This window comes from Neovison vison, chromosome 13 (assembly GCF_020171115.1).
Source record: "Neovison vison isolate M4711 chromosome 13, ASM_NN_V1, whole genome shotgun sequence".
In the NCBI taxonomy this organism is placed as follows: domain Eukaryota; kingdom Metazoa; phylum Chordata; class Mammalia; order Carnivora; family Mustelidae; genus Neogale; species Neogale vison.
Window position 1 is genome coordinate 20,430 of NC_058103.1, and position 144,179 is coordinate 164,608.

General features: G+C 48.2%; 3 protein-coding genes and 1 pseudogene across 3 annotated transcripts; 2 read left to right on the forward strand and 2 right to left on the reverse strand.

The window, feature by feature from the left end:
- Positions 1-44,741: 44,741 nt before the first annotated feature.
- LOC122894032 lies at positions 44,742-54,419 on the reverse strand (annotated as a pseudogene).
- Positions 46,287-53,353, forward strand: LOC122893208. The gene is given in 1 exon segment (XM_044230076.1): positions 46,287-53,353. A coding segment is annotated over 1 exon segment (5,301 nt). The 5' UTR covers positions 46,287-46,481; the 3' UTR covers positions 51,783-53,353.
- A 6,435-nt stretch (positions 54,420-60,854) lies between the features above and the next one.
- LOC122894033 (uncharacterized protein KIAA1755-like) lies at positions 60,855-87,705 on the forward strand. Its single transcript, XM_044231379.1, has 9 exons — positions 60,855-61,159; positions 62,529-62,751; positions 75,799-76,972; positions 81,013-81,207; positions 81,748-81,871; positions 85,635-85,728; positions 86,434-86,643; positions 86,871-86,928; positions 87,572-87,705. Exons 1-9 carry the CDS (start codon positions 60,855-60,857, stop codon positions 87,703-87,705), a joined length of 2,517 nt encoding a protein of 838 aa, XP_044087314.1.
- A 15,298-nt stretch (positions 87,706-103,003) lies between these two features.
- On the reverse strand, positions 103,004-105,181 carry LOC122894122 (disintegrin and metalloproteinase domain-containing protein 29-like). Its single transcript, XM_044231530.1, has one exon. It carries the CDS (start codon positions 105,179-105,181, stop codon positions 103,004-103,006), a length of 2,178 nt encoding a protein of 725 aa, XP_044087465.1.
- Positions 105,182-144,179: the final 38,998 nt, after the last annotated feature.

Here is a 144,179-nt window from a genome sequence, read left to right on the forward strand (position 1 = left end):
GCAGATTGGGCCTGCCATGCCCCTAGGCCTTAACCTTAACCCTAGTTTGAGTTTTCAGGCTTCCATCCCAAGAGGCCTGGTCCCAAGGCCCCCGGATGAAGGACACTTGAGTGACAACCCATGATTCCATCAATCACAATGGAGAAAACCTTGTGGTTTGGAGCTGTGCCTAACCCTCAGAGGGGGAGAAACCTGCATGCCCCCTGAAAGCCACCCCCACCATCTTCAGCAGCTGGCCATAAGGCCAGATTGCCACGCCACTGGATGCATATCCTCAACTCATCCCCGAGGGTAGCCTGCCTCAGTGGAAGCAGATCAGTTGGGCCATGTTCCTATACCCTAACCCTCACTCTAGTTTAGGTTTTCAAGCTTGCATGCCAATGGGACGTGCCACCAAATCCTGAGGATTAAGGACCGCTGAGCTATACTCAGGACTCACCACGTGGTAGGAACCTGTGCCGTTTGGAACTGCCCCGAACCCTTATCAGGGAAGAAACCTGCATGGCCCCCTAAAGACACTCCTACCAGGGGTGTCCCTCCTGGCTTGAACCCGGATTCTGCCAAGCCACCGGATGCGTGCTGTCAACTCAGCCCTGAGGTGAGCCCGCCTCAGCACCATCAGATCAGACCGGCCATACCCCTAGGCCCTAAACCTAACCAAAGTTTGGGTTTACAGGCTTCCATCCCAAAAGGCCTTGCCCCCAAGCCGCCCAGATTAAGGACCCCTGAGAAACAACCCATGACTCTGCCTGCTACACGAGAGGACACCTTGCAGTTTGGAGCTGCCCTGAGCCCTCAGAGGGAGAGAAATCTGCATACCCCCCGAAAGACACCCCCGCCATTGCTGGCACACCTGGCCAAATCCCGGATCCTGCCGTGCGGATGGACGCATATCCTCAACACAGCCTTGAGGGAGCCCGCCTCCGCGCCGGCAGATCAGTCGTGCAAGTCCCCTAGGCCCTAACCCTCACCCTAGTATGGGTTTTCGGGCTTCCATTCTGAGGGGCCTGACTCCAAAGCTCCCCAGATAAAGGACCCCTGAGCAACATTTTAAGACTCCACTGGTAATGCAGGATGAAACAGTGTGTTTGGAGCTACACCAAACCCTCAGAGGGTGAGAAGACTCCATGCCCCCATAAAGCCACCCCAAACTTCAGGGGCCCCCAGACGATAAAGTCAGATTCTGCCATGCCGCTGGACAAATGCCCTCAAATCGGGCTTGAGGGGAGCCCACCTCAGCTCCGGTAGATTGAGCCTGTAACTCGCCTAGACCCTAACCCTACCCCTAGTTTGGATTTTCAGGCTTCCATTCCGAGGGCCCTGGCTCCCAAGGGTCCCAGATCAAGGACCCCTGAGAAACACTCCAAGACTAGCCACACACTAGGAACCCATGGTGTTTGGAGCTGCCCCAAATCCTTAGCCGAGGAGAAACCTGCCTTCCCCCCTAAAGCCACTCCGCCATCAGAGTCCCTGCTGGCCATAGAGCCGGATTCTGCCCTGCCGCTGGACGCATGCCCTCTACTCAGCCCCGAGGGGAACCTGCCTCAGTGCCTGCAGATCGGGCCTGCCATACCCCCAGGCCCTAACCCTAATTTGGGTTTTCAAGCTTCCATTCTGAGAGGTCAGGCTCCCAAGCCCCCCAGATGAAGGACCCCTGAGTAAAATTCCAGGACTCCACCAGCCACGTGGTAGGAAACCATGCTGTTGGGAGCTGCGTCAAACCCTCAGAAGGGGAGAAACTGGCTTCCACCCTAAAGCCACCCCAACCAACAACAACCCTCTAGCCATAAAGCTGGATTCTGCGGCGGTGCTGGACAAATGCCCTCAACTCAGCCCTGAGGGGAGCTCGTCTCAGCACTGGCAGATGAGACCTGCCATGGCCCTACACCCTGACCCTAACCCTAGGTAGGGTGTTCAGGCTTCTGTACCGAGGGCTGGCTCCCAAGCATGCCAGACTGGGGATGCCTGAGACTCCCACCAGCACCCCGCCGGCCTCCTAGGGTGAAATGGTTCCATTTGGAGCTGCCCAAAAACCTCAGAGTGGGAAAAACGGGCATATCCCCCAAGGCCACCCCCAGGATCTGCACGCGCCCTGGAACCAAAGCCAAACCCTTCCACCTGACACCCGCCCTCAATTGGGGATGAATTAGGATGAATCCTAATCCTAACCCTAGTTTGGATTTTCAGGCTTCCATCTCAAGAGGCCAACATGGTGAGAAAGCCCTCTATGAATCAGGCGCACGCGTGGTCCATGTCTCCTGCTACTCAGCCCCCTGGGATGCCCGCACCCGCACTGGTGGATCTATCCTGACATGTTCCTAGGCCCTGACCCTAACCCTTGGTGGGGTTTCATGCTTCTGTCCCCAGAGGCATGTCCCTCGAGTCCTCCAGATTGGGGACCTCTGAACCATACTGCATGACTCTGCCTGCCATGCCGTGCCCTGCTGAGCTGCAGAAAACCCTCAGACCTGGAGAAAGCTGCATGCCCACCCTGAGATCATCCCCCACATTTGGCACCACGTTGTGCTTCAGACTTGGAAGCTGACGCCCGACAAGAATCCCTCCTTCGATTCTGTCCCTGGAAAGCTACATTGTGCGTGGGTCCTCGGTGGAATGGCTTGCCGCCGGCCCACTTTCCTGGATGACCACGACACACACCTAGCGAGAAAGTGCTCTACGCCGCGGGCGCCAGCAAGGCCCGAATCGTCACCCAACGCTGGGCGATTCTCACAAGCTTTCTACTTTCTGCCAACATTGATAAAGATTTAGACAGAAAGCCATGAGCATTGGCCAGAAAACACACTGAACTCGCTTCCTGTGGCACGGATCCACGGGGCCGCTAACTGGGCCTAGCCCCGGGAACAGAGTGGTCAAGGATGGAATCCGGTGAGAAATCCCTCTAAGAACCATGCGCGGGCGAAGCCAAGGACACCTACTACTCAGCCGCCTGGGATGCCCACCCTGGCGATGGAATTTCTGGCCTGCCATGCCCCTAGGCCCTGGCCCAAACCCTCAGTTGGGTTTTCAGGCTTCGGTCCCTAGGGGTCTGGCCTCGAGACCTACAGATTGGAAACCTCTGAGCCACACTGCATGATTCCACTTGCCACCAAGGAGAAAATGGTGCTGCTCGAAGCTACGCAAAACCCTCAAAGCAGGAGAAACCTGCATAATACCACTGCGGCCATCCCACACATTCTGCTCCCACCGGGAGACAAACGTGAAGGCTGACGCCCACCCATACCCCCTCCCTTAACTCGGCCCCCTGGAAAGCTTCCCTGCATGGGGCACGTGGGGAAGCCCTGTGGGTCCGGCCCATGTTCCCGGATGGCCACAACACACACCGAGTGAGAAAACGCTCTAGACCGCAGGCGACAGCGCAGTCCGAGTCACAGCCTATCACCGGCCAATTCTCATGAGCTTTCTGCCCATATCGATTTGGGCAGAAAGCCTGAGAGAATTGGCCGGAGAACCCACGGCAAACTCACTTCCTGCGGGTCATGTCTAAAGGGCTGCTGCCTGGGCCTGGCCCACGGTCCCAAGTGTTCATGACCCGAACCCTGTGAGAAAGCCTTCTATGAGTGAGATGCATGTAAGGTCAATGGCACCTGCTCCTCAGCCCCCAGCAGTGCCCACCGTGGCACTGGCAGATCGGGCCTGCCATGCCCATAGACCCTGTCCCTAACCCTCGGTTGGGTGTTCAGGCTTCTGATCCCAGGAGCCTGACCCTCGAGTCCACACGTGAACCAAAGCACATGACCCCGCCTGCCACCCAGGAGGAAACGGTGCTACTGGAGCTGCACAAAACCCTCAGAGCGGGATGAACCTGCACGACCCCCTGAGACCAACCCCCTCCTTGGATGCCCCACCATGCCTCAAACACATAGACGGACACCCATCCAGAACCCCTCCCTCAACTCTGCCCCTGGAAAGTTCCCCTGCGTGGGAGACCCAGGGGGAGCCATGAGGGACCGCCCTGTGTTCCAGATGGCCGTGACACGCACCAAGCAAGAAACTGCTCTAGACCACGGGCGCCGGTTCGACCGGAATCGCCACCCAACGCCAGCCAATTTTCACAAACTTTCTTCCCAAACGGATATCAATTTGGGCAGAAAGCTCCTGAGATTTGGCCGGAAAACCCCCGCTTCCTGGGGCACATGTCCACAGGGCCTTCACCTGGGCCTGGCCCGGGATCCTGAGAGGTAGCAGCCTGAACCCTATAAGAAAGCATCCTACAAATCAGGCACACACGAGGCCATCACCTCCTGGGACTCATCCCCCTGGGTTGCCCGCCCCAGCGCAGGTGGATTCGGCCTGCCATGACCCTAGGCCATGGCCCCAACACTTGGTTACATTTTCAGTCTTCCTTCTCCATGACCTGTCCCTCGAGCCCTCAAACTGGGGAACCCTGAAGCATACCCAGTGAGTCCGACTGCTACCCAGGAGGAATCCATGCCCTTTAGAACTGCAGAAACCCTCAGGTTGGGAGAAACCTGTATGCCCCCCACCCGAGGCCATCGGCTACCTTCTGCACCACACTAGGCCAAAAACTCCCAGGCTGGCACCCAACTAGAACCCCTTCCTCAGCTCTGCCCCTGGAAAGCTCCCCTACCCTGGGGCCCTCGGGGGACCTGCGTGGGACAGGCCCGTGTTCCCAGATGCCCATGACACGCACCGAGCAAGGAAGTGCTCTAGACCACGAGCGACAGTGCGGCCCGAATCGCTGCCCGATGCCGGACAATTTTCATGAGCGTTCTTCCCAGATTGATATGGATTTGGGAAGAAGGCACATGAAAATTTGCTAGAAAACCCCTGGCAACCTCGTTTCTGGCAGCGCGTGTCTGGAGGCCTCCACCTGGGCCTAGCTTGGGGTTCTGAGTGGTCACATCCCAAACCCTGGGAGAAAGCTCTCTATAAATTAGGCACACATGAGGCCGAACACTCCTGCTACACAGCCCCCCAGAGTGCCCACACTGGCAACGAGTACTCAGACCCAGGGATGTCTGTCCCTGCACTCATGGGTCAGGCCCACCATGACCCTAGGCCATGGCCCTAACCCTTAGTTGGGATTTCAGTCTTCCTTCTCCAGGGGTATGTCCCTCGACCGCCCAAACTGGGGAAACCTGAAACACACCCCAAGACTCTACCTGCCACCCAGGAGGAAAGCATCCCATTGGGAGCTGCGGAAAACCCTCCAAGTGGGAGAAACCTGTATACCCCCGAGGCTCTCGCCCACCTTCGGCACCACACCAGGACAAAATTGGAGGCGGATGCCCAGCCAGAACCCCTAGGCCGTGGCCGTAACCCTCGGTGGGGCTTTCAGTCTTCCTTCTCCAGGCCTGTCCCTCAAGGCCTAAAATTGGGGAACCCTGAAACACACCCCATGAGTCTGCCTGCCGCCCAGGAGGAAACCATACCCTTCGGAGCTGCAGAAAACCCTCACAGCAGGAGAAACCCGCAAGTCCCACCTGAGGCCATACCCCACATTTGGCGCAAACCCGGGCTGAAAACCCCCAGGCTGAAGCCCAGCCGGAACCCCTCCCTCAACATTGCCCCCAGAAAGTTCCCCAAAGTGGGGGCCCTCGGGGGAGCCATGTCGGCCCAGCCTGTGTTCCTGGATGGCCGCGATATGCACGGAGCGAGAAAGCACTCTTGATCACAAGCACCGGCGCGGACGAATTTGCCGCCCAACCAAGCTATTTCTCGTGAGCTTTCTGCCCAAATCGATATCAATTTGGGCAGAAAGCTTGTGAGAATTGGATGGTAAAGCCCTGGTGAACCCCTCCCTTGACTCTGAACTCAGGGAGCTCCCCAGCGTGGGGGCCTGACCCGTGTTGCTGGACGGCCGCAACACGCACCTAGTGAGAAGCGCTCTAGATTGCAGGCGCCAGCGTGGCCCCAATCACCGCCCAACGCTGGCCAATACTCATTAATTTTCTGCCAGAAATCTCATGAGAACTAGCCAGAAGACCCACGGCCAACTCGCTCCCAAAGCCTCAGGCATGCGGGGCTGCTGCCTGGGCCTGGCCCAGGGTGCCAAGTGGTCTCAGCCTGAACCCTGCGAGAAGCCGCCTATGAGTCGGGCATACTCAAGACCACGCATCCTGCTCCTCACCCCCTGCAGTGCCCACCCCAGAGCTGACCAATCAGGACGGCCATGTCCCTAGGCCTGAATCCAAACACTTGGTTCGGTTTTCAGTCTTCCATCCCCAGGGGCCTTTCCCTTGAGCCCTCAGATTGGGGATCCCTGATCCACACCCCATGACTCTGCCTGCTACCCAGAAGGAAACTGTGCTGTTCGGAGCTGCACAAAATCCTCAGAGTGGGAGAAACCTGCATGCCATCCCTGAGGCAACCCCGACTTTGGCTCCCCACCAGACCACAGGCATGGAGGCTGACGCCCAGCCGGAACCCCTCCCTCAACTCTGCCCCCAGGAAGCTTCCCTGCACAGGATCCCTCGTGGGAGCCTGGCCCATGTTCCAGATGGCCAGGACAGGCAGCTGGCAAGAACGCATTGGAGACCGCGGGTGCCAGCGCGGCCTAAATTGCCACCCAACACCAGACAATTCTCACGAGCTTTCTGCCCAAATCGATATCTATGTGGGCAAAACACTCGTGAGAATTGGCTGAAAAACCTCCGGTGAACTCGCTGCCAGCTGCGTGGGTCTACAAGGCCACCACATGGCCGTGGCCCAGGATCCCGAGTGGTTGTGACCAGAACCCTGCGAGAAAGCCCTCGAGGACCCCGGGCACACGTGAGGTCAATGCCTCCGACTACTCAGACCCCTGGGGTGTCCGAACCGGCACTAGGGGATCAAACCTGCCATGCCCCTAGGCCCTCACCCTAACATGCATTTGGGTTTTCAGTCTTCTGTTCCCAAGGGCCTGTCCCTCGAGTCCTCCAGATAGGAGACCCCTGACGCACACCCCATGACTCTGCCTGCCACCCAGACAGAAAACATGCAATTTGGAGCTGCGAACAACCCTCAGAGCAAGAGAAAAGGACATGTCCCCCGTGAGTCCATCCACATTCAACTCAACACTGGGCCAGAAACACAGAGATTGACGCCCAGTCGTACCCCCTGCTTAACTCTGCTCCTGGAAAGCTCCCGGCGCCGGGACCCTCGGGGGAGCCACGTGGGCCCGGCTCATGTTCCCAGATGGCGACGTCACACACCTAGCGAGAAAGCGCTCTAGACTGCGGGGACCAGTGCGGCCCGAAAGGCCACCCAACGCCAGCAAATTCTCATGAGCTTTCTGCACAAATCAATATCGATTTAGGCAGAAGGCTCTTGAGAACTGTCCGGGAAAACCCCAGCGAACTTGCTTCCTGCAACGCATGTCTACAGGACCTCTGCCTGGGCCTATCCTGTGGTCCCGAGTGGTCGAGTCCCCAGCCCTGCAAGAAAGCCCTCTATGATCTAGGCGCACGGGGGGCCAAGGCCTCCCGCTACTCAGCCCTATGGGATGCACAACCAAGCACTGGAAGATCTGGCCTGCTGTGCCCCTAGGCCCTAGCCCTAACCCTCTATTGGGTTTTTGGGCTTCTGTCCCCTGGGGTCTGTCCCTCGAGTCCTCCAGATTGGGGACCCCTGATCTAAAACCCATGACTCCACCTGCAATCCAGGTAGAAACTGTGCCATTCGGACCTGCGCAAAACCCTCAGAGTGGGATTAACTTGCACGGCCCCATGAGGCCACCCCCCACCTTCAGTCCACTACCAGGCCCCAAACATGAAGGTTGATGCCCAGCTACACCCCCTCCTCCTTAACTCGGACCCTGGGAAAGCTCCCCCGTGTGGGGGCCAAGGGGGACCCATTAAGCCCTGCCCTTGTTCCCAGATGGCTACAATACGCACCTACTGAGAAAACAATGTAGACCAAGGGCACCAGCGCTGCCTGAATCGCCACCCAACACCAGCCAATTATCATAAACTTTCTGCCCAAAAAGATATTGATTTGGGCAGGAAGCTCCTGAGTCTTGGCTGGGAAACCCCGGGCGAACTCGCTTCCTGTGCTGCATGTCTGCGGGGCCTCCGCCTGTGCCTAGCCTGGGGTCCTGAGTGGTCCCAGACCTAACCCTGTGAGAAAGCCCTCTATGAGCCAGACCCGCGGGATATCGATGCCTTCCACTACTCAAGCCCCTCGGATGCCCGCCCTGGCGCTGGCAGATCAGGCCTGACATGACCCTAGGCCTTGAGCCTAACCCTCTGTTGGGTTTTCAGACTTCTGTCCCCAGGGCCAGGTACCTCGAGTCCTCCAGATAGGGGAACCCTGAGCCACACCCCATGACTCCGCCTCACACCGAGGAGGAAACCATGCCTTCATAGCTGCGCAAAACCCTCAGAGCTGTAGAAACCTGCATACCCTCGCTGAGGCCAACGGCACCTTGGGCGCCCCACCAGGCCGCAAACTCGGAGGCTGAGGCTCAGCAGGAACCCGCCCCTCAATTCTAACCCTGCAAACCTCCACTGTGCAGGGTCCCTTGAGGGAGCTGCCTGGGCCCGACCCATGTTCTCTGATGGCTGTGACATGCACTTAGCGAAAAAGCGCTCTAGATCCCAGGCGCCTGTGCAGCCTGAGTTGCTGCCCAATGCCACCAATTCTCATGAGCTTTCTGTCCAAACTGATATTGATTTGGGCAGATAGCTCATGAGAATCGGCCGGAAAACCCCCAGCGAACTCGCTTCCTGGGGTGCACGGCTGCAGGGCCTCCACCTGGGCCCATCCTGCTCTACAAGGCAGGTGCACATGAAGCCGATGCCTCCTGCTACTCAGCCCTCTGGGGTGCCTGCACCGAAACTGGCAAATTGGACCCGCCGTGCCCATAGTCCCTGGCTATAACTTTTAGTTGCGTTTTCAGGCTTCCAGTCTCAGGGGCCTGTCCCCCAAGCCCTCCAGATTGTTGACCCCGGAGCCGCACCCCGGGAGTCCACCTGCCGCCAAGGAGGAAACAGTGCCATCCACATCTTCCCAGAATCCTCAGAACGGAACAAATCTGCATGCTGCCCTGAAGCCACCCCTACCTCCGGCACCCCCCAGCCTGACCAAAAAAACCAGAGCCTGATGTGCCAATGGACCCCCATCCTCAACTCAGCCACCCAGGGATCCTGCCACGGCACCAGCAGATCGGTCCTGCCATGACCCTAAACCCTAACCCTAACCCCAGGTTGGCTTTTCAAGCTTCTGTCCCCAGATACCTGGTTCGCAAGCCCTCCAGATTGGGGACCCCTGAGCCACACCCCAGGACTCTGCCTGCCACCCAGGAGGAAACCGTACCATTCGGAGCTATGCAAAACCTTCCGAGTGGAAGTAACCTTCATGTCCCCCAGAGGCTAACCCCACCTTCGGTGCCCACTGGGCCACAAACATGGAGGCTGACACTCAGCCGGACACCCTCCGTCGACTCTGCTCCCAGAAAGCTCCCCTGCACGGTGGCCCTGGGGGGAGCCACTTGGGCCCAGCCCATGTTCCCTGATGGCCGTGACACACACCTACTGAGAAAGCGCTCTAGACCGTGGGCTCCAGTGTGACCCTAATCACTACCCAACACCGGCCCATTCTCATGAGCTTTCTTCCCAGATGGCTATCAGTTTGAATCCAGAGCTCCTAAGAGTTGACAAGGAAACCCCGTTGAACTCACTTCCTGCGGCGCATGTCTGCAGGACTTCCGCCTGGGCCTAGCCTCGGGTCCTGAGGGGCCGCGGCCCAAACCCTGCAAGAAAGCCCTCTACAAGGCAGGTACATGCAAGATAAATGCCTCCCATTACTCAGGCCCCTGGGGTGCCTGCCCAATGGCTGGCGAATCAGGTCTGCCGTGCCCCTAGGCCCTAGCCCTGATCCTCAGTTGGGTTTTCAGGCTTCCACCCCCAGGACCTGTCCCCTGAGCCCTCCAGATGGAGGATCCTGGAGCCACAGCCCAGAACTCTGTCTGCCACCCAGAAGGAAACCATGCCCTTCGGGGCTGCGAAAAACCCTCCGAGAGGGAACAACCTGAATGCCCCCACGGAAGCCTCCCCCACCTTCAGCACTCCACCAAGCCGCAAAAACGGAGGGTGACGTTCAGACGGCCCCCTCCATCCAATCTGACTCCAGAAAGCTCCCCTGCACCGGAGCCCTCGGGGGATCCATGTCGGCCCAGCCCAAGTTCCCTGATGGCCGCCACATGCTCCTAATGGGAAAGCGATCTAGACCGCAGGAACCAGTGCGGCCCGAATTGCCACCCAGCAACGGCCAGTTCTCACAAGCTTTCTGCCCAAATTGATGTCGATTTGGGCAGAAAGCTCCTGAGAATTAGCCGGACAACACTCTGTGAACTTGCTCCTAGGGGTGCAGCCCCGCAGGACCACTGCCTGGCCTGGCCCCCAGTCCCAATTGCTCACGGCCCTAAGGCTGGAAGAAAGTGCTCTATGAAGCAGGCACATGCAAGGCCAATACCTCCTGCTACTAAGCCCCTTGGGGTACCCACCCCGGCACTGGCAGATCAAGCATGCCATGACCCTAGCCCTGGCCCTAACCCTAGGTTGGATTTTCAGGCTTCCATCCCCAAGGGCCTATCCCCCAAACCCTCTAGATTGGGGACCCCAGAGCCACACCCCAGCAGTACACCTGCCTCTTGGGAGGAGACCGCACCCACGCAGAACCCTGAGAAAAGAACAAACCCTACCATGCTTCCCTGAGACCACCCCCACCTCAGGCAGCCCACCCGGCCACAAAACCAAGAGCCTGATGCACTGCTGGACCCCTGTCCTCGACTCAGGTACCTGGGGATCCTGCTTCAGTGTGGGCATATTAGGCCTGTCATACCCCTAGGCCCTAACAGTAACCCTAGGGTGGGTTCTCAGGCTTCTGTCCCCATAGAACTAGCCACCGATCCCTCCAGACTGTGGACCTCTGAGCCACAGCCCAGGACTCCACCTGCCACCCAGGAAGGAACCATGCTGCTTGGAGCTGTGCAAAACCCTCAGAGTGGGAGAAACCTGCATACCCCTCCTGAGGCCACCCCCACATATGGCTCCCCACCAGACCACAAACATGCAGGCTGGTGCTCAGCTGGACCCCGTCCCTCAACTCTGCCTGTGGAGCAGGGGAGCTGCATGGGCCCAACCCATGATCCTGGATGGCCACAACACACACCGAGAAAGAAAGAGCTCTAGACTGAATGCGCCAGCATGGCCTGAATCACCACCCAATGCTGACCAATTCTCACAGCTTTCTGCCCAAATCGATATCAATTTGGGCAGAAAAAAATGTCAGATTTAGCCAGAAAAACCCAGCGAACTTGCATTTGGCGGCACAGGCTGGCAGGGCCACTGCCTGAGCCTGGCACAGGGTCCCAAGTAGTTGTGGTCCAAACCCTGCTAGAAAGCCCTCTGTGAGGCAGGTGCATGTGATGCCAACCACTCCTGCTACTCAACCCCTGAGGTGTGCGCCCTGGCACTGGCATATCAGGTCTGCGATGCCTCTAGGCCCTTGCCCTAAGCCTCGGTTGGGGTTTCAGGCTTCCATCCCCAGGGGTCTGTCCCCAGAGCCCTCCATATTGGGGACCCCAGAGCCACACCCCAGGAGTCCACCTGCCACCCAAGAGCAAACCGTGCTATTTGGACCTGTGCCGTACCCTCAGACCGTGAGAAATCCCCATGCCTCCCTAAAGCTAACCCCACCTCTGGCGGCCACCCCTGGCCACAGAAACCAGAGTCTGACACACTGCCTGACCCCCGTCCTCTACTCAGCACCCCTGGGATCCCACCTAAGAGCCATCAGATTGGGTCTACCATACCCCTAGGACCAAACCCTACTTTGGTTTTCAGAATTGTGTCCCCAGAGACCTGGCCCCCAATCCCTCCAGGTTAGGGAACCCTGAGCCACACCCCAGGATTCCGCCTGCCACCCAGGTGGAAACCATGGCGTTTAGAGCAGCGTAGAACCCTCAGAGTATGAGAAACCTGCATACACCCCGGAGACTGCCAGCATATTCGGCAGCTCCCCTGGCCACAAACCCGGGGCCTGAGGTGCGGCCTGACCCCCATCCTCAACTCAGTCCCCCGGAAATCTCACTTCAGCATGGGCAGATCAGCCCTACCATGCCCCTAGGCCCTCACCATAACCCTAGGTTGGGTTTTCATGCTCCTGCCCCAGAGGCCTGGCCCCCAAGCCCTCCACATTGGGTACCCCTGAGCACACCCTAGGACTCCACCTTCCCTACAGGCAGAAACCATGCTGCTCAGAACTGCACAGAGATCTCAGAGCGGGAGAAAACTGCATGACCCCTGAGACCACCCACTTTGTGCCCCCCACAGACCACAAAGCCAAAGCCTGATGCCCAGCCTGACCCCTTCCCTAAACTCTGCCCCTGGGGAGCAAGTCTCAGCAAGGACCCTCAGGCAAGTCCTGTGGGTCTAGCCCTTGGTTCGGGATGGTCGCAACATGCCCTTGGCAAGAAAGTGCTCCAAACACCACACACGCACACCCTGAATCACTACACAATGTCAGCCAATTCTCTTAATCTTTCTGCACAAATTGATATGGACTTGGACAGAAACCTCGTGAGAATTGGCAAGAAACCCCCCGGCAAACTCGCTTCTGGCACTAGGAGCCCTCAGGGGAGCCGACTGGGTCTAGACGGTGGTCCCAGGGGTCACAGCCTGAACCTTCTGAAAAAGTACTCTCAACAACAGGCACTTGCTGGCCTGAATCACCCCAGAACACTGGCGACCCCTGCCCTCTACTCAGCCCCCTGAAAAGGTCATCTCAGCGCTGGCAGATCAGGCCTTCCAGGCCCTTAGGCCCTAACCCTAACCCTAGGTTGTGTTTTTAGGTTCCGTCACCAGAGGTGTGGCCCCCAAGCCCTCCAGACTGGGGAACACTGAGCCAAACCACAGAACTCCGCCCATTCCCCAGGAGGAAACGGTTCTATTTGGAACTGTGCAAATCCCTCCAAGTAGGAGACTCGTACATGCCCCCCTGAGATCACCCCCACATCCAGCGCCCCCCCGGAAGAAAAGCCTCATCCTGACACTCTGCTTGACCCCTGACCTCAACTTGGCCCCCCAGGGAGCTTGCCTCAGTGATGACAGATCAGGCCTGCCGGGGCCCTAGGCCCTAACCCTGACCCTATGTTAAGTTTTAATTCTTCCATCCCCACAGGCCTGCCCCCAATCCCTGCAAACCATACCAGAGGATTCTGCTTGCCGCCCAGAAAGAACTGTGTCATTTGCAACTCCATAAAGGCTTCAGAGCAGAAGAAATCCACATACCCACATGAGACCACCATCCACCTTCAGCCGCCTCATGGACACAGTCCTGGAGTCTGACCCTCAGCCTGACTCACGCCCTCAACTCAGCCCCCCAGGGCCCTTGCCTCAGCGCAGGAAGATCTGACCTTTGTGCCCCTACACCCTAACCCTTTCTCTAGCTTGGGTTTTCAGGCTTCTGTCCACAGAGTCCTGGCCCTCAAGCCCTCCAGACTGGGGACACTTGTGTCATTGCCGTGGCATCCGCCCGCCACCCAGCAGCTAACCGTGCCATTTGGAACGCTGGCAAAAACTTCATAGCAGGAGAAGTCAACATGCCCACCAGAGGCCACCCCCACCTTCACTGGAACCTGAGTACGAACCTGGAGACTGACATTCAGCCTGATCCACGCCCTCAACTCAAGCCCCTAGGGTGCTCGCCTCAGTGCCAGCAGACCCTAACAGTCTATGGTGTTCTTCGGGGTCTGTCCCCAGAGACCTGACTGCCAATACCCAGAGACTGCATATGCGTGAGCGATACCAGTGGCCTCCTCCTGCCACCCAGAAGGCGTCCATGCCATTTGTTGTTCGAGAAAAGATTCAGAGAGGGGAAATATGTATGCCCACTTAACCCGCACCACCTTCAGCGTCCTCCTCTGGACACGTGGAGACTGATACTCAGCCTAACCCTTGCCTTCAACTCAAGCCCTCGGGAGTGTCACCTCAGCACTGGCAAATCAGGCCTGCCATGCCCCTAGGCCCTAACCCTAACTCTAGGTTGGATTCTAAGGCTTCCCTCCCCCAGAGTCCTGGCTCCAAATCCCCAAAGCCTGGAACATCTGAGCCGTGCCAGAGGACTCAGCATGCCGCCCAGAAGGAGACCGTGCCGCTTCGAACTCAGCAATGGATTCAGAGTAGGAGTTATCTGCATGACCCCTTGAATCCACCACCCTATTGAGCGGCCCTCTGGACACAAACCCTAAGCCTGACACTCCCCCTGACCCACGCCCTCAATTCAGCCCCCTGGGAAGTTCACCATACTGATAGAAGATGGGCCATACCATGCCACTAGACCCTAACCTTAACCTTGGGTTGGCTTTTTAAAGAACCACTCCCACTGGTCTGGCTCTAAATCCCAGGGAATAGGCCACCTGCGGAAAGCAGAGGACTCACCCCACAGCAAGGTCAAAATCATGCCTTTTCAGAGAAAGGATTTAGAGCAGGAGAAATCTGAATGAAATCTTAAACTAATCCCTACTTATTTATACTTTAATACCATACTGACCATAATATGGAGACTCATACCCTCCTTATCTCTACACCTCAACTCAGAGCTTGTGAAGGTCTCCGTACCTAAGCAGATCACACCTTCCATGCTACTGGGTTTACCGCCATCCTAGCTTAAGACATGGGTATATACATAACACACCTTTCCACAAAAAGGACATTCGAGTGACCGACAGACACACGGAAAAGTACTCCACATCAGTGACCATGAGGAAATCGCAAATCAAAACCACAATTAGATACCACCTTACAACTTTCGGCATGGTTAAATATATCAAGACAGGGAGCAACAAATGTTGGCAAGGATGCAGTGAAAGAGTAACCCTCTTACACTTTGGTGGGAATGCAAGCTCATACAGCCACTCTGTAAAATGGTATTGAGTTTCCTGAAGAAGTTAAAAATAGAGCTACTCTATGATCTAGCGATTGCACTACTAGGTATTTACCCTGAAGATACAGATTTAGTGAAAAGTGGCTACACCTTCTCACCAAGGTTTCTAGCAGAAATATCCACTATAGCCAAACTACAGAAAGAGCCCAGATGTTCACGGGCAGATGAAAGCATAAAGAAGATGTGGTTCATATCTACAATAGAATAGTATTCAGCCATCAGAGAGGATGAATACTTACCATCACATCGACCTGGATGGAACTAGACGGAATTATGCTGAGGGGAATAAGTCTATCAGAGAAAGACGATTATCATATGGTTTCACTCTTATATGAACTATAAGAAACAGCACAGAGGATCATAGGGGAAGGGAGGAAAAACTGAATGGGAAGTTATCGGAGAGGGAGGAAAACCATGAGAGACTCTTAACTACAGAGACAAGCTGAGGGTTGCTGGAGGAGATCACTGGGTGATGGGCATGAAGGAGAGCTTAGGACGCAATGTGCACCGGGTGTTATACACAACTGATGTATTATTGACCACTACATCGGAAACGAATGATGTACTGTAAGTTGGCTAATTGAATTTAAATTAAACAGACAGAGCTCAAATAAAAATTTGTATGGAACCACAAATGATACTGAATAGCTAACACAATGTTGAGAATAAGAAGAAAGCTGGAAGAGTCACGATTCCAGATTTCAATTTATACTACAAAGCTATAGTCATCCTAACAGTGTGGTACTGGCAGAAAAATACAATAACCAAGGGAATGGGATAGAAGCTCAGACATAAACCCACAATTATGAGGCCAATTAATCTTCCACAAAGCAGGTAAGAATATCAAAAGGGAAAAGGACAGTCTCTGTAACAAATAGTGTTGGCGAAACTGGACATCTATGAGCAAGAGAATGAAATCAGACCACTTTCTGACACCATACAGACAAATAAACTCAAAACAGTTTCATGACCTCAGTGGGAGACCTGAAACCATAGAAATCCTACAAGACAGCACAGACAGTAACTTCTTGACATGGACCATAGCAATATTTTTATAAACTGTCTCCTGAAGCAAAGGAAACAAAAGAAAGAATAAACCATTGGGACTATATTAAAATAAAAATTTTCCACATGGTGGTAAAACAATGAAAAAGTAATAATAAGATGACCTATGGAAAAGGAGAAGATATCTTATGCAATAAAGAGATACTGTCTAAAATATATAAAACTGATACTGTTCAACACCCAAAAAACCAAATTGTCCAGTTGAAAAGTGGGCAGAAGATACAAACAGACATGTCTCCAAGGAATACAGATGGCCGACAGAAAAGATGTTCACCACCACCCATCATCAAGAAGATGCAAACCAAAAGTACAGGAAGATATTACCTCCTACTGTCAGAATGGCTCACATACAGCACAAGAAACAGCAGATGTTGGGAGGATGTGAAGAAAGGGGAACTCTCATGCTCTGTTGGTGGGGATGAACCTAGCGCAGCCACTCTGGAAAACAGTATGGAGGTTCCACAAGATGTTAAAAATAGAGCTACCCTAGCATCCAGCAACCACACTACTACGAATATGCAAACAGTAACTCAAAAGGATGCATGCACCCCTATGTTTCTTGCAACATTATTTACAAGATCACAATATGAAAGCAACCCAAGTGTCTGTTGATAAAGCGATAAATGAGATGATAGATGCTTACACACATACACACACAGACAGTAGAATATTATTCAGCCATAAAAAGAATAAAATCTTGCCATTTGCAGCCACATGGGTGGAGCTAGAAAGTATTATCCTAAGTGAAATCAGTCAGTCAGAGAAAGACAATACCATAGGATGTCCCTCTTGTCTAGAATTTAGGAAATAAACATACATAAACAAAGGAGAAAGAAGAGAAAAAACCAAAAACAGATTCTTAACAATAGAGTAAAAACTGATGGTTACCAGATGGGAGATTACTGGAGGGATGAGTGAAACAGAGGAAGGGGACAGAGAGTACACTTCTCCTGATGAGCACTGAGTCATATATGGAATTGCTGAATCACACGACTGTACAACTGAAACTAATACAACACTGGGTTAACTCAACTGGAATTAAAATAAATAATTTTTTAAAAAAGATTTTTCTTCCAATAACCTATTTGAAAGAGCTGTTGCTACATAAAGTTCATAAGCCCTACTTGGGAGTATTTACTCTACGATAATTATTTGCGCTATGCCTGGAATTCAAATTTCACTGAATTCTTATACGATTTTTTATTTTATTTTTTCAGTATTCCAAGATTCGTTGTTTATGCACCACACCCAGTGTTCCATGCAATACGTGCCCTCCTTAATACCCATCACCAGGCTCACCTAACCCCCCACCACTTCCCTTCCAAAACCCTCAGTTTGTTTCTCAGAGTCCACAGTCTCGCATGGTTCATCTCCCCCTCCGATTTCCCCCAACTCACTTTTCCTTTCCTTCTCCTAGAGGCCTCCATATTATTCCCTATCCTCCACAAGTAAGTGAAACCACATAATCGACTCTCTCTTCTTGGCTTATTTCACTCAGCTTAATGTCCTCCAGTCCCATCCACGTTAATACAAAAGTTGAGTATTTGTCTTTTCTGGTGGAGGCATAACATTCTGTTGTATGTATGGACCATATCTTCTGTATCCATCAAGCTGTTGAAGGGCATCTTGGCTTTTTCCACAGATTGGCGACTGTGGCCGTTGTTGCTATGAACATTGGGGTACAGATGGCCCTTCTGTTTACTACATCTGTATCTTTGAGGTAAATACACACTAGTACAATTGCAAGGTCACGGGGTAGCTCTATTTTTAATTTCTTAACGAATCTGAACACTTATTTCCAAAGTGACTGCACAGACTTGCATTCCCACCAACAGTGTAAGAGGGTTCACCTTTCTCCGCATCGTCTCCAACACTTGTTGTTTACTGTCTTGTTAATTTTGGCCATTCTAATTGGTATAAAGTGGTATCTCAAAGTGGTTTTGATTTGAATCTCCCTGATGGCTAATGTGTCTGTTAGCCATTTGTATATCTTCTTTAGAGAAGTGTCTGTTCATGTCTTCTGCCCATTTTTTGACTTGATTGTCTGTTGAATTCTTCTACTTTGCCTGTTAACCCTAGTCCATGGGAGCCATAGTCCCTTTCTGTCCAGTCTCAGCACCTATGCATTCAAGAGTATAAGTAGAGACAGATGCCACTTCATAATCCAAAAGGCTAATACTATTACTGGTTTAGGATGAGATAGTCACAGAGTGGGGGACAGGTTTCAGAGAAGGTCTGTTATACATCCTGGATATCTAATTCAGTGATCTTCACCTGGATCCATTTGGCTAATAGTTTCCCCGTGGATGGGTTTGCTTCCAAGCACATACATGGAAGATACAAATGTGGATGGGCTCGGTGCAGGACAGGAAGAAGACCAAGTACAGACCAGGGTACAATCCCTCCCCTGATTGAGTAAATGCCATGGGTGCGGGTATAGGAGGCAGAAGCAATGTGAAAACACCAAGGTCACCAACTGAAGGCAGGAGTACAGATCAAGGGATCTTGAGATACGGGGCTTGGAGGCTGCTCTGAGCTAACTCTGGGAGGAAGAGGGGGTAAAGAGTGATAAAGAGAGTATCTGCCCCTGTCCTGGCCCATGCCAGCTGCCCACCCTCCCGGCCACATCAGTCTACACAGAGGGCACATCCTGGTCTCAGGACGGGCTGGCTCAAGTCCTGCAACCATCAGGGGGACAGCTGGCTCCAGGGCTCAGGGATATGCTGAGGGAATTGAGAAGGAAGGCTTACCCTCTGAGGTCATCCCCTCCTTGAACAGACAGCCCTACAGGACTGCTGAAAACCCACTAACAGGTTCGAAAGACATGGCATGGACAAACCAGGGTCATGAGAAATTGAAAACAATATTCATTTTTTAAGTTTAGAGCTGTAAGCTCAGGAAGTGGGGAGAGAGTCCCTGAGGAGGCCTGAGGGGAGGGCAGGCCAGGCTGAAAAGGGAGATAGATCTCTTGATTGGGGACCTGCAGCCCCCTTCTAGGGCAAGGTATTGTCCTCACCTCACAGGGGATCCACAGAAGTTTTCCATCAGGGTACTGACAGGGCTACCTCTTTAGAAGGCTACCCTGGCATCGGGTTTCACAGAGCAGAAGAGGAGGACCAGATGGAGGGAAAGCAACACCCCAGAGGTCATGGACAAGAGAGCAAGAATAGAGGCTCATGACCATGAAGATGATGAAGAGTAGGAAGCGACAGCATGGGAGCCCACTGGCACAAAAGTACCATGGGCACAGTGTCCACAGCTTCAGTGACTGGGTGTCTCTGGCCAGGCATGACTGACCTCGTGACCTCCAGATTAGTCCTGACCACCACCCCGGGAAGTAGGCACCACCACATCCCTCCTCTCCCCATGTTCCTCATAGGAATCACAGTCGCCAGATCCCGATCAGCTTTCATTGAAGTCAAATAGTGGCTCTCCCCACACACTGCCCTTCTAGTGGCACTCTAGTGTGACCCTGTGCCTGGCCAGGGACTGCTGTCTACCTGACTACACACAACTCAATAGACAGGAGGGTGTCCCTGATTTCCACAGGACATGATGAGACAGATCCACAGGCCCTGCTACCCCACCCACCACCAACACCAAGTGGGTCACTCAGGACCTCAGCTATTGTCATGAAGCGCACCATGCCCTGTTTCAGTCACTTTCAACAGAAAGCCTAGTTCGAATCCCCCACAATACCATACATCCTGGTCGCTGACCTGGGGCCATGCCACGAACTCACATGGTACCTTTCTGTTAGAGAAAGGCACCCCTGCACCTCATATAAAATGCTTCTAATGAAGTACACGTCCATCAGGACTAAAGTGTGAACAGTGGTACACAGCCTGCATGGTAGTCAGTACTTCTGAGGAGGGTTAACCCCCACCCCCCGACTCCAGTCTCACAAAACCTCCCTCTGTCCCCACAGAACTCATGCTCTTCCCTCAGCCAAAAAAAAAAAAAAAAAAAACAGGAAACAAACATTTAATATGAATGGTCCCCCTTCACCTTCTAATTCAGATCTTGTCCAATCACAATGATATAAAACTGGCCACCATTCACAAAAAGAAAATGGGACTGTCAAGAATATGGGGAGATTTAACAACATGCTACTAAACAACCAACTGTCAAAGAAGAAATCAAGAAATTTTAGAGGTACCCTGAGACAAAAAGGAGAACCTACAAAAACTTATGAGATGCAATAAAAGTAGTTCTAAGGGGGAAATTCATAGAAATTCAGATCCCTGTCAATCCAGAAAAAGGCTCTCCAATACACTTCCATGGGAAAAAAGGAGGAGGGAGAAAAGCAAATCCCCAAATCAGTAGGAATAAGAAAATAACAAAAAGGAATGTGGAAATAATTCAATGGAGACTAAAAAGACAAAAGATCAATGAAAATAAGAGCTGGGAGCCTGGGTGACTCAATGGGTTAAGCCTCTGCCTTCGGCTCAGGTCATGATCTCAGGTTCCTGGGATCGAGCCCTGCATAGGGCTCTCTGCTCAGTGGGGAGCCTGCTTCCCCCTCCCTCCCTGCCTGCTCTCTGCCTACTTGTGATCTCTCTCTCTCTCTCTCTCTCTCTCTGTCAAATAAATAAATAAAATCCTTTTTAAAATAAAAAAAAAAGGAGATGTGGTTCATATATACAATGGAATATTACTCCACCTTCAGAAACGATGAATACTTACCATTTGCATGGACATGGATGGAACTGGAGGGGATTATGCTAAGTGAAATAAGTCAAGCAGAGAAAGACAGTTATCATACGGTTTCACTCATATGTGGAATATAAGGAATAACACATAGGATCATAGGGACAGGGTGGGAAACGTGAATGGGAAGATGTCTGAGAAGGAGGAAAACCATATGAGACTCTGGACTCTGGGAAACAAATTGAGGGGTGCAGAAAGGGAAGTGAGTGGGGGGATGGGATAACTGGGTGATGGGCATGAAAGAGGGCATGTGTGGTGATAAGCACTGGCTGTTGTACATGGAAGTAATTGAATCATGAATAATGAATCATCGAACACTACATCAAAAACTAACAATGTGGGGCACCTGGGTGGATCAGTGGTTTAAAGCCTCTGCCTTCGGCTCAGGTCATGGTCTCAGGGTCCTGTGATTGAGCCCCGCATAGGGCTTTCTTTAGCCTGCTTCCCTTCCTCTCTCTCTGCCTGCCTCTCTGCCTACTTGTGATCTCTGTCTGTCAAATAAATAAATAAATAAAATCTTTAAAATATATATATCAATTTATTATACCTTGCCTAATTGAATTTAAATTTTTAAAAATGAGGAACTTTTAAAAAAGGAATGAAAGATGATCCATGATGATGAATACCACAAAAATACAAAAGATCATCCGAGTACTATGAGCAAGTAGAGGCCAACACACTGGACAACCTAGAAGAAATGGGTAAGTCCCTACCAACAACCTAGAAAGACAGAACCATGAAAGGGAAAAAATCTGAACAGACTGATCACTAGTAAAAAAGATTGATTTAGGGGCACCTGGGTGGCTCAGTGGGTTAAAGCCTCTGCCTTTGGCCCAGGTCATGATCCCAGGATCCTGGGATCGAGCCCCGCATCGGGCTCTGCTCAGCAAGGAGCCTGCTTCCCTTTCTCTCTCTGCCTGCCTCTCTGCCTACTTGTGATCTCTGGCTGTCTAATAAATAAATTTTTAAAAAAAAGATTGATTTGATAATCAAAAACCTCCCAAGAAACAGAGGTCCAAGACCGAAAAGTTTCACTGAGGAGTTCAGCCAGACAGTAGAAGAATTAATACAAATCCTTCACAAACTCTTTAAAAAATAGAAGAGGAGGGCATCCATTCAAACTCGTTTTAGGAACTAAGCACTATCCTGCTACCGAAACAATTCAAGAAAAGGATTCCAGAAACATACAAGAAAAGGAAATGCCAATATCCCTCATGAACATAGATGTCAAAATCCTCAAGAAATTAATCAGCAAATTGAATTCAACAATACATCAGGAGAATCCCACAACATGATCCACTGGGATTTTTCACAGTGAGGCAAGGACGATTCCACATCTGCACATCTACCAATGGGTACACCACCTCAACAAAATAAAAAATAAAATCATATGATTGTTACAATAGATGCAGAAAGAAGTTCTCACAAATCTGGGTATTGGGGGAACATTCCTCAACACAATAAAGGCTCTATATGTTGCATGGAGCACTGGGTGTGGTACATAAACAATGAATTCTGGAACACTGAAAAGACATTTTTAAAATAAATACATAAGTAATTTTTTAAAGGCCCTATATGAAAGGCCCATAGCTGACACCATACTCAAGAGTGAAAAGCTGAAAACTTTTCCACTAAGACCAAGAACAAGACAACGATCGCCACTTTCATTCAACACAGTACTGAAATTCCTAGACAAAACATTTAGACCAAAAAAATTTATGAAATCCAAATAGGAAAAGAAAACAGTCACTATTTGCAGATGACAGGATACTACAAATAGAAATCCCTAATGATTCCACCAAAAAAACTGTTAGAGAAAACAAATTCAGTAAAGCTGCAGGATACAAAGTTGACATACAGAGACCTATTGCATTTCTTCTTTTAAAAGATTTTATTTATTTCTTTGACAGAGGAAGCATGAGCACAGTCAGGGGGAGCAACAGAGGGAGAGAGAAAAGCAGGCTCCCCACTGAGCAGGGAGCCTGATAAGGAGCTCCATCCCAGGACCCCAGAATCATGACCTGACCTGAAGGCAGATGCTTCACCAACAGAACCACCCAGGTGCCCCAACTTGTTGTGTTTCTATATACTACAGACAAACTTTCACAAAAAGAAACTAAGAAAGCAATGCCATTTACAATTGCATGGAGAAAAAATACCTAGGAATAAGAGTAACCAAGAATAAGAAAGACCTGGTACACTGAACACATGGTGGAAAATAAAGGAAGTGCATGTGTGCATTGGGGTGGGGAGAAATGCGTGGGTCAAAGAAATGGAAGATGACACAAATAAACAGAAGCGTATGCCATGCTCATTAACTGGACATTAACATGTTCCTCATAGCCAAAGCAATCTAGAGATGTGATAAAATCCCTATCCGAATCCCAATGACATTATTCAAAGAAATAGAAGACAATTCTAAAATTCATATGGATTCACAAAATCCATATACCCAAATACCCAAAGCAATCTGGGGAAAGAAAGCTGCAGTCGCCACACTCCCAGATTTCAAACTAGAATACAATGTTATAATCATCAAAACCGAATGGTACTGGCATAAACACACACACACAGAATAGAATCAAACAAAATAGAAAGCTCAGAAACTGACCCACATGTATATAGTCTTAACTTACAACACAGGAGCAGAAAATGTACAATGCGGAGGGGACTTTCTCTTCAGTGAATGAAACTGAAAAAACTGGACACTAAATGCAGAAGAATGTAACTAGATCACAACACCGCACACAGAAATTTTAAACGGATGAATGACTTGAACATAAGACCTGAATCCATAAGCCTCCAAGAAGAAAACACACGTAGTAAGTTTCTTCACATTGGTTTTGGCAAAGTCTTCAGATCAGACATCAAAAGCAAAGGCAACAAAGGCAAAAATAAGCAAGTGGAACAACATCAAACTGAAATCTTCACGGCAAAAGAAACCAACAAAAACTTAAAAGGCAACCCACCCAGTGACAAAATCATCTGTAAATCATACATGTGAGAAGAGGCTAATATCCAAAATACACAAAACACACATACAAATCTAAACAAAAACTAAATAAAAAACGGGAAGAATAAGTGAATAGATACTTTCCAATGATAACATACATGTGGGAAACAGACACAGAAAAAGTTGTTCAGCATCACTAATCGTCATCAGGGAACTGTAAGTCAAAACAGGAGTTAGCTGTCACAACTTTTGGAACGGCATTTGTCCCAGAGACAGATACCAGGTGTGGTCAAGCATGTGTAGATGAGGGACCCAATGGGCTGTTGGTGGGAATGTACATTGGTGCAGCCACAGTGGCAAACAGTAGGGAGGTTCCTGAAAATAATAAACACAACTACCGTGAGACCCAGTAATTGCTCTATCGAATATTTTTTTGAAAACACAAAAACACTCCCTCAAAAAGAGAGATGCACTCCCAAGTTCACTGGAGCATCGTTCACAATAACCAGTCACGGAAACAAACCTTGAGAACATTATGCTAAGGAACGTAGACACAGAACGACAAACCAGATGCTCTCATGTCCAGTCCACATGGAAACAAAAACATAATGAACACATACATACTGAAAACAAATTGGTGGTTGCCAGATTCAGGGAAGTTGGGGGCGGGAAACAGATGAAGGTAGTCAAAGGCGCAATGTTTGAGTGATAAAATCTGCAAGTCATGAAATGTTCTGTGTCACAGAGAGACTAAAGCTAACCCTGCGGGAGGGGTCCAGGTTCCCCTGTTCTTTGAAAGTACATTTTTCCTAGGAAACCTTTCGAAGCAGAAATTGTGTAAAGAAGTAATTACCATTAAATTGTACAGAAAAATTAGTGAGTATGATCGGACTCTAAAAATTTCTTCTCCTTGGCCTTTCTTCAGCCTCAGGACACAACTTCCTAATGGATACCCAAGATAAATGGAGACAAAGCACAACGGATGCTCACAGACACGATTCAAAGCACTGGTGGCTGGATATGGAGAGCACTGCCCAGGAAGGAGCTGGTTGGGGTGCACGCTGCCTCTGTAGGGGTTCCCCACAAAACAGGTGCTGAACGCAATGTCCACTCTTTGACTTTTTTCATAAGAGGGAAATCCTCTTCAGGTTTCTTCCTGCTACTGAAGCTGGGTGACAACGTAGATCTTTCAAAAGAGCCAAGTGTCTTACCATGAACTTTGAAAGTGGGGGAGACTTGTACTTGAAAGTTGTTGAGGGGGCAGAAGCTCAGAGTTCTCCCAGACACGAACATCGGCAGGTCCACTGTGAAAGGTACTTTCCTCAGCATGTGGAACACAGACTCCCTCCTACTCCCAGAAACCTCCTCCTTCCCCTCACTTGGGGCAACCAACAAGAGCTGGGAGTTCTCTCAATTCCTCCTTTCTCCCATTCCCAATATCCAGGCCATCAGCAAATCCTGTGAACTCCGTCTTCAAAATGTACCCAGAATAGGATTAACCACTCCTTCCAAGGCCACCCATCTGGTCCACACTAGAAACTATCTCTTGCCTGAGTTCCTAGAAAAGCTTCATTATTGACCTCCCTTGTCTATCCTCAACACTGTGTCATCTGTTCTCAACACTGTAGCCAGGATGGCCCAGTGAAACAAGGTCCCATGGGGTCACAGCCCTGTAATGGCTTCCTGTCACCCTACTGTCACCTCCTGGAGGTCACGTCCTAAGCTGCCTCCTGTGGCCACAGGGCCTTCTTGCTGCTCCTGGACATACCTGGTATGCTCCGTTCCAGGGCTTTTGCACATGCTTTTCCTTCCATTTAGAATGCTCTTGATGTGATATCAGTCACCTTCTTTAGATCTTGATTCAAGTATCACCTTCCTAGTGAAATACCACCTTCCCCCATGTGAACATCGACCACCACCCCACCTCCCTTTCATCACCCCGGCCCTGCCTCCTGCTTTATATTTCCAGAGCAGTTATCACAACCACCAGTCCATCTTGGAAAGGGAGAAACAGAGGCCTACACGGATGGTTTCACTTCTGACTCACTCCACTTTCCTACTCCAGAGCCCTGGGGGAAAAGGTGACCAAAGCTCTTGCACAGTCAGGATGCCTGGGCCAAGGAGTCCACCTAATGCACCCTCCACACCATCAGGGAGATGAGCCATAAGGGGAATCCACTTGCACATGAAACCTGAAACCAGACACCTTCCTCGATTACAGGTGAGCACACACACTTCCTCCCCTTGCCTGATGAGCTCACCTGAGAAAGCTGAGCAGAAAAGCATCCCAGGGCCTCAATCTCCCTCTGGTCCACGTCCTGGGAAACAGACATCTCTCCTCCCTACACCAGCTACCTGTGACCGACATCCAGCATCCTCCTGTGGTCAGGCAGAGTGCTGCACCTATCCCTCTTTCCTGGGATGTCATGACAAACCAGACTTTGGTGCACAGTTTTCCGGAAGGAACCTGCAGCAGCAGCAGCAGCAGCAGGCTTCCCAGGTTTGGCCTCAGTCGTGCACATCAGGCCCCAAGCGGAACTAGAGCTTCCTGGAGGCTGGTGTGCTGTGTGCCCTTGGAACCGAATAGCAGGAGCTGAGATTTCAGTTCCAAATGAAAACTGGCCTCTTCCGCATAGCACAGGAAAGTGGAGGATCTCTCAGGTGTGTGTCTTTGGAAGAAGTTCTTCTGCTGGTTGAATTCATAGACACCAGGCAGAGGACACCTGCTGCACCTCATCTGAGAAAGCAAGGGGCACCGGGGCAGGATCAATCAAGTTGCCTGTGGACTGCTTCCCACCAACCACCCTGCTGAGCCGAGGGCATGAGAACCAAAGAGAAAGTAACGATAGTGGTACATCTGCAGCAGTAGGGCTGGCCAGGGGGCAGAGCCCTGTCCCTGGAGCAGGATGGCCTGCCCTCAAGAGTGGTGGTCCACCACCATGGCCTCACAATCTCCCAGATATCTGATCTGACAATGCTACCAGGCTCAGACCTGCTCACATGATGAGTCATAAGATCCAGAGAGTGCTTTCCACCCCGGCTCAATGCTACTCACAGAGAAGCAAACTCCAGCCTCAGAAATGTATTCATCATTAGCCCTGGAATTCCCTGAGTTTGTCTACACTGGCCCACCCAGGTGTCCCATCCGATCATTCCTCAAGTGCCCTAGGGTTCCAAGCCACTTTCAAGCTGCCTGTAGTGAGTGTGAACCTTTAATTAATGAATGCAATAAATAAATAAATTAAAATGGAGTAGGCCTCCCCTACTCCAACTAAAAGTAAACAGGTAAAAACATTCATAGCAAGCATGGCAGGTACGCCTAGACCAATGTGTGTGTAGTGATAAGACTAATGTGTGTGCAGATTAACGTAGAGCAATAAGTTGTAAATATTTTGATCAGTGAAATGATGTTGCAAAAATGTTGCAAAAACACGTTTACGTGTGTGTGTATATTTGTGGAGTGTAAGCATATGAAAAACAAGTGATGTAATACGTTCATGAAGGAGACTTAGCACAGCATATAAGAGAGGCATCGGGTTGGACTGAGGCGAAGCGAGTTCCCTGTCGGGAGAACATCGTCGCCGGTGCTGCCGACGCCCCGACAGTCTCGTTGCCGACCACTCGCTGGTTCTTAGTCGCACCTTCTGCGGTGACCTCTCTGTCTAGATTGTGAGGCGACGTCTCCTTCATCGTGACAACTTGACGAGCTGCCAAACCGCGATGATTGCGGTGCGGACCTCGTCCCAATAAATATCAAGTGAGTGACATCTTCCAAATCTCTCTTCATTCTTATAAGCCGCGACCTCCCGGCGGGACGCAGGGGCTTGCTCGCGACACTGCCCTCATCAAGGCAGGAACTGGTCCGAGCAGAAAGACCAGCCAAGTGACTCTGTGTGCTGGAAACTTGGACAACATCCTCCCTGTACACCAACACTTCCAAGTCCAAGCTTCAAACCTTCGCTCACTGTGCACTGAGGACCGTGTCAGCATGAACACTGCTCTTCCAAATCTCTTATCTCCCATTTCTTCAAATCAGAAACCAGGCTCCAGTCACCACTTCCTTTTCCCTCCAGAGAAGTAAGAAAAAGGACCGAATAAAACACTACCTGTGTGGGGCACCTGGGTGTCCCAGTGGGTTAAGCCTCTGCCTAAGCTGAAGCTTGGGTCCTCTCTCAGCATCCTGGGATCGAGCCCCGCACCGGGCTCTCTGCTCAGCAGGGAACCTGCTTCCCCCTCTCTCTGCCTCCTGCTCGGCCTACTTGTGACATCTCTCCCTCTGTGTCAAATAAGATCTTGTAAAAAACACACACGCACGCAAGATGGTGGAGAAGGAACAGGCTGAGACAACATCAGTAGCAGGAGACCAGCTAGACCGCTTGCCCAACCATTGCGAACACCTAGAAACCCAACAGAGATCGGAGAGAAGAAGAGCAACAATTCTAGAAACAGAACATCGACCGCTTTCGACAGGTAGGACCGGCGGACACGTGACTCCAAAGCACAGGACCTAGACCGCGGGGGAGGGGCGGCTCCCGGCGAGCGGCGGCGCCGGAGCACAAAACGGGACTTTTAAAAGTCGGTGCCGCGGGGGGACGTCGCTCCAGAGGCTGAACCGGGGCGAGCCCACGCGGGGTCGGCGTGGCCCCCGGTCCCGCGGGGTCGCAGAAGGATGGGGTGTCTGAGTGCCGCAGCTCACGGGTACTGGAGCGGGAAGCCGGCTGCGGAGACGGAGCCGACCGTGAGCTCGCCGCTCGGGCTCACCTTGACCGGCCGCAGGCTCGGAGGGCTCGGAGCGCGGCGGAGCCCAGGCGGACGGGAGGGCTTGAGCGCTTTTCTCCGAGGGCGCACTGGGGAGCGGGCCGGGCTCTCGCTGCTCCGCCGGAGCCCGGGGCCGCCAGCTTCATGCCCGCCCTCCGGAACTCCACCGACTCCGGGAACAAAAGCTCCTGAAAGCAAAGCCGAGCGGTCCCTCAGCCCGGCCCCGGGTAAGGGCGGTGCGATTCCGCCCCGGGCAAAGGCACTTGGGAATCACTGCAACAGGCCCCTCCCCAGAAGATCAACAAGAAATCCAGCCAAGACCGAGCTCACTTACCAAGGAGAACAGCGGAATTCCAGAGAGGAAAAAGCAAAGCACGGAATTCACGGCTTTCTCCCCATGATTTAGTCTTGCAGTTAATTAATTTTTCTAAATTTTCTTTTTTTTTCTTCTGCTATTTTTTTAACTTTTAACCTTTCCTCTTTTAACGTTTTTTAACTAGTTTATCTTAACAATACTTTCATTTAAAAAGATAATCATAATCTTTTTTTTTAAGATTTTATTTATTTGACAGATAGAAATCACAAGTAGGCAGAGAGAAAGAGGAGGAAGCAGGCTCCCTGCCAAGCAGAGAGCCCGATGTAGGGCTCGATCCCAGAACCCTGGGATCATGACCTGAGCCAAAGGCAAAGGCTTTAACCCAATGAGCCACCCAAAATTAAATGGGTGACCCTGTTCTAGTCACCAGTCTAATACATATATATTTTTAATCCAGCTTCCAGGCCCCCAACTGGGGAAGCTCCTGCAGGATCCTGACAGGCTATGACCACCAACCCCAGGGCATGAGGCACGGTGCTGAAGTTGAAGGACTACTCTGAAGTTTGTTGCCACCACACCTGTGCCTGGGGGAACAGGGACCTGGAGGCCCCTCCTGCACAATACTGACAGCAGGGAACAATGCTAAAATTAGGAAATGCCTCTGGGGCTGTTTCCACTACACCTGTGCCTGGGGCGGGAGACAGGAACCTGGAGGACCCACCTGCATGATCCTTACAGGCCATTACCACCATCTCCAAGGGACACAGGGCACAATGCTGAAGTTGGGGGATGGCTCTGAGGCTTGGTGCTGCCACACTTGTGCCTGAACAGGGGGACCCTGCTGATCTGGAGGTGCTGCTCAAGGTCCATTACCTGCACTGTGTCAGGGACCGGGGTGCCGCCCACTGACGTGGGGACTGTGTGCCATCCTTACATGCAGTCTTCCAGGGGAACACTGGGAAACCTGAAATGTCCACAACTCATCCCACAAAACCAGGGGTGAGTGGGCGTCCTAGAGTTCAAGGATCTGGGGGGTATGGCCAATTAACGGATATAGGGCAGAAGGGACTTTCAAGGGAAAAAGGAGAACTCACCTGAGTTCCCAGGATTAGCTCATTCCATGCCCCCTTCCAGTACCCCCACTTCCCACGTGGAGCTCAACCTACCACCCGGGTCCCCACCCCAGCCCCCAGCGTGTACTCACCCACCAGGGAGCCCCCACAGGTCAATCTCGCCTTCTCCTGCCTCACTGCTGTATCCAGGGGCAGCTGGGGGCCCACCCACAGAGAGGTAGCTCCACCCCCACACGGTGACTGGTCAGGGAGGGTGGTGCCCCAAGCCCATTGGTTGCTACACCTGCCTGCATCCCAGCACCAGAACTTACACCGGTGCCTCCCTGTAACTGCAGGTGGTCCTGGAGGCCCTTCCCACCTGTACAGCTGGCTGCAGCTGGCTGGGCCGCACAGGCATTGGCGGAGTTTGGGGCGGGTCCCCCACAAGCAGGGCCCCTTCCCCGGATTCCTCTAGCTGCAGACCACCCTCAGAGCCTTGCCCCTTCCCTTCCTGCACCAACACTTCCTGAGGAGTTGTGCCTGGCTCCTGACAAGGTCAGCTGTTCTCAGACCTTCTGAGGCTTAGACTTCAGGAAATGCAAGGTTTCCCACATTTCCAAGACAATTTTAAGACCCAAATAGTAATGCTCCAAGTGGGAAGAACTTCATTTTCTGGTCTCACCCATGGAGTGGATAGTGCTTCTTAGACCTTCAAAGCACCCTTCTAGGATGAGCCCATTTGTGATGGAATATATATTCCCAATTAAAACTCTTCAGAGTGTAGGGATAGAGGAACATTCCTCAATTTCATAAAAAACACCTATGAAAAGTCCATGGCACATGTCATTCTCAATGAGGAAAAGCGGAGAGCTTTTCCCTTAAGCTCAGGAACACAACAAAGATGCCCCATTCTTGCCACTATTTTTCAACATAGTACTAGAAGTCCTAGCATCAGCAATCAGAAAACAACAAGAAATAGAAAGCATTCAAACTGACAAAAGAAGTCAAACTCTCTCTCTTCACAGATGACATGACACTATATGTAGAAAACCCAAAAGACTCCACCCCCATATTACTAGAACTCATACAGCATTCAGTCATGTGGCAGAATACAAAATCAATGCACAGAAATCAGTTGCTTTTCTATACACTAACAATGTAACTGTAGAAAGAGAAATTAGGGAATCAATTCCATTTACAACAGCACCAAAAACCACAAGATACCTAGGAATAAACCTAACCAAAGAGGTAAAGGCTATATACTCTAGAAACTACAGAACACTTATGAAAGTAAGTGTTGAGGAAGACACAAAGAGATGGAAAAAATATTGCATGTTCATGGGTTGGAAGAATAAACATTGTCAAAATATCTATGCTGCCCAGGACAATCTACACGTTCAATGTCATCCCTAGAAAAAAACCATTGGCATTTTTCAAAGAGTTGGAACAAACAGGAACCAGAGAAGACTCCACATAACAAGGGAAAGGTTGAAAAAGAAAACCAACTCTGGGATCATCACATCACGATGCCTGACTTCAAGCTGTATTACAAAGCTGTGAGCATCGAGACAGCATGATATTGGCACAAAAATAGAACATAAATCAATGGGACAGAGTAGAGAACCCAAAAATGGATCCTCAACTCTATGGTAAACCCATCTTTGGCAAATCAGGAATGAATATCCAGTGGGAAAAGAACAGTCTCTTAAATAAACGGTGCTGGGAAAATTGGACATCCACATGCAGAAGAATGAAACTGGACCATTCTGTTACACCATACACAAAGATAAACTCAAAATGGATGAAAGACCACAATGTGAGACAGGAATCCATCAAATTCCTAGAGGAGAACATAGGCAGTAACCTCTTTGACCTCAGCCACAGCAACTTCTTTCAAGACACGTCTCTAGGGGCACCTGGGTGGCTCGGTCATTAAACGTCTGCCTTCAGCTCAGGTCATGATCCCAGATTCCTGGGATCAAGCCCCACATAAGATTCCCTGTTCAGCAGGAGGCCTGCTTCTCCCTTTCCCACTCCCCTTGCTTGTGTTCCCTCTCTCCCTGTGTCTTTCTCTGTCTAATAAATAAATTAAAAATCTTAAGAAGAAAAAGACATGTCAAAGGAAACAAAAAAAAGAAATAAATTTTGGGGACATCATCAATATGAAAAGCTTCTGCACAACAAAGGAAACAGTCAACAAAACTAAGAGACAACCCATGGAATGAGAGAAGATATTTGCAAATGGCATTACAGATAAAGGGCTCGTATCCAAGATCTATAAAGAATTTATCAAACTCAACACCCAAAAAAACAAATAATGAAGTCAAGAAATGGACAGAAGACATGAACAGACACTTCTCCAAAGAAGACATACAAATGGCCAAAAGACAGATGAAAAAGTGCTCCACATCACTAGCCATCAGGGAAATTCAAGTCAAAACCACAATGAGGTGCCACCACATTCTAACACCAGTTAGAATGGCAAAAATTAACAAGACAGGAAACGACAAATGTTGGCAAGAATGTGGAGAAAGGGGAACCCTCTTACACTCCTGGTGGGAGTGTAAGCTGATACAGCCACCTTAGAAAACAGTATGGAGGTACCTCAGACATTAAAAATAGAGCTACCCTACAACCGACCAATTGCACTACTGGCTATTTACCTAAACATATAGATGGAATGAAAAGAAGGGACATGTGCACCCCAATGTTCATAGCAGCGATGTCCACAATAGCCAAACTGTGGAAGGAGTCAAAATGCCCTTCAACAGATGAACGGATAAAGAATATATGGTCCATGTATACGATGGAATATCACCCAGCCATCAGAAAGGATGAATACCCGCCATTTGCATCAACATGGGTAGAACTGGAGGGGGTTATGCTGAGTGAAGTAAGTCAACCAGAGAAAGACAATTATCATACAGTTTTACTCATATGAGGAACGTAAGGAATAACATGGAGGACCATAGGGCAAGGGAGGGAAAACTGAGTGGGAAGAAATCAGAGAGGGAGACAAACCATGAGAGACCCTGGATTCTGGAAACCAAACTGAGGCTTACAGAAGGGAGGGGAATGGGATACCACAGTGATGGGTATTTAGAAGGGCACGTGTTGTGATGACCCTGGGTTTTATACACAACTAATGAATCATTGAACACTACATTGAAATCTAATGTACTATATGTGGCTAACTGAGCATAATAAATAAATAAATGTGCTTTCTACATGAAAAACAAATAACAATGGGAACAGAAGTTCAGATTTGTAAGATATAATGTTCAGATTGTACGATGAAATGCTCTCAAGATCTCTTTCACAGCAGTGTAAACACACTTACCACTGCCAACTTTATACTGAAAATGCTTAAAATGGCAAAATCAATGTTCAATTCTTTATAATTTTTTAAAGTACATTCTGTATGATGCCATTTTTATATTTTACTCATTTATTTCAGAGAGAGAGTGTGTGGCATGAGAGTGGTGGGAGAGGCAGGAGGGGGAAGGGAGAATCATGAGCCCAAACTGCACTGAACACAGACCCTACACTGGGCTCGATCCCACATCCTGAGCCAAAATCAAGACTCCGTGGCTTAATTGAGACACCATCCACCCCCACAAGCACTGGCGTTGTTTACTCCGCTATCTCCACCACCGCTGTGTTGAACTCTGTTGGAAATACATCTATGAGGGGCACCTGGGTGGTTCAGTGGGTTAAAGCCTCTGCCTTCAGCTCAGGTCATGGTCCCAGGGTCCTGGGATCAAGCCCCCTATCGGGCTCTCTGCTCAGCAGGAAACCTACTTCTCCCCACCCCCCCACCTGCCCCTCTACCTACTAGTGATCTGTCTGTCAAATAAATAAATCAATCTTTTAAAAAAATACATCTATGAAAAACTGTGCCAGAGCTTCCAGGGGTGAGTCGGAGTATAAGCACTGCCAGGTGACGGGTGCCCCTGTGGCCTAGGCAGGATGCTGCTCACCATTCTCCCAGACAGGGGTGTCCATCACTCTTCTCTCCGGGGGAACTGCAGGAGACCCTCTGTCCTCAGGCACCTGAGCTCCACCTGACCCAGGAATTCACCTTCTCTAGCAGAGGACAGATGGGACTTCCTTCTGTGGTGTGTGCAAAAAGAGGGAGGCAGGGGTGGAGGCTTCTAAGCCACACCAGTCTCTCCCTTGGTCCTGAAACCAGCAGGAAAAGAGCGCTGAAGACAAAGACTCCAGGGGGATTCCCATCCAGGGAAAGGGGGTCCACTGGAGGGCACTGAAGCTGCCAGGCCCGCCGACCACAGGCCATTTGCACAGGATCACCTCTGGCACTTCCTTAGCATACTGTCCGTGTTCATGTGTGGCTAGTGATTGACCCACTGGTGCACTTCCAGAGTCAGACTGGAAAACTTCCAGTGCCTGCTCATGGGTCAGAGGACCCCACACCCAGAGAAGCAGAGGATGTCCCTCTTTCTCCAGACCTGGAGAAGGCAGCCACCACCCTGGGGCAGGACCTGGTCCAGGCATATGTTCTTCCTGAAACCCCCACTTTCAGTGGGCATTGCTGCACCTGAGAAAGGCCCCCTCAGCCCCAGAGTCAGGAGCCGTAAGGGGCTGTCTCCCATTCTGGCCCAGGACCATGACGAGAAACAATCCTGTCTTTGAGACGACGGGTCTCCTTCAGGAGCCAGAGAGAGGACTGGCCCCTCCCCCTTCCCAAGTCCAGGACGCCCAGGACCCTGCGAGAGCTCTTCATTCAAGGAGGAGGCATGGAGAGCGTGTGTGTCTTGTCAGCCCAGCAAGTGAAAGAACCAAACCCCAGTTCTCAGGCTCTAACAGAAGCAGATTTTCAATGTCCTGCTTGGGGGCAGCCACCTCCCCTCTTACATGGCCTTGGGGGACCCCAGGGGAAGTCTTCCTTGCTCTCCTGCCCCAAGAGTGAGGAGATGACCCCGTGTTCCACGGTCCCACCCTGTCCCACTGCTGAAGAAGAGCCACGCATAGGGACCTGGTGTCAGGAGTGTGGCCTCCCAGGGGCCTGACAGCTGCGTGGAAGGGCTGAATGGCTTGGGGAGGAGGGGTGCTCACTGGCAACACTGAGCACCATCCCCCGCAGCACTCTGCAATCCAGACTCTGTGCCCACAATAGGTCAATCACCAGCATCCCATATGTTCCTGCCACAGGAGTGATCGATCACTCAGGATCACTGCATTGCACAGAGGCAGAGAGTGAGGCCCAGAGAGGGGAGGCAAATGACTCCAGTCACAGGGCTGCTCAGCAGAGGGGCTGGAAGGCCAGCCCTCCCGAGCCACCATTAGCCCAGCCAGGGATTCCCTGAGCCCAGGGTGAGCTCTCCCCTGCCTGCCCAGCCACACACTGGCCCCTGAGCTGGATGATGGGCTGTTCTTGGCTCTGAGGGTGTTGCTGACCAACTGGGAGAGGGAGTCCCGCTGGCAGGACAGGCTATAGTTAAAGGACAGAGTGACAGTCTGAGCTAGCACAAGCCACACTCTGGTTTCCCTCCCGGAGCCTGCCTGGGAGCTGGAGTATGGGTGCTCTAGGGGCCAGCACACAACAGGGTCTGTGCAGACCAGGGAGCCACGGCCCCCAGGGAGAGTCCATTCTGCCCTCTCCCTGCTCCTGTGCCACATAACCTCTCCTCACTGTGGGACTCCAGGACCTAAAATCAGGCCCCATAGGGCTGGCGCGGCTCCAACTTGTAATGAGTTAAAAGCCTTCTGGAGCAGCAGAATTTCCTGGGGCTGGAGGGAGAACTGGCTGCAGACAAGGACTGGGCTGGGGGAAATGCGGGACCTCATGGAGGGTGAAGGATGGGGCAGGGGCCGAGTCCTGGGGCCACTGCTCATGGCTAAAAAGGGCTGAAATCCATGAGTGTCCACAGGGTCCCTCATTACGGTAACAACACCCTCACACTTGGGCATCCTGGTGGTGACCCCCTCCTTCCTGCCCTCCTTCCCACCCCTCTGACTCTAGCCAGGGCTGAATCCAGGGACAGGCTAGAACTCTGTCCCAGGGCACAGCCAGGAAGACAAGCAGAAGGAGGGGAGGAGAACTGGAAGGGGTAGACTGATCTTCGCCCTGCCCTGACTTGGCCTCCACTGATGTCGCCAAGTCCTCTGGCTCAACCCCGCATTTAGCTGGGTCCTGTAATGGAGTCTGAATTCCAGACCAGCTAGGTGGGGGGAAATCAGTGACTTTTGCATCCCCAGATGTCCAACCGACCTGGCCTTGCACCCTGAGCCTTGCTTCCCAGAGTAGGCACGGTTCTGATGCTCAGCAGAATTTGAAGTCACAGAGCACTTGGCAGTGATGAGGGCACATGAGGGACCACTCAGGTACAGAGCCATGGGTCGCGTACACATCCACTGCAAGGCTGGGTCATGGTACAGGGACTGTGTGCAGGTCTCCTGGGCACACCTGGCCCTCTCGGAATGGAGGTCTGTGTACCTGGTGCACCTTTCCACCACCTCTGCCTACCCCTGGAGCAACGGCCAAGTTCAAGCATTTCCATGACCAATCCTCAGGGATAGTTGGGAACCTGGGCTCAAGAGAGGCAGGGACTGTCCCAGGACAAAAGACGGGTACAGAGTCCAAGGAGCAGAGCTTCCCTCCAGTCCTAGGCAAGCCCTGACCCTCTCATGAGGTTTGCTTGGAGGGTGAGAGCTCCTCAGATCCTTGGGGAGAGCTACCCACCCCATCCCATGTGGGGACATGACCTCGGGCATCTCCAGACAGCTAGAGGCATATGTGTTTGAGCGCGCCCACGAGTGCACGTGCACACACACACACACACACCACACTGCCCAGCTAAGGGTCAGAGGGGGAGACACCCTGGGAAAATGGTGGGTAACAAGGGGGAAAGAAGAAAGAGGTTGGAAACAGCTGGGCCATGGGGTCAGGGGCTTCAGGACTCCTGGCAAAAACCGAGATCCATAGCATGGAGAGGGGAGACAGGAAGGGTTGATGGTCAAGAGGCCCAAGGGGCCCAGGGGCTTTGCCAGTACACTGGGTGGGGACAGGGTCTGGGGCCTGGTGTCCATCACCACCCTGGACTACTGCAAGTAGGAAGAGGTACCCCCTCCCCGTGTGGACAGGGCTACAACACCGAAGGCCTCCCCTTACTCTTCTATCAATGGGGCCATAGAGACAGGGTGTCCCTAGTCTCCCACAGGCTTGTAGAAGAGCCTGTTGTCCTTGAATCTCTATCCCTGACCCACTGTGCTCCCAGTTTTGGGAAAATGCTTTGGACTCCCTTGAGGTCCTTCTGAGCAGAAGACAGCCTGGAGGCTCGGGGGGCTGACACTGTGGGCTTGCAGAATGTGGCAGAGCACTAGCCCCCTGGTCTGGGGACCAAGGGCAGGACCCTCCTTGTTGCAGCCTCAGGGTCCCCACTGGGAAGAGGTTCCAGAGTCAGTGCCCTGCTCAGGATGAGAAGGCCTTACTTAGCAAGGAACCAAGCACCAGCCCAGGAGAGGGAAACAGGGACAAGGAAGACTTCGGAGGTTTCTCCCATCACCCCTGGAGCCCACAGATCCTGCTCCTGGGAGACACACACGAACAGAGACAGACGCAGGCACAGAGACAAAGACAAAGACAGAGACAGACACTGAACACAGGAGAGAGGGAACCAGAAGTCCCAGACTTTCCTCCATCGGCTGGGAAATGACAGCCAAACATTTTGTCCCCTTCTCAGTCCCACAGGCCATCCACCCTGGGAGGACGGATTCGGGAATGCCCAGGGTCCCCTGTGGGGGCTGGCCAGCACATGGGCGCAGTCGAGGCCCTTGGACCTCAACCTAATGGGAGCCCCGGGAAGTCTGTGTCACCAAGGTCAGAAGCCATGCACTGCAACCTTGCCACTGGGGATGGGACACAGGCAAGAGGAGGGTGGCTTTGCCTGGATCCCAGAGCAGATCCAGGCCCCTCTGGGCTGTGTTCCATGCCCCCGCCCAGCCCCTGGCTCACCCGTGCCTGGCCAAGTGTGTGCACCAGCCTCCTGGGAGAGCAGGGATGGAACGAATGGAGAGGTCCTACCCCGATGGCATCCCTAGAAGGAGAAGCCAGGACACCCCCCGCGTGCAGACGGGGAGACTGGGGAGGCCCTGAGAGCCGCAGGGTGTGTGCGGGCTCACAGTCCTGGGCAGGAGCAGGAGCCCGGTCTGAACCCAGCTCTGTGACCCCCCAGCGGGGACAACAGCTGCACCCAGGCCTCCCAGGGGCTGTGGGGAGGCTGTGTGGGGGTCCCTGGATGGACAGGGCATGGGGTGGAGGGGGAGCCTTGAGCAGCTGGGGGAGGGGCGCCCTCAGGGAGCTCTGGTGGGAGCAGGAAGTCCGGTAAGGAGCCCCCAGGCAGTGGTGACCTCACTTCCTCGACGACAGAGCCCAACGGAATTGGAACCCACGTATCCAGGCACCCACATTCCAGAGCAAAGCCCCCTGCCCAGCTCATTTCTGGGCAGATCCTGAAGGAAGCGACATGTTCTGGTGCTGCCTACCGAAGCCCAGAGGATGCAGGCAGAGGAGAGCTCGCCCGCCCGACACGTCCCCTCACTGGGCGGGTCGTGTCAGGCTTCCCCGACGACTCTGGCCCTTTGGCAAAAAGAATCGAAAGGTGACCCCGGGAGGCTCCGAGTCAGACAGCCCCACACCTTCTGACCGACCCGTGTAGGCCTAGGTCTCCTCCCCGTGTGTGTGTGTGTGTGTGTGTGTGTGTGTGTCAAGAGAGCTCATCGGGGGTGGAGACACCCCAAGCAGGAGCAGGCTGATGAGGGGTCAGATGCCTGGTGGGCAGGTCATGTTCACACCCCAGGTTAAGGCCTGCGAGGTGGGACGGGGTGTGGGGGCTGCACCCTTCTGCCCAGGGTTGATCCTGAGACCCTGCAGGGACGGGTCACCGACCCAGGTGCGGGGCTGTGCACACACAGGTCTGCGTGGGATCTGGGAGAAGCAGGGGCACTGGGCAGGAGGACGGTGGGTACGGCCGGGCAGGGCTCTGATGCCTCTTGCACACTCCCCGTCTCTGCCTTGGCAGGCCACGGATGAACGAGGAAGGAGGCGGGAAGACACGCCCTCCTCCCCGACCCCGGAGTCCCCGGTCCTGGGAAGGCCCCCGCTACCTCCCAGACCACTGCCCGCGGGACTCCACTGGACTGCGGTCCTGGACACGGAGCCCACGGAGGCCAAGTCCGAGGGTGAGAAGGCTGGGAAGGGGTGCCTGTGGCTGTGTGGGGAGGGGTCGCTGCTGGGCCCCACAGGGAGAACCCCCACAGGCTGCTGTGGGGCCAGGAGCCTCGACTGGGCTCGGAGCACCCAGGGGGTGGACTGCAGTCGGGGAGACGTCCCGGGGAGGGTTCCTTCGTGGCTGCGGCTTCTCCGGGAGGCCCCGGGCTGTGCTCTGTCTCTGCAAAGCCACAGGGAGAGGCAGGACTGCGGGTGACCTTCTCTCCTCTCCCAGCTTCTTCAGAGGAGGAGCAAGACCCACTCCCAACTTCAGCCACTCCGGAGGGGCAGATGGTGTCTGGAGTCACTTCGGCAGGAGACCGGGAGCCGACAGGTGCCCGGGCTCCTGCCCACGGAGATGCTGATGCTGTCCAGGGAGAGCTGGCTCCTGCTCCTGCCCCCAGCCCTGCTCCTGCCGCTCCCCCTTCCCCTGCCCCTGCCTGTGCTCCTGTTCTGGCCCTTAACCCAGATCCTCCCTTGGTCCCACCCCTTCCCCTACCCCTCCCTGGGCCCCTGTTCCTGCCCCACACCCAGCTCCTGCCCTTGACACTGCACCAGTCATCACCAATGCACTTGCCTCTGTTCCTGCTCCTGCCCCTGTCCTTTCTCCTTTCCCTGCCAGAGCCACTGCCCCTGCCCCTGCACCTGCCCCAGACCCAGGTCCTACCCCTGTTCTTGCCCCTGGCCCTGCCCCTGCCAAGAAGGCCTCCACTTTCCCTGCCTGTGCCCCTGTTTCTGCCCCAGACCCAGGCCCTGTCCCTGCGTCTTCCCCTTCAACTGCCGCCATCCCTTCCCCTGGCCCTGCCTAGGCCCCTGTTCCCGACCCAGACCCAGCTCCTGCCCTTGACCCTGAACCAGTCATCACCAATGCACTTGCCCTAGTTCCTGCTCCTGCCCCTTCCACTGCCCCTGCATCTGCCCCTGCCGCTGTCCTTTCTCCTTTCCCTGCCAGGGCCACTGCCCCTGCACCTGCCACAGACCCAGATCCTACCCCTGGTCTTGCCCCTGCCCCTGCCCCTGGCAGGAAGGCCTCCACTTTCCCTGCCTGCGCCCCTGTTCCTGCCCCAGACCCAGCCCCTGCGTCTTCCCCTTCAACTGCCGCCATCCCTTCCCCTGGCCCTGCCAGGAACACTGCCCCTTCCCCTGGCCCTGCCTAGGCCCCTGTTCCCGCCCCAGACCCAGTCCCTATCATTTGCTCCTGCTCCTTTCCCTGCCCTTGCCTGTGCTCCTGTTCCTGTCTCTGACCCAGCTCCTGCTCTGGATCCTGCACTGGCCGCTACTGCTGACCCTGTCCCCGCCCCTAGCCCAACCCCTGCCCCTACACCTTCTCCTGAGGGACTCCCAGACCCGCATCCAGAGCCCACAACTCTGCGGGGAGATCTCCCCATAAAAATACTGTCAGTTCCATCCCCTGACCCCGACATCCCCCCAGAATCTCTCATCCCCTCCCCTTGTGTTCTTCCTCTCCTGTATGGAGTCACCGTTCTTGTCGCCGTCCATCTCCTGTATGCCTTGTATTATTTATTTTAAGTAAAAGTTCTTGTTTTCCCTTGAACACGTCATGAGCATGAAGTGCATTCCCAACGCTGGGCCACCACGCCACGGAACATCGTTGCAGGATATCTCCTTCCCCAAACGAGACCCTGAGCCCAAGCCCTCCTGCCCATTGTTCCCCAGCCTGGCCCCTCGCAAGCCCTAAGCTGCTTTCCCTTTCTGGTCCCGCACGTGTTCTGGAGGTTTCCGGAAGTGGAATCCCTCAATAGGTGCCTTTGTGTCTGCACCTATTTTCAAAGGGCCCTTGTTTGGGGTTTGGTTTGGTTTGGTTTCTGTTTCTTCTCTCTGTTTGACATAGAATTTCCCTTATTGGTTGTTGAGATGCCCAATGGATTACAGAGGAGATGTCCTCCTAGGGACCCCTTTAGCAATTCTGGGCACAATCTCGGGGCCAAGGCCCCTGTTCCTGCTGGGACACCACAGTCGGTCCCCAGACAGGACACGGCTGTTTCTTCCTGTGGCCCACACAGACACCAGGGAAATGCAGAAAGCTGGAAGACACACGGCAGAGGGCAAAAGCATCGCTCCCAACCCTAGGCCGGAGAAAGGTCTCCCATGGGTCTGCTCCAATCCATGCTCCAAGTCACTGGGTCCCACAGGGACAGAGACAAGGGACAGAGACTAGACACGTGCAAGTTCAAGGGGGAGGAGAGGCACACAGGGAGTATGTGTCAGGAGATGCGGGAGCTCCCGGGGAAGGACTCAGGCAAAGGAAACCCTGGGGAGGCAGTGCTGGTCACCCTCGGACTGGCAGGTATCTGGTCTGGGGTCCAGCAGCCCTGGGGAGACCGTGAGGAAGCAGAGGTCCAATGCAGGGCCCCTGGAGAGAAGGGGGGCAGGCACCCCTGTCCGGGACAACAGTGAGCGGCGCCCATCCCAGGCCACAGGTCCACCTATCACCTAGGAGGGCTCAGCCTGGGACTCACCCCCAGAAACTCTGGCTCGGTTGGCCACGGTTGTGTTTTCAGTAGTCTTGGGCACAGCAGTGGTGAGTCAGCAGGGAATGGAACAGTGTTCATGCCCAAGGAGATGGAGGGGATCCTCATCCCAGTCCTCATGACACAATGTCCTGGGGCTCCTTTCTCAGTGTTGTCTGGGTTATAGGATCGTGTCAGGCCCTCCTGAACCCCACTCCTGCCACCCTGCTCCTGGGGACATTTGAAATAGTTGAAGGAGGAGGTGGAGAGGATCCAGGATAACAGCGGGCCAAGGAGAGGAAGGTCAGCACTGGGAGGACCCATCGACCTGCCCAAGCTGCCATCCAGTGCCTGAGCTGCGATTTCTTGAGACGTCACCAAAAATAATGGCTCCTGATGTATAGACCTGTTTCTGCAGTTTCATTCCCTCCCTCCCTACTTCCTTTATTCGCTCTGTCATTCATTCCCCCTCTCTCCTTCCCCTGTATCCCTCTCTCCCTCTCCCCTCCTCCCTCCCTCTCTGTTTCCCTCCCTCCCATCCTCCCTCATGCCCTCCCTCATTCAGCCAAGGATCTGGGGTCCCTGCTCTCTCTACTGACCACTGGGGCTTCATCAGTGAGCCCCCCTCAACCCATGTGGTCACATCCACTGTGGGAGGTGACAGGGGTCGTCCTCAGGACTCGCAGTGGTGATGTGCACCAGGAATCTGCTCCTGAAAACAGAGGCCCATTTCACAAAGAAAAGAATGGAAAGACACATGCTTAGCATTTCCTCAGGAAAAATCTAGTCCTGAAAAATAATGAAAAGTAAATATATCCTAGACCTCATGCAATGTGAGTTCCAGTGGCTCATACACACCGATTCCTAGAAGCTACAAAGAGTAACTCATACAATGTTGACTCGGGGTTTGTGGCACAACTTTTCTGACCAAATGACAGCATTTCAGTCAACATCTCCAGGGCCTTTGAGTTTATGCAAAGGTCTCTGTGATCCTCTGACTCTTCCTTTGACCTCCAGGGAAGCTCAATCCTGTTGCCTTCCTTGTCTCCTGCCTCTTCTGGGACACTTCTGTCGACCCCCACCCCCTGCCAGGGTCTCCCCCACCAGGACTCCCCATGCCCTGTGGCCTGGTGCCCAGGTCCTGTGTTGGGTCCCTTGAGCCTGGTGCTTTGTGCAAGGCCTGGGTGCTCCCTCTGGGGTCACTTGGCACCTCCCATGTAGTGGCCTGCATCTTCCTGCACTGGGTCTCCTCTGACGAGTCTGTGAGGCCAGCCTGTGCCCATGTCATGGGCATGGAAGCATGAGTCCAGAAGGTCCAGACGACCTGCTCCCAATCCCAGCGTGTAGAGCCTGGGCCAAGAATGGTCCGTGAGCAGGGGACGGCTTGGGCCTAAGGAGCCTAAGGGAGGACGTAGTCCACTGAGCCCACAGGAGAGTGAGCACGGTGGGGGCCTGGCGCTCAAGCCAGCTGGAAGGCCACACCCCACCCGCACTGCTCTGTCCCCAGGGCTGGAGGTCATCGGGGTATCTACCCTCCCATGCTGCAGGCTGGCAGTGACTGGCAGGGGAGGCGGCACCCCTGGAGCAGGAGAGAGCCCTCCGCAGAGAGGAGGGGGCAGGGGCTCTCCCAGCAGCAGGTGCACTGGGGTGGGCTGAGGAGGCATCAGGAGACAGCAGTGTCTGCAGCTGGGGTCTCCACACAGACCCCCTCCTCAGGCTCGGCACAAGCTTGTCTGGATGGCCTTTGTGCCCCAAACACAAAGTCTGACTCAGGACCTGCCCTCAAGCTCCCACTCCCAATCCTTTGTATTCAGCTCAAGTGACAAGAAAGGGCCAATAGTTTAGGTGGTGTTGGGTGCAGAGAGGCGTGTGATTTTCTGGCCCACACTGTAACACTGCTGGCATTTTAAAGTTCTTGGGGCTTTGATTCAAAAACTGAAAATGGAAAGCTTTCTGAAACATGACCTCAGCAGTACCCTCACTTTCTGCAGCTCTTCAAAGCTGCAGATCGGTTGGGATCGTCTTCAGGCTGAAAAGGAAAATGAGGGGGGCAGAGGGGACTGAGGAGGCTCTACTCAGACAGGAAATGGCTGAGTCACTGCTTTGGAGGAAAAGTGGGTCAGCTCCAGGCTCATGGAGACAGACCTTGAGGCCATTATGCTACAGGAAATAAGCCAGTTCCCAAAGGACTGATACTGAAGGACGCCACTTGTGAGGGATGGAGAGCACCGGTTCATAGAGGTGGAAGGAGCTAGTGGGTGCCAGGGCTGGGGAGGGGAGATGGAGGGTTAGGGTTAGGGTGAGTAGAGTTCAGTTTGGGGTGAGGACAAAGTTGTGGCAGTGGATGGCGGTGGCAGGTCCAGAAGAGCGAATGTACTTACTGCCCTGAAATGTGCTTAACAGAGTCGGTTACATGTCTGATACGCCACAATAGGAAAGAGTGAGTCAGGAGGTCAGGGCCATCGTAGGGCCCTGGAGCAAGGATCCTGTGTCTTGGTTCTCGCTCTCACGCTCTATCCCTGGTTGGTGACTGAGCTCACAGCAGGCACCCAGTGAATGCTTGCTAAGACACAGCGCAGGCAGATGGGGGCACAAGTGCAAACCCACCGGTGGGCACTGAGGAGTCCCAACAGGATGCACATCCCGATGGAGCCATTACAAACACCAGCACAGAAATAGCCACTTAAAACCAAGGCAGGAACCACATATAACCCAGAGGGTTCCTTTCTCCTGGAGGCTGAGCTAGTGGCCACAGCCAAGGCCTCTGGCAGTCAGGGAACTGGGGGTCTGACAGGTGGCTCGGCACACCCTTGACCCTGAAGCCCCATGGGACTGGGAGGGAAGACCCAGCCAGGCCCATTCGGGCTCCACAGTGGCTACAGGGCCACTCCCAGCCCCACCAAGATGTGTCTGTTTAGAACCAGGGAGGAAACCTTTTCTCTCGACTGTTCTTTATAAAGATGATTGCTCAGCATTGACACAGAAAAGCATCTAACATAAAACTGGAGCCATTCACAGCTGCAAATGAGCCAGAAGTAATTAAAATGTAGTGACCACATGACAGGAACTTGTGCCCCCAAGCAGGCCTCCCATATGCAGGTGTAGCCCCAGATGTGCAGGGACCCTGGACATCTGGGCCTCACAGTCTCCCTCAAGGGGACAGAAGAGGGATCCTGCTCTGATGGCTCCACTGGCAGCATCCCCTGATGGAAAGGGGGGCAGCCCCTCACGTGTTCCTGGTGTCCAGGTGATTCTTGGGCACAGCCATGTCTCAGCTTCTTCATGATGGGGGAGGGGGGTGGTGAGTAGCCCAGCAGCTGCGGATGCCACACATCCTCCAGGGACAGTCCAGCATCTTCAGGTCCCACAGGTCCTCCAAGGGACAGCCCGGCAGCTGTGGGTACCACAGGTCCTCCAGTGATAGCATCTTGGTGAGTTTGTGGTCCAGCAGATAACTGCTCAGGTGGCTCTTGTCATGCCACATGGCCTCCATCCCATTGGCCAGGTCACCCCCATCACATGGTGATGGGCCAAAGTCAGTCAATGAACCTCCACCACAAATACCCCAAAAAAGGCCCCCAGGTAGTAAATGCTGCCCTGATCCCTGGGGATGTGGGCCTGGGACTACAGCTGGCACTCATAGCTGAAGTCCTTGCAGGCTTCCCAGTAGAAACTGGGGTACACGGTGCCAAAGAGGGGGGACAGGATCTCCACACCCGTGTGGTCACAGAACTTCAGGTCTATGCCTGCACACCAAGTTGCCCAACTTGAAGAGGAAGTGCTGCTCACAGAAGCAGCTGACCTTCACCATGTGCCGCATGGACACATCCTGCCAGTGTGGAGCATCACAGACCTGGAGGACCACCACCCTCCAGCCCTCCCGATGAGGACCTGAAGAGACCCCTCTTCCCTTCCCCCTACTTGGACAATCCTCCCTTATCCCAGCACAGCCCTGGAGTTAGGGGGGGGGGGGGGCAACGGCATGTTGCGGGGGAAATAGGTACACTTGCTGCGCACGGCCTGTTACGCGCAGATAGTCACGTAGGCAAGGGGGGGATCGCCTAAGTATGTGGACCTAGTCACGTAGGCAGGATGTTTCTCTGCTGAGTAATAAGATCCAACTCCCCCTCCTCACTCCCCCTCCCCACCTTTCTCTTCGCTCGCTGGGGTCCTTCAAAGCCAATCTACAAACACCGAGTATGCCTTATATTCAAACCAGCCAATGAAAACTTTGTAACTATGTATCTGTTTCTGTACGTATGTTTTCGCTTCCCCGTACCCCATAAAAAGGCCCTGAACAAAGGGCTGGCGCGCGAGAGTCCTCCTAAGACTTGACCGCCCGCAGGTACCTGTGTCTACTCAATAAACCTCGTGCTGTTTGCATCTGATCAGCGGACTCGGCTTGGTTTTTGGGTCCGGGGGTCTCCTCCTAAAACGGGGTCCATTCCGGGGTGCTTGGAGCCCCGGGGGGGATCTTTCATTGGGGGCTCGTCCGGGATGTGAGACCCCCACCCAGGGACCACCGACCCACTGTCAGGAGGTAAGCTGGCCAGCGCTATATTCGTTGTGTTTGTGGTTATAGTTAGACCTGTTACTTGTGATTTCGCGTTGTGTCTGTAGTGGTGTCTGGATCTGTTACTTGTAATTTCGCGCACGCGTTTGGTTTTGGTTTGGGGTTCGATCGGATCCATTTGTATTTGGTGAGGGCCAGAAGGAGCTGACGGGCTCGGACTTCTCCCTCACAGCCCTGGAAGACGTTCCAGAGGCGTTTGTAGTCCCGCCGGGCGGGACATTTGAGTCCTTCGGGACATCTATGCCCCGGGGCAGCGGGGCATTTGGAGCTCGGCCGATATCGGAGGGATACACGGCCTTAGTTGGAGAGGGGGAATCCGGACCCCCTGAATCTCCGCTTGAGTTTTTGCTTTCGGTTTGGCGCCAAAATCGCGCAGCGCGTTTGTTTGTTCTGTGTCTGAGTCTAGTCTTTGTCTCTGTGATAATAACTCTTTTTTTTCTTGAAATTATGGGACAGACAGTGACTACTCCTTTAAGTCTGACCCTAAGCCACTGGAGCGACGTCCGAGACCGGGCAAACAACCAATCGGTGGAAATACGGAAAAAGAAATGGGTCACCCTTTGTTCCTCCGAGTGGCCCACTTTCAATGTGGGATGGCCACGCGATGGCACTTTTAACCTTGATATTATTTCTCAGGTGGAAGCCAAAGTTTTCAGCCCCGGACCCCATGGGCATCCCGATCAGGTGCCCTACATCGTCACCTGGAGGGCTCTGGTTTCAGACCCCCCACTCTGGGTCCAGCCCTTTGTTCTCCTTCCCAAACCCTGCTCCTCCCCTATCACCCCCACTGCGCCGCCTCCCCTAAAAGAGCAACTGTCCCACCCCCAAACCACGCCCTCCAGGGAGACTGCGCAACCCACCCCTCCCCCACCTACTCCCACTTCCTCTTCTCTTTACCCTGCCCTTACCCCACTCCAGGATAAATCCCCAAAACTTCCCAAGCCTGTTCAGCCTGCTCCCAAGCCTGTTCAGCCTGCTCCCGAGCCTGTTCAGTCTGCTCCCGTTTTGCCTCCAGACACTGAGTCCCCTCTTATCGACCTGTTAACGGAAGAACCCCCTCCCTACCCGGAGGCCACAACAGAAGAGCGAAAGCCTAGTTCCCTGGCGTCACCCATTGCGGGGCGACTCAGGGACCGACGTGCACAGCCACCAAGTCAAGTCTCCCAAGCTTTCCCCTTGAGGGAAGGTCCTAACGGTCGGCCACAGTACTGGCCCTTTACTGCTTCTGATCTCTATAACTGGAAGCAACATAACCCTCCCTTCTCTAAGGACCCCGCCACCCTGACTAACTTGATTGAATCTATTCTAGTTACCCATCAACCCACTTGGGATGATTGTCAACAGCTGTTGCAGACTCTGCTGACCTCGGAGGAAAAGCAGAGAGTTCTTCTGGAAGCCCGAAAGAACGTACCGGGCGATGATGGGCGACCAACCCAGTTGCCTAATGAGATCGACATAGCTTTTCCCTTAACCCGCCCTAACTGGGACTTCGCCACTTCTGCAGGTAGGGAGCACCTTCGTCTCTATCGCCAGTTGCTCATAGCGGGTCTCCGAGCAGCCGCAAGGCGGCCCACTAATTTGGCTCAGGTTAAGCAAGTAATACAGGGAAGGGAAGAGACACCTTCTGCCTTTCTAGAGAGACTTAAGGAGGCTTATAGGATGTACACCCCGTATGACCCTGATGATGAAGGGCAAGCAACTAGTGTATCAATGTCCTTTATCTGGCAGTCAAGCCCTGATATTAGGGGCAAATTACAGAGATTAGAAGGGCTACAGGGGTATACACTTTCTGACTTATTAAAAGAGGCAGAAAAGGTGTTCAATAAAAGAGAAACTCCGGAAGAGAAAGAGGAGAGAATATGGTTAAGAATGAAAGAGGCACAGGATGAAAGAGATAAAAAGCGGAGCAGGGAATTGACTAAGGTATTGGCCACCGTAGTTACTCAGGGACAGGACAGAGAGGGAGTCAGGATGGGAGAGCGAGAACGAAGAAGGACCAAATTAGACAGAGACCAATGTGCCTATTGCAAGGAAAGAGGACACTGGGCCCGAGAGTGTCCCAGGAACCCCAAGAATCTCAGAGGACCCTTGACGCCCAAACCATTGACTTCCCTACTGACGTTGGAAGACTAGGGAAGTCAGGGCCAGGAGCCCCCCCCTGAGCCCAGGATAACTTTAAGCGTCGGGGGGCAGCCAGTTACCTTCCTAGTCGACACCGGGGCCCAACATTCAGTCCTAACCCAGACTCTAGGACCACTTAGCAACCGAACTGCTTGGGTACAAGGAGCAACTGGAGGAAAGAACTATCGATGGACCACGGAACGCAGGGTCCAGCTGGCTACCGGTAAGGTGACGCATTCATTTCTACACGTACCCGATTGCCCCTACCCGTTACTGGGGAGAGACCTTCTAACCAAACTAAAGGCCCAAATCCACTTCAACCCAGAAGGGGCGGCAATAACAGGCCCCAATGGAGGACCCTTACAGGTCTTGACCCTCCATTTGGAGGAGGAATATAGACTATATGAACCTGAACAGACCCCAGAGATCCAAAATGAAGCTTGGCTGAGAGAATTCCCTATGGCCTGGGCGGAAACGGGGGGCATGGGGATGGCTCGTCAACAGCCCCCTCTCTTAATCCAACTTAAGGCAACAGCCACCCCAGTGTCAATAAAGCAGTATCCAATGTCACAGGAAGCCCGCCAAGGCATAAGGCCCCATATTAAGAGGCTTCTTGATCAAGGAATCCTAATTCCCTGCCGGTCACCTTGGAATACACCTCTCTTACCAGTAAAAAAACCTGGCACAGGAGATTACCGGCCAGTACAGGATCTAAGAGAAGTCAACAAAAGAGTTGAGGACATACATCCCTCTGTGCCCAACCCATATAATCTACTGAGCACCCTGCCCCCTTCCCATGAATGGTATACGGTGCTAGATTTAAAGGATGCCTTTTTCTGTTTAAGGCTACATCCAGTGAGCCAGCCACTCTTCGCCTTTGAGTGGAGGGACCCAGATCTAGGGCTCTCAGGACAGTTAACTTGGACCCGGCTTCCCCAGGGTTTCAAGAACAGTCCCACTCTGTTTGATGAGGCGCTGCATAGAGACTTAGCTGATTTCCGGGTGCAGCATCCTTCCCTGGTACTTCTTCAGTATGTCGATGACCTCCTCTTGGCTGCTAACTCCAAGGAAAATTGCCTGAACGGCACTAAAGCCCTCTTACAGGCACTGGGACAATTAGGGTATCGGGCCTCAGCCAAAAAGGCCCAAATATGCCAAAAACAAGTCACCTACTTGGGATATCAGCTGAGAGAAGGACAGAGATGGCTCACTGAGGCACGAAAGCAGACTATTCTCCGCATTCCCACACCTACCACCCCACGCCACCTAAGGGAATTCCTGGGAACTGCTGGATTTTGCCGCCTATGGATCCCTGGGTTTGCGGAAATGGCAGCCCCTTTATACTCCCTCACTAAGCAGGGGGCTCAGTTCCACTGGGGCGAAGAGCAGCAACGGGCCTTTTCCGACATCAAAAAGGCCTTATTAGAATCCCCAGCCCTGGGACTCCCAGATGTGACTAAGGCCTTCGAACTGTTCGTAGATGAAAAACAGGGCTATGCCAAGGGAGTACTAACCCAAAGGCTAGGGCCTTGGAAGCGCCCAGTGGCCTACCTGTCAAAAAAGCTAGACCCTGTGGCCACTGGTTGGCCACCCTGTCTGCGGATGGTGGCTGCCATCGCCATCTTAGTCAAAGACGCGGGCAAACTAACTTTGGGCCAATCACTAACCATCTTGGCCCCCCATGCGGTCGAAGCTTTGGTCAAGCAACCCCCAGACAGGTGGCTTTCCAATGCTCGCCTGACTCATTATCAGGCCATGCTTCTGGACACTGATCGTGTACAGTTCGGACCCGTGGTGGCGCTCAACCCTGCCACCCTACTCCCCTTACCCGAGGTTACGGAAACACATGATTGCCTCCAGATCCTAGCTGAGGTCCATGGCACCCGAAAGGATCTGACGGACCAGCCCCTCAAGGGAGCGGACTACACCTGGTATACAGATGGCAGTAGCTTCCTGCACAATGGCGAGCGAAGAGCCGGAGCTGCAATAACTAATGAGACAGAGGTGATCTGGTCCAAGATGCTATCCCCTGGGACATCAGCTCAGCGGGCAGAGCTCATCGCCCTGACTCAGGCTCTACAGATGGCAGAAGGTAAGAAACTGAACGTTTATACCGACAGTCGCTATGCCTTTGCTACGGCCCACGTACATGGTGAAATCTATCGGAGGAGAGGGCTCCTCACCTCCGAAGGAAAAGAAATTAAAAATAAACCTGAAATATTGGCTCTGCTCAAAGCTTTGTTCCTGCCCCAAAAGTTGAGCATTATGCATTGCCCGAGTCACCAAAAGGATGATAGCCCAGTGGCAAGGGGAAACCGACTGGCAGATCAAGCTGCTAAGGAAGCTGCCCTAGGGGAAAAAGAGACCGGGCCCATTCTTACCCTGAGCACATGGCCCCCACAAGAAAATATTAAACCTATGGAATACAGTTCTGAGGATCAGGAGCTGCTAAAGAAAATGGGGGCTACATGGGACCCAAAAGAAGGGGTATATACCATGGACGAAAAAATTGTTATGCCCACTCTGTATTCTCACCATATAGTCCAATCTTTGCACTCACTGACCCATCTGAGCGAAAACAAAATGAAAACCCTCCTAAATAATGAGCATCAACCGTACTTGTTACTAAACCAAGACAAGGCGTTGCGATCCATAATTAAAAATTGCTTAGTCTGTGCACAAGTAAATACCAGAAAAACCTATGCTGCCCCTGGAGTGCGCATTCGAGGACATCGCCCTGGTGTTCACTGGGAAATCGACTTCACGGAAATAAAACCTGGACTCTATGGCTATAGATATTTATTAGTTTTCGTAGACACTTTTTCAGGATGGGTAGAAGCCTTCCCCACCAAGCACGAGACTTCGAATGTGGTCACCAAGAAACTACTTGAAGAAATCTTTCCCAGGTATGGAATGCCCCAGATATTAGGCACCGACAATGGTCCAGCCTTCGTCTCCCAGGTAAGTCAGAAAGTGGCCAAATTATTGGGGATTAATTGGAAATTGCATTGTGCATATAGACCCCAGAGCTCAGGACAAGTAGAAAGAATGAATAGAACAATCAAGGAGACTTTGACTAAATTAACGCTTGCAACTGGCTCTAGAGACTGGGTCCTCCTCCTGCCCCTGGCCCTATATAGGGCCAGGAATACCCCCGGGCCCCTAGGATTAACTCCTTTTGAAATATTGTATGGGGCCCCACCCCCTATTGTAAACCTTTTCAATCCTATTGATTCTTATGTTTCTTCTTTTGCTGATCGTGCTACCCTACAAGCTCACCTCCAGGCACTCCAGATCGTTCAGAAAGAAGTCTGGAAGCCACTGGCTGCAGCTTATAGGGAACAGCTAAAAAATCCTACTGTGCCACATCAATTCCAGATCGGCGACCTCGTCTGGGTCCGCAGGCATCAGATCAAGAGCCTTGAACCCCGATGGAAGGGACCCTACACTGTACTCCTAACCACCCCGACGGCGCTAAAAGTCGACGGCATCGCGGCCTGGATCCACGCCTCTCATGTGAAACCAGCCCATCTGGGACCAGACGACTCGGAAACACCCGATCTCAAGGAGGGATGGCGAGTTCAACGCACCCAAAATCCGCTAAAGATAAGACTCGTGCGATCATAACACTGACTATTCTTGTTATAGGCATTCCGAGTTCCCATGGGTCCCCTCACCATGTAAAACAGCTCACCTGGCAGGTCCTGTCACAAACAGGACAAATAATTTGGAACACCTCTCAGCAGCATGCCCCATTCACTTGGTGGCCTAACTTATACCCTGACATTTGTAAGTTAGCCATGGGAGCTCCAGCCAACTGGGATATAGAAAATTACTTTGACCTACAGAAGCCGCCTTCACAACCGTCCCCACGGGGACGACTCGGGTTGGATCCTTGGGGAGGCTGTGGGGACTGGAGTCAGCGAAGTATGTTAAGGACACTCACCTTCTATGTATGCCCTGGGTTTCACAGACCCAGAGAGTGGACCTCATGCAGGGGGGCATCCCACTTTTTCTGTCACAATTGGGGCTGCGAAACCACTGGTGACACTTATTGGAAGCCCACCTCAGGTTGGGACTATATCACCGTAAGGGCAAATTATTCTCACGCCAGGAGCAGCCCCAAATGGACACAAAACCCAGCCTGTCACAATCAATGGTGTCACCCACTTGAAATAGCCTTCACCGAAGCAGGAAAGAAACAACTTAATTGGGTAAAGGGATATACCTGGGGCCTCAGACTCTATAAAGAACGTTATGATGACGGCCTAACGTTCACCATAAAACTTCTTATAGAAACCCCAAGGGCCGCCATAGGACCCAATCCAGTTCTCGCCTCACCACCTCAAAGGCCTCCCCAAAGATTAAGGTCAACACCAAGACCAACACCACTTTTAACCTCCGCAACTCCCACAGCTATACAAACCAAAAAGGCCCCGGAAATACTTGGAACAGGAGACAGGCTTATCAACCTAGTGAAAGGGGCCTATCAGGCACTTAATCTTTCCAGTCCTGAAAGAGCAAACAATTGCTGGCTATGTCTTAACCCAAGCCCTCCATACTATGAGGGCATAGCCCTCTCTGCCAACTATACTAACTCCACTGTCCCCAGCGCTATATGCTATGGACAAGATCATAGCCTAACCCTCTCACAAGTTTCAGGAGCGGGACTATGTATAGGCACCCCGCCTCACTATGTTAAAAAAACACTTTGTAATTCGACCCATAAAATATGGGCTGGCTCCTATTATTTGATCCCACCCAATGGAACCTATTGGGCATGTAGCACAGGCTTAACCCCTTGTGTATCTACTGCTGCCTTAAACCAGACTACTGACTATTGTGTGTTAGTTCAACTATGGCCTCGAATAACCTACCATTCAGATGAATTGGTTCTTAGCTATCATGAATGGAGTGATCTTCGCCGAGTAAGGCGTGAACCTGTCACCCTAATTACCCTGGCTACGTTACTGGGAGTAGGAGGCATTGCAGCCGGGGTTGGTACTGGAGCAGCCGCCCTGGTCCGAACAGACCAATACCTACTTCTACATCATGCTATGAATGAAGATCTTAGGGCCTTAGAACAGTCAGTTCGAGCCCTCAAGGAATCCCTAACCTCCCTGTCAGAAGTGGTGCTACAAAACAGAAGAGGCTTAGATCTACTGTTCCTAAAAGAGGGTGGCCTATGTGCTGCTCTTAGAGAAGAATGCTGTTTTTTTGCTGACCAAACTGGAGTAGTAACAGAAACTCTAGACAAATTGAAGGAAAGGCTAGATAAGCGTAAGAGAGACTTTGAATCCCAACAGTCTTGGTATGAAGGAGTTTGGAATCGTTCACCCTGGTTTACTTCCCTAATAACCTCCTTAATAGGACCTATAATACTCTTAATGTTAATTCTAACATTTGGGCCATGCATCATTAACAGGTTAACCCAATTTATAAAAGATAGATTGTCGCTTGTCCAAACCATGGTATTAACCCAACAATATCATGCAGTAGGGCAGCGAGAGACTGGCCCCTAATAAAGTAAAAGGTTTTACTCAGGCCAAAAAGAAAATGGGGGAATGAAGAGACCCCTCTTCCCTTCCCCCTACTTGGACAATCCTCCCTTATCCCAGCACAGCCCTGGAGTTAGGGGGGGGGGGGCAACGGCATGTTGCGGGGGAAATAGGTACACTTGCTGCGCACGGCCTGTTACGCGCAGATAGTCACGTAGGCAAGGGGGGGATCGCCTAAGTATGTGGACCTAGTCACGTAGGCAGGATGTTTCTCTGCTGAGTAATAAGATCCAACTCCCCCTCCTCACTCCCCCTCCCCACCTTTCTCTTCGCTCGCTGGGGTCCTTCAAAGCCAATCTACAAACACCGAGTATGCCTTATATTCAAACCAGCCAATGAAAACTTTGTAACTATGTATCTGTTTCTGTACGTATGTTTTCGCTTCCCCGTACCCCATAAAAAGGCCCTGAACAAAGGGCTGGCGCGCGAGAGTCCTCCTAAGACTTGACCGCCCGCAGGTACCTGTGTCTACTCAATAAACCTCGTGCTGTTTGCATCTGATCAGCGGACTCGGCTTGGTTTTTGGGTCCGGGGGTCTCCTCCTAAAACGGGGTCCATTCCGGGGTGCTTGGAGCCCCGGGGGGGGATCTTTCAGACCCAAGGGCCCGGCAGCCAGCTGGTCAGTGAAGATGTAGCAGGTGACCCTGTGTCCCACCATGAAGAGCTTCTCTGCTGTCTGCAAGAAGAAGTCCAGGAAGTTATAGGGACAGGGGACAGGGGGTGAGAAGATTCACGGCCAGAGGCTGGCAGCAGGACCCCAGAGCTGGGGGCCGTGAACATGTACCCCTTCTTCAAGGGGGCAGGCTCTGGGCTGTTTTAAGCGACAGCCACTCTCCCAGCCTGTCCTGAGTGAGTCTGCCCATGGGACCTCCCTGCCTCCTGCTCCCAGAGATGGGGGCCATCAGCACCCCATCTTACAAAGAGGACCCTAAGGCTTAGAAGGCTGGAAACCCATGCAGCCCTACATTTAAGTGGGGGGAAAGCTCACACACACCCAGCAGGCATGAGCCAGGTCATGGGGATAAATCGTGGCTCAGCCAATGGGAAACAAGCCAGACGGGAAGCAGGAGGAGGGAATGGTGCTCCTGGCAGAGGCACAGCATAGGCCAAGGCTTGGGTTCCAGCCTGAGGCACCTGTGGGAAACCACACTGCTGGTGCCCACAGAAGGGAGGGTCTATTCTATTCTATTTAGAAATCCTTACTTATTGAAGCTCCCAAGGTTAAGTTTTCTTTGTCCTGTGATTTCACACAGTTTTATTTTCTTTGTCTAAAAGGTTTGAAACCTGGCTTCCTTGGTCATTTCTGTAGACATCAGTTTCATTATTGGGTCTCCATGTGCACATCACTACACTTTGGGTTTTTTTCCTCCTATTATTCTCTCTCATGTCCATTTCATTCTTAGCCCCGAGGTTAGAACCTTGGACCAAGGAAAATATCTTCCTCCCCTTCAGTGGAGTACAGAATGCGACACATACCCTCACTGTATTAGAGACGCATATATAAGAAAAACTGCACTGTGTGTTGTATGACAAAAGATGCCGACCTAAGTAATTTTGGAAATGAATGGAATATTTTGATTAAGGAGAAATACACTGTATATACACAGTGGACCCTATTTGATAAAGTTCTTCCCCATAAGAGTGGTAGCTAACAGTTCTGAAAACACCACATCTGTATTCTGGAACAGAGCAATGAATTAAATAAATGGCAGGTGGGAGAGCCAAGTTTGTCGCTGTTGGAGTAGGAAGTTACAGATCAGCAAAGGGAGAAGATCGTTATATCCACGTGATGATGGGCCAGGTTGGAGATATCAGTATAAACTCATCTTTAGCTTAATATGGACACAGACAGTTCCACATAGAAACCTTTAATTAGGTGTGTTTACTAAGGTTGGAATACATGCATATGCTGCCTTGCATTGTCCGCTGAGCACATTCAGTTCCCACAGGGAGACTTTGACACCATTCTCTAATAAGAGGGCTCTTTGAGGAAATCGCTGACACTAGGACTAAGTAAATACAGAAGCAGGGATAATCTTGAAGTGTCAGAAAGGAAGGAAATACCAAGAAAAACCCCCCACAAAGATAGAATGCTATCAAAGGGAAAGTGGAACTAACGGAAAGCCCTTCCAATAGTCAAGCCGGAATGAACAAGCAACCAAATACTGTAGCGCTAGAGTATAACCACAGAGCCTCAAATGACTGCTCTGGTGTCCACACTAGTAAAAGTCAGTGATTAGTTCAAAAGGAATCTACAGGTCGCAAAGTGGATTCTCTCATGTTAACAGACCCAGATCAGCAAACCAAGACTTACCACCTAACCTAACTGCAGTTTCACACATACACACTCCATGTAACCTCTCACCACTCGACCTGAAAAATGGTCCCTCTGGTCCCCTTAGGACAGTGACCTTGCCAAAAACAATGCATCCTTTGCTAATACTTTCCTTTTTTCAATGCCTTCTCTGCCTTTTAAATTACTTGGCTTATTAACAGATTACATAGTTTTGTTTTGTTTTGACAAATGGGTTGAATAGACTTCTCTTAATAGAATTCCAAATAACAGATCCAGATATTCTGCTATCCATCAAGGGGGAGGGCTAACTCCCTCTCCCACAGTGTGGCTTCCACACAGTGTCTTCCTGCTCAAGAAGACACACTGTAAGCACATGGGAAAGAGGAACTCATAGTGGGGAAGTACGACCAACACTGCCTCAGCCCGATGACCAGTGTTAACAAGGGCAGCGACAAGTGACCTCCAGAGCACATTCCCTTGATATAAAGTGATGAAAGAGCACTTCAGTCCAGTCATGAGGAAAACACCGTAAGTCTGAATGCAGAACTTTCTACCAAATACCTGACCAGGTCTCCTCAATACTGCCAGGGCCATCAAAACAAGACAAGTCTGAGAGACTGTCACAGCCCAGAAGAGCCTAAAGAGACATGAGGACCACATGTCACATGGCACATTGTTTTGGGATCCTGGATCAGGAAAAGGTACAACAGAAGGAACCTGAATAAAGTATGGACTTTGCTAAAGAATAACATATCAATATTTGTTCAGTAATTGTGAAAATTCTGGGGAAAAACAGAGAGTAAAAATTAAAAGTCAAATAAGAAAAACCTATTGCATCAGATTGGAAACCTAGAGGAAATGGGTGATTTCCTAGTAAAAATACACTTTGACAAAATGGACCCTAAAATAAGGAAACAATGCCAGTATATCGTGATCAGTAGGGTTTATCCCAGAACGCAGGGCTAGTTTAACATTATAAAATCAGTACTATACTCCACCTATCAACAGATTAAAGGAGGGGAAAAAAGCCCTAAGTTCATCTCCATGGCAGCAGAAAAAGCATTTGGAATCGGTCATCTTTGGGAAGACTTCGGCCTTGCACTAGAGTTGGAGGTGCGCGTACCCACCGGATCTGCTCCGGGACATGCTCCTGGGGACCAGAACGTTCATGGCAACACTATTCTCAGTGACCAAGAAGTGCAGATGACACAGGTGTGTACCAGAGGACAGTGAACAGGTGTGGAGTTTCTCACCATGGAGACCTGCACAGAATGGCAGGAGGAAGGGACCGCAGCTCTGTGTGTTCGCAGACATGTGCGAACTCAGAACCACATCCGTCTGTGAATCTCACAAACATGCCGTAGGAGCTCTCAAGGCCAGGAGACCCAGACTGCCGTGCAGCTGTGTGTGTGGGTGGCACGGAGACATCCCCCGTCGGGGCAAAGACGGTCTCAGAGTGGGAGTGGCGTGAGGGAAAAAAAGGGCTTCAGAGGCATTTCAGACACTCAGCACCCTAACGTGAGTGATGCTAAACAGAGGAGATTATGCGGTGATCTGTATTTTCCTTTGATCCTATGACAGGTCACAATAGAAGACAAAAAAATAACTAAGAGGAAACAAAACAGGACCCTCCGCTTGAACCCTGGGAGCTGAGTCTGCCTAGTCGGGACTTGAGCTCTCCTTGTGTTTCTTGAGGATAGAATCCACTTCTTCTGCTGGACCACCCACCCGGGCCGGGCTGCAGAGGCCTGTTGCCACACCACTCCGCCCCTGCACCTGCCAGCCAGAGGCCAGGCCCGGGGGACGCGGAGGGCCTGAGGAGGCCGTCACACCCACAGCCGTCCATCTGGGACGTGGCATGTCCACCCGCTACCGGAACCTCGCTTCACTTGCTCAAGTCTCTCTGTCAGAGACGGCATCAGCTGGCCTCCGGCCTAGGCTGAGCTCAGCGGACAGTGTATGTTGGTCCCACTAAACTGAGGTACCGCTTGGAACACCTGGCAGAGACTCCATTTCTGCCACACGTCCCGCACTGTAGGTGCTCGGAGGGGACGGAGGATGGTTGCAGCCCTCCCGAAGCCAAAGCCTCATGGGGAAGGCAGACGTTACCGCGACAGCCACAGGAATGACGTGCAGAGCCGCACAGGACACGGCTAGCTGTGACGGCAGGGAGAGCCTTTGAAAGGGCCCCAGACTGGCTAGAGAGGTGGGGTGGGGCGTGCTTGGCAGAGGGAGGGTTTCAGGTGAGATCTGCGGATGAGCAGGAGTTGGGCGAGGGGTGGCCAGGAGTGCAAAGTCCCCGTGGGACAGAATATGACTGATCTGTGGCTCTAGGAGCCTGTTCACTTGTCTCCAGCCCCACACACCACTAAAGGCAGCCAAAACCAGCTCAGACCTGACTTAGGGGTGGCGGAGTGGGAGATGGGTCAGCCCTCAAGAATGTTCTTGAAGCCCAGACCTGGCTGACATATGGTGGCCAGGACTGAAGGGTCTGAGCCCACACCAGGGTTTGCTTTCTCAGGGGCTCTCCATGTCCTCAGCAGCAGCCCCCCCCTCCCCCCCCAGTGTGCCATAACACACAGGAGGTCCTGCTCTGAGAGAGCTCGCATTCCAAGGCTGACTGGATGTTTGCCTTCCGGGAGGGGAGCGCCTGAGTCCCTCCTTGTCAGAGTAAAATCCTGAGAACAATGGAATGTGTGTGAGCAGACAGTTGCCCACATCTGCCACTGAGTTCCCTGGAGGGGCAAAGGGTTTGCAGGGTTGAAACAGGTGGATTTTCTAAACCCTCTCATTATATTTGGTTTTCACTACTTCTGAACTGGAAACAATTTATTTTTATTTTTTATTTCTTTAAGATTTTATTCTTTATTTATTTATGTACTTATGTGTATGTTTATTTACTTGACAGAGAGCGAGGGAGAGGGAGAGTACAAGCAGGGGAAGGGGCAAAGGCAGAGGGAGGAGGAGAAGCAGCCTCCCTGCGGGACTCCCAGGACCCCGGGGATCAGGACCTGAGCAGATGCTAAACCAACGGAGCCACCCAGGCGCCCAGAACTGGAAACAATCTTAATTCCTGTGCTCCGTGATTGTTCTGCTGTGATAGAAGGGTATAGTTCCTCTGGAACTATTCTCAGAAGAATTAGCAAATTAACACATTAGAAACTTCCTACATGTCGAAGATTTTTATCTCAATGGTATTCATTTAAATATGAAATGCTGGTTGAGAAAAAACAGCAAAACCTTCAACAGAAGAGACTCTTTCATCTTTGTTTTCCTGCTTTGTCCTCAATGAGCAAATAGTGGAGAGTTCTCCGAAAAGCAGACTGGGGAGGGCCAGGACATACAGGTTTCTGCTCAGGGTCCCACGTGAGCTGCGAAGGGGCTGTCCGGGATACGAAGGCCAGTGCCCAGCCTGCTGCATGACCTGTGCATGGGGTCAGCCAGCCAGCACCCCCTGGAGAGTGGGGACAGCCTCACAGCAGAAGTCCTGCTCTGGGTGTGAGCTCCCTGCCTCTCTGTGCCGCTGTGTCCTGAGGGCGTCCACAGCCATTTGGCCACTTTCTGATGTTTAGGGACTGTGGAAACCTGGAAAGTTAATATTTTCTGTTACCATATTCCTTTACCGTAACTTATCCGAAAAACAAGGGGTTGAGAGAAAAAGAGATGAACTATGCAGACGTTAAATTTAAGTGGTGTCTACAAAATAGAAACTATGAAAAGTCACAGTCTTCTACAGACAAGTGAACGAGGAAGGGCAGAATTCATAACCAGTTTGGATCTTAGAGCATGCTCAGAAATCTCTCTTTATTTGAGACTTCTTAATATTCAAACAACAGAACCCAAATGCTCACAAAGTAAAGGCCAAACCGCAGCTGTGGCCCAGAGACCCCAAGGCCCTGACCCTTAGTGGTGGAGCCTCGGGTGCTGTCAGCAGGGGAGACGCAGCCCACTCACCAGACACTTCCTCTTCCTGCCATAGAAGGCCCATGTAGAGCCATAGGTCATCTCCCCAAGGACACCCCAAAGCCACACAGGCCATGACCCCAGCCCCCACACCACCCCTTTGTAGTCCCAGAATGCACTGCGCTCGCCCGACCTCAGGCCTGCGGTGCCTGCTGCTCCCTCTGTGGGGCGGGCCTGACCACTGACAACTGGGCAGCGAGCCCGTCCTTTCCCTGACGTGTCTACAGCTGGGTCCCGGCCCTGCCCTTCTCTACCTTGCCCCCTCTTGGTGACTCTCCAAAGTCAGTCTGTACTTCAGGAAACGAATGAGAGGGGCTGGGGCTGGGGTCAGGGAGAGCGTGGGGCGTGCACGGCGGCGGGTGCCGGGACTCGTGGAAGGCCGGGACTCACGGACCTGCACCCGCGGCAAGCGATACATTTGTATCGATAAAATCCCTTACTCTGCCTTTGTTTGGTTGGCATCTCGGTCACTGGGTCGGTCACTGGGACGTGAGGGCTCGGGCGGCTCGCCTCCGCGCGTGTCCCGCTCAGCGTCCGGAGCGCATCAGGTGCGCGGAAGAGGGCGCCCCCTCCTCTCTCTGCCGCTTCCCTGCGAGGCCGGCCTCAGGGCCGCCGTGTGGGCTACTGGACGAGCAGCCCCGCACCCACCCCACAAACACACGTCCTTCTGCTGCCGCGTCTGCATGTCCTTTATCTTGGGAGATGAAGGTTACAAATCCCAAGGACTGATGAGGCAGGCGGGTCCAGTGCACAAGACGCCCAGCCAGCCCCACGCAGGCTCCCCTCTGGCTGGCGAACAGGACTGTCCCCCGGAGAACTGCCACCATCCCCAGGGTGCACAGTGTTCTGCCGCGAGGGGCGCTCCCTGAGCACGGTCCCTGCATGGAGGCCGGCGGTGCAGGCCGCTCCTTGACGGGGCTCTCCTCGGATACACGCTCCATCCAGCCTGGTCGCCAGGATGCCCACCCAGAGGTTTCCCATGTGATTCTTGCCCGGGACCGGCCTATTCCCCAAGATCATCTCCGAGGAAGACTTCGCCTGGAAGCAGCAGCAAAGGTCGAACGGAGCTGCGAACGGAAACCGGCTTCTGCGGTGAACCCAGCCTCTGGCAGCCTCCGGAGCGGGCAGCACAGGCCGCCAGCGCCTCGGGTCACCGTGCGCAAGACCACCGGGAAACGGCAGCACAGGCGCCGAGTGCCCGCAGGGAGATCTGACCAGACATTAGACTGTGTGTGACCTCGCACGCGCGATTCTCTGCTTTCACAGCCTGGGCATGTGCCGGGAAAGGGTCCGGAGCCCTCCGATCTGCGGACGTGACACCGTCTCACGGCTCTGACCTTCTGTAACTGCCGTCTTCCTACTCAACGCGGCCTCTGAGGCTTCTCCGTGCTCCTTCGTTTCATCTGCTCCTTCGGTAAGGGAGCGACGCCCTCCGCGGCTCCCCCAGTTGTTGGACACTCGGGGCTGGCCTGACAGTGCCAGAGTGAGCGCTTGCCGAACCCCTAGAAACTGCCAGTGTTCCTCTCTGGTGTGGGCCCGCCTTCTCGGGATTTGCTGACCCTGAAGTTTCTTTGCCACTTCCACCAACGCTCAGCAGACACCAAACCCTGGAGATTTTTAGGCCACACTATTTAAAAATATGAAATGTTTTAGCTTGATATTGTATTTTATAAAAACTATTTTTAGGGCACCTGGGTGGCTCAGTGGGTTAAAGCCTCTGCCTTCGGCTCAGGTCCTGATCCCGGTGTCCTGGGATCAAGCCCCGAATCAGGCTCTCAGCAGGGAGCCTGCTTCCCCCTCTCTCTCTGCCTGCCTCTCTGCCTACTTGTGATCTCCCTCTGTCCGATAAATAAATAAAATCTTCAAAAAATAAAACTATTTTTAACTTTAAATATTTTTAGGCTTTACCTACTTGGGTAAGTGACAGATATGAGAGTCTGTCTACACTTACATTTTCCTAATTGCTAGAAAGAATGAACATTTTTTTGTTTATTCATCATTATAGTTTAGTGTTTTGAAATGCCAATTTGCCTAATTTCCCATGAGACTGTCTCTCTCTGTCTCACTTTTTTTTTTTCTTTTTTAGTTTTTAAGAACTCTTTTTGTGTTCTGGGTCCTGATCACTACTTGACTACAACAGATTGAAACATACCCATTTTGTGGATTATCTTTTAAATTCATCCTCCTCATGTCCATGGATAGGAATTTAAATTAATTTAATCTTAACGTAGTCAAGCATGTCAGCATTTTATTCACAGTCCGTGCTTTGTGCATTTATCAAATTATCAAATACTTCCCTATCCCAATTTCACCCCTATCTTCGCTTTTTTTCAATTTTAAGGTTTTGCTTCTCATAATCTGTTCTTCTATTTGCAATTTATTTTTTTTTATTTTTTAAGATTTTATTTATTTATTTGACAGAGAGAGAGAGAGAGAGAGAGCACAAACGGGGGAGCTGCCGAGAGAAAGAGGGAAGCAGGCCCCCACTGAGCAGAGAGCCCGATGCAGGGCTTCATTCCAGGACCCTGAGATCATGACCTCATCGCCGTCTTAAAGTACCTGGTCCTCTCTTGCATTTCAGGGTCTGGAATCCCTTGACACCTATATCCAGAACACACTGTCTGCCCTCTACCCACCTTTTGAGGCCACGGCAGCCACGGTTCTCTGGCAGCTGTTCAGCGTGGCGGAGAGCCTCCACGGTGGGGATGGGCTGCGCTGCCTCACTGACTTCCTCATCCCAGCCAAGAGGGCTCTACAGCGCCTGCAGCAGGAAGCCTGTGTGAGTACCAGCCCTGCAGGGGCCAGAACCTGCGTGGGACCCTCCTCTCAGGGGACAGAGCCTGTGTGATGGTTTTCCCTGCAGAAGGAGACCTGTGAGACCGTGCCCCGCAGGTGACCCCTTCCTGCCCTTGACTGTAGGGAAGAGACAGGCACCGTGTTGCTTGGTACCAGAAAATATTGAAGCTGAGCACAGGGAAGGACACCAGTGACCGAGGCAGAGGAGAATAGGAAATTAAACCGGTAATCAAAGCAGAGATCGTTCAAGTGAGGATTTGTTGTTTTCTTTCTGAAAGGAGGTTGTGAAGTTAACCTCAGCCACTTTTCTTGGAGTTTAATCCCACAAATGGAGAGATCTGCCCAGTGCACTCCAGTTTTGGGGTCCGTAAGGGACTGGCTCAACTCTTTCCTCTAGCGTCTGGCTCCTTTTTTCTTAGTCCCAAATGATGAGTGAAGTAAGGCTCCGTGTTCCACAAACGGGACTTCGGGTCCCCGGCAGTACAGCCCATTCTGTCCGCAGGTGTCCGTTCTGGTTCCTCCGGAGAACCTTCACTGCAGTCTTTACACGCAGCCTAACTTCTTAGGTGCTTAGTTTGTTTCTGGTTTTTTTTCTCCCGAGTGGTGTCCCATTGTACAGACTGTACCACAATTTGTTTACCAATTCATGGATTGATAGACATTTAGGTGGCTTCTAGTTTTAGAATATTATGTATAAAATTACCATAACCCTTTGTGTACAGGAATCTGTGTGAGCTTGTCTTCTGGGGTAATTGCAAAAAAGTGTGATTGCTGGGCCACTTCGAATCTCTTTTCCAACTGGCCGCACCATCGTGCACTCCCATCAGGGGCTGTGGAGAGCTCCGGGTGCGTGGTACCCTCACCCAAACCTGCTGTTTCAGCCTCTTCCGTTCTACCCGCTCCGTCGCATGTGCCGGGGTGTCACGTGTAACGTCGTGGTATGGTCTGCAACTCGGTAATAGCTGCAGATGTGAAGTATCTCTTCCTGGACTTTTCGTATGCCCTCCTTGTGACGTGTCAATTCTGATCTTGTATCCATCTTAAACACTGGATTGTCATTTATTCTTTTTCTTCATTAAAATAACTTGATTTATTTTTTTAATCAGATAATTAATCCAATCAGATGATTCCAAATACATAAGGTTACAAAAGCAGATTTTTGTCTGTAAGGGCCAGGACTGGGGTAAGGCAAATAAGGTACATGGCATGAAATTTAAGGAGGGTGCTCACTGACAGAGTTCTGCAATATCTTCTCATTGAGTTCTCAGAGTTCCTGCCATACAAGTTCTTTATATATATAGTTTGCAAATATTTTCTCCCAATCTGTGGCTTACCTTTTAATTTCCTTAGTATTGTTTTCGGAAGAGTCAAAGTGTTTAATTTTGATGAAGTTCTCTATTTTTTTTTTTCTTTCTGTGTCCTGTCTAATAACTTTATTTTTAGGCCTGAGATCCATTTTGAGTTACTTTTTGTATATGGTGTGAGGTAAGCATCAAATTTATTTTTGCCTATGTCTATCCAGCCGCTTCAACACCATTTGTTGAAAGGACCCTTCTTCTCTCCGTTGGCACCCAGGCAACCTTGTTGAACATGAGCTGTCAGTATCAGTGTGTATCTGTTCCTAGACTCTGTTCTGCTCCACTGACCTTTCCTCTCCTTCCTCCACTACCATGGTTTTGATTACTGACCCTTTACAGTGAGTCCTGAAATCAGCCGCTGTAAGGCCTCCAAGGCCAAAAATTGTTCTTCCTTTTCAAAATTGTTTAGTTATTCTAGTTTCTTTGCATATCTATATAAAATTGAGAATCAGTTGATTTATGCAACACTTCTTAGGAGTTTTGACTAAGATTGCTTTAAAGCCATAGATTTGTTTGGAGGAAAAACGTCTTGGGATATCTTTTTTGTTGGTTGTTTTCGAGGCAGTCTTAAAACTACTGCCAGCCATGTGGTAGGTATGGTGCAGTGAGCGGCTGGGAAGCCAGATCTTGAGCTGTGCGCTGGGGTGTGTGGGTCAGCGGCTGCCGCAGCTGGGCTCCCCACATGAGCAGGGGTCCGGTACCCGCAGCACCTTCAGACAAGCATTGCTTCATGGCACCTGTGAGACTTGCTGGTGTTGGAGTAAATGAACTGAGAAGATGATTCATGGAACTTAAGCCTGACCATTTCCAAAGTCCTGCACCACATACTGTGTGCTCTAAAAAGAGTCATCAACTGCAGCGGACATAAGGGTCACTCTGTGTCAAAGGAAGCGCCAGAAGCCTCGTGTCTGGTCACAGGATGACCCTGTGTGGTGAGTACGGAGGCCGCCCGTGGGTCAGCTGCGGGTGCTGCTCGAGAGTCCTGCAGGAAGGAACGATCTGTGTCAGGAACATAGGTAACTCGAACCCACACTGAGCCCTGCGTCCTAGTTATAAAGCCGCCGAACGTGAGTTGTAGGAAGCCATCTTGGGAAAAATGCCAAGACCATCGCAGGCTACTTCGTGGACCTGAAGTTCAAGGGTGAAGATCTACAAAACGTGGAGGATTTAGCTCAGCAAACGGAGACACGGTTTGGCTTGTGTTTTGATCATGTGCTTGTGAATGACACTTGCAAGACGCCCGTGCCCCGCTGTCCACACCTGAGAAGACCCAAGAGCTCTCTCAGTGGGTCCAGCAACGTGGGCTTCCCCCGATACCAAGTCTTCGGGAGGCCTCCTGCTCCGTGCCGCAGCTCTGACAATATTCACCAATTACAGAGTTCTGGAAAACAGCTGCAATCTGAAACAGCCCTGTGTGCCCCGTTGTGATATGGGAAACTTTAAAAAGTAGCACAGCTTATTAATTATCTCATTTGAAATGTATACAGAGTTACCCCCTATGCTTTCAGGGAGAAAAGGATTCCTTTACCTCCTGTACCGCAGTGGTAAGAGTGCAGACAGTGTTAGGCACCAAGTATGAGGACTCTCCATAGGGTTAGTAGGTCTTTGTACAGCTCAGATAAAAGAGCTTCCCTAAATTAAATAAGTAGTATTCAATTTCAAAAAAGGTGTAAGATCTTTATTAATCAATACCTTTTATTACTCCATTGATACTGAAGTAGGGCTTTGAAAAAAACTATCACTGGACTACTTTGATTTATTAAATTCTTTGGAATTTTTTAAAGGTTTTATTTATGTTATTTAACAGAGAGACAGAGAGAGAGCAAGCAAGCAGAGGGAGCCGCAGAGGGAGAAGCAGACTCCCGGCTGAGCAGGGAGCTCGATGCGGGACTCAATCCCAGGACCCTGAGATCATGACCTGACCTGGAGGCAGTTGCTTGACCCACTGAAACACCCAGGCGTCGTCTTAGAAAGTCTTTGAGCTAGAATGACCATGGTCGCGAAATGACCAAGGATGTCCTAGATTTGTTTCTTTGTATGAAGTAGTCTACGCAGAGGATATTATGTACCTTTTGCATATTTAAAGGGTATTGATTGGGATGCCTGGGTGGCTCAGTTGGTTAAAGGGTATTGATTGATAAGAAACAGAGATCACCCACAGCACAGGGAACAAAAATGCCTGTCCCCTTTCAAAGCTGTGTTTGAAACCTATTTTGACCTAATGTTTTGCCTTCTTTCTTCTGTTAAGTTTCTTTTTCTTTTCATTTTAATCATAAGTCATCCCCCTTCCCACTTACAAGATTGCTTATTTCTGAAAAGCCCGTATGAATAATACTACTATTTAGTATCAGTGCGTACTTCCAAGTACAAATAGCACAAAATGAAACTTAGTGTTATCTTTACTGTTTGTATAGTTATAGTGCTTTTTTCTCTTTAATAAAGAAATTAAAATTTGATCCTGTGTATGACATAGGAGAAAATGAACTTATCTCAACAACTATGAATGTAAACATATTTTAGTTAATATAAATCAAGGCAGTTTTTATCTGTTCACCTGCTATTGTCAGAGTATGTAGCTTAGAGAGCATGACTAATCATATTAATTTATAGGTAAGTTGTCACGTTAACCTAATATTCCAACAACTACCATTCTTCCTTCCCTTTATAGATATGGAGTCACTTGTTACTTTATAGTAACTCTATAGTTACTATATAGCTACTTTATAGATATACAGTCACTTTAGAGTCACTCATTAGCTTATTTGTAACTTTCTTTCATCACAGTTTGGCTCAAAAAATGTCTGGGGAAGTTAAAAGTAGTCAGAAAGTTATAAAAATAGAATGTTTGCAAGACGCAGGGAAGCAGGGGCAGGGGACCACAATAAGGAAAATAAAGTTAAATGTTAGAGTATACATCCTTCCAAGTACACATGGAATGGTTTCCAAAATTTGATAAAATTCCGGTCAGATTTTACAATTAGGGGATGTACATGTACCTCAAGAGTGTGTAAAACTAGAGAATATTAGAGAACTTGCACTTTTATTCTGTGCGTTTACTGAAATTGACCAAAACCGGCCATTAGTCGTAGATGGCGATAAATCCAGAGGACGGCTGTGTGAAGACCAGTGCGATAAAACTGCAGATCAGTAATAACAACACCACCCTGACATTTGGAAAGCTGTACGTGTACTCCTGAGTGGAGGAGGGGTCAGAGGATAACAAAGGAAATTGGCTGGTCCGCGGGTGAGCCCCGTTTCTAGGTAGGTGTAGAAGTGTGTGAGAATTTTCCTCCTGCTATAACCAACCAGAAAAATCCTACAGAAAAGGAAAGTTATCCTTTCCTTTAAAGCCATCTGACGGCTGTTGATACACAAAGACCTAACTAAATCGTGGAGAGACAACGACTTCCTAAGCTCTGCATGAGAACGCCCAGGGCCAGTTACCGAGACCACGGGGAGAGCAGAGGAAGAGCAGCCGTAACGGGGAAGGACCATCCGTGCTCAGACGGGAGGAAACCGCACGGAAGACATCTGAGGGCTAGCCTCACATTTAGGTCCGCAGCCCATCTGGAGTTTATGTTCGTGTGTGGTGAATGGCCGTGGTCCATTTTCCGTTTTGTCCCGTTGATCTATGTATCTGCTTCTGTGCCAGTACCGCACTGTGTTGATTATGACAGCTTTGTAATAGAGCTTGAAGCTGGAACTGTATTACCTGTGCGCTGTTTTCTTTTTCAAGGTTGCTCTGGCTATTTGGGGTCTTTGTGGTTCCACACACACTTTAGGACTGTCCCAGCCCCATGAAAGATGCTGCTGGTGTTTTGGTAGGGTCGGTGTTGAATGTGTAGGGCCCTTTGGGTAGTGTGGACATTTTGCAACACTTGCTCCTCCACACCATGAGCGTGGGCTGTCTCCATCTCTTTGTGTCGTCGTCCATTTCCCTTGTCAGTGTCTGTAGCTCTCGCGCTATAGGTCTTTCACCTCTTGGTTAGGTTCATCCCTAGATATTGTTTTTGGTGCAATTGTAAATAGAATTGTTTTCTTAACTTTCTGCTGCTTCATCATTAGTGCATATGAATGCAACAGATTTCTGTACATTGATTTCATATCCCTCACCCTCACTGAATTCATTTATCGGTTCTAGTCGTCTTTTGGTGGAGTCCTTCAGGTTTTCTGCATGTCGTGTCATGTCGTCTGCAGATAGTGGAAGCTTTACTTCTACCTCATGGATTTGGATGTCTTTTATTACTTTTCGTTGTCTGACTGCTGTGGCCAGGACTTCCAGTGCTACGTTGAATTACAGTGGTGACACTGGATTTTCCCTGTCTTGTTCCTGACTTTAGGGGGAAAGCTCTCAATCTGTCACCAGTAATGTTAGCTCTGTTCCCTCTACACCTACTCCGTGGAGGGTTTTATCATGAACGGATGTTGTACTTACTCCGATGCTTCCTCTGCATCTACTAAAATGATTGTATGGTCTTATCCTTTGTCTTACTGATGCAGTGTAGCATGTTGGTTGATTTGCAAATATTGAACCACCCTTGCAACCAGGAATAGATCCCACTAGATCATGGTGAAAGGTATTTTTTAATGTCTTGTTGGATTTGGTTTGCTAGTGTTTTCTTGAGGATTTTTACATCCAATATCCAAGATATTGGCCTGTAGTTCTCTTTCTGTTGTTGTGCCTTTATCTGGTTTGGGAATCAGCATAATGCTGGCCTCACAAAATGAAATTGGGAATTTTCCTTCCTCTTCTCTACTTGGGACTAATTTGAGAACAATAGGTATTAACTCTTCTTTAACTGTTTGGTAGAGTTTGCCTGTGAAGCTCTCTGGCCCTAACCCTAAATGTGAGACCTGAAACTGTGAAAATCCTAGAAAAGGGCACAGGCAGTAATCTCTGTAACACAGGTTATAGGAACATTTTTCTAGGAATGTCTCCTAAGTCAAGGGAAATAAAAGCAAAAGTAAACTATTGGGACTTCATCAAAATAAGAAGCTATCTGCACAGGGAAGCCAACAACCAACAAAATGTAAAGGGGACCTGCTGACGGGCGAGGGCGTTTAGGAATCATATCCATTAGGAGCTTGATAGCCAAAATAGTGGTATATATAGAAGCTATACAATGCTGCACCCCCCAAAAAAACAAATAATCTGATTAAAATAGGCAGAATTCATAAACAGACATTTCTCCAAAGACATGCAGACAGGCAACAGACAGATATAGATATAGAAAAGATATTCAGCATCACTTGGCATCAGAGAAATACAAATAAAACCACAGTGAGACACCACCTCACACCAGTCAGAACGGCGAAAATCAGCAACACAAGAACACATTGGCGAGGATGCGGAGAAAGGGGACCCTCTTACACTGTTGGTGGAAATGCAAGCTGGTGCAGCCACTCTGGAAAACAGCGTGGAGGTTCCTCAGAAAGCTGAAAATAGAGCTACCGTATGAGCCAGTAATCGATGGTTCAGTATTTATCCAAAGAACGTGAAATCATTAATTCAGAGACACACATGCACCCTTATGTTTATCACATTATTTATAATAGCCCAACTATGGAAGCAGCCCAAGGGTCCACTGATAGAAGAATGGATAAAGAAGATGTAGAGCACACACACACACACACACACACGCACGCGCGCACACGCCAGGATATCACTCAGCCATAAAACAAAATGAAATCTTGCCATTTCCAACAACATCAGTGGAGCTAGACAGTATCACGCTGAGCAAAATCAGTCCGAGAAAGACAAATACCATGTGATCTCACTCACGTGTGGAAGTTAAGAAACAAAACAAATGAGCAAAGAAGATAAAAAGAGAGACCAAGTAAGAAACAGATAACTCTGGAGAATATGCTGACAGCTTCCAGAAAGGAGACCGTGGGAGCGTAAGTGAGGCAGCAGTGGGATCAGGGGTCAGCGCTTGTGACGGGCAGCAGCCCTGTGGGTACTAAGCCGTAACCCTGAAGCTGGATTTACGCTGTATGTTAACTAACTGGAATGAAAATAAAATTTTTAAGAATATGACAACAGAAACACAAAGTATGGAAGGAAGTAAACTGAACTATACTACTACATGCTCTTACATTGTTTTTTTGTTGTTTTTTTTTTCTTTTTAAAGATTTTATGTATTTATTTGACAGACAGAGATCACAAGTAGGCAGAGAGGCAGGCAGAGAGAGAGGGAGGAAGCAGGCTCCCCGTCCAGCAGAGAGCCCTACGCAGGGCCTGATTCCAGGACCCTGAGATCATGACCAGAGCTGAAGGCAGAGGCTTAACCCACTGAGCCACCCAGGTGCCCCTTTAAGTTGTTTTTAAGTAACAAAGTGTAACTTGAATAGTATCGTGATGAGTTAGAGACGCATGTGGTAATCTTGACAGCGACTACTGAAAACAATAAAAAATCAGCAGAGGAGAGAAATGGATCCAAAACATAGAAGAGAATAAAAGGAGAATGAAGGAACGGACGGGCAAATAGAGATTACATGCAAAAGTGACAGATTTAATCCAACCATATTTGTAATTATGGTAAATGTAGTTAAATGAACTAAAATTCCAACTGAAAGGCCGATATTGCCAGACTCAAAGAAAAAGGCAAGACCACCTAAATGCTGGTTATAAGGAATGCCCTTTAGCTATGACGACATGCAAAGGCTGACGGGAAAAGATACTCCATTAACGAGGGAAGTTAGGTGGTGGTCTTACAGTCAGACAAGTCGGCTCAGAGTCTGCTGGAGATACTCTCTCTCCCTCTCCCACTGCCCCTCCCCTTGCTCATGCACAGGTGCTCTCTAAATCAGTCAATCGATCGATCAATCAATAAAATCTTTCTTTAAAAAAAGTAGGATGCCTGGTCATTTAAGCCTCTGGTTCTTTGTTTCACCTCAAGTCATGATCTCAAGGTTGTGAGGTCAGGCACCCCCCTTAGCACAGTCTGCTTGTCCCCTTTACCTCCCTTAGCTCACGTGCATGCGCGTGCTCTCTCGCTCTGTCTCATAAATACATAAACTCCTTCAAAACTAAACTAAAAATAATTTATCATCGCTTCCAAAGGAGTAAGATACCTAGGAATAAATTTAAACAAAGACATGAAAGACTTGTATCCAGACAACTGCAGAATGTTGCTGAAGGAAAATACAGGAAGGGCTGAGACATGCAAAGACCCTGTGTTCATGGGCTGGAGGGTTCAACCCTGTTAGTGTGACAGTAGCACCCAAAGTGATCTGCAGATTCAACGCCTTCTCTCTCAAAGTCACAGCAATGTCTTTTTCAGAAATAGAAAACTCTATCCTAAAATTCCTGCGGAATCTCAAGAGAGTCCAAGTAGCCAGTGGGACAGAGTAGGGCGCCCAGAAATAGACCGTTACGTATAGGGTCACATGATGTCTGTGTGGGCACATGATCTACTTGCTACGACTGAATGTTTGTGTCCCCCATGAAACGTGCCTGGTGAAACCTCACTTCCGCAGTGATGGCGTTACCAAGTGGGACCTCTGGGGAGCGACTCAGTCAACCGCGTTCATGCTTGTCCAGAGAGCACCCTTGCTCCTTCTGCCGCGTGTGAGGTCACGGCCAAATCTGGTCATCTTTGAACCAGGAAGCTGGCCCTGACCAGACAACACACCTGCCAACACCTTGATCCTGGACTCCCAGGCTCCAGGAGAGTGAGAAAGAAATTTCTGTTTTTAAAGTTACCCCATCTATGGTATTTTTGTTACAGCAGCTTGAACGGCCCGAGACACCCAGTTTGTGTTCGCGGGCTCGTGTGAAGATGCCGAGAACAAGAAATCCTCCTGCTATTCGCTTCCTGTGGCAGGAGGATTTGCACCTTGACCCGGCCTGTATGCCCAGCGAAGCCAAGTGGGACAAGGGAGAGAAACAGAGCGCCAGGGACAGCTTTGGGGCCCCTACCTGGACCCGGTCTGAAGCTTCTCTCCTCCAGGCTTCCCAGCAAGCGGAGACAAACTCATCTTACAACCCAGAGAGCCTTGATCCCTCCTCCTCCACAGTCACTCATCCCGCGGCCCGCCCTCCCCGTCCGGTCCCCTTGGCCCTGGCTGAAGTCCTGCCACCTCTCACAGGCCAGGAGAGCCACGGCTCTGCTCCCCAGCTCCCGCCCCCGACCGAGCCTGTGCAGAATCCCTGTCCTCCGCGACCCCGCAGTAGTCGGCGCTCACCACTCATCAGCCTGCGCTGGGACTGTCGGGGTGGCCGTGCTCAGCAGTCCTGGACAGGGGTACAGACCAGAGGCTCTGGGGCAGGACGACGCAGGGTCTCGAGCTCTAGAGACCCAGAGCAGCCATCGCTCCGATGCCGGATTTTGTTCGCCTGTGGGGGAGGTAGGAACTAACCCACCCGCAGCAGACGCCTATCGGCAGGCAGCTCGTGGTCACTCCGACCCGCGTCTCTTGCTGCCTCCCACGGCAGAGACCTCCACCTTCCCAGCATGCCCTGTAACCGGGGGCGATCACTGGCTCCCTTATTGCCAGCCACAGATAAGGAGATGTCTGCAGGGCTGAGATGCTTATGCAAGCGTGTCCCCTCGAAAGGAAGCACACATGAAGCCACTTCGCCGGGCTCGGGTACAGGGACCAGCACCGGGATGAAACGGGTACACACGGCTCTGAGACGAGAGTGCCTGGTTCTTGAAGGGGTCGCTGAGCCTCTGTAGAGCCTCTGCTCCGGCCGTGGGACCTGTCTCCTTCCCGTTTCGCTGGCGGGTTCATCCTCTCCATCGCCGTCACCAGGCATCTTGTGAGCTGAGGCCCAGAGGATCTCGTGGGGTCGGATTCGAAGCCACGATGCGAGATGGTTGAAGACGGTCACGTTGTCCCCGTCAGCGGCTCAAGGCCATGGCCCGGCATCTGCATCCCACGGCGGGGACTGACGGTGCCAGCAACAGACACTGGGCACCCTGCCGCCTACTGGAACCCCTGCAGCCGGGGCTGCAGCCCCACGCCGGAGTGGTCGCAGCTGGCAGCAGGCAAGGAGCAGAGCCGAGCGGCCCGGCGGCACCACCCCCGCCACAAGGCTTCTCGCAGCCCTGCCCTGTGGGATCCGGACAGAAGAGAGGCCGGGATGGGGGGTGCCAGAGCTACACAGCCCTGCCACACTCCACGCTGAGTCCACGCAGAACCTCCAAGAAGGGGGCCCCTGCCAGTGACCGTTGGCCTTGGACCCTCTGCTTCCAGAACTTTTTGTCATGAAGCTCGTTCCTGGCCCCTGCACACCTTCAGGCCACAGCCCAGGTTGAACTTCTCTCCATGGTGGCCCTTGGGATTCTCATCGCTGCTAGACCCGGGGATGGACGATTCCGGGACCTTCGTGTCCAGGATGGGGTGGGCTCTGGTCACACAGCAAAGACACTGGCTACACTTGTGCGCCCCAGGGGGCCTCCCAGGTGCCGCACGTGGCCACACCCTTCACCTTCTGTGGCCTCAGACCCTGCAGAAGTATCTGACCCCCAGGTGGGGCTCCAGTCCCAGTGATGGGCTTGGTGTTTTAATTAGAGCAAAATGGGGGGGGGCAGTATGTATCCAACAATGGTCTGTGTGAAGAGTTTCTCACAGCACAGGAAATGCTGCTACCATGCACTGTCGTACGTGTGTGATGGGCTTGTGACCGTTAGAAATACACGGGGAAAATAATGAACGAAACACACATAAATGTCACCAACACTGACCTCTGGGGGTTGATGTTGGGATTGTTTCTTTCTGAACCCTCCAGGTTTTGCAATACACGGGTATTATTTTGCAGTTTGAAAATTGGAATTTTTTCTTGAAAGAATAAGTTTTTTTTAATTTTTTGATAAAGGTTATACATATTTGGAAGTGTTTACATGATATGTATCATGTGTTTTCTCAGTTTTTAATTTAGTGTTAGGAAACTCACCACTAGAGCATACCATTTTGGATTCAAAAATATATTCACTGAACAATCTGGATGGCATAGAAGACGTACTTGTATGGCCCCAGGTGCCTGGCAAGTACAAGCTGCATTCTTGCCGGACCCTGCCCCCGCCCCCGCCGTGGGCACCCAGAAGGCTGGACGGCGGTCCCTTCCTACGGCCTAGGGCGCGGGGCAGGAATCCCGGTGACGAGGCCTTGGCTCTTGAGGACATACAGTTATTCATGGCACGGTTTCCAACTCCAGATGGATGAAAACACTGTTTTCTAGACCTCGACTCTGAGGCAAACTCATATAAAATAAATGCAAGAGGCAACCTTTGGTAAGATTTTAAATACTTAAGTTGTAAGGAAAGAAAAGATATCACAGAATTCAAGAAATTCAACTGTGTAAAACGTAAGCTTCTATAGAAAGGAAAAGGCACATGGCTACAAAACAAGTAAATGCATAACACAGGCAAACTTTTGCTAATGGTGAGGACAAAAATATTGTTTTGTTAAATTTTTTTAAAAACTTCACAACACGAAGAGGACAAAAACAAGCCCACAGTCCATAAAAGGAACAAAAATACATACAGAAGCTTTACGGAAAAGGAACATATCAAAATGCAAATTAAAACAGCAGTATCCGCAGTCTATACACTAATTTAGAACGAGACTCCTCGGTGGAAGCCTCAGGCCAAGGGGCTGGTGACGCTGTCACACTGACTCGTCGCTGCCGGCAGCGGGTCTCTGGGTGGCAGAGTGGTCATTCTGCCGAGAAGCAGGAGAGACATTAGTGGTCTTTTATCCTTAACCCTAATCCCAGAAATGTTTCCTAAAACAATAATTTAAAGGAAGGAGACGGTATCAGGGAAACATTGCCTGCATTTCGTGTTTAGGGTAGAAAGAGCTAGAAGCACGGTAGATCCCCAACCACAGAGGACAGGCGAGCCCCAGCAGGCCCGCGGCGGTGAGGGCAGGCCGCGGGGCCATGGGCGGGTTGTTGCCGCGGGTTAGAGGAGTGGGTCGTGCATACGTAAGGGAAAGGGACGCCACAGAGCGTGAGATGGATCAGAATGAGGCTACTTCCCGTCATCTCCTCTATTACAGTAATAATGTTTGTGCAGTGGGAGTGGGGAGTGGGGAGAAGCAAGGTGTGTGGTGACTGAGCTGGTGCGGGAGAAGGCGGTCCCGGGTTGGGACCTGCAGGTGCGGCTCCCGACACGTCAGGGATCCCGCGCCTTGTTCCCCAGACTGCTGGACGTTCTCACGCCCTGTCAGACGCTGCCCGTGTCTGCCTTAGTCCTGCAGCCTGAACCTCTTCCACAGCAGGTTCTTTTCCAAGATGTGCTTCACAGCTGCCCCACACAATCCACAGCCGAGCTGCAAAGTTCCCGGGCCCCGCCGCACTGGGCGGGAGCCTACAGCCAATATCGTTGGAGTCCACACGGGTCCCACCATCCTCTCATGGTGCCCCCCGCCCCTGCGATTCCAGAAGTAGCCCTCCTCCCGGGGGCCTGCCTGCGGGTGCCTGGGAAAGCCAGAAGGGCCGTGGAGCTCAGCCTGAGGCTGGTGAGGAAAGAATGCGAGGCCCAGCCCTTCCCCGGTGGGGACAGCTCCCAGGAGAGGCTCGCACCAGAGCCCCCAGCTGCCTGTGCTGGGACCGCCTGGACGGTCCCCCATGGCTTTCTCTCTCCTGTCCCGCAGCCCACGTCCCCCCAGCCTCCCACAGGGAGCTCCACAACAGAGGTCTAACCTTCCCTCTCTCGTCCCAGGCCAGGTACACGGGCCTCATCTTCGCGCACGAAGGCTGGCCGCTGTGCGTCCGTGAGAAGGTGGTGGTGCAGCTCGCGTCCCTCCACGGGGTCCGGCTCAGGCCTGGGGACTTCTACCTGCAGGTCACATCAGGGCGGAAGCGGTCAGCCAGACTGGTTTTAAAATGCCTCTCCCAGCTTGGACGGGGCTCAGAGGAAGTCACTGTCCCGGAGGCCATGTACGGCTGCGTCTTCACGGGAGAGTTCCTGGAATGGCTGAACGGGGAGCGGACCAGTGTCCCCTTACGAAACTGCCTGCTGACCTCAGGCTCCGCCGTCTTCCGCACCCCATGGAGCAGTGTCACAGACCCCATCTTTGTACCTACATTCAGAACTGTCCCGCCCCACTGCAGCTGTCCTGGGCCTGGGTGGCCGCCCCCACAAAGCACCTCCATGGCTCTGGCCCCGGCGTCAGCGGTGGCCAACGCCCGTCCCCGGGAGGCCACCCCTCCCAGTAGCACCGCAGCCCTGCCCCACTGCCAAAGGCACCCTGGCAGTGACCAGCCCAGCCTCCAACATTCTCCAGGCAGAGCCGGGTGTGAAGGCCCTCGGAGCCCGTGCGGGAGCTCCAGCGGAGGCCTCGCAGGGGTTGGGCCCTCAGAGCTGGGCCCACGGGAAGGACCAAGCAGGAGCCTGGACGCCACAGACAAAAGGGACAGCCCCCAGTCCCTCACTGTCTGTGAGGACATGGGCAGCCCAAGCTCCAGAAGGCAGTTGCCCAGGGACCCAGCCAGCGTGGAGAGCAAACGTTGGTTCAGAACGTCCTACATGGAGGCGCTGCGGAACCCCATGCCCCTGGGTTCCAGTTCTGAAGAGTCCCTTGGAGACGAGGCCTGCAGCTCCCAGACCATGGGGGCCAGGACAGCAGCCAGCCCAGCCCCAAAGGAAACACCCAGCCCCTGGGGAGACTCCATGGGGATCCCAAGTCAGGAAAAACGTCCCGGAGCCACAAGGAGCACCCTTCCCCGGAGGTCTCGGTCCTGGGACAGGGCCCTCAGGAGCCGGCGAGGCGACACCCGGCAGGCCGCTCCCCACTCGGCCGGCAGCCGGCTGGGAGATCTCCCAGGGGGACAGGCTGAGGAGACCAGAAGCGCACGCTCCGGCCGCTCACCCCGCTCCGGGGCCCAGAGTCCAGGTAATGTCCAGCCCCCGGCCCTTCCCACTCCTCCCCACCCCTGCCCCCGCACCCCTCCCCCACTGTGTCCCCTCCTGCCGTCTTCCTTGCCACACTGTACCTCTCCTCCGGTCAGTCGACCCGGAAGAAGCCTGTGTCCCCATCCACACCGACTGCTGGAAAGGGCGTTCACGCGTGCTCCGTGTCTGTAGCTGCCACAGCAAATACCGCAGACCAGGGGACTTCAGACACCTTTCCCGTTGGTTCTGGGGCCAGCAGTATGAAATCAAGGCCCTGGCAGGGCCGTTCTCCCTTCCGAGGCTCTAGGGAAGGGTCCTTCCAGTCGCAGGGCTCCCCCGACCCAAACGTCTTCGGCCCACATCTCTCTGCATCGAGCCTTCCCCTCCTTTCTCTCACGAGGACACCCAGCTTTGGGTTCAGCGTCCGCCGTCCACTTCATCATGCACACCTGCAAAGACCCTTTTCCAAGCAAGGTGATGCTCACAGGTTCTGGGCAGACCCGGCCTTTTGGGGTCACCGCTCCCCCTGCCACATTGCGTGGCCGCCCCTTTTCTGAGTACGTTGGATGCTTGTGGTCACCAACACCAGCTCCGAGTTGCACAGACCCTGGCGGCCCGCACAGCCTGCCAGACTGTCCCCTTCCTGCTGGAGGTGTCTGCCGTGTCGCTCTGGAGGGAGAACACAGTTGTTTCCAGGAGTGTGGCATCGAGAATGGAAAGGGAGGAACGACCACATATTTCCTAGGTCAGATATTTCCCATTTGGACCACAGCAATGTTCTACGAAAACGGAAGCAGGGACTGTGGGGGCGGTAAAGAACAGGCCTCAGAGGGTGGGTGAGCCTTGCACCTGGCACGGGGAGGGGCGGGGCAGCTGGGCGACATCCGGCCTGCCCGCCCGGGTCAGCGGGGCACTCGCTCACAGCCCGGGTTGGGCCTGCTGCTCCCGAGGGTGCCAGCCCCCGCCTGAAATTCGACGGGATCCGTACAGCGCAGAGCAGTACGGAAACTCACCACAGAAGTTCTGCGGTGAAGCTGTCGGCTTGGGCTTGGCACTTTCTGAGAACACTCACCCCTGCAGCTGAAGCTGAAGCGGTGACTCCCTGAACATTGTTCCAAGGCCGGAGCTTTCCTGTTTGTACTGGGGAGAAAACGGCAGACGACACCGGGGAAACTCACGTCCGCAGCTTGTGTCCGTGCGGAGACAGCCTGTGTCTTCACCGTGAGCCTCACTCGGAAACGCAGTCGAGTACGAGTCCCTGTAGGGAGCAGTGCCCGCCGTGCAGGCGCTGTCCCTGGACATGCAGGCTCCGTGTCCCCGGACGGGGCAGCAGCATGGGACACGCGGTCGGACGGTGCCCATGGTGCCTGGCGTCAGGAGGCGGTGGGCTTCTCTCGTACAAACCAGCGTCACCGTGGGGAAGCCAGGTTCGGCCTGCCGGCTCCCTGTGTGTCACGGGGGTCTTGTCGTCTGAGACGTGGCATTCTCAAGTAGTCATTTCTCTGGGGGCCTGATGGGCTGCGCCTCAGCTTCAGAAGCCACGCATGAGTGAGCCCTGCGGGCTGGTGGGAGCGAAGCCTCATCGCCCTCTCCTGGCGTGGGGAGTTCCCCTCCTGGGAGATCCATTCGCCCCCCCCCCCCCGCCCCGGCCCCTCCTGGCCCCTCCTGCGGGTTTCCCAGAGCCATGGAAGAAGGCGTCCGGTGGATACGAGGACAGTGCTTCCCCCCCTGAGAAGCTGGGCGGCAGCCCCAGAGGCCTCGGCAGATGGGTCACCCAGTGGGTAGCCAGGGGCTTGTGGATACAGACCTTCCCCTTCATCCCGGCCGCCCGGACACATGCTTGTCCCTGGAGTGCAGACTGTGGCCTGGCCCAAGAACTCCCGTCTTCGTCGGCTTGGGGAAATGCCTGAGCTGGAGCGTCCTGCCAAAGCCACGGCTGAGCAGGCAACCGTTAGCTCCTCCGTCCTCCGCGGCACAGACGTCGGTCCCTGGTCCTGCTGCTGCTGCCGCTCCGTCTGGTTCTCCCCTGTTCCAGATGCTTCTTTCCTGCTCCGACTCGCTTCCCTCTAGTCCGATTTGCTCCAGCTCCTGAGGCTTTGCCTTGTCTCTTCTTTGACATAAAATCAATGTAATTTCAAAACACTATATGTGACACTTCAGTTTATTTCAAGGATATCATATTCATTCATCCCCTGGCAACTGGACAGCTGTTTCTCCATGAGCCACAGGAGGCACTGCTGTTCCTCCCGGCCACATCAATGCTGTAGCCCGAGGGACCTCAGAGCGCTCCTGTCCTGTCCCAGGGTCTGCGAGCTGAATCCAGGAAGAGCCCCATGAGTCACCTCCCCAGCTAGGAAGCCATCTGATAAGAAAAGTCCGCATGAATGTGTTGTTTGCTCCCACGTCCATGTGAAGAAGCTTGAGGTCGGTGCAGAATTAAAACTGTACAACACTTGGGCACCCCAAAATTTGACCAGTGGTGCTGATGTATTCTAGAAACTACGTGAACATACATGAAAATATTCATTCTCAAGGATACTGTGCGGCATAACCAATCAGCTGGTGAAGGGAGCATGGGGTGAGACCCACGAAAGGAATGGCACTCACCCCGGAGACGTCAAGGGTGAACCTCCAAGGCAGTTGTGCTGAGAGAAAGACATCAGACGCGAGAGACCCCCGTCCGGTCTGCTTCCGTTTGTGTAAATGGTCCAGGACAGAAAGAGCACAGGTGGTCACCAGGGGTGGGCGGGGCCCTTCTAGATGGATAGAAATGTTCGAAAACTGACCTGCGGTAATAGTGCACCACTGGGTAAAGTTGCTAAAATCCTCTTAATTATATACTTGAAATGAGTGACTTGAATTATACGTAAAATATATATAATAAGGTTGTTTTACTTTATTTTTTTAGATTATTTTTGGGCGGCGCCTGGGTAGCTCAGTTGGTTAAGCAACTGCCTTTGGCTCAGGTCATGATCCTGGAGCCCCGGGATCGAGTCCCGCATCGGGCTCCCTGCTCATCGGGGAGTCTGCTTCTCCCTCTGACCGCTCCACGCTCACGCTCTCTCTCCCTCTCATTCTCTCTCTCTCAAATAAACGAAATCTTTTTAAAAATTATTTCTTTTTAAAGCAGGCTCCACGCCGAGTGTGGAGCCCAAGGTGGGACTCGAACTCATGACCCTGAGATCAAGACCTGAGTTGAGATTAAGAGTCAGATTCGTAACTGGCTGAGCCACCCAGACACCCCAAAGTTGTTTTTAAAATAGATGTATAGATATAGATAGATTATCTCTATAGACAGAATGCTGGGGGCTTTTCTGGTGTTTCCAGCTACAATGAGAAAGCTCCTGACAGAGTTGAAAGACCTGAGGCCTATAAGTTCAGGAGGAGGCTAAGGACAGGAAAGCAAAGCCGGATGGGTTCAGGGGACCCACAGGGTCTTAGGTGCCCGCCAGTTCTGGCCAAGACCACCTCTCCCCTCACTGGGGTGACACAGGCCCTGGGCGTTGCAAGGCTGGGGTTGAATCTGCTCGTTCTCTGTGCCGTGAGGATCATCCCCTGTGTGGTGCAGCGTAGAAGCACGGCTGAGCGGCAGACCACAAGCCTGGGCCTCTGCTGTCTCCTCCAAGCTCCTCTTCAGGGTGGCGCAGGAGATCCCGGTGCCCCCACCCCGGGTGAGGGCAACCCAACCCCAACTGCTGCCTGCCCTCAGGGTGCTCTCACCCGCTATGGATATATTTTGTCACACTCTTTGGGAAATCTGTGTGAGAAAATAAATTAGGATGACATCATTCAGTATAAAAATTTTCTCCCTGAAGAGTGTTTACGTAGGGAGCAGTCTTGGTGCCGCTGGAATGTTCCATTTTGATGTGTTTGTTCTTGCCCGACTGCTCAGGAATGCGCCCGTCCTAAGGTGTTTTCCACCAGAGATGGGACTAGTTCTCACGGGACCCAGTATCTTCACACACAATTTCCTCCTGGTGTTTGTGGCAAGCTGAGTAGCTGAGTAGCTTCAAACCAGAGAAACCCTTTGTCTTCGACTAGGTCTTGCTGGTGCCGACGCAGACAGCGGCCCCTTCCGTCGGCCCAGTCCTGGCTGGATTCCAGATGTGCCTGAGCCGCTGTGCCCCGAGGGAGGAGGACAGCCACCCAGCACGGGAGACGTGCCCAGCCAGATGCCCAGGCAGGTGCTGGAGGTCAGCCGGGAGCTCCTGCATTCGGGGCTCCTCGCCCTCCCCGGTGAGCACGGCGGGAGTGACAAGGGGCCAGAGGCACCTCCTAGACAGCAGACGTGTGTTTCTCTAGTTCGGGAAGCTGGACGTGCAGGATCAAGGGGACAGCACAGTCGGGTTCTAGCAAGGGCCCCTCCTCCTGGTTCACAGTTGACACCTTTATACTGTGTCCTCACATGGTGGAAGGAGTGAGGGGGCCTTCTGGGGTCTTTTCGTAAGAGGAATGGGTCCCGTTCGCGGGGCTCCTCCCTCGTAATGTAAGCACCTCCCAACGGCCCAGCTCCTCGTATGACCACACTGCGGGGTAGGGTTCAACGTAAGGATTTGGGGGAAACACAAATATTCAGGCCATAGCAATGCACAGTCGCCCTTTGAGGAGAACGTAGCTGCCGCCTGCCCAGGTGAGGCCAGGCCCTCTCTCCTGGCAGATCTCACATCTAAGACCAGACCTCAGCAGTCTGCTGACCCTCATTCAGTACTTCTCAAGCTTGGAGCCATGCACATCCCCATGGGGGCTGCCCCTTCATGACGCCCTCTGTTTCTGCAGGGACCCGAGACCACCAAGGGAGGGCCGTGGTGCAGGTCTGCACGAGGGGCCCGCTCTGGCCCAGCAGACACGCCTCCAGCGCCGAGCTGACCCGCCTGCTGCTGTACTTCCACGGCATCCCCAGGTGGGACTGGGCCAGATTCCCACCTTTCAGACCTTTGGGGGTAACCGTGTGCGAGCTCATGTCCTCACGCGAGGGTCTCTGTCTGCAGCCTTGGGGGCCCCCCGTGGCACGGTCAGCAGGCTCCCACCTGCCTCTCAGGCTCCTGCTGTCTTTTCCCTGCATGCCTTCCTCTCCCCCTGCTCACCTTGACCTCTCCCCACTGAATCGAGGTCACACACACTCTAGCCTTGAGGTTCGTGTTGCTCTGCATTGGTTAGCACTTGCTGTAAGCATTACATTTGTACATCTTTTATGCTCCGCCTCTCTCTGGATAAAGACCTAACGGATACAAACAGAATATTTAGAATAACTGGGTCAAGAAGTCACACAAGTGATAGTCCTGGTCCCCAGAAGCAGCAAAGACTGATTGATGCTAAGTGACTCTTACATTTAGCTAGGCGATGCCGCGGGCCAGGAAGAACGCATGCCAGCCCCTTAAGAGGGGCTGTCCTCCCTGACGTGAGATTCTAGGAAGGCACACCACCTGGCTCGTGCCTGACAACTGTGGAACAAGTGTGCCCCAGAGGAGGGCCTCAGACACCCTCGTGGGCCGAGGACAGAGAAGGGAGAGCAGGAGTCGGCGGCTGCAGCGAGCTCTTTCGTGCTACTTACCCATCCGACGCAGGCGTGCTTGGGACGGCCCTCGGGGCCACCAGACCAAGAGTCCCCGAGGTGTCCCCGAGGTGCTGGATGGAGACAGCCCTTAGCGGAGGGAGCATTGCCAGCCGCTGAGCTCGGCTCCAGAGCCCGGCTGTACCCTTCCTGGCGGGTAGCGGGTGCTCCCCCGTGCCCGTGTCCTCCGCAGAACCAGATGTAGCCGCTGTCCCAAAGCTGTGTCAGAGGGATCGGAGATCGTCTGCGTAAAGCCCGAAGACGGACGTCCGGAGCGCTGTCCTCACGGTGCGGCCCATGGTGCCCTCAGCGACACGAAGGGCTCACGTGGGAACACGTTTGTGATGCCTCATCGCACGCGACCTTGTGCTCCCTACGGCACATGAACTTCCTGCTGGGATTTCCTCCGAAATAGCGTAGGCAGATTCCATGTGGGAACAACTAGGGAGGGAAAGAAAGTGTGCTCCCCGACACCCCTGTCCCAGAGCACGGTTCCCTGTTATCTGAGGGCCCTCGTTTCACTGCCTTGGGTGAGCCTGGGGCTTCAAACTTGCCTTTCAGCACAGACTTCAAAATATAAAGAAATACCCTGAAAAAAAATACAGATTCATCCTTGTCTCAGCTTTTAAGCCTCAAGTAAACGCCAGAGCTCTACGATAAGGCATTTTCTGTTTATCAACGGCTTCCTTTCGCAGGAGGCTCTAGAATGACCTCAGGGCAGACGTGCAGAGCAGCCCTGATGGGCAGGACGGCAGCTGTCTGCAGTCTGGAGAGGTCACACCCTTCTGCCTGCTCGGCCTGGCCGGCCTGCCGGGCTGAGTGCTGTCCTCCGCACTCCACAGCCCAGCACCAGCAGTGGTTAATCTGTGGGGTTGGAGACCAAGACTTGACCCTGGATCTGGAGCCCTCTGCCTTTCCCACAGGAAATTCAGCCCATCGCCCACCGCGCCCAGAGCAGGAGCCTGGCCCGCCCTCAGGCACTTGGGCACCTCACAGAGGAGCCTCCTGGTCAGCTGCTTACTTCCCCCCGAAACACGGGGGTTTTGTTAGCGCCCTGACTGACCGCGGCTCCTCTTGGGATGGGACACCTGCCTTCGGCTGCCAGAACAAAGTCCCCCAGGAGTCGTCATTAATTACGAGGGGGCGTGCCCAGCCACGTCTGGTCGCCGGTGATGCCCGCTGCGTCACAGGGAGCCGTGTGCTCCTGGGAGCCTGCCTGGTACACGGGCTGCCGTCAAACTCTCAGATACTCGAATCTTGAAGTCAGATGGGTCTTGGCTGACATCCCTCCGTCCATCCAGCACTTATAGGAGGGAACAGCAAAGAACAGGCTGTGGCTCCTGCCCTCCAGGGGACACACATGGGAACCCAAGTTGTTGGATCTCCCAGCATAAGACAAGCCCCCAGCGCTGGTAGGGGCTGCAGCCTCGGGGGTGCTCTGTGTCCTGGGGGACACGCGTGACTGCAGACAAGACAGGAAGGACATTCTGAGCAGGAGGAAGAGCGCACACAGAGCCGCAGCCGGTCACTTCCCGAGGCAGGAGGCAAGAGGGAGGAGGCCAAGCAGGTGGGGGGCCGCGGGCTGGAAGGCCACGCAGACCTCCGGTGGTGAAGCCAAGGTGACCCAGGGACACGGCGTGGCTCTCTTGCAGAAATGCGGGCCGGGGGAGTCTAGGGCAGATATGACCATGGCCAGGGGCCCCAGCGGAGCCCGGGGAGGCCAGCCAGCTCCATCCCCCACAGGCAACAGGCGGAGAGAAGCAAATTTGGTCTGGGGGGTCATGCTGGGGCATCTCCTCCTGTCTCATCCTATGCTAGCTGAACTCCGAGTCCTGGGTTCCCCTCCACCCGCCCGGCGGGGGGCGGGGGGTCCACTGTCTCTGAACTTGGGAAGCAGCCCTCACGGAGGGGGGGCTTGTTCACTCTGCAGCCGTCCCCTTCAGCAAAGCTACCAAGTGGCTGGTGGAGGAGAACGTGCGGGTCTGGAGCACCGGGGGTCACGTCCCAAGCTGAACTAGCCAGGGTGGCCGTGAGACCACGGGGGAGCAGTGGGAGGAGAGAGTGAGGGTTAGAAGAGGGAGGTCGCGGGGTGGGGGGTGAGGAGGGACACGGGACCCTCAGAGGAAGTCGCAAATCGTGCCGAGGTCCTGACAGCACCAGCCGGGCCTGCACCGGGCCACACGGGTCACAGAGCGGCCTCTGTGGCAGGGAGGCGTGGACGCACAGCTGGCCAGCTGTGGGGGAAAATGGGGATGTTTCCCAGCCTTTTCTGCGTCTGGCTTTGACATCAGAACAGCGGCCTCCTCGCTGTCCTTACCACGCTAGCTTCCCCGAGACGAACCCCCCCCCCTCTGGGGCAGCCCTGAACGGTCACTCTGACACTGGGGGGCACAGCCACCCTCCTGGTCAGGATGGGGCTTTAGTCTGACCCGCAGCTCCATTCGCTTTGTGCGAGCGGGCCAGAGCACGTGGGCCTGTCTGTCCGAGCCCGGCACCCACGCACACGGCCGGGGCGGCGCACCCGTCCCTCCGGGAAGGTGGGGCTGACACGCCACCTCGCCCCAGCCCGTCACCGTGCCGCGGTTAGAATGGAAGCGTACGGTCGTGATCACAGTAGGGCCAGAGCTGGTACGTGGCGATGTCGCAAGAACCTGGCGGTTGGCTCCCCTTCAGAGGATGTTCTGCTCTCCCGCGCCAGCTCCGGACACGTGGGGAGCCGAAGGACGGGTCTGGGCCGCAGTCCTGAGACCCACCGGCCACGTGTGGTTCTGGTCCATCAGATTAGGGTCCCCATAGTGCTCCGGCCCGAACAAGCAGCCCAGCCCAGGACAGCGCCAGGGCCTCCGCGCGCGATGGGGCCATGTGGGAGGGACAGCAGCAGCCCCCCTGCTGGAGCGGCCGTCAGACACGACTGCCCCCAGCATGACCCCAGCTGCCCTGTCCGCACCCGGTATGCAGCTCGGCGCCTCGGCAAGCAGCAGACTGATGTGTGTCTGGGGACTGGGGGAGCCAAGGGCATGTGGGCGAGGCTGCGTCTCACCCAGAGATGAAGACCCCCATCGTGGAAGGGATTTTACGCACAGCGGCTAACGCTGACCATCTCTTCCCCCAGGAAGGAGGTGCGGGAGCTGGGGCTGGTCGTCGTGGTGGACGCTCGCGAGGGTCCAGCTGCCCCTGCCCTCTTCCAGGCTCTGGCAGCGCTGCAGGTGAGTCCGGGTGACTCCTGTCCTCAGGGCACCGAGCGTGGGGCTCCCTCGTGACCCAGGAGCAGCTGAGGGCAGCCGTGCCGGGACTCACCCCCAGTGTGACTCGGGCTGAGCTGAGGGTCCCGAGCTTGGCCGTGGAAGGTAGCAGAGGAAGAGCTGGGCTCTCACCCATCCACCGTGGGCACCCCCGCCCCGGGCTGGGCACGTCCTCTCCTGGGTGGTCACTGCAGACCTTCCGGGTCAGCCAGGACCAGGCTGTGCCGGCAGGAGCTCTCCCCTCCGCAGTCCTTATCTGGTGCCCGAGGAAATCAGCATGCAGGGGTTCGCGCCGCGCCTCCTCAGACAGGGATGGAGCTGTGGGTGCCGTGGGGCAGGCACGGACCTGCCCTCCTCTGCGGTGAGGTCCAGGGAGGGTGTGGCAGGGGTGCGTCACCCTGTGAAGACCTGACCTGGATCTGGGGACGTGAGTAAAACCGAGAGGGACGTGGGAGGAAGGCCCCCCGGGGATGCTCCAGGACCCAGGGCCAGGTGGGCGCCCGAGAGGGTTCTCGCTCCCTCGGACGTGTGTACACAGGGGCCTTCACGGGCCAAGCGCTGTGCGGGAGTCCGAGGTCCCCCGACCCCTCAGTGAACGCCTGTTCCCTCTGTTGGGTCTCTGCTAAAGGTGTAGGCGTCCGTCAGGCTCCGTCCAGGCTCTATGTGTAGGGACGCCACGTGGAAGTGCTTTCGAGGAAGGACTCTGAGGTGGAGGTCGAGGCCCGTCCGGATGGAAGTGCAGTCAATGCACCCGAGGGCGGCATGTGGGGAAAGGAGAGAAGAGCCCCCGGCAGGCAGGCCGCGCACGGGGCCGGGGCTGGGGGGCAGGCGGAGGTGGGGGCGCGGCGGCGGGCCGGGCTGGCGGGAGCAGGCATCCCGGTCAGGGCACCTGGCAGGGGCGCAGCGCCTGTCGGACACAGAGGCGAAGGAGCGGACCCTCCGTGCGGAAGTCCGCGTTTCAGAGGCCGAACCAGGCTCTCAGCAGGAGGAAAGCCCGAGTTAGCGCCTCTAACACAGCACGACAGGTTTGACCTGCCGAAACTCGGTTTCCACGGAACACCTGGAAGGTGCATAACCCCTTAGTGCTCCTCCCTGCTCTCAACCAGCCACTGGGCTCGGACATCGGCAAGCGGGAAGTCATCCGGTTTGATGCTCATATTCTGCGTGGGCTTGGAACGCCTGTTGAGATTCTGGTTTCTCTTAACCACGTGCAGTTTCATAGAGCAGCAAAGACCGAAGTTACCAGAAGCCTTCTGGGAAAGTAGGGGATGACGGCTTTTCAAACGGATTCTGAAGGACGCTCTGCTCCAAGGAGGAAGGGCTGCTGGGTGATGGCAGGGCTCCTCAGAGTCCTGGGACTGCGGGAGGAAGGTCTTCCATCTGGAGCCTGGTCGCGGCATCCGCGGGGGACAGAGGAGCAGGGCTGTTAGGGCCTCAGACGCACACCGCTCAGGAGCGGGTGTTTAATCTGGTCATCGCACACCGGTCCGCACGGCTCCCTAGAAATAGCAGCTTGTGGAAACACAGAGGAAAAAAACTTGTTTCTGCCTTTGAAGCTGAACTAAATTGCTGCTGTTGCTTAAGTAGCTTTGAAGCTGCAAGCAGAACTTGTGACCAGATTCTGGAAACCATTCCACCTGCCTTACGTGCCCGCTGGGAGCAGCGTGTGGCCGTCAGCCAGGCTGGAGCATCCACAGCTCCCGACCCTCCGGGCCGCGCCCCACGGACCCTGCCTTCAGGAGCAGCCCCTCCTCGGCCTCCCCCGGCCTCCCCGCTGCTCTGCTCTCCTCGCTCCTTCCGCCTTCAGCCCCGGGGGCGGCCGGTGGTGGGCAGGCTCCCTGCACTCGCTTCTCCCCGACCCTTTGCCAGCCCCGGATGGCGCTCCTGCTGGTCACCGTGGCCGCAGTGGCCATGGCCGCCCTGGACAAGAGGGCGGAATGAGATGGGGGGGACGCCAGGAATGCAAGGACTCGCCGCTGCGCCCAGGACGAGGCGCTCCCAGGTTAGCAGGTGGCGCTGGTGCCGTGGGCTCCGCGGGCTCCTCACCAGGCCCCTCCGGTCCGTGTCTGTGCTGCATGGCCGGGGCGCGGGGAGGCCACGGAGGCCGGGCTGGGGCCGCTCTCGCGGTGCGGGGCTCGAGGACCTCGGGTAGACGCACGACAATGTCCCACGTGGGGCTGGTGTGGAGGTCAGGTGACCACCGCCACCCCCTGACGAGGGACCCGTGTGGCCCTGGCCTCGTGCGAGGTCACGTGGGGGCCAGGAAGAGCGCCGAGCCTGCAGCTGCCTGCGGGCCCCTCACCGTGCCGTGCTCTGCGTGTGTCGTGTCAAACAGGTCACAGACCCGGGACACTGAGGCACGTCTGCGGCTTTGCAGGAATTCCCAGGAGCCAGAGGACTGGGGTGGCCTCTACTTCTTGGGCATCCCATAAATACTTGAAAATTAAGTGTCCAGCCCCAAAGACCGACGCCCGAGCCCTCCTTGTTGATGCACACGCTTAGCAGCCACTCACGCCCGTGTGTGCGAGACCCCGGCCCACCGCACGCGTGGCCTCTGAGCCCTGCAGCTGCCCACGGAACCACCGACCTTTTTCCTGGGTGAGAACACCCAGCCCTTCTGTTTGTTCGGGCTTCCCTGAAGCCCTGGGCCACTTGGGTCCCACGCGGTGGAATGAGCCCTGAGTAGGACAGTCCCTCTCTGCCCACACTTCTCCCAGAGCAGAAGCTGGAGAGGCGTCAGCTGCATCTTTCAGTTTCTGTTGCAAGTGGATCTTCGAAGGAACGCCGGGAATCCACTCTTCTCCGTCCTCCGCGTGCGATGTTCAGACTGCCCTGAGGTCTGGGGCCTCCTTCAGGGGGAGGCCTCCCTCCACCCCGGGTTTGGCTCAGGCATACAGGAGCTGTAACCAGAGCCAGGTGACTGGAAATAAGCCGAATTTAAGGGTCATGCTTCCATTTTCAGTTTTATTTCTGAGGAATATACGGAAGTCGTGAAATTTTTCTGTACAGGGCAAACAATAGAATCTCCTAACTGCCTCCAGTGACGATACTTCAAATTTATTAAATCATTAAAGTTCCAATACATAAGATTTACATCTTGAAAAGGAAATGATGGTTTTTTTCATTTCATGGTGGAAGAAAATGCTAAGAATTACTTATCCCTACCCCACCCACAGCACGTAACTTCTACACGCTGATAGGACGCTCGTCCTGAGGCACACACTGTGTTCTCACTTGTCTGAAAACTCACACCCGTCTCCTCCGCGGTAGCAACAAGTCCTGCAGAGAAAATCACTCAAGTAGGGATATATGAGAAATACGAAACACTTCACAAAACCGTGTAGTTTTAATTCATAATAACCGAAGTGTTGACCTAAACTGAGTGAAATAGAAAATGACTCAAATAAAAAAGCAGGAATGTTTTTTCCATGGTTTTCTATGGTTTTTACTTATCGAATGAATGTTTATGACTCATGAAATGAATGTTTGTGGAATGTCATTCATAAGAAGCCACATAACAAAAATGTAAATAGATAAGATTAATTTAATACAAATTAAGTACTGGTTATTTTGGAGGCCTATCCAGTCAAATAGGGGATTGATATTGGGGATTACCAAAAGCCTAAAGTCTGCTTATTCCTACAAGAAACTTAAAAATTAAAGCTTTAGAAAATATGAGTGAAGAAGCAAGCACTATGAAAATAAAATAATTTTATTGTTGAATGATCTGACCTCAATGTAATCTAGCAAACAGAAGTCAAGGAGGTTTGTTTAAAGTTTAAAAACATGTCCAAACAAAACAAAACAGGGTTGGAACCCCAATATGGAACACATGCCTCATACTGTGCACAAAAATCACGAGTGGGTCCCAGACCTGTGTGCTCTACTAAGAACCACCAGGAGGAAACAGGAGAAGGTCTTCAGGACCTTCATCGGGCTAAGATGCCTCAGCTGTGACAGCAGCACCGTGACCCATAAAGAAAACTATGATAAGGTAGACTTCATCAAAATTTTGAAAAATTTTCTTCAAAAGACACTGTCACTAAAATGAAAATACAAGCCAGGAGTTGGGAGACAATGTATGCAAAACCCAGATCCGATAAAGACCTTGTGTCGGAAATGTTCGAAATCCCAGAACTCGGCAGCAAGGTAAACAGCCCAATGAAATACGGCCAAGGTTTGAACACGTTTGACCCAAGAAGATACACGAATGGCAGAGAAGCATGTGAACGTGTGTTCAACACCGGTAATCACTGGAGAAACACAGCTTGTAGCCAAAATGGGGCAACACACCAAACCTGCCCATAGCGAGGGCTCGGGGTTGCTCCTGGAAATGCAAGTGGACAAACACTCCAGTTTCTTCAGAAGCTAGAACACACTTGCCGCGAGACCCCGCAGTCCTACCGCCAGATGCTTCCCCGGGAGAAATGGAAACTTACCTTCTCATGCAGTTACAGGGGCTTTGTCTACGGCTGCCACAAAGTGGAGACAAGCCGGACGTCCTCTAGCCGGTGAGCGGTGGGGGAGCCGTAGCGCCTGCGGGCCGGGGACTTCTTCCGCAGACAGGGACGAACCAGGAGCCTGCACGGCTCGGCCGAGCGGCAGGTGCTCTGTGCTGCGTGAGGCCGTGTGTGGATTTCTGGACCAGGCAAGTTTATGGACGCGGCAGACAGATGAGTAACTGCCAGAGGCCGGGGGCTTGCCAGAGCAGCTTCGGGAAATTGGGGGCTGCTGAACCGTTGTGTATGTCTTGACTGTGATGGTGGTTCCAGGACTATAAGTTCTGTCAAATTTAGAGAACTCTGTATTTGAGAGGGTGCATTTTATTATCCATAAATTATAACCAACAAACTTATCACTAAAAATTTACATGCAAAAGGTCAAATAATGTCAATTATTGGTCAAATTATAAGGTCCAATAATGTCCATTTAGAGCAAAGGCAGTTACATTTTATACCTTTGAGATTCTTGGGGAAAGTATCAAAACAGAAGTAGCATCCATCAAGTTAGACAATTTCATGAAATCAGTTAAATATTACAAAGCTAATCAGTATTTCTTTCTTATTTCAGAACACACCTCCTCCCATAATTCATACTGTTGTGCTGTTGGTGAATAAAGAATCGGGATTTAGCCCTGACAAGGATGGAACAGTTCAGGTAGTGGCTTTAGACCCTCAGGAGTAGATATGACTCTGGGCGATACATAAGCTGAAGTAGATCAGATAAAACGTCCTAAAAACTTCATGTGAATTCGTGCTTCATTCATCTAAGTAAGAGCCTGAAAGCCCATCCCCCATCCCTTCGGTCTCTGCAGGACCCTAAAGAGTGTGGTAACAGAAAACTTGTAAAAATCTGATTTTTCTTCTCTACCTCATTTGTTTTCTCTCCTCTTCTTGCTTCTTTCTCTTTTATCTAGAAACTATTTTCCCTTCATTCTTAAAGGTTTTTGGCCGGATACAGAATTCTAGCTTATGGAAGGCCGTCCTTTGTTTTCCCAGCCCTTTAAAGGTGTCTTCTGTTGTCTTCTGGTCACCACGGTTTCTGATGAAAAGTTTGTTGTAATTCACATGATTGCTCATCTATAGAAAATGTGTCATTTTCCTTTGGTTACTTCCAAGATTTTCTCTTTCTTTTCACCAAATTGACTAGAACGTGACTAGGTTTTCTTTATCTTTATCCTCTTAGGTTGGGCTGAACTTGAGTGTTTAAATTTATGTCCATCACCAAATTCAGGAAATTTTCATTCATCATTTCTTGAAATGTTCTATTCTGCTTCATTCTCTCCCCTTGTTCTAGGATTTTGATTACACACACTGATGTTGCCCCATAGGTCTTTTTTTGTTTTTCACTCTTTATTGCACTTTTACTTTTTGGAATTTCAAGAAGTGATAATCTAGATGTTTTCTTTCTCTTTCTTTCTTTTCAAAAGCAACTTTACTGAGACATAGTTCATGTCCCATACAAATCATTTATCAAACCGTGTCAATGATTTTTAGTATATGCATGGAATGATGCAACTCATCCCACAATCTAATTTTATCTATTTTTAGTTCTTCCCAGTGCTCATCCCAAGTGCCCTAACCATCCCCCGTCCGGCCCACCGTCCACCCACCTTGCGCCAGCGACCCTCAGTGTGTTCTCTGTTGCTAAGAGTCTCTTATGGTTTGGGTCCCTGCCTCTGTTTTTCCCACTTGCCCTGTGTTCATCTTAAATTCCAGAAATGCGTGAAATCACGTGGTATTTGTCTTTCTCTGACTTACTGTGCTTCATCCACACGACAGCAAGTGGCAGTTGGCCGGATCTCATTGCAAGGTCTCGTGGTTTTGGGTGTCGTACGCAAGCGATGAATCACTAAACTCTACTTCTGACGGCTGCACAGGGTTCCACTGCACGTAAGCAGCCTGCCTTCTTTCTGCATTTTCTGTTGGTGGACGCCTGGGCTCTTTCCACAGCTTGCTGTTGATGACACCGCTACAGGCACCCAAGGTGTACGTATCCCTTTGAATTAGGGTTTTCATGTCCCGTTGGGCAAATACCCAGTAGTGCAGCGGCTGGGCGGGAGGGCAGTTGTACTTTTAACCATCTGAGGAACCTCTGCTTTCTTTGTTGTTCTTTCTCCAGCTCCTTTAGGTGTAGGGTTAGGTTGTGTACTTGAGACCTTTCTTGTTTCTTGAGAAAGGCTTGTATTGCTATATACTTTCCTCTCAGGACCGCCTTTGTGGTGTCCCCAGGTTTTAAACCATTGTGTTTTCATTATCATTTGTCTCCATGAATTTTTTCAATTCTTCTTCAGTTTCCTGATTGACCCATTCATTCTTTAGAAGGATGCTCTTTAGCCTCCATGTATTTGGGTTATTTCCAAATTTCCTCTTGTGAATGCTTTTCAGAGCATTGTGGTCTGAAAATATGCAGGGAATGATCCCAATCTTTTGGTACCAGTTGAGACCTGATTTGTGACCCGGGATATGATCTATTCTGGAGGAGGTTCCATGGGCACTAGAGAAGAATGTGTATTCTGTTGCTTTGGGATGGAATGTTCTGAATAGATCTGTGATGTCCATCTGGTCAAGTGTGTCATTTAAGGCCTTTATTTCCTTGTTGATCTTTTGCTTGGATGATGGGTCCATTTCAGTGAGGGGGGTGTTAAAGTCCCCTACTATTATTGTATTATTGTTGATGTGTTTTTTTTATTGTTATTAATTGGTTTATATAGTTGGCTGCTCCCATGTTAGGGGCATAGATATTTAAAATTGTTAGATCTTCTTGTTGGACAGACCCCTTGAGTATGATATAGTGTCCTTCCTCATCTCTTATTATAGTCTTTGTCTTAAAATCTAATTTATCTGATATAAGGATTGCCACTCCAGCTTTCTTTTGCAGTCCATTAGCATGGTAAATTGTTTTCCACCCCCTCACTCTAAATCTGGAGGTGTCTTTGGGTCTAAAATGAGTTTCTAGTAGACAGCATATTGATGGGTTTTGTTTTTTTATCTGATAACCTGTGTCTTTTGATTGAGGCATTTAGCCCATTTAGATTCAGGTTAACTATTGAGAGATATGAATTCAGTGTCATTGTATTGCCTGTAAGGTGACTGTTACTGTATGTTGTCTCTGTTCCTTTCTGGTCTACTATTTTTAGGCTCTCTCTTTGCTTAGAGGACCCCTTTCAATATTTCCTGTAGAGCTGGTTTGGTGTTTACAAATTCTTTTGGTTTTTATTTGTCCTGGAAGTTTTTCATCTCTCCTTCTATTTTCAATGATAGCCTAGCTGGATAGAGTATTCTTGGCTGCATGTTTTTCTCAGTTCATGCTCTGACTATGTCATGCCAGTTCTTTCTGGCCTGCGAGGTCTCTGTGGATAAGTCTGCTGCCAGTCTAATATTTTTACCATTGTATGTTGTAGACTTCTTGTCCCAGGCTGCTTTCAGGGTTTTCTCTTTGTCACTAAGACTTGTCAGTTTTACTATTAGATGATGGGGTGTGGACCTATTCTTATTGATTTTGAGGGGTTCTCTGTGCCTCCTGGATTTCAATGCTTGTTCCCTTTGCCATATTAGGGGAATTCTCTGTAATAATTCACTCCAATATACTTTCTGCTCCCCTCTCTCTTCTTCTTCTGGAATCCCATTTATTCTAATGTTGTTTTGTCTTATGGTATCACTTACCTCTCTAATTCTCCCCTTGTGGTCCAATAGTTGTTTGTCTTTCTTTTGCTCAGCTTCTTTATTCTCCATCATTTGGTCTTCTATATCGCTAATTCTCTCTTCTGCCTCACTTATCCTAGCAATAAGAGTCTTTTATTTCTCCAGAAAGGGCTTTTATTTCTCCAGACAGAATTTCTCTAATATCTTCCATGCCTTTTTCAAGCCCAGCTAGCACCTTGTGAATCATCATTCTGAATTCTAGATCTGACATATTACCAATGTCTGTATTGATTAGGTCCCTAGCCTTCAGTACTGCTTCTTATTCTTTTTTCTTTTGTGATGAGTTTTTCTGTCTTGTCATTTTATCCAGATAGGAATATATGAAGGAGAGAATAAAATACTAAACAGGTGGCAAAGACCCCAGAAAAAAGTGTGTATTAACAAAATTAGAAGAGACCCCAAATTGTGGGGTAAAGAAAGGGGGTAAAAAGAAGTTCAAAAAAATTAAAGAAAAAAAAAGAAAATATATATATTAGACTGGTGAATAGAACAGAGTCACCCACTTAATTTTGGGAGCATTTTGGTCTCTTAGAATAAACTACCTCCCAAAATTTTAAGGAAAGAAAAACCTTTATACATATATGTGTGTGTGTGTGTGTGTGTGTGTGTACACAAATAAGGGTAAACACAATGAAGGGATGGAATATGGCTGTAAAGATAAATTTTTTTTTTAATTTCTTAAAAAGGAGTTGATAAGTTGGTTGGAAAAAGAAAGTGGAAAGAATTTGCTCAGGCTGGAGACTAGAACAAAGCCCTGTGCTAGAATTAGGGTATATTTTGATCTATTAGAAGTTGTATCCCAAATTTTTTTAGAAGAAAAAACCCTATGTGTATACAAAAAATAAAGTTAGATACAATGAAGGATAAAATATGACTCTAATAATGAAAGGTCTAAAAGATTTTTTTAATGAAAGTATTGTTAAGATAAACTAGTTAAAAAGCATTAAAAGAGGAAAGAGTAAAAGTTTAAAAAATTAGAATAAGAAAAAAATAAAATTAAAACAAATTAACTTTGTAAGACTAAAGAATCATGGGGAGAAATCCTTGAATTCCATGCTTTGCTTTCTCCTCCTCTGGAATTCCGCTGTTCGCTGTTCTCCTTGGTAAGTGAACTTGGTCTTGGCTGGATTTCTTGCTGGTCTTCTGGGGAAGGGGCCTGGTGTAGTGATTCTCAAGTGTCTTTGCCCGAGGCGGAACTGCACCGCCCTTGCCAGGGGCCGGGCTGAGTCATCTGCTCGGTAGCTTTTGTTCCCTGAGCGCTTTCCATAGAGTTCCAGAGGACAGGAATGAAGATGGTGGCCTCCCAAGCTCCGGCCTGGAGGAGCCGAGAGCTCGGGGCCCCGCTCCCCAGTGCGCCCTCGGAGAAAAGCCGTCAGTCCCGCCTGTCTCCCTGGCCTCCAGCTTCGTGCCGAGCTCACCCGGCCTGTGACCAAGCGTCTCTGGCTCTGGCTCACGGCCCCTCCTGGAATCTCCAAGCCCAGCAGATCCCTGCCACCCTTCCAAGGGGGTCTCCCTGGATCTGCCACTTGCGGGGTCCCTGCTCAAAGAGCACTGGCCCGCAGATTACAGTTTAAGGTAACCCTGAGCTGAGAGCTCACTGCTCAGCTCTGTCTCTGTAGCCGGCTTCCCCGCTCTGATACCTGTGAGCCATGCCACACGCACACACCCCCGATCCTTCTGTGACCCCGTGGGACCAGGGACCATGCTGTCCCCATGTGGGCTTCACCCCGGCTAGCCTCTGGAGCGACGTCCCTCAGTGGAGCAGACTTTTAAAAGTTCTGGTTTGGGGCTCCGTGGCTCCGCCGCTTCCCGGGAGCCGGCCCCTCCCCCCGCGGTCTAGCTCCCTGTGGCTTGGGATTCACTTCTGCGCCCGTCCTGCCTTCCCGAAAGTGGTCAGTTTTCTGTTTCTAGAATTGCTGCTCTTCTTCTCTTCGATCTCCTGTTGGATTTGTAGGTGTTCGCAGTGGTTTGATAAACTATCTAGCTGAACTCCTTTGACCTGATGTCATCTCAGCCTGCTACTCCTCTGCCATCCTGACTCCTCCCGGTTCCGTACAATGTTATGATTCTTTGTTCTAGCTCCGTGAAGAATGCTGGTGCTGTCTGGATAGAGATTGTATTAAATATGTAGTTTGCTTTGGGTAGCTGGGACGTTTTCATGATATTTGTTTTTCCAATCCATGAGCATAGAACGTCTTTCCATTTCTTTGCGTCATCTTTGATTTCTTTCCTCCGTGTTTTATAGTTTTCAGAGTACAGGTCTTTTACCTCCTTGGTTAAGTTTATCCTTAAGTGTCTTATTACTTTCGATGCAGTTGTGAATGGGATTGATTCCTTAATTTCTCCTTCTGCTACTTCATTATTCATGTATAGAGATACAAGATTTCAGTGCATTGATTTTGTATCCTGTGACTTTACCGAACTTGTTTATCAGTTCTAGCAGTTTTTTGGTGGAGTCTTTTGGGTTTTCTGTATAGACTATCATGTCATCTACAAATAGTGACAGTTTGACTCCTTCCTTGCTGATTTGGATGCCTTTCATCACTTTCTGTTGTCTGACTGCTGTGGCTAGGACGTCCAGGTGATGTTGAATTACAGTGACGAGACAGGACATCCCTGTCTTCTTCCTCACTGTACAGGAAAAGCTCTCAGTTCTTCCCCATTGAGGATGATGTTAACTGTGGGTTTCTCATATATGGCCTTTATTACATTGAGGTGTGTTCCCTCTAAACCTACTTTGTGGAAGATTTTTTCATGAGTAGATGTTGTACTTTGTCAGATGCTTTTTCTGCTTCTATTGATCACATAGTTCTTATCCTTTCTCTTATTGATGTGCTATCTCACACTGATTGATTTGCAAATAGTGAACCATTCTTTATATTGAATAAATCTCATTTGATCATGGTGAATGATTTTTTTTAAAGATTTTATTTATTTATTTATTTGTCAGAGACAGCGAGCACAGGCAGACAGAGAGGCAGGCAGAGGCAGAGGGAGAAGCAGACTCCCTGCTGAGCAAGGAGCCCGACGTGGGACTCAATCCCAGGATGCTGGGATCACGACTGGAGCCGAAGGCAGCCGCTCAACCAACTGAGCTCCCCAGGCGTCTTGGTGAAAGATTTTTTTAATGTATTGTTGGGTTCAGTTTGCTAGTATTTTTTTAAGAATTATTGCATCCATGTTCATCAGGGATATTGGCCCCTTAGTGCTCTTTTTTAGTGGGGTCTATTACTGGTTTTGGTATCAGGGTAATACTGGCCTTTCAGAATGGATTTGGAAGTTTTCTGCCCTTTTTTAAATTTTTGAAATAGTTTGGAAAGAATAGGTATTAACTTTTCTTTAAATACCTGTAGAATTCACCTGTGTAGCCATGTGGTCCTGGACTTTTGTTTGTTGGGAGATTTTTGTTACTGGTTCAATTTCTTTGCTGGTTATGGGTCTGTTCAAATTTTCTATTTCTTCCTGTTTCAGTTTTGGTAGGTTTGGTAGGTTTTTAAGAATTTATCCATTTCTTCTAGGTTGTTAATTTGTTGCCATATAGTTTTTCATAATATTCTCTTATAATTGTTTGTGGTTTTGTGTGGTTTGTTGTTATTTTTCCTCTTTCGCTTGTGCTTTTATTTTTTGGGTTCCTTTTTCTCTCTTTTTTTATGAGTCTGACTAGGGATTTATCAATTTTATTGATTTTTTTCCCAAAGAACCAGGTCCTGGTTTCCTTGACCTGTTTCACTGTTTGGTTTGTTTCTGTATCATTTATTTTTCCTGTTTCTTTATCATTGTCATTCTCCTCTGGCTTTAGGCTCTGTTTGTTGTTCCTTTTCTAGCTTTTTCAGGTATAAGCTTAGGTCATATATTTGAGACATTTTTTGCTGCTTGAGGAGGCCTGTATAGCTATATACTTCCCTCTTAGAACCATTTTTGCTGCATCCCAAATGTTTCAAAGAATAAATAACACCTATTCTCCTGAATCTGTTTCAAAAAATTGAAGCAGAAGGAAAACTTCCAGACTCTTTCTATGAAGCCAGCATTACTCTGATCCCCAAAGCAGGCACGGACCCTACCAAAAAGGAGAATTTTAGACCATTTTCACTGATGAATATGGATGGTAAGATTCTCAACAAGATCCTAGCCAACAGGATCCAACAGCACATTAAAAATATTATCCACCATGATCAGGTGGGATTCATCCCTGGACTACAAGGATGGTTCAGCATTCGGAAATCAATCAATGTGATGCAACAGATTAATATGAGAACAGAGAAGAACCACCTGTTCCTCTCAACTGATGCAGAAAAAGCATATGACAAATTCCAGCATCCGCTACTGATTAAAACGCTTCAAAGTATAGGGATAGAAGGAACATTCATGAACCTCATCAAATCTATCTATGAAAGACCCACAGCAAATATCATCCTCAATCGGAAAAAGCTTGCAGCCTTCCCGTTGAGATCAGGAACAAGACAAGGATGCCCACTTTCACCACTCTTGTTCAACATAGTATTAGAAATCCTAGCAATAGCAATCAGACAACAAAGAGAAATAAAAGGTATCCAAATTGGTAATGAAGAAGTCAAACTCTCCCTCTCTTTGCAGATGACATGATTCTTTATATGGAAAACCCAAAAGACTCCACCCCCAAACTACTAGAACTCATACAGCAATTCAGCAATGTGGCAGGATACAAAGTCAATGTGCAGAAATCACTGGCTTTCTTATACACTAACAATGAAAATACAGAAACGGAAATTAGAGAATCGATTCCATTTACTATAGCACCAAGAACCATAAGATACCTTGGAATAAACCTAACTAACAAGGTAAAGGATCTGTACTCTTGGAACTACAGAACTCTCATGAAAGAAACTGAAGAAGACACAAAAAGATGGAAGACCATTCCATGCTCTTGGATCGGAAGAATAAACACTGTTAAAATGAAACAGAGTAGAGAGCCCAGATATGGACCGTCAACTCTATGGTCAATTAATTTTCGACAAAATAGGAAAAAATATACAATGGAAAAATGACAGTCTCTTCAATAAATGGTGCTGGGAAAACTGGACAGCTATAAGTAGAAAAATGAAACTCGACCATTCTCTTACACCGTACACAAAGATAAACTCAAAATGGATAAAAGACCTCAACGTGAGACAGGAATCCATCAGAATCCTAGAGGAGAACATAGGCAGTTATCTCTTCGATATCAGCCACAGCAACTTCTTTCAAGATACGTCTCCAAAGGCAAAGGAAACAAAAGCGAAAATAAACATTTGGGACTTCATCAAAATCAAAAGCTTCTGCAAAGCAAAGGAAACAGTAAAAAAACAAAGAGGCAACCCACGGAATGGGAGAAGATATTTGCAAATGACAGTGCAGACAAAAGGTTGATATCCAGGATCTATAATGAACTCCTCAAACTCAACCCACACGAAACAGACAAACACATCAAAAAATGGGCAGAAGATATGAACAGACACTTCTCCAATCAAGACATACAAATGGCTATCAGACACATGAAAAAATGTTCATCATCACTAGCCATCAGGGAGATTCAAATTAAAACCACATTGAGATATCACCTTACACCAGTTAGAATGGCCAAAATTAACAAAACAGGAAACAACATGTGTTGGAAAGGATGTGGAGAAAGGGGAACCCTCTTACACTGTTGGTGGGAATGCAAGTTGGTGCAGCCTTTTTGGAGATGAGTGTGGAGATTCCTCAAGAAATTAAAAATAGAGCTTCCCTATGACCCTGAAATTGCACTCCTGGGTATTTACCCCCAAAATACAGATGTCGTGAAAAGAAGGGCCATCTGTACCCCAATGTTCATAGCAGCAATGGCCACGATCGCCAAATTATGGAAAGAACCAAGATGCCCTTCAACAGACGAATGGATAAAGGAGATGTGGGTAAATTGGAAGGGGAGGTGAACCATGAGAGACTATGGACTCTGAAAAACAATCTGAAGGATTTGAAGTGGCGAAGGGGTGGGAGGTTGGGGTACCAGGTGGTGGGTATTATAGAGGGCACGGATTGCATGGAGCACTGGGTGTGGTGAAAAAATAATGAATACTGTTTTTCTGAAAATACATAAATTGTAAAAAAATTTCAAAACAAACTGTTACAGGATCCAACAATTCCAACATTGTGACTATATCTAAAGGAAATGAATACAGTATATTAAAGAGGTGTTTGTTACCCCGTGTTTACTGCAACATTACTCACAATATCCAAGACATGGAAATTATCCAAGCTTCTGTAATGGAGTCATGACTAAAGAATATTTGATATATATAGAACTTAACCTTGAGAGAGAGGAATATCAAGCCCTTTGAGGCACCACAGATGGATTTTGAGGGCATTATGCAATGTGAAATAAGTCAGAAAAGGACTATTCCAGTGTGTTATCATTTATATGTGGAATTAAAAGGAAAAAAAAAATGACCCTGAACTTGTAGAAAGGTGGTTTCCAAAAGTGGAGAGATGGGGGAATTGGAGAAATGTCATGTAAGGGTACAAACTTGCAGCTAGTAGGTAATTCCTAGAGATCCAATGTGTAGCATAGTAATTATAGTCATGAATACTGTACTGTAATCTTGAAGATCTTCATGAGACTAGGTCTTAGTTATCACTGCAAAAAGAAATATACTTATGTAATGTGATGAAAGCGTTATATGACCACTCAGTAGTGATCACATTGCAATATATAAATGCAAGAGTTCAACAACATGTACATCTTAAATTTATGCTTACTGCAAACAATGGTGTCTGAAAACATAACATCTTGAAAATGTATTTAGGAAAGATACCAAACAAGCTTAAGCCTAGCTTTCTGTAGTGTAGGATCAGATTAGGTCAGATTTGGGCTTTAGGACCTCTTGAGAAAAAACAGCTCAGGTGACAGCCAGAGCCACTGAGTGCCTGGTGCAAAAGTTAAAACCATTAACAGAGCTACGCACACGCATCAGCTCCTGACGGAGCACTGTAGCTTGCCTGTACTCTGCCTCGTAGGTGGGGGGTGTCTGTGGAGACGTTCTTTCCTGGAGAAAAGTCATATAGCCCAGAAGTTTCACATTTTCTCATACAGAGTCACTTTGGCCTGCCCCCATAAGCCATTAGGTATAACGGAAAACATGATGGAATGATTAAAAACAAAAAACAAACAAACAAACAAAAAACAGAAACAGAAAACAGAGATGCCTATGTGATGAAGTCTTGCCACCAAACAGTGCATTTGAGGTGCAGATGAGCCCTAAGGAGAAAGGAGGGGACCTTGACAGAGAGACCCTCCCATCAGGGGATGTCTGCTATGGAATGGCACAGGAGGAGGATGGGGACATGGTGTGAGGAGGTTTGCCATTAACCATCAATATTCCAAGGACACGACAGTGAGTGGGTATATAATTTCCATTTACCTTTGCCATTGGTATTCACCACTAAAATAATAGAATTATCTAGCACAAAAATGGACCAAAGGATCTTAAATGTAGGCAGAATGTAAGAAATTGGAAGGAAGATCAAAGATAGGACATCAAAATTTATTTGGGGAAGACAGAATAAGGTTCAAATAATGCATACAAAACAGCACAAACTATAGGTATTCAGTAAATCACTGGGAACAAATATTGACATAGGCTAAATGTGGTTTTCTGTGCATGCTGGGAGAAGTACAAAGCCTTATATTTGTGGGATTTTTTAAAATTATTTCAAATACTCTATGATATACCTGTATTGCAGGAGGAGAAAAAAAGCATAATTATATGACAATTTAAAATAACATGTTTGGTATTCCTTTATACATTTTTTTTGCGGTACTTAAGTGGTGTTTTAATAGTTGAACTTGCAAATGCTGAGGCCAGAATTGAAGCCAAGGAACAGATGTTGGCTGAATAATGATATTGAAGCCACACTTCAACGCTTTTCTACATCATCTGAAAAATTTAATTCTTCATATAATGGTTAGAATTCCTCTGGATAGAGTGCCACTTTCCTGTTTTAAATTTTTTTAATTTCTTTTCAGTGTTCAAGAGTTCATTGTGTATGGACCACACCCAGTGCTCCATGCAATACAAGCCCTCCACAATACCCACCAGCAAGCTCACCCAACCTCCCACCCCACTCCACTCCAAAACCCTGTTAGTTCCTCAGAGTCCACAGTCTCTCATGGTTCATCCCCCCCAATTTTATCTTTGTTAATTTTACACTACAGTCTAGAATAATAGTGCACTGAAAGTTATTTAGATACACATAGACTGGCTTTCCACCCCAGAGTATTGCTCTGAAGAATGGCATTTGTTATTAACCATGAACCACCTACAGTCACCGTTCAGCTCCTTGAAATGCAAACTAAGAGGGAAGGGAGGGGTAAACTTTCCAAAGGCTCCAAATGGATGACAGAATCATCAGTGGGCACTTATGTCTACCTTTCTGATTGATTTCATGGGACACAATGTTCAGGATCATGGTCACAGTCCCCTGCATTCAGAAACTTACTCTCCATGATAGCATAGCTTGCACTAGTTTGGATCACACCCCAGTCACCCTCCCCTACTGCCCAGAGGCACCCCAGTGTGAGATAGGTAACAGGGTTGGGGAGTAGCCCTAAGTCACCCTGAACACACTTTGGGACTGGAGAAGGAGAGATTACCTAGAAAATGAGAAAATCTCAGTGTTCAAGAGCACTGTTTTGCAGAAACATCATGAATCTTTCCCCTGCAGGAGCTTGTAGCAACTTCCCTTAATTCTGCACCCAGGAATCTCAGCTCAGGTCCCAGCCCCTCTTTCAGGTACTCAGGAAAGTGCCTCAGGTTCCTCTGAGGCCTTACAGGCTGACAAAAATAAGGAGACAAGACCACCACGCACTTTTAAAAGTTTAGTTCAGAGTGCTGGTCAGTGACCTATCACAGACTTAGTGTGAGAATTGGGTGATAAGTGTTAGTAAAACCGTGTCTACTGCAGACCCCTGGAAACGTGGATGTCAGCTTTGCCACCTCCTTTGGATGGATTGCCTATTGTTCAGGGGTCGGGAGAATGAATTATGGATTGGCTTTATGAGCTATCTCTTCTGCAACTGTAATTGTCTTGATAGTTCTTACATTGGTGGCAACACCTATGAGGAACGAAGCTATTAAAGCATAAATGCGACCAAAGACCACTCTCAGATATATCACCGATTCATGACTTTGTCTGATTGACCGCATTCTTCTTGGAGGGTTTCCACTGTCTATACTTCCTCCTTTACCTCGCAATTCACAGAATGGTGGATCCCAGCCTACATGGCAATGGCAGTTCTTGTTATTGTTGCAAATTCCCCTGCGATGGCATTTCTCAGGGAAACAGTCATAATTTATTTCACCTATAGTACCGATGCACGCAGAATTGTCACAGAACTTTCCATGACCACAGGGAGTACCAGGTCTCACATGACCAACATCAGTTGTTCCTGTGGAACGATGTGTGTCCAACCCCCAACACCAGACACCTGAAATCTTAGACTGATGGAAGCCCACATGTTCTTGCAACTGAGGGAGATGAGTTACATTGGTACACTGCAGCCTTCCACACTTGACATCTTGGTCCCCACAACGAATAAAGTGTCTGGCTGAAAACTCTCTTTTACAGTGTCCAAATCGGTGGCCTTTTTTATTAATTCGGTAGCAGGCACCTGGCCCTTCCACAGTGTTTGCACCAAATATTTCTTTGCAGTGCATGGTACGGTCAGTGCAGTTTCCATGATAGCAGTAGCCTTCTTCAGTGCAGGGGGTTCCATCTTGCATGTAGAAATTATCAGGACACTCAGAAGATCCCCCCTTGCAATACTCTGGAAGGTCACAGATGTTTCGGATTGGTCTACAGAGTGTCCCAACAGCAGAGAAGGTGCAGTTTGTACAGCAGAGTCCTTTATCACAAAGAAATGTAGTTTCAAGTTTGCAGTTGTTACCACAGCAGGGGTTGCTGGCGCACTGCTTGATGGAGCCACAGTCACACTGCTCCTTCTCTTCTACTATAGAGTTTCCACAGCGTATATGTGTCAGGCTTGTATTAAAGAATATCACTTCTTCATTGAATAGGCAATGCTTGTTAGTACTCAGAATATTTTGTAAGTGTGCAAAAGAACAGTTACTAAAGGAATCTGTCAACACAGGATATCTGTACATGATGCAGCTGGACCTCCTCTGGCAACTGCAGTCAGAATCATCAAAAGGAATACCAATGGATCTTGCACAGTATTGGGAAGTTATCACAGCTAACAATAAATAATGTCTTCCCAGGTGACCAACCATATGTAGGCATCGAGGAGAGCATAAACCGAAGGCTACAGGATCATTTTGATAGTCTTGTGGTCCTTCCTTAACCACAACAAAGGATGAACTAGGATTTATGATTCTGAACAAGTAAGTCTCATGAAATCTGTGGTATGGACCAGATGGAAGTCTATAATCATTCATGTCGACTGGATCTCTTACATCAAATATTAGGACTGCAGTAAGATGGAACTTTATATCAAGGCCTTTATATATTGAGTCCATTAAACTAACCATATCTATCAGAAACTTTGCACATGTTGTTACATTATTATATAAACGATATACTGAATTGGAGCTTTGAGCAAATCCTTTGATCATGGATTTATGGGAGGAAAATATCCTGTTACTGATTCTGGAGCCTGGAATGGCAATTTCTTGAGGGAACAAGTTGTCTATATCCTGCTTGTATCCCAGATTATAGGTAGGTCCCATCGCATTTGTGTCTGCCACTATCTGAGAAACAATGTGTTCAAACCTTTGGGAATTGCTGAGGGGTTTGATTTCATAAGCAAGGTCATCCAACTTGATGATACCTTCAAGACCCCCATAGCATGTGTCCACGGTGACCATGGAAAGAGGAATCTCCTCCAGGTAGCCGACGTAGTAACAGTCTGGAGGAATGAAGGGATAGTCCATCTGCAAGGCTCCTTGGTCGTCCTGAGTCATCATCAGCAGATGTCTGGACCAAAACAGTTTCTTGTGCCGCATGTGGATAATGTGCCTCTTGCCCCCAAAATGCAGACTGTAGGACAGCCAGCCTGGCATCCGAACACCTTTGCCATGGTGCATCTCCTTCCTGGGAATGACCACCTCAGAGGAGATGTAGCGCCACGAGGGATGGCCTTGATAACCCTGGGCAGGAACCAGCCCTTCCCAGAGAGAAAGCATCAAGAGGAGTGCCTTCATGGTGACCTGACCTGCCAGACTCAGGACCTTGCTCAGAGATATCTGTCTGTGAGAACAGAACAAGGGAAGATCCTCAGTGAGGGCCTGACCTAGAACATCTGACAGAACAGAGGGCTGCTTCAGGCTACCAGCACCGCACACCTGGGGGCCACCTGTGGGGATGAGGTCACAATCGCAGGGTGTGGCAGTGGGTGGGCCTGCACACCAGTTCAACTGCGGTGGATGTGTGAGAGATGAGTGAGACATGTGCATGCGTGCTCACATGGACATGGGAAGTGTGTTGGGCCCAGAGGCACCCCCGTTTTCATCACGTTTAATCTTTTCTCCAGATACTTGAATACATGACATACAGTTATAATGTAACTCACTCCTTTACCAGTTCCATCTCCTGTGGTACTGCTGGGTACACTTTCTCTGGATTATCCCATCATTACCATGGAGACCACTCCTTTCTACTCTGTTGGCATGTCGAGGTAGACATTGCAAATTTTACCTTATAGGCATTGAAGAAAATGGCTTTGTAACGTTACCTCTATTTTCCTGGTTTGCCATCCATTGGCAAGTGATTTGATCTTTTTGGTTTTTATTTTTTTTTATTTTTTTTTTATTTTTTTTTTCTGTAATCTACACTTCTTCTTTATTAGAAATTATCAAAAGGGTAACAGGAGGAAAACTGCCCATTAAACTTCCCCATCTTGTCATTATGAAAACTTATAAACACAGAAAAGTTGAAAAGGATAATGAACATGCATTTACCATCCAACCCCCACCCAGTTTAAAAGCTAACAGTTTGTAATATTTGCTTTATCTTCCTATAATTTTCTTTTTTTTTTTTCCCCAATTTATTTATTTTCAGATCTTCCTTTGAGCTTACTGAGTAAAATACTCCCCAGTACTCCATGAAGATAGGTGAGTTACAAGTTTGTTTTCTCACACCAACTGGTGAGAACAGAAAGTACTGCTGACCACAGGTAAGACTGAAGTTTTCTTGCCTCTAATCCTCTACTGTATGTAAAGGCCTACTTAATCAGAAGGAGCCATTTTGTTGTTTATGCAGTAAACTTAGATTGACCCTAAGCAGTAAACATAGATTGACCCTGCCCCTCCCAGAGTAACTTACTTGCAAAGCCCAGATACAAGGGCAGGTCAGGCCAGGTAGAGACATCAAATCAGTGGGGCACACATATATCTACTAGGGTGAAATGTAATTAAATTGGCTGTCTGTGTGTGACCTAAAATGACTGTGTAGTTTTCTCTGTGTATTGCAATCTCATTGGCCACCTGTGTATAGCCTGGCTAAACTATTTCTCTAAAAGTTAGTCTGTAAGGCTGGGAGGGGTCACCCCTTTACAAGAGATGGCCCTGATGGGTCAGTTTGATTCTCTATGCTTGGTGCAAAATAAAGCTTTATTTGACCTTTGCTTTGAATCAGTCTCGTGCCTTTGATTACAGACCCTAACACTGTGGTTCTTTCCTGTACTTTGGCAGCATATGTGGTTCCCTTCACAGCTGAAGGCTCAGGGTGACTGAGGTAAGTTTTTGTAGTTGGCATCATGCAGCCTGGGTGTGAACCAGAAGTGTTGCCAAACACTGTATTCCCTTCTTTGATCATCTACTCTAAACCCCCTTTAAAATCCCCTGGGTCAGGCAGCAAAATCTCACTGTTGGCTTTTGAAGAAGAGTGTGCCTTCTGCCCAAGTGGCTGGCCTCCTGGATAAAGCTCACATTCCTTTCCAATCAAAACTCATCTCTTGTATACTGGCCTTTCCAACAATGTGAAGATGAATTTGGGTTTAGATAACAGTAAATCAGAGAGTGAAATGACAGTTTCCAGAGGCTTATGGGAGGGCCAGTGGAGAGTTGCATCTCAAGGGGTAAAATTGTCTGTCATGCAAGATGTTTAAGCTCTAGATATATCCTCCAAAACTCTGTACCTGTAATTAACAATACTGTGCTGTATAGCTTAAATGTTGTTAAGAGGGTAACTCTCATGTTTATTGAGATCTTAGCATAATACAAATGTGAAAATGTGAAAGACAGGAATTCTGCTTCTCTCATGACAGAATTCTGAGCTCCATGGACATGCACTCTATTGAAAATGTGAAAATAATTACTACAAACTACTTACATTTTTTGAATTCTAGTCACTTGTCAGATATAGCATTTGCAAATATATACATCCATTTCATAGTTTTTCTTGTTTTTAATAGTTTTGTGGATTATTTCCTTTCCTGTGAAAAACTTGCTATTTGTTTGTTGGTTTGTTGGCTTTTGGATTAAGTACAAAAAGTTTAGTTTTGCTTTGGTTTTCCTTGCTTCTGGAGACATACCTAGAAAGAATATGGAAGATGTTGAAGATGATATTGCCTGTGTTTTCCATTAGGATTTTGGTGTTTTCCTATCTCTCATTTAGCTCTTCCATCCATTTTGAATTTATTCTTCTGTATGGTATAAAAAAGTGGTCCAGTTTCATTCTTCTGCATATTGCTGTCCACTTTTACCAACTGTTTTGTTTTGTAAGATTTTTATCATGTATTTGACAGAGAGACACAGCGAGGGAGGGAACACAAGCAGAGGGAGCACAGTTTTTATTTTTAAGAGACTGTGTTCCAACCCCATTGGATATTCTCTCCCACATTGTTGAAGATTAATTGAACATAGAGTTGTGGGTCCAATTCTGATTACTTTCTTCTGTTCTGTTGTTCTATGTGTCTCTTTCTGTGCCAGTATCATACTATCTTGATAATGATACCTTTGTAATAAAACTAGAAGTCCAGAATAATGAACCTCAAGATTTGCTTTTATTTTTCAGGTTTTCTTTGGCTATTTGGGGTCTATTTTGGTTGCACACAAACTGTGGGACTTTTTGGTCAGTGCTGTGAAAAAAAACTGATACTATATTTATAGAGATTTCATGGAATCTGTAGATTGCCTTGAGTAGTTCTATCTATTTATTCATTTATTCATGCATATATGCATGTATGTATTTTTAGAGATTTTATTTATTTCTGTGAGAGAGGAAGAGTGAATGAGAAGGGTGGAGGTGAAGAGGGAGAGGGAGAAGCAATCAGGGAGTCCAAGGTGTGGGTCATTTCCAACATTTTGAGATCATGACATGAGTCAGGGGAAGACACTTAACTGACTGAGTATCCCAGATGCCCCAGGTAATATAGGCATTTTAACAGTATTTTTTTTTCTTTCAATCTGTGAGCGTCTGGAATATTTCTCCATTTCTTTATGTCCTCTTCAATTTTTTTTTTCATTAGTGTTTTAAGATTTCAGAGTATAGGCCTTTCACCTCATTGGTTACTTCTATTCCTAAGTATGTTACTGTTTCCAGTTTAATTATAAATGGTATTGATTCCTTGATTTCATGCTCTATTCTTCATTATTTGTGCATAGAAATGCAAAAGAGTTCTGTAAGTTGATTTGTATCCTGTGACTTTACTGAACTCATTTTCCAGTTCTAGCAATTTGTTTTGGTTGAGTCTTTTGAGTTTTCTATATAGAGTATAATACTGAACTCCAAAAACTAAATAATCCAATTTAAAAATTGACAGGAAACATGAGTAGACATCTGTCCAAAAAAGCTTACATATGGTCAACAGACACTTGGAAAGATACTCACCTCTTGGCCTCATGAAAATAAAATCCAAAAACATGATGAGATATCATCTTACACCTGTCAGAATGGCTAAAATCAACAACAGAGGGAGATAACATGTATTGGGGAAAATTCAGAGAAATGAGAAAATTCATGGAATGTTGGGAATGAGAACTGTCGCAGTCACTTTGGAAGACACTATGGAAATTTCTCAGAATGTTAACAATGTACTACTTTATGACCCAGCAATCACACTTTAGGTATTTATCCAAAGAGTACAGAAATACTAATTCAAGGGAAACTTGCACCCTCATGTTTATGGCAGCATTATCTACAATAACCAAACTATGGAAACATTCCAAGTGTCCATCAACACATGATTGTATTCAGAAGAGCAAATGGAATATACACAATGGGACATATATACAATGAAATAGTCATTAAAAAGAACAAAATTTTTCCACTGTATGTTTTTTCATGTTTTGTCAAAAATTATTTACTCATAGAGTTGAGGGTCCATATCTGGGCTCTCTACTCTGTTCCACTGGTCTATGTGTCTGTTTTTATGCCAGTACCATGCTGTCTTGGTGATCAAAGCTTTGTAGTAAAGCTTGAAATCAGGTAATGTGATGCCCCCAGTTGTATTTTTGTTTTTCAACATTTCCTTAGTGATTCAGTATTTCTTATGTATCCATACAAATTTTAGGATTATTTGCTCCAGCTCTTTGAAAAATACCAGTGGAATTTTGATCGGAATGGCATTAAAAGTATAGATTGCTCTAGGCAGTATAGACATTTTAACAAAGTTTAGTCTTCCAATCCAAAAGCATGGAATGGTCTTCCATCTTTTTTTTGTCTCCTTCAATTTCTTTCATGAGTGTTCTGTAGTTCCTCGAGTACAGATTCTTTACCTCTTTGGTTAGGTTTATTTCCAGGTATCTTATGGTTCTTGGTCCTATAGTAAATGGAATTGATTCTCTAATTTCCCTTTCTGTATTTTCATTGTTACTGTATAAGGAAGACACTGATTTCTGTACATTGACTTTGTATCCTGCCACGTTGCTGAATTGCTGTATGAGTTCTAGTAGTTTGGGATGGAGTCTTTTGGGTTTTCCATATAAAGAATCATGTCATCTGTGAAGAGAGAGAGTTTGACTTCTTCCTTGCCAATTTGGATACCTTTTATTTCTCTTTGTTGTCTGATTGCTGTTGCTAGGACTTCTAATACTATGTTGAACAAGACTTGTGAGAGTGGGCATCCTTGTCATGATCCCAATCTCAACGAGAAGGATGCAAGCTTTTTCCAATTGAGGATATTTGCTGTGGGTCATCCATAGATAGAATTGATGAAGTTCAGGAATGTTCCCTCTATCCCTATACTTTGAAGCGTTTTAATCAGGAACAGATGCTGAATTTTGTCAAATGCTTGTTCTGCTTCAATTTAGAGGACGATGTGGTTCTTCTCTCTTCTCCTATTAATCTCTTCTATCACATTGATTGATTTGCGAATGTTGAACCATCCTTGTAACCCAGGCATGAATCCCACCTGGTCATGGTTGATTATCTTTTTAATGTGCTGTTGGATCCTGTTGGCTAGGATCTTGTTGAGAATCTTAGCATCCATATTCATCAGTGATATTGGTCTGAAATTCTCCTTTCTGGAAGGGTCTTTTCCTGGTTTGGAGATCAGGGTAATGCTGGCTTCATAGAAAGAGTCTGGAAGTTGTTTTCCTTCTGCTTCAATTTTTTTGAAACAGCTTCAGGAGAATAGGTGCTATTTCTTCTTCGAAAGTTTGGTAGAATTCCCCAAGGAGTCCACCAGGTCCTGGCTCTTGTTATTTGGGAGGTTGTTGATCACTGCTTCAATCCTGTTACTAGATATTGGTCTATTCAGGTTGTCAATTTCTTCCTGGTTTAATTTTGGGATTTTATAGTTTCCAGGAATGCATCCTTTTCATCTAGGTTGCTTAGCTTATTGGCACATAACTGTTGATAATAACTTCTGATGATTATTGGGAAAACTAGACAGATATATGTAGAAGAATGAAACTCAACCATTCTCTTACACTGTACACAAAGATAAACTCAAAATGGATAAAAGACTTCAACGTGAAAAAGGAATCCATCAAAATGCTAGAGGAGAACATCAGCAGTAACCTTTTCAATATCAGCCACAGCAACTTCTTTCAAGATATGTCTCCAAAGGCAAAAAAACACAAAAGGAAAGATGAAATTTTGGGACTTCATCAAGATCAAAAGCTTCTGCACAGCAAAGGAAAGAGTCAAAAAAAAAAAAAAAAAAAAAAACAAAACCCAAAGAGGCAACCCATGGAATGGGAGAAGATATTTGCAAATGAAAGTACAGACAAAAAGTTGATATCCAGGATCTATAAAAAATTCCTGAAACTCAACACACACAAAACAGGCAATCATATAAAAAAAATGGGCAGAAGATATGAACAGACACTTCTCCAATGAAGACGTACAAATGGCTATCAGACACATGAAAAAATGTTCATCATCAGGAGCCATCAGGGAGATTCAAATTAAAACTACATTGAGATATCACCTTACACCAGTTGGAATGGCCAAAATTAGTAAGACAGAAAACAACGTGCATTGGAGAGGATGTGGAGAAAGGGAAACCCTCTTCCACTGTTGATGGGAATGCAAGCTGGTGCAGCCACTTTGGAGAAATGTGTGGAGATTCCTCAAAAAATTAAAAATAGAACTTCCTTATGACCCTGCCTTTGCACTACTGGGCATTGACCCCAATGATAGAGATGTAGTGAAAAGAAGGGCCATCGGTACCCAATGTTTATAGCAGCAATGGCCACGGTCGCCAAACTGTGGAAAGAACCAAGATGCCATTCAACAGACGAATGGATAAGGAAGATGTGGTCCATATACACTATGGAGTATGATGCCTCCATCAGAAAGGAGGAATACCCAACTTTTGTAGCAACATGGACGGGACTGGAAGAGATTATGTTAAGGGAAATAAGTCAAGCAGAGAGAGCCAATTATCATATGGTTTCACTTATTTGTGGAGCATAACAAAGAGCATGGAGGACTAGGGGAGATGGAGAGGAGAAGGGAGTTGGAAATTGGAAGGGGAGGTGAACGATGAGAGACTATGGACTCTGAAAAACAATCTGAGGGTTTTGAAGGGGCGGGGGGTGGGAGGTTGGGGAACCAGTTGGTGGGTATTAGAGAAGGCATTGATTGCATGGAGCACTGGGTGTGGTGCAAAAACAATGAATACTGCTATGCTGAAAATAAATAAAAAATTTTTAAAAAAGAACAGAATTTTGACATTTGTATCAACATGGATAGAGCCAGACAGTATTATCCTAAATGAAATAAATCAGTCAGAGAAATACAAATACCATCTGGGTTCACTAATATGTAGAATTTAATAAACAAAACAAATGAGGAAAGGTACAAAGAGAGAGGCAAACCAAGAAACAGACTATTAACTATAGAGAACAAACAGGATTATCAGAGAAGAAGCAGGTAGAGGGATGGGTTAAGTAAGTTTTGGGGAATAGGGAGTGCACTTGTGATGAACAGCAGGGATTATGTGGAACTGCTGAAACACTATATTGTATATCTGAAATTAATATTATACTATATGATAATGAAAGATTTTGAATATAAACTTTATATATATATATATATATATATATATATATATATATATATTTACAGTGTCTGGAAGTAGCCTTGGTGGCATACAGCACATGAAAGGATTTAATCCAGGTTTAGGGGCAAGATGGTGAAGAAGTGGGAGACACTGTTTCAATGGCTCCCCAAATTTAGCTAAATAGTTACCAGAACACTCTGAACACCCATGAAATCAGCCTGAAATGTAAGATTATACACTTCTGGATCTCTATTGGGCAGAAGACTTCAGTGGACAGGTAACATGGAGTGAGAATGCTCGGACTGATATTGGAGGATAAACAGATGGGGAAGGGAGCCACCAGAAATGACCTATTGGAAAGTAATACCCCAATACAAAAGTGCCCTGTGATTGGGGACCAGCATTAACTTAGACTCTGGTTAAAAGCACTCAAAAAGGGGTGCCTGAATGGCGCAGTGGGTTAAAGTCTCTGCCTTTGGCTCAGGTCGTGATCCCAGGGTCCTGAGATCGATCCCCACATCAGAATCTCTGCTCAGCAGGGAGCCAGCTTCATCCTCTCTCTCTCTCTGCCTCTCTATCTACTTGTCATCTCTGTCTGTCAAATAAATAATTTTTTTTTGAAAAGCACTCAAAACGCGCAAAAGTTTTTAAGGGGCAACTGGTGGAATTGGGTGGTCATGGCCATGGGCCTAAGCCCATAGACCCAGGATGATCACCGCTGGGAACCACCCATGCCAGAGACAGTCTGGCGGGGGGGTGTCCAGTCTGTGGTCCTTGAGTCCACAGCTTTCAACTGCTTGCACCACTATTTGGACTGGGCACACTCCTGCCCATGCCTGAGAGATCCTGATGTGAACACAAGTTAGGATCCTTAGACCACAGCCTTTCATGGCCCACGCGACCATGAGGTCTGAGTGTACTCCCACTCATGCTTGAGAGAACATGGTGCAAACTCCGATCAGGATCCCTTGGCATGCATCCTTCCATGGCCTGTGCCTCTGCTAGGTGTGAGCATACCAGGTGTGGACATGGAACCCAGACAGCAGTTCAGGCAATGGCGGTCACCCAGGTTTGGACTCCCCCAGACAAATACAGTTCATGGTTCTAGTGGCATTGGGGGTTCAGAGACAAGTGGGGGCCTCAAGCATCCCCTGAGACAGTGGCTGGGTGTGTACATCACATCTAGGAGGCTGCAATGTTCAGCAGAGTTTACAGAGGGGGAGTCTTTGTGTTCTGGACACCAAAAGGGAAGAAGACTGAGGCTTCTTAATTTGGAGGAGGTTAGAGTTCAGACAAATTCTTTGCTCTGACCCTCTGAAAAACTGAAAAGACACCAAAGACCAAAACCTCCAGATAGGAAAAGCCTGAAAAACCTGTTTCCACGGAGCCAAGCTCCTTGATGGGAGAAGGGTGACTCATCCCAAGCAGGACTCACCTAAATACAATGCTGCAGGCCCCTTTCCCCCAGAAGACAAGCCAAAAGAACAAGAGGACAACTACCACAGAGTTCCCATAAAACTGTAAAACCCCAATATTAGGGGAAAACAATATATTAAGCTCCCAGTATTGCCCCCAAACCTGTCTAATTCATAGATGCAATATTTTTCTTTTTTTTAAATTTTTCTCACCATTCTTAATTTTTTTGGCCTACTTATCATTGCAACTAGGGGGTTTAACACAACATATTCCATAAGCGTAACAGTACTCATTGTTTTTGCACCACACCCAGTGCTCCATGCAATCCGTGCCCTCTATAATACCCACAACCTGGTACCGTGACTCCCACCCCCCACCCCTTCAAAACCCTCAGGTTGTTTTTCAGAGTCCACAGTCTCTCATGGTTCACCTCCCCTTCCAATTTCCCTCAACTCCCTTTTCCTCTCCATCTCCCCATGTCCTCCATGCTATTTGTTATGCTCCACAAATAAGTGAAACCATATGATAATTGACTCTCTCTGCTTGACTTATTTCACTCAGCATAATCTCTTCCATAATAACTTTTACCTTGAACTTTTCATACATATAACTATGCTTATTTTTCTTTTCTTTTTTTTAATACATATAGATATAAGCTTCAAGATAATCCTCTTTTCTCTATTCAATACTATCCTTATAGATAAACCAGTTTTAATTTCCTTATATCTCTGTAAAGTTGAGTGATTTAACAAAGATAACAATATTCTTCCAGGACAAACCAGAATAACCATCCTCACCCAAATAGAGGGTTTATAACCATCTTCCCAACATATTGTTCTATAAGTGTTTCTGTGTTATTTGGCTTTGTTTTGGTACCATATAAATGTTATTCTTGGGGTTCAATTTGGTTGGGTTTTTCTTTTATTTTTTCTTGTCTTTGACTTTTTTCTATCATTTTGTTTGTTTGTTTTTGTTTATGTACCTTATAAACCTTACATTTGGGGCTCATTTTGGTTGGGTTTTCTCTCTTTTCTTTATTTTTCTCTCTCTTTTTTTATTTTTTCTTTCTTTTTTTGTGGTAACTTCCAATTGCTCTGAAACATTCCAGGGTGCAACTTGCCTATGCGGTGGTCCATATATTCAGCTATACGTCCCCTTGACGACCTCCCACCAAAATGAGTAAAAGGAGGAACACCCAACAGAGGAAAAAATTCAGAGACTGTGCCCTCTGCGACAGAAATATAGGATATGGACATAAACAATATGTTGGAAAGGGATTCACAATATCAATTATACAGGCAATGGTTAGATTGGAGAAGACCATTAGTGATAACATATAAACTCTAAGGATGGAAGTGAGGGTGATCTGGCAGTACTAAAAAATGCTATCAGTGATATCCAATCTAATCTAAATACTTTAAAAGCTAACATAACTGAGGCAGAAGATAGAGTTAGTGATCTATGAAACAAACTGATAGAGAAAAATGAGCAGAAGAAGGGTTGGAACAAACAGATTAAAAATCATGAAAACAGTATTAGGGAAATAAATGACATCATGAAATGTTCCAAAGTCAGAATTATTGGGATCCCTGAGGAGTGGAGAAAGAGAGAAGAATAGAATATATTAAAACAAATTCTGAATGAAAATTTGCCTAGTCTGGGGAATGGAACAAGCATTTATGACCTAGAGGCAGAAAAGAAACCCCAAGATAAACAAATCTAGAAAGACCTCCAGACAATTGTGGAATTCATGAAACATAATTTTAGACAAGAGGTCTTAAGGGCAACTAGGGAGAAGAGATTCTGTATGTACAGAGGAAGGCCTATCAGAATAACATCAGACCTGTCCACAGAAACCTGGCAAGTCATAAAGGGCTGACAAGACACATTCAGGTCACTAAGTGAGAAGAACATACAATCAAAAATACTTTATCCAGCAAGACTGACATTCAAAATGGATGGAGAGATAAAGAGCTTCTATGATTGGCAAGGTTTAAAAGAGCACATGACCACCAAGCCATCACTCTAAGAAATATTAAGGGGGGGTTCTATAAATGAAGGAAGAACCCAAGAGTGACATAGAACAGAAACGTACAGAGGCACAATCTGTAGAAACAAGGACTTCACAGGCAAAATGATGTCAATAAAAACTTACCTTTCAATAATGACCCTCAATGTAAAAGGCCTAAATGCTCCCATTAAATGGCACAGCGTTGCAGACTGTATAAAAAGAAAGTACCCGCCCATACATTGTCTAAAAAAGACCCATGTTGCAGCTAAAGGTAATGAGTGAAAGGGATAGAGAAGCATCTTTCATGCCAACAGACCTCAAAAGTGAAGGGATAGAGAAGCATCTTTCATGCCAACAGACCTCAAAAGAAAGTTGGGGTAGTGATTCTGATATCAGATAAATTATATTTCAAGATGAAGACTGTAGACAGAGATACAAAAACACCAAGGTAATAGAAACATTCATCAGAAATTATTATGAACAGTTACATGCAAATAAGTTAAGCAAACTAGATGAAATGGATGCATTCCTGGAAAAGCATAAACACCCAAAATTGACCCAGGAAGAAACTGACAACCTGAATAGATCAATATCTAGCCACGAGATTGAAGAAGTGATCCAAAACCTCCCAAAAAACGAGAGCCCAGGCCCTCCAGGATTCCCTGGGGAATTCTACCAAACTTTCAAAGGAGAAATAATACATATTCTCCTGAAATTGTTTAAAAATTCAAATCAGAATGAAGCCAACATTACTCTGATCTCCAAAACAGGCAAAGACCCCACCAAAAAGGAAAATTTCAGATGAGTATCCCTGATGAATATGGATGCTAATATTCCCAACAACATCCTAGCTAATAGGATCCAACAGTACATTAAAAAGTTACTGTTGGTGGGAATGCGAGCTGGTGCAGCCTCTTTGGAGAACAGTGTGGAGATTCCTCATGAAATTAAAAATAGAACTTCCCGGGGCGCCTGGGTGGCTCAGTGGATTAAGCCGCTGCCTTCAGCTCAGGTCATGATCTCAGTGTCCTGGGATCGAGCCCCGCATTGGGCTCTTTGCTTGGCGGGAGCCTGCTTCTCTCTCTCTCTCTGCCTGACTCTCAGCCTGCTTGTGATCTCTCTCTCTGTCAAATAAATAAATAAAATCTTTTAAAAATAAAAAAAAAAAAATAGAACTTCCCTATAACCCCGCAATTGCACTACTGGGTATTTGCTCCAAAGATATAGATGTAGTGAAAAGAGGGACCATCTGTACCCCAATGTTTATAGCAGCAATGGCCATGGTCGCCAAACTGTGGAAAGAACCAAGATGCCCTTCAATGGACGAATGGATAAGGAAGATGTGGTCCATATACACTATGGAGTATTATGCCTCCATCAGAAAGGACGTATACCCAACTTTTGTAGCAACATGGACAGGACTGGAAGAGATTATGCTGAGTGAAATCAGTCAAGCAGAGAGAGTCAATTATATGGTTTCACTTATTCATGGAGCATAACAAATAGCATGGAAGACATGGGGAGATAGAGAGGAGAAGGTAGTTGGGGGAAATTGGAATGGGAGGTGAACCTTGAGAGACTATGGACTCTGAAAAACAATCTGAGGGGGTTGAAGTGGCGGGGGGGTGGAAGGTCGGGATTTTAGGTTGTGGGTATTATAGAGGGCATGGATTGCATGGAGCACTGGTTGTGGTGCAAAAATAATGAATACTGAGGGCTAATGATGATGAGCATTTTTTCATGTGTCTGATAGCCATTTGTATGTCTTGATTGGAGAAGTGTCTGTTCATATCTTCTGCCCATTTTTTGATGTGTTTGTCTGTTTCGTGTGGGTTGAGTTTGAGGAGTTCATTATAGATCCTGGATATCAACCTTTTGTCTGTACTGTCATTTGCAAATATCTTCTCCCATTCCGTGGGTTGACTCTTTGTTTTTTTGACTGTTTCCTTTGCTGTGCAGAAGCTTTTGATTTTGATGAAGTCCCAGAAGTTTATTTTCACTTTTGTTTCCTTTGCCTTTGGAGATGTATCTTGAAAGAAGTTGCTGTGGCTGATATCGAACCCTCAGGGAGATTCAAATTAAAACCACATTGAGATATCACCTTACACCAGTTAGAATGGCCAAAATTAACAAAACAGGAAACAACATGTGTTGGAAAGGATGTGGAGAAAGGGGAACACTCTTACACTGTTGGTGGGAATGCAAGTTGGTGCAGCCTCTTTGGAGAACAGTGTGGAGATTCCTCAAGAAATTAAAAATAGAGCTTCCCTACGACCCTGCAATTGCACTCCTGGGTATTTACCACAAAGATACAGATGTCATGAAAAGAAGGGCAATCTGTACCCCAATGTTTATAACAGCAATGGCCACAGTCGCCAAACTATGGAAAGAACCAAGATGCCCTTCAACGGATGAATGGATAAGGAAGATGTGGTCCATATACACTATGGAGTATTATGCCTCCATCAGAAAGGATGAATATCCAACTTTTGTAGCAACATGGACGGGACTGGAAGAGATTATGCTGAGTGAAATCAGTCAAGCAGAGAGAGTCAATTATCATATGGTTTCACTTATTTGTGGAGCATAACCAATAGCATGGAGGACAAGGGGCGTTAGAGAGTAGTAGGGAATTTGGGTAAATTGGAAGGGGAGGTGAACCATGAGAGACTATGGACTCTGAAAAACAGTCTGAGGGGTTTGAAGTGGCGGGGGGGGGTGGGAGGTTGGGGTACCAGGTGGTGGGTATTATAGAGGGCACAGCTTGCATGGAGCACTGGGTGTGGTGAAAAAATAATGAATACTGTTTTTCTGAAAATAAATAAATTGGGGGGGAAAAAAAAGTAAAGCCCCACCCTTCGCTCTCTGAAAAAAAAATGAATACTGTTATGCTGAAAATAAAAAATAAATTTTAAAAATAAATAAAATAAAATAAGCAAGTGAAAAAAAAATAAAAATAAATAAATCAAATTAGCTGAAGAGAATGCAAACAAAAAAAAATTTTATTCACCATGACCAGGTGGGATTTATCCTTGGGTGCTAGAGAGGTTCAACATTAGCAAATTGATCAATGTGATACAACAAATCAATAGAGAAAAGAGAAAAACCGCATGGTCCTCTAAATTGATTCAGAAAAAGTATTTGACAAGATACAATATTCATTCATGATTAAAACACTTCAAAGTATAGGGATAGAGGGAACATTGCTCAACTTCATAAAACCTCTCCTTGGACAGAGATTATCATCCTCAATGATGATTCTCTGTGGATATATCCACAGAGAATATCACCCTCAATGGGAAAAGCTGACAACCTTCCCTTTGAGATCAGGAACAAGACAAGGATGCCCACTCTCACCACTCTTGTCCAACAAAGTATAAGAAGTCCTAGCAACAGCAATCAGACAACAAAGAGAAATGAAATGTATTGGAAATGAGGAAGTCAAACTCTCTTTCTTCGCAGATGACAGTATACTCTATATGGATTACCAAAAAGACTCCACCCCCAAACTACTCGAACTCACACAGCAATTCAGCAACGTGGCAGGATACAAAGTCAATGTACAGAAATCCATTGCTTTCTTATACATTAACAATGAAAATATGGAAAGGGAAATTAGAGAATTGATTCCATTTACTATAGTGCCAACAACCATAAGGTACCTGAGAATAAATCTAACCAAAGAGGTAAATGATCTGTAGTTGAGGAACTACAGAACACTCATGAAAGGAATTGAAGAAGACACAAAAAGATGGAAGACCAGTACATGTTCTTGGATCAGAAGAATGAACGTTGTTAAAATGTCCATTTGACCTAGAGCAATCTGTACTTTCAGTGCCATTCTGATAAAAATTCAATCGGTATTTTTCAAAGAGCTGGAGCAAATAATCCTAAAACATGTATGGAATCATGGATAAGGAAAATGTGGTCCATATACACTATGGAGCATTATGCCTCCATCAGAAAGGATGAATACCCAAATTTTGTAGCAACATGGACGGGACTGGAAGAGATTATGCTGAGTGAAATAAGTCAAGCAGAGAGAGTCAATTATCATATGGTTTCACTTATTTGTGGAGCATAACAAATAGCATGGAGGACAAGGGGCGTTAGAGAGGAGTAGGGAATTTGGGTAAATTGGAAGGGGAGGTGAACCATGAAAGACTATGGACTCTGAAAAACAATCTGAGGGGGTTGAAGTGGCGGGGGTGTGGGAGGTTGGGGTACCAGGTGGTGGGTATTATAGAGGGCACGGCTTGCATGGAGCACTGGGTGTGGTGAAAAAATAATGAACAATGTTTTTCTGAAAATAAATAAATTGAAAAAAAAAAACATGTATGGAATCAGAAGAGACCCCGAATTGCAAAGGAAATGTTGAAAAATAAAAACAAAACTGGCAGCATCACATTGCCTGATTTCAAGCTTTACTGCAAAGCTGTGATCACCAAGATAACATGGTACTGGCATAAAAACAGACACATAGACCAGTGGAACAGAGTAGAGAGCCCAGATATGGACCCTCAACTCTATTGTGAAATAATCCTTGACAAAGCAGGAAAAGATATACAGTGGGAAAAAAAAAAACCGTCACTTCAATGAATAGTGCTGGGAAAATTGGACAGCTAAATACAGAAGAATGAGAGAATTCCTCCATTCTCTTACACCAGACACAAAGATAATCTCGAATTGGATAAAAGACCTCAACATGAGGCAGGAACCCATCAGAAACTAGAGGAGAACACAGAAAATAAACACTTCAAAATCAGACACAGCAACTTCTTTCAAGATATATTAACAAACCCAAAAGGAACAAAAGCAAAAATTAACTTTTGGGACTTCATCAAGATCAAAAGCTTTTGCACAGCAAAGGAAACAGTCAACAAAACAAAGAGGCAACCCACAGAATGGGAGAAGATTTTTACAAATGACAGTACAATCAAAGGGCTAATATCCAAGATCTAGAAAGAATTCCTCAAACTCAACACACACAAAACAGATAATCATGTCAAAAAATGGGCAGAAGACATGGACAGACATTTATCCAATGAAGATATACAAATGGCCAACAGACACATGAAAAAAATATTCATCAACACTAGCCATCAGGGAGATTCAAATCAAAACTGCATTGAGGTACCAACTTACAGCAGTTAGAAAAGCCAAAATTAACAAGACAGTAAACAACGTGTGTTGGAGATGATATGAAGAAAGGGGAACCCACTTACACTGCTGGTGGGAATGCAAGTTGGTGCAGCCACTTTGGAAAACAGTGTGGAGATTCCTTAAGAAATTAAAAATAGAGCTTCCCTATGACCCTGCAATGGCAGTACTGGATATTTACCCCAAAGATGCAGATGTAGTGAAAAGAAAGACCATATCTACCCCAGTGTTCATAGCATCAATTGTCGCAGTTGCCAAACTGTGGAAGGAGCCAAGATCTCCTTCAATGGAGAAATGGATAAAGAAGATGTGGTTCATATATCCTATGGAGTATTATGCCTCCATCAGAAAGGATGGAATACCCAATTTTATATCAACATGGACAGGCCTGGAGGAGATTATGCTGAGTGAAATAAGTTAAGCAGAAAGAGTCAATTATCATATGTTTTTGCTTATACGTGGAGCATAAAGAATAAAAAACAGTACATTGGGAGCTGGAGAGGAGAAGGCACTTGGGAGAAACTGGAGGTGAAGATGAACCATTAGATACTGTGGGCTCTGAGAAACAATCTGAGGGTTTCAGAGGGGAAGGGGGAGGTTGGGTGAGCCTGGTAGTGGGTATTATGCAGGGCACGTATTGCATGGAGCAGTGGGTATGGTGCATAAACAATGAATTCTGGAAAACTGAAAATAAACAATAAATAAAACCAGGGGGCATCACGTTGCCTGATTTCAAAGTATACTAAAAATCTGTGATCAGAGAAGGGGGGACAAGATGGCGGGGGAGTAAGAGGAGGTGCCTTTTCAGCTGATACCCCAAACTAAGCTGATTACCTACCAAAAAACTCCATTCATCCATGAAATCAGCCTGAGATCCGAATCATAGATGTCTGGATCTCTACAGGGGTGGAAGATGCCAGTGGGCATGTAAAGCGGAGTGGGAATGTCGGATTGATATCAGAAGATAAACAAAAGGGGGAGGGAGCCACCAGAGGCGACCAGTTGGAAAATAATACCCCAATACGAGCAAGAGTGACCTCCGTCTGGGGAACCAGCATTAACTTGGAGACTGGTTGAAAGCACTCCAAAAAAGCAAAGGATCTCAGCAGGAAATTGTGGGAATCGGGGTGGCTAGGGACAGGGGCTTAAGTCCCCAGTCCCAGGAAAGCCTTCCCAGTGCCCAGGCAGAGAGTGCGGTGGAGAAACCAGGTGTTGGTCCCTAAGCCACCAGCGTGCCTGAGAATGCATGGGTTCTGGCTCCTGTGAGGGGATGGGAGCCACACAGGTCAGCAGAACGCGCGAGCCCTACTACAAAGCCTGAGATACGCGTGCACGTCCCTCATGCTCCCCTGAGAGAGTTAAAGAGGCCCGGCTGGCGCTCTTTTACCAGCGCCATTGTTTCCAAAGCCTAAGCCGCGTGCCCCAAACTCTCCCCTGACAGAGGTTCCAAAAGCCCAGCCTGGTGTTCTCGGAACTGCACCCCGTTCTCAGTGCCTGAGACGCGCACACGACCCATAGCCACACATGAAAGAGGTGCGGGTAAGCTGGGCACTCTTAGACCCAGCAAGACCAGGCACTCCCAGCCCGGGCCGGCGGCAAAATCTCAGTGTGCGATCGCTGCTTGGAACCTCTCTGGCGGTCGGGAGCTCCCAGACAGCCGCCACTGCCTTGGCTTTGGGTATTAGGAAAAGATCCTGCGCCCCCAGGGTCTGCAACTTGGAACCTGCTCTGCCAGCGGCCAAGGGGGAACTTATTTTGGCTCTGCACCCAGACTGAGGCCTCTCTCTGAGAGGGAGATCAGGCTGTGGTTTGTTTTCCTCTAAAACTGCATTAAAAATCAAAGGCGGTCAAGGTGAGAGAAAAAGAAGTGAACAAACATAAAAACCGCCAGAGAACAAAAGCCTGAAAAAAACCAGTTTCCTCAGAGCCCACCCCCTTGAGGGGGGTGGGAGGACTTAACTCAGGAATCTTCACTGACTGACAACACACTTGGCAGGCCCCTCCCCCAGAAAACAAACCAAGAAAGAAAAAAAAAAGAGGAAAAAAAAGTACTACAAGAGAACAACCACTACTTCATAGGAAAACTTTTACTGTTCACTCGATCCCACTATTCTAGTTCTTTGTTTTCTTTTTTACACATAGGTAATTCTTTTAACTTATTTACCATCACAGCGAGCTGTACAGTACATCAAATTCCATAATACCTTTCTAACCTGAACTTTTTGATACAAACACCTATGTTTTTCATTTGCATTTTTATATTTTGAATTCCTTTTTTAAATTTTAATTTAGTTTAGTCTAGTTTATTCCTTTTTATTTTTATCCTCTAATATTCATATAGGGTTAAACTTCAAAGTAATCCCCTTGCCCCAATCAATACTACCCCTATAGGTAAACCCATTTTTAATCCCCTTTATCTTAGGAAAGTTGAGTCCTTTAACAAAGATATCAAGATACATCCAGGAAGAATCAAAACAACCTTCCTCGCACACACTGAGAATTTATAACCACTCTTCCATCTTCTTCTTCCACCAGAGTTTCTGTGTTTTTGTGATTGTCCTGATAGCATATAAATCTTACACTTGGTGTTCTTTTTGATGAGGTTCTTCCTTTTTTTGCATATATATTTTTTTCTCTTGTCATATACTTGTATCAGTCTTCTTGTCCCTTTTTGTTTGTCTACTTCATAAATCTTACCTTGGCGACCATCTGGGATGAACCTTCTCTTTCATCTTCCCTTTTTTTCCTGTCTCTCTCTCTCTCTCTGTTTTTTTTTTCTTTTCTTTTTCTTTAATTTTGTCTCTCATTTGGGTGGGGAATCCTGAATACTCAGAAGTGTTCCAGGGTGCACCTTGACTGCACCAGAGTTGATACATCCAGCTACATCTGTTCAGTCTTCTCCCACCAAAATGACTAGGAGGAGGAATGCCCAACAGAAGAAAAATACAGAGGATGGACCTTCTGCAACAGAGCTAACAGCTATCAACATAGACAGTATGTCAGAAAGAGTATTCAGGCTAACAATTATCCAGACAATACCTAGGCTGGAGAAATCCATGGATGACCAAATGGAAGTGATTAGGCCGAACTGAAACTGACCAGACAGGATGTTCACAATGATAGGGCGGAGCTTAAAGCTACTAGGGAGGAGGTCCACAATGCTCTCAATGAGTTCCAATCTAATCTAATCTCTCTCAAAGCGAGGGTAACTGAGACAGAAGATAGAATTAGTGATCTGGAAGACAAACAGATAGAGAGAAAGGATCAGGAGGAAGCCTGGAACAAACAGGTATAAACCACAAAAACAGAATCAGGGAAATAAATGATGCCATGAAGCATTCCAACATCAGAATTATTGGAATCCCTGAAGGGGTGGAGAAAGGAAGAAGTCTAGAAGATATAGTGGAACAAGTCCTTCATGAAAATTTTCCCAATATCGTGAATGGAACCGGCGTTCATGTACTAGAGGCTGAATGGTCTCCACCCAAGATTATACATTCCAAAAAAAAAAAAAAAACCACCAGGACACCTGATAGTCAAACTGAGGAATTCTAATTGTAGGTATAATCTCTTGAAAGCTGCCAGGGCAAAGAGGCTCCTTACTTAAAGAGGAAAGCCCATCAGAATAATGTCAGACCTGTCCAGAGACCTGGCAAGCTAGAAAAGGCTGGCACGATATATTCAGGGCACTAAATGAGAAGAACATGCAGCTAAGAATACTTTATCCAGCAAGACTGACATTCAAAATGGATGGAGAGATAAAGAGTTTCCAAGACCAGCAAGGCTTAAAAGACTATGCAAACACCAAGCTGACACTGCAGGAAATATTAAGGGGGGTTCTATAAAAGAGGAAAAATTTTAAGAATAGCATTGAACAGAAATATAGAGACAGTCTACAGAAAGAAAGACTTCAAAGGTAACTCGATGTCAATAAAAACGTATCTATCAATAATCACTCTCAATGTGAATGGCCTAAATGCACCCATAAAATGGCACAGAGTGGCAGATTGCATAAAACGACAGGACCCATCCATATGCTGTCTACAAGAGACCCATTTTGAACCTAAAGATACATGCAGACTGAAAGTGAAGGGATGGAGAAGCATCTTTCATGCCAATGGGCCTCAAAAGAAGGTTGGGGTAGCGATTCTCAAATCAGATAAATTAGACCTTAAACTAAAAACTGTAGTCAGAGATACAGAAGGACACTACATATTCCTTAAAGGGAATATCCACCAAGATGATCTAACAATTGTAAATAACTATTCTCCCAGTATGGGAGCAGCCTATTACTTAAGAAAACTTAATCAAGATAAAGAGTCATATTGATATGAATACACTAATCATACGAGATCTTAACATGTCTCTCTCAGAAACAGACAGATGATCGAAGCAGAAAATCAGTAAAGAAACAAGAGCCATGAATGACACATTGGACCAGATGGACCTCATAGATATATACAGAACATTCCACCCTAAAACAACAGAATACTCATTTTTCTCAAGTGCACATGGAACCTGCTCCAGAATAGACCACATACTGGGTCACAAAACAGGACTCAACTGATACCAAAAGACTGAGATGATTCCCTGCATATTCTCAGATCACAATGCTTTGAAATTGGAGCTCAGTCACAAGGAAAAATTCTGAAGGAACTCAAACACCTGGAAGCGAAAGACCACCTTGCTTATGAATACTTGGATCAGGGGCGCCTGGGTGGCTCAGTGGGTTAAGCCGCTGCCTTCGGCTCGGTCATGATCTCAGGGTCCTGGGATCGAGTCTCGCATCGGGCTCTCTGCTCGGCGGGGAGCCTGCTTCCCTCTCTCTCTCTCTCTCTGCCTGCCTCTCCATCTACTTGTGATTCCTCTCTGTCAAATAAATAAATAAAATCTTAAAAAAAAAAAAAGAATGCTTGGATCAACCAGGAGATCAAAGAGTAACTGAAACAATTCATGGAAACCAATGAGAATGAAGACACTTCTGTCCAAAACCTATGGGATATAGCAAAGGCGGTCCTAAGGGGAAAATACATAGCCTTCCAAGCCTCCCTCAAAAAAAAATTAAAAAATCCAGAATACACCACCTGTCTCTACACCTAAAGGAACTGGAAAACCAACAACAAATCAAACCAACTCCAAACATAAGAAGTGAAAACCTCAAGATTAAAGCAGAGATCAATGATGTAGAAACCAGAGATACAGTAGAATGTACCAATGAAACTAGAAGCTGGGTTTTTGAAAGAATCAATAATATTGATGAACCTTTGGCCACACTAATCCAAAAGAAAAGAGAAAAAGCCAAAATTCATAAAATTATGAATGAAAAGGAAGAGATCACAACGAACACCAAGGAAGTAGAATCAATCATCAGAAGTTATTATCAACAGTTATATGCCAATAAGCTTAGCAACCTAGATGAAATGGATGCATTCCTGGAAAAATATAAACTCCCAAAACTGAACCAGGATGAAATCGACAACCTGAATAGACCAATATCTAATAACGAGATTGAAGCATTGATCAAAAACCTCCCAAAAAACAAGAGCCCAGGACCTGACGGATTCCCTGGGGAATTCTACCAAACATTCAAAGAAGAAGTAACACCTTTCTCCTGAAGCTGTTTCAAAAAATTGAAGCAGAAGGAAAACTTCCAGACTCTTTCTATGAAGCCAGCATTACCCTGATCCCCAAACCAAGCAAGGACCCTACCAAAAAGGAGAATTTCAGACCAATATCACTGATGAATATGGATGCTAAGATTCTCAACAAGATCCTAGCCAACAGGATCCAACAGCACATTAAAAAGATTATCCACCATGATCAGGTGGGATTCATCCCTGGGCTACAAGGATGGTTCAACATTCGCAAATCAATCAATGTGATACAACAAATTAATATGAGAAGAGAAAAGAACCACATGGTCCTCTCAATTGATGCAGAGAAAGGATTTGATAAAATCCTGCATCCGTTCCTGATTAAAATGCTTCAAAGTATAGGGATGGAGGGAACATTCCTGAACTTCTTCAAATCTATCTATGAAAGATCCACAGCAAATATCATACTTAATGGGAAAACTTGCAGCCTTCCCGTTGAGATCAGGAACATGATAAGGATGCACACTCTCCCCACTCTTGTTCAACATAGTATTAGAAGTCCTAGCAACAGCAATCAGACAACAAAGAGAAATAAAATGTATCCAAATTGGCAATGAAGAAGTCAAACTCTCTCTCTTCGCAGATGACATGATTCTTTATATGGAAAACCCAAAAGACTCCACCCCCAAACTATTAGAACTCATACAGAAATTAAGCAACGTGGCAGGATACAAAGTCTATGTGCAGAAATCGGTGGCTTTCTTATACACTAACAATGAAAATACAGAACGGGACATTAGAGAATCGATTCCATTTACTATAGCACCAGGAACCATAAGATACCTGGGAATAAACCTAACCAAAGAGGTAAAGGATCTGTACTTGAGGAACTACAGAACACACATGAAAGAAATTGAAGAAGACAAAAAAGATGGAAGACCATTTCATGCTCTTGGATCGGAAGAATAAACATTGTTAAAATGTCTATACTGCCTAGAGCAATCTATACTTTTAATGCCATTCTGATCAAAATTCCACCAGTGTTCGTCAAAGAGCTGGAGCAAAAAATCCAAAAATTTGAATGGAATTAAAAAAGACCCCAAATCGCTAAGGAAATGTTGAAAAACAAAAATAAAGCTGGGGGCCTCACGTTACCTGATTTTAAGCTTTACTACAAGGCTGTGATCACCAAGACAGCATGGTACTGGCATAAAAACAGACACATAGACCAGTGGGACAGAGTAGAGAGCCCTGATATGGACCCTCAACTCTAATGTCAAAAAATCTTTGACAAAACAGGAAAAAATATACAGTGGAAAAAAGACAGTCTCTTCAATAAATGGTACTGGGAAAACTGGGCAGCTATATTTAGAAGAATGTAACTCTACCACTCTCTTACACCATACACAAAGATAAACTCAAAATGGATAAAAGACCTCAACGTGAGACAGGAATCCATCAGAATCCTAGAGGAGAACATAGGCAGTAATCTCTTCGATATCAGCCACAGCAACTTCTTTCAAGATACGTCTCCAAAGGCAAAGGAAACAAAAGCGAAAATAAACTTCTGGGACTTCATCAAAATCAAAAGCTTCTGCACAGCAAAGGAAACAGTCACAAAAACAAAGAGGCAACCCACGGAATGGGAGAAGATATTTGCAAATGACAGTACAGACAAAAGGTTGATATCCAGGATCTATAATGAACTCCTCAAACTCAACCCACACGAAACAGACAAACACATCAAAAAATGGGCAGAAGATATGAACAGACACTTCTCCAATGAAGACATACAAATGGCTATCAGACACATGAAAAAAATGTACATCATCATTAGCCCTCAGGGATATTCAAATTAAAACCACATTGAGATATCACCTTATACCAGTTAGAATGGCCAAAATTAGCAAGACAGAAAACAACATGTGTTGGAGAGGATGTGGAGAAAGGGGAACCCTCTTCCACTGTTGGTGGGAATGCAAGTTGGTGCAGCCTTTTTTGGAGAACAGTGTGGAGATTCCTCAAGAAATTCAAAGTAGAACTTCCCTATGACCCGGCAATTGCACTCCTGGGTATTTACCCCCAAAATACAGATGTTGTGAAAAGAAGGGCCATCTGTACCCCAATGTTTATAGCAGCAATGGCTACGGCTGCCAAACTATGGAAAGAACCAAGATGCCCTTCAACGGATGAATGGATAAGGAAGATGTGGTCCATATACACTATGGAGTATTATGCCTCCATCAGAAAGGATGAATACCCAACTTTTGTAGCAACATGGACGGGACTGGAAGAGATTAGGCTGAGTGAAATAAGTCAAGCAGAGAGAGTCAATTATCATATGGTTTCACTTATGGGTGGAGCATAACAAATAGCATGGAGGACAAGGGGTGTTAGAGAGGAGAAGGGAGTTGGGGTAAATTGGAAGTGGAGGTGAATCATGAGAGACTGTGGACTCTGAAAAACAACTGAGGGGTTTAAAGTGGCGGGAGGGTGGGAGGTTGGGGTACCATGTGGTGGGTATTATAGAGGGCACAGATTGCATGGAGCACTGGTTGTGGTGAAAAAATAATGAATACTGTTTTCTGAAAATAAATAAATTAATTTAATTTAAAAAAATCTGTGATCACAATGACAGCATGGTAATTAGCACAAAAACAGACACATAGACCATTGCAACAGAGTATTGAGCCCAGATATTGACCCGCAACTCTATGGTCAAATAATCTTTGACATAGCAGGAAAAAAAATCCAGTGGAAAAAAGAGGCTCTTCAATAAAGGTTGCTATGAAGATTGGACAGCAATGTATGAAACTTGACCATTCTCTTACACCACACAGAAGGAGTCCAGACCTCTTCACAGCTGGCTGGGTGACTCAGCACAGGCCAGACTAACAGGAGGACAATGAAGCAGGCCCTTCCCTCAGAGGAAAATCCAAAAGAACAAGAGGACAACCACCACAGGGTTCCCAAAGAATTGTAAAACCCCAACATTAGGGAAAACAATATATTAAGCTCATGGTGTGGTCCTATAACATGTATATTTCATAAATACCTTTTAAAATTCATTCTGATAATTCTTTTCTTTTAATTTTTAACCTACTTTCTTATACAACTAGATTTTAATACAACATATTCCTTAATGACTTTTTAACATCAACTTTGTCCATTATATACTGTGTTTCTTTTTCTTTTCTTTTCTTTTTTAATATACCTAATGATATAAGAGTCAAGGTAATTTTTTTTCCATATTCAATACTACCCTCATATATAAACCAGTATTAATTTCCCTTTATTTCTGGAAAGTTGAGGCTTTTAACAAAAAATGACAATACACCTAGGAGGAACAGAAATAGCCATCCTCCCCCACATCGAGGATTCATAACCACAGTCCCTTCTTATTCTTCTGTCATCGTTTCTGTGTATTTTTTTCTGTTCTGATATTATATAAATCTTATTCTTGGGGATCATTTTTGCTGGGTACTTCTTTTCTTCTTGAAATTTACTTTTGTCTTTATATTTATTTATTCATTTGTGTTTATATATCTTATAAATCTTACTTTTTCTGCTTTTTAGCTGATTCTCACTCTCTCTCTCTCTTTTTCTTTTCTCGTTCCTTTTATGTGGTGACTTCCGATTGCTCTGAAACTTTCCAGGTTGCAACTTGCCTGGATTGTGGTTGATATATTCAGCTATACATCCAATCAACCAGCTCTCATGAAATGACTATGAGCAGGAAAGCCAAACAAAAGAAAAATTCAGAGTTTGTGCCTTCTCCATCAGAAGTATTGCATATGGACAGAAACAGTATGTCAGAAAAGGATTTCAGGGTAACAATTATCCAGGCAATAGCTAGGTTGGAGAGGACTATTAGTGACAACATAGAATATCTAATGGTGGAAATGGAGCTGATCTGGCAGAAGTTAAAAATGCTATCAGTGAGATCCAATCTAATCTAAATATACTAACAGCTAGGGTAATGGGCAGAAGATGGAATTAGTGATCTAGAGGACAAACTGATAGAGAAGAAGGATCAGGAGGTGGTCTGGAGCAAACAGCTTAAAATCACGAAAACAGAATTTGGTAAATAAATGATGCCATGAAGTGTTTCAACTTCATATTTATTGGAAACCCTGAGGGGGTAGAGAAAGAGAAGAGACTAGAGGATATATTTGATCAAGTACTGCATGAAAATTTCCCCAAGCTGGGGAATGGAACAAGCATTCCTGTCTTAGAGGTGGAAAGGAACCTCCCAAAATCAACGAATCTAGAAACACCTACATACATTTGATAGGGAAATTCAAGAATCTTAATTTTAGACAAGAAGTTCTCTGGGCAGCTAGGGGAAAGACATTCCTCATGCATAGAGGAAGCTAGTTAGAATAATGTCAGACCTGTCCACAGAAACCTAGAAACCCAGAAGGGGCTGGAAAGACGTATTCAGGGCACTAAATGAGAAGAATGTGAATCCAAGAATACTCAATCCAGCAAAGCTGACATTCAAAATGATGGGGAAATAAAGAGATTCTAAGATAGGCAGGGTTTAAAGAGTATGTGACCACCAAGTCAGCACTACAAGAAATACTAATGGGGGTTCTATAAAAGAAGAAGGAACCCAAGAGTTCCATAGAACAGAAACTTACAGAGAGAATCTAAAGAAAAAAGGACTTCACCAGCAATATGATGTCAAGAAAAGCTTAACTTTCAAGAATCACTCTTGAATGCTTTGATCAACCAGGAGATCAAAGAAGAACTGAAACAATTCATGGAAACCAATGAGAATGAAGACACTTCAGTCCTAAACCTATGGGATACAGCAAAGGCGGTCCTAAGGGGGAAATACATAATCATCCAAGCCTCCCTCAAAAAACTGAAAAATCCAGAACACAACATCTGTCTCTACACCTTAAAGAACTGGAGAATCAACAACAAATCAAACCAACTCCACACATAAGAAGGGAAATGATCAAGATTAGAGCAGAGATCAATGGGGTCGAAACCAGAGATACAATAGAATGTATCAAAGAAACTAGAAGCTGGTATTTTGAAATAATCAATATCAAAAGATTCTGCACAGCAAAGGAAACAGTCATGAAAACAAAGAGGCAATGCACGGAATGGGAGAAGGTATTTGCAAATGACAGTATACACAAAAGGTTGATATCCAGGATCTATAAAGAACTCCTCAAGCTCAACACGCACAGAGCAGACAATCATATCAAAAAATGGGCAGAAGATATGGACAGACATTTCTCCAATGAAGACATACAAATGTCTATCAGACACATATAGAATGTTCATCATCACTAGCCATCAGGGAGATTCAAATGAAAACCACATTGAGATATCACCTAACACCAGTTAGAATGGCCAAAATTAGCAAGACAGGATACAACATGTGTTGGAGGGGATGTGGAGAAAGGGGAACCCTCTTCCACTGTTGGTGGGAATGCAGGTTGGTGCAGCTTCTTTGGAGAACAGTGTGGAGATTTCTCAAGAAATTAAAAATAGAACTTTCTTATGACCCCACAATTGCACTACTGAGTATTTACCCCAAAGATACTGATGTAGTGAAAAGAAGGGCCATCAGTACCCCAATGTTTATAGCAGCAATGGCCACGGTTGCCAACCTGTGGAAAGAACCAAGATGCCATTCAAAGGAAGAATGGATAAGGAAGATGTGGTCCATATACACTATGGAGTATGATGCCTCCATCAGAAAGGATGAATACCCAAATTTTGTAGCAACATGGATGGCACTGGAAGAGATTATGCTGAGTGAAATAAGTCAAGCAGAGAGAATCAATTATTGTACGGTTTCACTTATTTGTGGAGCATAACATGGGGAGATAGAGAGGAGAAGGGAGTTGGGGTAAATTGGAAGGCTAGGTGAACCTTGTGAGACTATGGACTCTGAAAAACAATCTGAGGGTTTGAAGAGGCGGGAGTGGGAGGTCATGGTACCAGGTGGTGGGTATTAGAGGGCACATATTGAATGGAGCACTGGTTGTGGTTCAAAAATAATGAGTACTGTTATGCTGAAAATAAATTTTTTTTCTCCGAATTTATTTATTTTCAGAAAAACAGTATTCATTATTTTTTCACCACACCCAGTGCTCCATGCAAGCTGTGCCCTCTATAATACCCACCACCTGGTACCCCAACCTCCCACCCCCCCCCCCCGCCACTTCAAACCCCTCAGACTGTTTTTCAGAGTCCATAGTCTCTCATGGTTCACCTCCCCTTCCAATTTACCCAAATTCCCTACTACTCTCTAACCCCCCTTGTCCTCCATGCTATTGGTTATGCTCCACAAATGAGTGAAACCATATGATAATTGACTCTCTCTGCTTGACTGATTTCACTCAGCATAATCTCTTCCAGTCCCGTCCATGTTGCTACAAAAGTTGGATATTCGTCCTTTCTGATGGAGGCATAATACTCCATAGTGTATATGGACCACATCTTCCTTATCCATTCATCCGTTGAAGGGCATCTTGGTTCTTTCCATAGTTTGGCGACTGTGGCCATTGCTGCTATAAACATTGGGGTACAGATGGCCCTTCTTTTCACGACATCTGTATCTTTGGGGTAAATACCCAGGAGTGCAATGGCAGGGTCGCTGAAAATAAATTTAAAAAATACATCAATAAAAAAAGAATAATGAATACTGTTATGCTGAAAATAAAATTTAAAAAAAAATAAATAAATAAATAAGAAGAATCAATAATATCAATAAACAATTGGCCACATTAATCCAAAGGAAAATAGAGCATAACATAAAATTATAAAATTATTTATTCATAATTATAAAATTATGAATAAAAAGGGAGAGATTACAACTAACGCCAAGGAAGGGGAAAAAATCATCAGGAGAGGGGGACAAGATGGCGGGGTACTAGGAAGAGGCGTCTTTTCAGCTGGTACCCCAAAGTGAGCTGATTACCTACCAAAGAACTCCGATCACCCATGAAATCAGCCTGAATTCAGAATTAGACACGTCTGGATCTCTACAGGGGCAGAAGATGCCAGTGAGCAGGTAAAGCGGAATGGGAACATTGGACTGATATCAGAAGATAAACAAAAGGGGGAGGAAGCCACCAGAGGTGACCGGTGGGAAAGTAATACCCCAATCCGAGCGAGAGTGCCCTGCGTCTGGGGACCAGCATTAACTTGGAGACTGGTTGAAAGCACTCCAAAAGAGCAAAGGATTGCGGGGGGAAATTGTGGGAATCGGGGCGGCTAGGGACAGGGGCTTAAGTCCCCGGTCCCAGATGGCCTCCCCGGCACGGAGGCAGAGAGAGTGCAGCGGAGAAACCAGCTCCTGGTCCCTAAGCCGCCAGCGCGCCCCAGAGCGCATGGGTTCTGGCTCCTGTGAGGGGATGGGAGCCGCGCCGGTCTGCAGAACGCGCGCTAGCCTTACCACAAATCTTAAGATGCGCGCGCATGTCCCTCGAGCTCTCCTGGGTTACTAAGGCCCGGGGGCGCTTCTTGACCTGCGCCATTGTTTCAAAGTCTAAGCCGGGCGCGCGCGAAACTCTTCCCCGGACAAAGGCGCGCAAAAGCCCAGCCTGCGGCTTACAGACCAGCGCCCCGTTCTCAGTGCCCCAGACGCACACCCGACCCACAGCCGCCTCTGAAAAGAGGTGCGCGCAAGCTGGGCACTCCCAGCCCGGGCCGGCGGCAAAATCTCAGTGTGCAATCGCTGCTTGGAACCTCTCTGGCGGTCAGGAGCTCCCAGACAGCCGCCACTGCCTTGGCTTTGGGGACGAGCAAAAGATCCTGCGCCCCCAGGGTCTACAACTTGGAACCTGCTCTGCCAGCGGCCAAGGGGGAATTTATTCAGCTTCTGCACCCAGACTGAGGCTTCTTTCTGAGACGGAGATCAGGGTGCGGTTTGATTTCTTTTAATATTACAAAAAACATCAAAGGCGGTCAAGGTGAGAGTAAAAAAAGTGAACAAGCAAAAAAAAAAAAACCGCCAGAGAACAAAAGCCTGAAAAAAAACAGTTTCCCCAGAGCCCACCCCCTTGAGGGGGGCGGGGGGACTCAACTCAGGAAACATCATTGACTGACAACCCACGTGGCAGGCCCCTCCCCCAGAAAACAAACCAAGAAAGAAAGAAAAAAAAGGACTACAAGAGAACCACCACTACTTCATAGGAAAACTTGTATTGTTCACTCATTTCCACTATTCCGGTTCATATATATATATAAAATTACCTGTGTGTAAAATATATATATATATATATATATTTTACACACAGGTAATTTTTTTTAAAAGATTTTATTTATTTGTCAGAGAGAGAGAGGGAGAGCGAGCGAGCACAGGCAGACAGAATGGCAGGCAGAGGCAGAGGGAGGAGCAGGATCCCTGCCAAGCAAGGAGCCCGATGTGGTACTCGATCCCAGGACGCTGGGATCATGACCTGAGCCGAAGGCAGCTGCTTAACCAACTGAGCCACCCAGGCGTCCCCATAGGTAATTTTTTAACCTATTTACCACCACAGCGAGCTGCACAGTACATCAAATTCCATAATACCTTTCTAACCTGAACTTTTTGATACATACACCTATGTTTTTCTTTTGCATTTTTATTTTTTGAATTCCTTTTTTTAAAATTTTAGTTTAGTTTAGTCTAGTATATTCCTTTTTATTTTTATCCTCTAATATTCATATAGAGTTAACTTCAAAGTAATCCCCTTTCCCCAATCAATACTATCCCTATAGGTAAACCAATTTTTAATCCCCTTTATCTTAGGAAAGTTGAGTCCTTTAACAAAGATATCAAGATACATCCAGGAAGAATCAAAACAATCTTCGTCGCACACAATGAGAATTTATAAGAACTCTCCCATCTTCTTCCACCAGTGTTTCTGTGTTTTTTGAGTTTATCCTGATAGCATATAAATTTTACACTTGTGGTTCTTTTTGACGAGGTTCTTTCTTTATTTGCATATATATATATTTTTTCTTTTCTTCTTTCTCTTGCCATATAATTGTATCACTCTTCCTATCTCTTTTTGTTTGTCTACTTCATAAATCTTACCTTGGGGCCCATCTGGGCTGAACCTTCTCTTTCATCTTCCCTTTCTTTCCTGTCTCTCTCTCTCTCTCTCATCTTTTTTTCTTCTTCTTTTTCTTCTTTTCCTTTTATTCTTTTTCTTTTTCTTTTCTTTTGTCTCTCGTTAGGGTGGGGAATCCTGATTGCTCAGAAGTGTTCCAGGCTGCAGCTTGACTGCACCAGAGTTGATACACCCAGCTACATTTGTTCAGTCTTCTCCCACCAAAATGACTAGGAGGAGGAATGCCCAACAGAAGAAAAATACAGAGGATGGACCTTCTGCAACAGAGCTAACGGCTATCAACATAGACAATATGTCGGAATGAGAATTCAGGCTAACAATTATCCAGGCAATAGCTAGGTTGGAGAAAGCCATGGATGACCAAACAGAATTGATTAGGGCCAAACTGAAAGCGACCAGACAGGATGTTCACAATGTTAGGGCGGAGCGTAAAGCTACCAGGAAGGTGGTCCACAATGCTCTCAATGAGTTCCAATATAATCTAAACTCTCTCAAAACTAGGGTAACTGAGACAGAAGATAGAATTAGTGATCTGGAAGACAAACAGATAGAGAGAAAGGATCAGGAGGAAGCCTGGAACAAACAGCTTAGATCCCACGAAAGCAGAATCAGGGAAAAAAATGATGTCATGAAGCATTCCAACGTCAGAATTATTGGAATTCCTGAAGGGGAGGAGAAAGAAAGAAGTCTAGAAGATATCATGGAACAAGTCCTTCATGAAAATTTTCCGAATCTCGCGAATGAAACCAGCGTTCATGTACTAGAGGCTGAACGGTCTCCACGCAAGATTATACACTCCAAAAAAACATCACGACACCTGATAGTCAAATTGAGGAATTATAATTGTAGGTATAATCTCTTAAAAGCCGCCAGGGCAAAGAGGCTCCTTACTTACAGAGGGAAGCCCATCAGAATAACGTCAGACCTGTCCACAGAGACCTGGCAAGCCAGAAGAGGCTGGCAAGATATATTCAGGGCACTAAATGAGAAGAACATGCAGCCAAGAATACTTTATCCAGCAAGACTGACATTCAAAATGGATGGAGAGATAAAGAGTTTCCAAGACCGGCAAGGCTTAATAGACTATGCAACCACCAAGCCGATACTGCAGGAAATATTAAGGGGGGTACTATAAAAGAGGAAAAATCCCAAGAATAGCATTGAACAGAAATATAGAGACAGTCTACAGAAAGAAAGACTTCAAAGGTAACTCGATGTCAATAAAAATGTATTTATCAATAATCACTCTCAATGTGAATGGCCTAAATGCACCCATAGAATGGCACAGGGTTGCAGATTGGATAAAACGACAGGACCCATCCATATGCTGTCTACAAGAGACCCATTTTGAACCTGAAGATACACACAGACTGAAAGTGAAGGGTTGGAGAAGCATCCTTCATGCCAATGGGCCTCAAAAGAAGGCTGGGGTAGCGATTCTCATATCAGATAAATTAGACTTCAAACTAAAGACTGTAGTCAGAGATACAGAAGGACACTACATAATCCTTAAAGGGACTATCCACCAAGATGATCTAACAATTGTAAATATCTATGCTCCCAATATGGGAGCAGCCAATTACTTAAGAAAACTGTTAATCAGGATAAAGAGTCATATTGATATGAATACACTAATCGTAGGAGATCTTTTTATTTTTTTTAAAGATTTTATTTATTTATTTGAGAGAGAGATTACAAGTAGGCAGAGAGGCAGGCAGAGAGAGAGAGAGGAAGCAGGCTCCCTGCTGAGCAGAGAGCCTGATGCGGAATTCGATCCCAGGACCCTGAGATCATGACCTGAGCCGAAGGCAGCGGCTTAACCCACTGAGCCACCCAGGTGCCCAATCGTAGGAGATCTTAACACGCCTCTCTCTGAATGAGACAGATCATCGAAGCAGAAAATCAATAAAGAAACAAGAGCATTGAATGACACATTGGACCAGATGGACCAAATAGATATATACAGAACATTCCGCCCTAAAACAGCAGAATACTCATTCTTCTCAAGTGCACACGGAACCTTCTCCAGAATAGACCACATACTGGGTCACAAATCAGGACTCAATCGATACCAAAAGACTGAGATTATACCCTGCATATTTTCAGATCACAATGCTTTGAAACGGGAGCTCAATCACAAGGAAAAGTTCCGAAGGAACTCAAACACCTGGAAGCTAAAGACCACCTTGCTTAAGAATGCTTGGATCAACCAGGAGATCAAAGAAGAACTGAAACAATTCATGGAAACCAATAAGAATGAAAACACTTCGGTCCAAAACCTATGGGATACATCAAAGGTGGTCCTAAGGGGAAAATATATAGCCATCCAAGCCTTGCTCAAAAAAATTGAAAAATCCAGAACACATCAGCTGTCTCTACACCTTAAAGAACTGGAGGATCAACAACAAATCAAATCAACTCCACACATAAGAAGCGATATCATCAAGATTAGAGCTGAGATCAATGAGGAAGAAACCAGAGATATGTAGAATGTATAATTTAAAATTAGAAGCTGGTTTTTTGAAAGAATCAATAAGTTCGATAAGCCACTGGATACACTAATCCGAAAGAAAAGAGAGAAATCCCAAATTCATAAAATTATGAATGAAAAGGGAGAGATCACAACGAACACCAAGGAAGTAGAAACAATCATCAGAAGTTACTACGAACAGTTATATGCCAATAAGCTTAGCAACCTAGATGAAATGGATGCATTCCTGGAAAAATATAAACTACCAAAATTGAACCAGAAAGAAATAGACAACCTGAATAGACCGATATCTAATAACAAGATTGATTCAGTGATCAAAAACCTCCCAAAAAACAGGAGCCCAGGACCTGACGGATTCCCTGGGGAAATCTACTAAACCTTCAAAGAAGAAATATAACCTATTCTCCTGAAGCTGTTTCAAAAAATTGAAGCAGAAGGAAAACTTCCAGACTCTTTCTATGAAGCCAGCATTACCCTGATCCCCAAACCAAGCAAGGACCCTACCAAAAAGGAGAATTTCAGACCAATATCACTGATGAATATGGATGCTAAGATTCTCAACAAGATCCTAGCCAACAGGATCCAACAGCACATTAAAAAGATTATCCACCATGATCATGTGGGATTCATCCCTGGGCTACAAGGATGGTTCAACATTCGCAAATCAATCAATGTTATACAACAAATTAATATGAGAAGAGAGAAGAACAACAAGGTCCTCTCAATTGATGCAGAAAAAGCATTTGACAAAATCCAGCATCCGTTCCTGATTAAAACACTTCAAAATATAGGGATAGAGGGAACATTCCTGAACCTCATGAAATCTATCTATGAAAGACCCACAGCAAATATCATCCTCAATGGGAAAAAGCTTGCAGCCTTCCCATTGAGATCAGGAACAAGACAAGGATGCCCACTTTCACCACTCTTGTTCAACATAGTATTAGAAGTCCTAGCAACAGCAATCAGACAACAGAGAGAAATAAAAGGTATCCAAATTGGTAATGAAGAAGCCAAACTCTCTCTCTTCGCAGATGACAGGATTCTTTATATGGAAAGCCCAAAGGACTCCACCCCCAAACTACTAGAACTCATACAGCAATTCAGCAACGTGGCAGGATACAAAGTCAATGTGCAGAAATCAGTGGCTTTCTTATACACTAACAATGAAAATACAGAAAGGGAAATTAGAGAATTGATTCCATTTACTATAGCACCAAGAACCATAAGATACCTTGGAATAAACCTAACTAAAGAGGTAAAGGATCTGTACTTGAGGAACTATAGAACACTCATGAAAGAAATTGAAGAAGACACAAAAAGATGGAAGACCATTCCATGCTCTTGGATCGGAAGAATAAACATTGTTAAAATGTCTATACTGCCTAGAGAAATCTATACTTTTAATGCCATTCCAATCAAAATTCCACTGGCATTCTTCAAAGAGCTGGAGCAAATAATCCTAAAATTTGTATGGAATCAGAAGAGACCCCGAATCGCTAAGGAAATGTTGAAAAACAAAAATAAAGCTGGCGGCATCACCTTACCTGATTTCAAGCATTATTACAAAGCTGTGATCACCAAGACAGCATGGTACTGGCATAAAAACAGACACATAGACCAGTGGGACAGAGTAGAGAGCCCAGATATGGACCCTCAACTCTATGGTCAATTAATCTTTGACAAAACAGGAAAAATTATACAGTGGAAAAAAGACAGTCTCTTCAATAAATGGTGCTGGGAAAACCGGACAGCTATATGTAGAAGAATGAAACTCGACCATTCTCTTACACCGTACACAAAGATCAACTCAAAATGGATAAAAGACCTCAACGTGAGACAGGAATCCATCAGAATCTTAGAGGAGAACATAGGCAGTAATCTCTTTGGTATCAGCCACAGCAACTTCTTTCAAGATACGTCTCCAAAGGCAAAGGAAACAAAAGCGAAAATAAACTTCTGGGACTTCATCAAAATCAAAAGCTTCTGCACAGGAAAGGAAACAGTCAAAAAACAAAGAGGCAACCCACGGAATGGGAGAAGATATTTGCAAATGACAGTACAGACAAAAGGTTGATATCCAGGATCTATAATGAACTCCTCAAACTCAACGCACACGAAACAGGCAAACATCCAAAAATGGGCAGAAGATATGAACAGACACTTCTCCAATCAAGACATACAAATGGCTATCAGACACATGAAAAAATGCTCATCATCATTAGCCCTCAGGGAGATTCAAATTAAAACCACATTGAGAAAAATAAATAAAAAAATAAAAAAAATAAACCACATTGAGATATCACCTTACACCAGTTAGAATGGCCAAAATTAACAAAACAGGAAACAACATGTGTTGGAAAGGATGTAGAGAAAGGGGAACACTCTTACACTGTTGGTGGGAATGCAAGTTGGTGCAGCCTCTTTGGAGAACAGTGTGGAGATTCCTCAAGAAATTAAAAATAGAGCTTCCCTACGACCCTGCAATTGCACTCCTGGGTATTTACCACAAAGATACAGATGTCGTGAAAAGAAGGGCCATCTGTACCCCAATGTTTATAGCAGCAATGGCCACAGTCGCCAAACTATGGAAAGAACCAAGATGCCCTTCAACGGATGAATGGATAAGGAAGATGTGGTCCATATACACTATGGAGTATTATGCCTCCATCAGAAAGGATGAATACCCAACTTTTGTAGCAACATGGACGGGACTGGAAGAGATTATGCTGAGTGAAATCAGTCAAGCAGAGAGAGTCAATTATCATATGGTTTCACTTATTTGTGGAGCATAACAAATAACATGGAGGACAAGGGGCGTTAGAGAGGAGTAGGAAATTTGGGTAAATTGGAAGGGGAGGTGAACCATGAGAGACTATGGACTCTGAAAAACAGTCTGAGGGGTTTGAAGTGGCAGGGGGGTGGGAGGTTGGGGTACCAGGTGGTGGGTATTATAGAGGGCACGGCTTGCATGGAGCACTGGGTGTGGTGAAAAAATAATGAATACTGTTTTTCTGAAAATAAATAAATTGGAAAAAAAATCGACAGTTATGTGCCAATAAGCTTAGCAACCTAGATTAAATGGATGAATTCCGGAAAAACTATAAACTTCCTATATTGAACCAGGAATTAATTGACAACATGAATAGACCAATATCTAGTCACGAGACTGAAGCAGTGATCAAAAACTTCCCAAAAAACAAGAGCCCAGGATCTGACGGATTCCCTGGGGAATTCTACCATACGTTCAAAGAAGAAGTAACACCTATTCTCCTGAAGCTGTTTCAAAAAGTAGAAGCAGAAGGAAAGCTTCCAGACTCTTTCTATGAAGCCAACAATACCTGATCCCGAAACCAGGCAAAGACCCTACCAAAAAGGAGAATTTCAGACCAATATTGCTGATTTATATGGATGCTAAGATTCTCAACAAGATCCTAGCAAACAGGATCCAACAGCACACTGAAAAGATTATCCATCATAACCAGGTGGGATTCACCCCTGGGCTTCAAGGATGGTTCAACATTTGCAAATCAATCAATGTGATAGAACCAATTAATAAGAGAAGAGAGAATAACCACATGGTCCTCTCAATTGATGTAGAAAAAGCATTTGACAAAATCAGCATCCATTCCTGTTTAAAATGTTTCAAAGTATAGGGATAGAGGGAACACTCCTGAACTTCATAAAATCTATGAAAGACCCACAGCAAATATCATCCTCAATGGGGAAAAGCTTGCAGCCTTCCCATTGAGATCAGGAACACGACAAGGATGCCCACTTTCACCACTCTTGTTCAACATAGTATTAGAAGTCCTAGCAACAGCAATCAGACAACAAAGAGAAATAAAAGGTATCCAAATTGTCAATGAAGAAATCAAAATCTCTTCGCAGATGACATGATTCTTTATATGGAAAACCCAAAAGACTCCACCCCCAAACTACTACAACTGATACAGCAATTCAGTAATGTGGCAGGATACAAAGTCAGTGTACAGAAATCAGTGGCTTTCTTAGACACTAACAATGAAAATACAGAAAGGGACATTAGAGAATCGATTCCATTTCCTATAGCACCAAGAACCATAAGATACCTGGAAATAAACTGAACCAAAGAGGTAAAGGATCTGTACTCAAGGAACTACAGAACACTCATGAAAGAAATTGATGAAGACACAAAAAGATGGAAGACCATTCCAGGATCTTGGATCAGAAGAATAAACATTGTTAAAATGTCTATACTGCTTAGAGCAATCTATACTTTTAATGCTATTCTGATCAAAATTCCAGGGGTATTTTTCAAAGAGCTGGAGCAAATATTCCTAAAATTTGTATGGAATCATAAGAGATCCTGAATCACTAAGGAAATGTTAAAAACAATAATAAAACTATGGGCAACATGTTACCTGATTTCAAGCTTTATTAAAAGCTGTGATCACCAAGATAACATGGTACTGGCATAAAAACAGACACATAGACCAGTGAAACAGAGTAGAGAGCCCAGATATGGACCCTCAATTCTATGGTCAATTAATCTTCGACAAAACAGGAAAAAAAATATACAGTGGAAAAAAGACAGTCTCTTCAATAAATGGTACTGGGAAAACTGGACAGCTATATGCAGAATGAAACTCGACCATTCTCTTAAACCATACACAAAGATAAACACAAAAGGGATAAAAGACTTCAATGTGAGTCAGGAATCCATCAGAATCCTAGTGGATAACATAGGCAGTAATCTCTTCGATATCTGCCACAGCAACTTTTTTCAAAATATGTCTCCAAAGACAAATGAAACAAAAGTGAAAATAAACTTTTGGGACTTCATCAAAATCAAAAGCTTCTGCACAGCAAAGGAAACAGTCAAGAAAACAAATATGCAACCCATGGAATGGGAAAAAATATTTGCAAATGACAGTACAGACAAAAGGTTGATATCCAGGATCTATAAAGAACTCCTGAAACTCAACACACACAAAACAGGCAATCATATAAAAAAATGAGCAGAAAATATGAACAGACACTTCTCCAATGAAGACATACAAATGGCTATCAGACACATAGAAAAATGTTCATCATCAGGAGACATCAGGGAGACTCAAATCAAAACCACATTGAGATACCAACTTACACCAGTTAGAATGGCCAAAATTAGCAAGACAGGAAACAAAATGTGTTGGAGAGGATGTGGAGAAAGGGGAACCCTCTTCCACTGTTGGTGGGAATGCATGTTGGTGCAGCCACTTTGAAAAACAGTGTAGAAATACCTGAAGAAATTTAAAACAGCTTCCCTATGACCCTGAAATTGCACTACTAGGTATTTACCAAGAAGATACAGATGTGATGAAAAGAAGGACCATCTGTACCCCAATGTTTATAGCAGCATTGGCCATGGTCGCCAAACTGTGGAAAGAACCAAGATGCCCTTCTATGGACGAATGGATAAAGAAGATGTGGTCCATATACACTATGGAGTATTATGTCTCCATCAGAAAGGATGAATACCCAACTTTTGTAGCAATGTGGACGGGACTGGAAGAGATTATGCTGAGTGAAATAAGTCAAGCAGAGAGAGTCAATTATCATATGGTTTCACTTATTTGTGGAGCATAACAAATAGCATGGAGGACAAGGGGAGATGGAGAGGAGAAGGGAGTGGGAGGGTAATTGGAAGGGGAGGTGAACCATGAGAGACTTTGGACTCTGAAAATCAATCTGAGGGTCTTGAAGGGGCGGGGGGGTGGGAGGTTGGGGGAACCAGGGTGTGGATCTTAGAGAGGGCACGGATTGCATGGAGCACAGGGTGTGATGGAAAAATAATGAATACTCTTATGCTGGAAAAAGAAAAATCACTCTCAACATGAACAATCTAAATGCTCAACAAAATGGCACAGAGTTTCAGATTGGATGAAACGACAGGGCCTGCCCATATGCTGTCTACCAGAGGCAGTTTTGGAGCCTAAAGATACATCCAGACTGAAAATTAAGGGATG

Coding starts and splice junctions, on each gene's coding strand:
- LOC122894033 (XM_044231379.1), top strand. CDS start 60,855: ATGGAGGCCGGCGGTGCAGGCCGCTCCTTGACGGGGCTCTCCTCGGAT. Junction 81,872..85,634: donor TACTTCCACGGCATCCCCAG/GTGGGACTGGGC, acceptor CTCTTCCCCCAG/GAAGGAGGTGCGGGAGCTGG. Junction 86,929..87,571: donor GTTTGATGCTCATATTCTGC/GTGGGCTTGGAA, acceptor TTCCGCCTTCAG/CCCCGGGGGCGGCCGGTGGT.
- LOC122894122 (XM_044231530.1), bottom strand. CDS start 105,181: ATGAAGGCACTCCTCTTGATGCTTTCTCTCTGGGAAGGGCTGGTTCCT.